We start from the raw sequence: 118,061 nt of genomic DNA on the forward strand, positions 1-118,061 counted from the left end.
CTCTCTAACCCATGCAAATGGAAAAAATATAATATGTGCATTAATCACACTTATTTTTATGAGAGATCGTTGGTTTCTAGTTTTTCTCTTTCCAGGAAGACAATCAGCATCTTTCATGTGACAATGCCACCTTGACTCTGCAGCCTATTTTTCTAATTTTAGTTACTGCCTTACTGAATATTGAATTTGTGATGGTTTTACCTGGGCTAAAAATAGAGCAAAAGAATTGTTATAAACCACACAGACAGACCTACATACCACAGCCCACACTCCATAATAAAGAAGATATGCCTGGAAAATTTCTTGTACAGCCTCGCAGATGAAAACTGCGGGAAGTCCTAACTCCATTAGGATTGGAGGGGACCTCTGGAGATCATCCAGGCAGGGTCACCCAGAGCAGGTGACACAGGAGTGCGTCAATGTGGGTCTGGAATGTCTCCAGAGAGGGAGAGTCCATGACCTCCCTGGGCAGCCTGTTACCCTCATTGTAAAGAACTTCTTCCTCATGTTGTGGTGAAATTTCTTGTGCTTTAGTTTATGGCAGTTAACTCCTCATCCCGTCACTGGGCACCACCGAAGAGTCTGGCACCATTCTCCTGACACCCACCTTTGAGACATTTATGAGATCCCCTCTCAGTCCTCTGTTCTCTGGGCTAAATAGGCTAAACACCCCCTTTACTGTGAGGGTGGCGAGGCGCTGGCACACGTCGCCCAGGGAAGCCGTGGATGACCCGTCGCTGGGAGCGTTCCAGGCCGGTTCGCATGTGGCTTTGAGTCCCCGGAGCCTCCTCCCTCTCCCCCTCCCTCCGTCCTGCTCTCCCCGCCCGCCCCAGCCGGCGGCAGCTCCGGGCGGCGGCTCCTCCCCCGTGGCCGCCCGGCAGCATGGCGGCGGCGGTGGAGACCCGCAGAGTCTGCGAGACCGCCGGCTGCAGCAGCGAGGCCAAGCTGCAGTGCCCCACCTGCCTCAAGCTGGGCATCCAGGGCTCCTACTTCTGCTCCCAGGTGAGGTTCCCCGCGGCCCAGCCCCTCGCTCGGCGCTCCGGGCGTGCGGCGGGCGCAGGATCCAGCTCCCCGCGCCGGCTCCCGGCCGCCCGGGCCCGGCCCGGCGTGCCCGGCTCTGCCCCTCTGCCCGCCCGCTCCCGGCCAGCCTGGGGCAGCAGCGCCCGGCCAGGGACCCCGCACGAAGTTCCCCTCGGTTGCTGGAGCCGGGGGAGCCGGGCTGGCGGCCCCCGGCGGGGCGGGAGCCCCGTTTCTCCTCGTGGCCGCGGGCGGTGCGGGACCTCAGCGGCACTAAAGCGCAGCCGGAGCGCTCGTGAGAGGGTGCACGGATGTTCCTCTGCCTGAAGGTGTGGGTGGTCCCTGTGCTCCCCTTAAAAATAAAGGCTTAGTGAGACAAAGTGAGGACGTGCTCATCAAATTCCAGCGGGTGCGTTTCCCTGCCGGCGTCAGCTCTGGAGCTTTGATAGACACCGGGAGACTTGTTGCTCTGAAAACAGATTTTCTTTAAGTTATGAGTTTCTGTGAAAATTATTTGATACTCTTCCTTTTTTTTAAATTATTCCCTATGCATTCCTAACTTTTTTTTTTCCTCACGATGTCCTTTGATGTTCTGCTCTGAGGGTGCCAAACAGGAAGGTTCAGGTTAGGCCACATGTCATAGGGCAGTCAGCTCCCACATATAAATGTGAGAATTGAACGTGTTCTGTGGGCCACAGTGGTAACAGAGTGTGGTCCTTCAATAGAAGGAGCAGTCTGATGAGTGTTGAATGCGTTTTTTGTTTTGGTCTTGTTTGGTTTTTTTATTAACTTGCAAAATGTGCACTGAAATACATAACCTAATCCTTTGAACTTTTTGTTTGTGTAATTCTGTCAAAATCAGTGAGGACGTGTGTGTTTAGTTCAGAGATTAACACTGGCTTTCCTTGTCAAAATTGTAATTCAGAGTAAAGTCATTGAGCTTTTGTGGATAAACATAAGAAAATAATTCAGTCACATCAGCTTGATTAATTTATTAATTGGGAAGAAATTTTTTCTGAGTCAGGTTGTAGGCTGATAGTTATGGTTTGCATAGGACTAGGGGAGAATTTCCCACGTGCTTGTGAAACACCCACTGCACAGTTTCTGGTACTTTCCCCTGAAGTCTCTGTGCCCTGTGCTGGGAGTCTATGCCAAATTAGAGCAACTGCAAATCAGAATTGGTTTGACAATTCTGTATCTCTAGTTCCTACGTGGTGCTTGTGGTTAACTTCTAGGATTTGCTCTGAGTTTTACTGTGTGTTTTGACATGCCTGATACGAAATCATAAATGCATCATTGGTATATACAGATATTGGTTGGTGATGACAAAACCATTTGTTAAGAGAACAAACAGGCCGATGTGAAGAGTTCCAGTTACATCTTCACTCCTCTCCTTCCCATCTCTAACTCAGCTAATTCCATATGGGATGCAGAGAGTCTTGTTTTCTATATATTGAGTTTAATTATTTGGAAATATCTGCTGCTATTGTTAGGAAGAAAGGGAATTGCTGTAAATACTTCCTGGCTTGTTAAAGTAGGATGCTGGATAACTGACTACATGCTTGTAAAACTGTCCTGCCTAGAAAATGAATAGTGAACTGGGAATCCCAGTCATCTAATTTCTGAGTGACTTGGGGCATGTTGTGCCTTGCTGTGCCAATCAGGAATGTGGGTAAGCGCACTGAAGGTGCTTTGGAGGTTTTGGGGCGAGCTGTTACAGAGAAGGACATTAGTGACAGCCTGTTACAAAGACGTGCAAGAAATGTCATGCACAGAGAGAAGAGTTCCCGTGTTCATCCTGTAGCAAGGACCCTTAGCCCCACCCCCAGTATCCTGGGTGGGGCCCAGCATGGATGGAACTGTCCCGAGGCTCCAGCTCTCCTCATCACCTGGTGTGTGCCATGGAGGAGACTCACTGCAGTCCTGCCCCGGTGTCTGGCAAGCACAGTCAGGAGGGTAGGTGAGGTGCTGCTGACAACCTGGCTGCCTCTTCAAATAAGCACATGGCAGGTGAAGGGCTGTTATTTTCTCTGAACTTCCAGCAAGTTTCAGCTGACAGCAGTGGACTGGTTAGCATTGGTGAAACTTTTCTGGAGTTCTCTCTTTGATGGTTTTCTTTCCATTCTGGTCTTACATGCATAAATGCCTCCTAGATAAGCTAGTGAGTGGACCTAGGATGTTACTCCATCTCACAGCACAGGCTGAGTTGTAGCTGGCTTGGTGCTATTTCCTCCCTCTAGGGATGCACGCTTCTACCCTTTCCCTTAGGCTGTCCCTGATTCCTTGGTGAGCCACTTCTGAGGTCTTCAGAGTTTTCTTTTAAATGGAAGAAAAGCAGTTGCATTAATTGTTCTGGGGTTTTTTGCTGGTTTAGCACTGCAGGGTCATGAAACACCTCAGGAGTGTGCTGCCACTGTGGCCCAGTTTAGCCCAGTCATAAAGTCAGCCTGTCCTTATGGAATGCACTGGTGTTAGCCAGGTGTGTGGGTGCTTCCTTTGGGCTGAGGGTGGATTGGGAGCCACAAGCTGTCTGACATCTCCCTGACAGGTAAAAGCATCTGTATGGGCATGGACACCAGGTAATTAATCTGCTTGGAAGTCTACAATGGCTTTTTCAGACAGCCAAAACTCCAATCAGAGCTAAAACCAAATTTGTAGGAATTTCTTTTCTCTAGTGCTAAGATTAAACAACAAAAAATTGTGAACTGCTGTAGGATAGTAACCATGTGAAGCCATATGTTTGGATTATAAGTTACTAACATATCATTTGCTAAGAAAAAATTGATATAGGACTGAAAGGTATAGGAGGTATAGGAAGTATAGGGCTAAGAATCCCAGTGTAGTGTGGAGATTGGTTAAAAATTATTTTTCATGACTGCACGTAGAGAATTGAAGTGAACTTTCCAAGTAGATTGCATCAAGACAATTATTTCCCTGGTGGATTTATCATTTGTGTTTCTCCTTTCCTGGAGAAATGGTGTTATTCTGGTCACTTATTTTTTTCTCCCTCTCTGCATCAAAATGTATGCCTCAACAACATGCCCTGGAAATGCTTAGGCTGGAGTAATTTGACATTCTCTGAGATTTCTTTGAGCCAACACTGTTTCCTCTTTGGCTACTGGGCACCTTGGAAACTGGGTACAGCTGCTAAATAATAGTTGTGCTTGTGAGTCATGGGTGGAAAGGGGGCCATGTGGCCGGGTTCTGGCCTAGCAGGGAGGTTTTGAACTAGTCAGGGAAACAAGGTAAAAATGTGGTTTAGCAGCAGAGAAGCTCTTGAGGTGGTGTGTTGAACCCTGGCTTGTTTTTTCCCTTTCACTTCAAGGTGTAACAAGAGGATCTGTTCTGTTGAGGGATTCTGTCTGCTGTTAACCCTTAGTAATATTTTAGGCTAGTAAATCAAGTACTCTCACTACCAGCTGTCTTTTTTCACTGTCTTGTGTTCTTTTTTTTAGAGACTTACTGCAGTGTTGTGTGTGTTTATCATCTTATGGTAAGATACAGTAATTCAGTCTATCTTCTGAATGTGGAAATCACACACATGTCCAGCATCACATCTGAGGTGTAGAGTTTCTCTTGCTAAGATGAATTTGTTGTTGTGAAATCTGCTTTACAGATACAATCACTTGTGTGTACATTGTGCATAATATACATGAAGAGTTTGTGTTTAAGAAGACAATTTGCATTTCTTTTATGTCTTCTACAAGTGGCTGAAGCATAAAGAAGTGGAGAATAGTGACTGTTCTTGAGATCTCCAGTTACCATTTTTATATGAGCTTCTAATTGTGAATGGATCACTTATTAGTGATTTTGTGTTGCTTTCCTGAAAAACTCCCTCTTTCAGACTACTTATATAAATGTCTTGGACAAAACAGAATAGGTTTACTGTGGTGTAGACTAGACACTGGTACAGGGCCATTTCTCCAGCCAAATTCAGAAATACCTAATTGTAGACACTTTCTGGAAACATTCTCTTACTCTGAAGTCAGTGGCCTTTGCCATTTTTGTTTCTCTGTGAGTGGTGGCCAGGGGTTGTATCCTAATAGTAGTCATAACTTACACAAGAAGAAGTGTTGCCCCTTCCTGTTTTGTGTGCCCTTGTGCTGTCAGCCCCAGGTGTATGAAGTGGTCTGGTTATGGAGTCAGAAGTGAGGACAGGGTTATCTGGTGACTCTGCCAAGTGTGTTTTATTTGTTTGAAGGGGCAGCAGTTTCTCTGAACTGTACAGTCAGGGGCAGTGTCTCTCTTGCACTGGTGGGTGCCTCCCAATGTCTTGTGATACCTCTTAATATCTGAGGTGGGGTATGACTTGTTCAATTCCGGTGACAGGAAAGAAATGCTGTTTTGTTCTTTCAGCGAGTTTATACACAATTTACTGCTTTGAGTTTATATAAATTTACTGCTTTCTGGAAGGCACATTTGCACTGACACTTGGCCCTGGGCCCTTGACAGCTTTGGATTTTCAAGGTGACAGTAATTGGTGAAAAATTGCGGACCTGAAGAGAAGATTGTTGTCCCGTCTCCTGCTTGCTGTGTCCTTTCACTGTCAATGTGCTCAGGATGGGGAGCAGGGAGCACTAGACCTAGAGGAAACTATTTTTTGTCCTCTCTCACATCAGACCATAGGACATCAGTGCAGTGTTTTGTCCTTGGTTCACTGTTCTTTGTGCCTGAAATAGGCTGAAACCAGCTGCTTGGATTCAACTGCAGCACATAAAAGGCACTCAGCTGGTATCATCTTCTATAAAATCAGATTTCCTTCATCAGGAAGCTGACATTCTCAATTGCCTATAAATCACCAGGAATACCTGTGTCTGATTGTTGGTGAAATATGAAAGCTGAACCCTCATGACTTTCTGAAAGTAGAACTTCAAACTCCTGTAGGCAGACTTGCTGAGCTGGTGTTCCATGTACTGACAGGATATTCCATAGTCCAGTTGGAATTCCTCTGGTCCATCATGCCTTCACTACTCTCAAAAATCAGTTGTATATTTCTGTAAATCTGAAGAGCTGTCCCTTCCTTGAAGGGCTTGGTCATGAGGAACCCAGCAGTCTCAGGGTAAGATGAAGTCTTAGATGAAGGAGAAAGTCAATCAACCCTGCTGACACCAAGGTTCTGCATGTAAGTACTTCCCTTGGAGTTGAAGACACATCTTCTGAAAACACATACTCGAGACTTCTGAAAAACTGACTATTCATGTATGCTGCTTAGGCTATTTTGGGGATTTTGTACAGAGTTTTTCAGACTGGAGGCTGTCTCTGTGGGCTCGTACTGCCCTAGAAGGATTTCAGCATGCTGAAAAGAGTCAACGGTTTCATTTAACATCAAATGTATTAACACCTCAACAATCCTGTACTTATGGATAAAATGTGAGTTAATCTGTACTGTATTTAATATATATATATGTATCACTGATAGCCTGGTATTAAGCTAAGTGCTGTACTTCAGAGGTTTTTTTTGGTCTTCTGCTTTGCATACCTTTAAGGTATTTGGTTAAAAATGAATTCTCATTTTGCAAAATTACATGGTCTCAGGTTAAGCCCCAGACAGTTTTACATTCTAAAGGACATTTGGAAATTCTGTTATAAAGATTGCTTAAAAGATATTTTTAACTACAGTGTGCTGCTTGGCACTTGCAGTTTGTCCATTGCAGTTCAGGATTTAATGACATGCAAAGAGACAGTCTGTCCTCACAGTCTTGATTCTGACTATCTTTTTTTTTTTTTTTTTTTTTTTCTGTGAAGTAGATATTTTTTGAAATTCATCACAGTGGCTCTAAGTGATGACCACAGAGGATGGAGGGGGTAATTCTGTGGAAGCTGGGCACAAGTTGGAGTGCTGACAGAGGGGTTGCCAGAGCTAACTTGAAATGAGCCTTTCTCATGCAAAGGCAGTTCAGAAACACAGACTATCAGCATATCTTGAATTCTGTGCTGTGGTGCCTGCATAGTTTCCTGGGCTTGGCTATCATAGAGTGGCCTGGCTTGGAAGGGACCTTAAAGACCATCTAGTTCCAACCCCCTGCCACGGGCAGGGACACCTTCCACTAGACCAGGTTGTTCAGAGCCCATCCATCCTGGCTGTGAACACATCCGGGGATGGGGCATCCATGTGTCTGCGTAGCTTATTTAAATCTAATTTGTTTATATCTGTGCTATACAGAGGTTTGTAGTGTAGTAATATCCTAATCTTGATTGAGCATCCTTTTTTCCTGTGGAATTTGCAATTGTACTTTTCCACCTCTTAATCAGATTGTATGCATATGTGAACTGAACAAATAAGAAGCTTTCTGTTATTATTGTAAAAATGACGATAAACATAGCAGAGTTTTTTCCCCTAATTACTTCAATAACTATTTTAAAGGGTTTTGTTCTTTCAATGGTTGATTATAAAAAAATCCTTGAGGTATTTGGTAGTGATCAGTGTGTTCACAGTGAAAATGCACCATATTATAAAACAAATGCTGCTATGCCGCATGATTCTCTTGATATTGGGCGAGTCCTTAAGGTAAAAATAATTTTCAGAAATAAGACAGCTTCCACAAGGAGATCCAAAGGGAATCTTTTCAAATGGTAATGCTGGTTGTGCCTTTGGTTACCTTTTGATATATTCTGATGAACACTGGGTTGAACTTGTCTCTAAACACAAAACCTGTGGGATTGGCTTAAGAATGTCCTGAAGCCAAAAATGTTGTTAAAGGTTTCAATATGGTGGCAGCCTCTGTCTAGAATACACATTTATATTTTTCTTAGAATAGTTGTACCCAGGATTGCCCTAAACAAGTCAAGCATTACCCCTCTGCTTTTTTTTTTGTCATACATTTGACCTCTCTCCTTGTACAGTCCTCTTCAGTGTTTCCATGTCTATCTTGATTGATGTGTAAAAGTCACATGCAATAAAAAAGTAAAATGCTTTAGGTGAGAAGGGTGGGGATATTAATATCAGACATGCTAATTGGATAATGTAGTGCTTGAAGTGAAACCCAGGAAGTCTTCCAAGGAACTTGAAGCCAAATTCATACTGTTCCTGTGTACTTTCCCCCTGAAGGTATTTAATGTTTTAAAATATACCCATGCAGTGTTACATGTTTCTTTTTTCACTGTATCTGGAAAAAGAAAATATTTATTTTCTTCATTATAATATTAAAAGTCACCTTGGATATTTTTCCCTGGATTTTGTTTATTTAGTCATGGAAAATTTTCTATCCTGACCTGGGTAGGGCATAGGAACACAGAAGAATTGTTAAGAGACAGGAATGGTAATAGCCAGATTGAAGTGGATGTGTCAGGAGAAGGCTCAGTGAAAAGCATAATTTCTCCAGAAAAGACTCCAAAAAGTGGTCCAGATGGAAAGAAAGAGGAGGTTTCTTCCATAGATTGTCAGAAAGTCTGCAGTATAGAAAGTGAGGGTGTTTGCAGTGTGCAGTGGTGCTTTGGGAGTGCTTTGTTGCCAGAGCTATGATTCTTCACTCTGTGAGGTGACAGCTGCCATATTTTTATGTGGAACTGCCAAGGCAGAGCTCTGCAGTCATGTGCAGTGTGGTGCTTGTGCAGCAGGTTGTTGAATATAAATAATTTGTATGTACCCGATAAGTCCAGTGCTCACAGAAAGTGTATGACTGATCCTACACAAAATAGATGGGCTGTAGGTGGATGTGCAGCATGTCCTCTAAGTGTCTTCCAGAAGTGTCAGACCATGGCAGAGAGACTGATGGATTGAACAGTGCACTTGCAACAGCCCCTGCTCACAAAAACACTTTGGACGTACTGCGTGTGCCTGTTGCAGTTGATGGATGTGCGCATGGTGCAGGTGTCTGGGTTGTGTCAGGCTACAGCAGCTTTGGAGCTGTGCCCCAGGAGTTCTGGCAGAGCTACTGCTCCTCTGGAGATAGAGGGCAAGTAAAATCTGGGAAACATGTTTGGGAAAACTTAGGCATATGGCAGCCTTATTCAGAATCATCTTAGGTTGTCCACAGCTGCAGGAAATAAAAAATAAAATGGAGCCTCTCAAGTTATGCTACTGTCCCTGGTGCTGTGTTTGCCGAGGTTTTTCTGGTTATGGGCCAGCAGAGAGGAAAGGCTGTTGGTGTAGGACAAAGCAAGGGCATTGGAGAACATCCCCCAAAGATTCATGGGAAAGCAGAGAATGAACTACAATCAGTAATTGCCACAGCTGATGTATGTATTCCTTCCCCAAATACTCATTTATATTCAAAAAAGTGGATTCTAGGTTTGCAGACTTGGTAGCTGCTCTAAGTCCTTAGCTGCTTAGTCCTTCTTCTATGCTTCAGAACAAAGACCTCGTGTTTGAAAGGGGATTAAAAACTTACTGGTTCTTCCAGTGTCCTTGAAATAGCATTTTTAGATTTTTTTTATTACTTTCTTTTCCCTAAAGCAGGCCTCAGTTAAAACCTCTTCCTTTTCTCCCAGCTCCCCAGCAGAGAACAGTGCAGTGCAAAGGTCTGTGTGTGTGTGTGTGCAGTGGGTTATATAAATGTGACAGTAAAACCTTGGGCTGCTGTTGGAAGTGACGTTCTCTCTGGTCATTGGAAGTGTTGATTTCCTGACAGTGCAGTCACTCCTGGTGTGTGAGGTGGCACAACACAACGAGCTGCTGGTTCTGGTCATGAGGGGAACAGCACACACACAGCAGGGTCTCTTTGATCGTAGGTGTGCTTGTGCACTCACTGTACTGTGTGTTTGTGGGTGCACTTTGGTACTTACTGGTTGCAAGACTAATGAGGGAGGAGGAAGAAGGTGGCTCAACAGGAGCAGACTGCTCAGAGCGCTCAAGAGCAACCCTGAAGCAAGGGTAGAATGTTACAAGCTGGGCTCAGTTTGCAGATGTGTTGTCTTGGACTGGTTGAGTGTTGTATACTTTAGGTTGAATCAGTTGTTGGCTCTGGATGGTAGTTTTACAGTGATGATTCAGCATTGGTATTGTTTCTCCTTAAAAAGAAAACCAGTTTGCTTCCTGCCTCTTTCTTCAGAAATTCAGCTGTAATTGTCAATGATTGGAATTAGCAATTTCTTAATGGATGTTTTGAGTGCACATAGGCATTGATTTAGAATTTCTGCTACAAACCCAAGTAATTTGCTAATTAGCACCTTAAAGGATCACCTTTAATGCTGCCTTCTGCGGTTTTTCTACTTAAATCTCTTTTTTTTCATGTCTTTTCTTCTTCTTAGTCCCTCTTTATTCTCCAGCTGCTAGTCATTTCCATCTGCCCCTTTGCTGATTCTTTGTTCCTTGCATGAACTTGGGAAGAAGAGAAAAGACCAAACTCCTCCACAATTACTCTTTTTTTGATTTCCATTTCAACTTTCTCAATATTTTTTTTCAATTTCCTATTTTCACTCAGTAGCCCTCATTTCCACCCTTTAGTCTACTTCATTAGCTCCCCTGTGGTTGTGCTAATTGGCCTCTGTTGCTTTCCTGTCCTGGAGCGGGAGGCAGAAGGGATGCAATTAGCGGGAGGAGATGGCTTGTTGGAGTCAAGGGAGGACCTTGCTGCTCACTGCAGCGCTGTAAGATCAGGTACAGAGATAGACTCTGCTTCAGCCAACCTGCAGCCACCATGCTGTTTAGTTACTCACTGAAATGATAAGGAGTCAATAATACATAGGATTATGTCAGTGTGTTTCACTGCCATGGGTGTTGTCTCTTTGGCTGTGCTTTTTCTGCCTATTCTGATTCATAAACTTTTGAATGTGATATTTTCTATTGCTAAGACTAGCAGTCACCACCAGCATTTACTGCATATTGCTGCAAGGGTTAATAAAAACAGTCTTCCAGTTTTCTTTTAAAATACATTTGCTTCTCTATTTTGTCAGCTTGGCATGTCTGTCCATGCAAATACTGCTTAAAACATGTATTTATACATTTTTGTTTGCAATTCTAGGAATGCTTTAAGGGAAGCTGGGCCACTCACAAGTTACTACACAAGAAAGCAAGTAAGTACATTACTTTTTAAAATGCATTTTCATATTTCTTTGAATTGGTTTTGTCCTGTGCAGTAAGCTCTAGGTAGCCTTGCTTGAGCTGGAGATTGGACCAGATGGTCTCCAGATGTCCCTTCCAACCTCAACTGCTCTGTGCTTCTCTGCCCAGGAATGGTATTGCGTTTTTTTCCAAGATACCTGGCACTGGGTGATGCATATCTGAAATTTTGTCCAGTTCTCAACAATCTAAAGCTCTGTGTAAAATGTCAGATGCAGAGGTTCACAGCAGTGTTTGTTTCTGTTCACTTTTCTCTTTACATGAATTATTGCTTGAGCTACATTGCCAGGTATATGAACACAGAAAGAGGGATGCTGAAATAAAGAGCAAGGAGAGTAATAAATCACTGTTGTAAGGCAGTGTTCCTTCATAGCATTTTGATGTCTAATGCAGTCAAAGGCAGTACAGTGGGAAAGGTTCTTGCAAAGTCTTTGTGATTAGATACTTGCTGGAACACAAATGAGTCAGAGTGCAGCTGTTCTGTACATTTTTGGGAAAAAAGGGAGAATGCTTGTGCACATGGTGCAGCCACTAGTAGAGGATGTATCATAGCTAGGATTTTGCTGAGTTCAGTTCAAGGTAGTAAGAGTGACAGCTGGTAGCTCTAGCACAGAAATACTAGGAGACTGGTAGATTCTACCTTATATGAGTAGTGAAAATAACCCATAGTTTAAAACCAAAGAGAGGGCAGACCTCAGTTCTGCCCCCCTTGACTCTTCCGTGCCACCACCCTGCCTATCTTCATTACGCCTTGCTGAAAGGGGAGATGGGATTAAAAAGTGATATGGCAGAAACTCACATCCACAAATAATTTACCTCCTTTCCTAAAACCCAATAAAGCTTCTTTTTCCATGATAAATGTTGAATGGCAAATAGGTTGCAGTAGTACAGATAATTACAAATGTTTCCTTCCTTCTGCCTTCCCAGTGTAGGGATCTAATAGTTCACACTTGGCTTCTGCATCCTATTAATTTGGGTGAATATGAACAGCTTTGGACTTTTAAATTGTTATTTCTCAGTTTCATCTGAACTGAATGTCATTTGAGCAGATGTCTCAGATGCCAGCCACAGAGGCTCTGAGGAACTGCCATTAAGGCTTGCAATGGCAGACCTTTTGCTACCTCTTCATCCTTCTGAGATAAAAAAAGAGAAAACAAACAAATTATCCAGCTGTGAGTTAAAGATTAATGTTACCGTGCTCTTTCTTAACCCTTGCCTTCTCTTTCTGAGTAAGTACTTTTCCTTTTGCTATTGCTCGGGATCTGCTTGTTTCAATCCTTTATGTAAACACCTTCAATTTGCCCTCATAGGAATGTATTACTTGTGAATCATTGGACCACGTCAGATGTGAATTTCACAAGGTTCAGAGAGCTGAGAAGCTCCAGCAGTTTGGGACCATCTCCTAAGGTGTGAGCACTGCTTGTCCTGAACTGCAGAAGTGGCAGGACCTGCACTCTCTCCATCAGCTCTGGAGGGGTAGCAGCCTCCATGTGTTGAGCCTGACAGTAGGATGGCCTCCTTTCCACCTTTGGATGGTCTCCTTCCCACCTCAGGTCATTTCAGTCACTGGGTGCTAAGGGAGATCACAAGAAAGGAATGTTCCCCTGCAGTGCAAGGGTGTTAATTGAAGGGATACTGAGTGCCTCTGTAGAAACAGGCTTTTTCCCCAGGAATGAAAACAAGCACTGCGTTATAAAACTACAAATGAAGAACAACTTAATTACTACACTTCCTTTGTGCATTCAGTCCTGACATTGCCCAGTTTGGTGTTGAATAGGGTAGGAAGAATGTGAATTTGGAATGGACAATACAAAACGATAACTGCTACTTACACTTGCATATATCAGTATCCGAAATGCCAGAAGGAGTCAGGTCTAGACTTATGTACTTGTAAGTCACTTTCTAGACCCCCTCAGTTCTCATTCTTAGTAGGACAGATTTTGCTGCTGCAACTTTTTTTCCCCCTTTTTCTTATTTTTTCAGAAGATGAAAAAGCTAAGCGTGAAGTTTCCTCCTGGAGCCTGGAAGGCGATGTTAACACAAATCCCTGGTCTGGTTATCGATACACTGGGAAACTCAGGCCACACTATCCACTGGTAAGCAAGAGGTGCCACTACTCCTGCACTGCTACATTCTGTAGCAACTAATGGACCACTCCTGACCTGATGACCTCACACATTTTTGCTGAGAGAGGAGAGCTTCTTGATCTGAACCCGATGGCAAGGACATGCATGGCTGTCCTTATTGTGGTTCATTTTAGTTTGACTTGTTCTATCTCCTGTTATATTGATAATTAAGGGAGTGCCTGTGAGCATCAGTAACAGGCTTAAGCTCATACCTTTTGGATGTACACGGTGACATTTATTCTGCAAAAAAGCTACCGCTAATTCAGATGGTATCTCCCAGCTGTTTATTGTCCTCACCTGTTATGGAGCAGTCTGTTTCTAAAAAGTTCAGATGAATTAATTTAGAATTTAAATAAATGGTTTTATATTATATTATGTAAGTGGTTTAAAATAACCTGGTGAATGAACTGGTGAACAGCTGAAAGAACAGAGGTTACAGTAGTCTCCTGCACTGGAATGGTGAAGAACAGCAGAGGTCAGTAAGATCTTTGGTTGTGAAAGGTGGGTTTAGAAGATGATGACATATAATTGTGTATATATATATATATATATATATTACACACACACACACGGACATACAGACGTAACTGTATTTTTAAATTGGTACAAGTTTGTACATGGAGTAAGCTGAAGTTTTTTTTTTTACAGCAATAATGGTATTTTCTCGACATTTGTCTTTTCTAATTGGCCTGTGCTAGAAAAGCTGCCTGAGTGGCATCCTCTCTCTAGTCTTCTCCATGTTACAGGCTCACTAGAGAACAGATTAGCTGAGCCTGAGCCCATGTGTGTTTGTTAGTGTTGTTGGAGAAAAAGGTGTTTGGGACATTTCACTGGCTAAGTAATTCAGTTGTGTTACCTCTGAACTTTGGCTTTTTTTGTCTTGTGACTGCTGTGAGACTGATGCTAATGAAATTAGGGATTTTAACTAAGGTGATGATTAGAAGTAGCAATCTTGCTAAAGAGAAGAGGGATGTATTTAGAACCAGTGCATTTGCAGTCTGGAAAGCAGCAGAAAAAAATGCTACAGTAAGGCATAATACATTGTAAAACCAGTTTGATTCACTTGACAATAAAAATTTGATTTTTACAAAGCTGTGCAGTTGGCTATTAGAAGTTGTATAATATGGTAGCAATAGAGGGTAACAGCAGAATGTCTTGGACTGAAACTTGGAACTTTTGGAGTGTTCACATTCTTTGCAACTTTTTCTAAATGGACTTAGCCATATTTCACATGAAATATTTCATACTGTATTTAATTTTGCTGTGTGACTGTTTTTGTGACTATAATAAGTGTTGTTGCAACCTAACCAGCTTTGCCTGTGATTTATTTAGACGCCAACAAGACCTGTGCCAAGCTATATTCAGAGACCGGATTATGCTGATCACCCACTAGGTAACATGAAACAAATCACAATTTTGAGTGTTATGTTTGCTCTGTATTTTCCTTTTCATTGGAAAAGCCTTTAAAACATGAAGGACATGCTGGAGAAAGGAACCTCTTTTATCTATTCTCACTTTACTACTTCTCCTCAGTAGAAAAAAATCAGTAACTTACTGATTTTTTAAAAATCATGGTTGCAAGTATTTCTTGGAAGTTCAGAGTTTGTAATGGGTTGTCTTTCAAAGGTCTACAGGAAACTAAGAGTTAATTTGGTTTTGGGGTTTTTTAACATCAAACATACAAGTCCTAGTTCTGTTGCTAAATTGATAACAAACAGCAATCAGTTGACTGTCACAGATGAATTCTACTAAACCATTCTTTGTGGCATCAGTGTATCTGTTGAACATGTATTATTTTATAACAAAACCAAGAAAACCTTGCAGTATGCAACCCCAAAAAGAAAACTGGTGTATGAATTCCAGCTGTTTTTGAACAGAGAGAGAATGCATTCAAAATTACTTGCTTATTGGATTGTTTTGGTATTTTCTCCTTTTTATACCAGTATTGGGGCTTTGCATTTCCCCAAAAGGCTGCTATAAAGTCTGTTAGCAATTTTTTTTTTTTACTTTTAAGATATTCCACAGTTATTTTTTAAAGAGTGTAAATATTAAAACAACACAAAAGACTGGATTTTAGGGAGTTGCTCATCTGTAAAGCTGAGATTACAGAGATTTGAAGAGCTATGAAGAATTTCCATGATTTTGTCAGGTGATTTTTGCAGTAGTATAACCAGACATATTCCCAAGCTCATGTAACCCTTTATGACTGTTTTAGATCATACTTTTTGCTAATTATTTTCTAAGAGCAGCTGAAAAGTGCTTTTCTGTGAATAAAACAACTGCCTTGTCAACCTGGTATTTAAGTTTGTCTTTTGACTAACTGGACACGGTGGTTTTACGCAGTAAGTGAATGGGCTTCCTGAACACGTGCGGCACTATGGAATTTTGGAAGGCTTATGTATTCATATTAATCTGAATAATGATGATAACACTATGGCTTGGTGGGTTTCTTTCTTTAGGCTGTGATGAGAAAGTCTGTACTTCTACTGCCCTTGGTAAGCTAAGGCAGTTTCTGGATTCGATATGTGTAGTGATCATCACCCTATACAACATGGGTTTTTTTCTTTCTTTTTTAAATCCTCTCCCTTTTTTCTTTTCAGGAATGTCTGAATCAGAACAAGCTTTAAAAGGAACCTCTCAAATAAAAATACTGTCATCTGAGGATATAGAAGGGATGCGAGTAGTGTGTAGGGTAAGGGGGTTTTGATTTTTCTTACAAGGTGCCTTTATATTCTTTAAAGATCTCTAATGATTTTACCACTTTGTCACAGCACATTTGAGAGTACAAACTTTCAAACCACTTTAGAGCACTGAAAAATAGTTTGGAAAGCTTGATATTTTCTGGCTTTTTTCCTTCTTGTGACCCCAATTCCCAGTAAAGTATTTTGCAAGCAGAAGGATGACTTTTTTCTGTTTCCTGCATTTTTTATTAGTAGTAAGACAATCTGTGCCTGACACGTTGTTTCTGTTAAGAATATGTTTTATAGTGCATAAATGAGAACTTTTTCCTCTCCTGGAGTTGGTACTAAGTAAAAACTAAAAAGCAGAACAAAGCCCCATCCTTAACAATTTTTGAAAAAGAGCTGTGTAATTGTAATCACTTCTTGTGCATAGAGTCAAACTTTAAAATGCATTTAAGTAGTCTGATTTAAGATTATGGCATTCAAGGAAAATGTGGTCCAAACCTTAACTGGGGTATTTTCAGCTCTCACAGAGGTGGCTGAGGAAATGACCTGCAGGCATCTCAAAGTCTTTCTAGAGCCCAACTCCACACAGCTTTCCAGTGATCTCAGTGTAGCTGTCAAAAGTGGGTTACAAATCTTGCAGACAGTAGTCCTGGCCTATTTTAAATCAACTAAATTAAGCCAATAGATCAATTTAAAATCTGTTTTAAATTTTAAATTGTTTCATTTGCAGCTTGCTAGAGAAGTATTGGATGTTGCTGCCATGATGGTGAAACCAGGAGTAACCACTGAAGAAATTGATCATGCTGTCCATTTAGTAAGATTAGTTTATTATTCTGCTGGTGTTTACAAATGTTTTTTTTTTCTGTCTCTTTATTTTTAAATGATTATTGTGTGGTTTTCTTTGTTGCATAAATTCCATTTCTTTATTTCAAACTGTTTCCCTGTTTGAAGCTGGTGGGTGGTGCAGATGGCAGAAATGTGCTACAGTGCAACGGTAGGTTCAAAGTGATTTAGGAACTCCTGGGCCTCCTCTGTGTCAGTTGCTTCCATATTTCTGGCTTCAGATTTCTTCTAAGTTTCTTCACCTGCTTTCTCAGTTAACATTGTGTTTTCTTTCTTCTAAACCCTTTTTGCTCCACAGATACCATTATATAAAGAACAACATATGTAGGCCATGGACTTCTTGTACTCTGGTTGGCTAAGACATGTAGAGGAGAAAGTTAAATTATTTATGATTGGGAATCAGAACTGAGGTGCCTCAGAGAGATCTGAAACAAGATGTTTGATACAGTCTGACAAAATAAAGCTGCAGTCCAGTGAAGTGTTTAAAAAACATGCTCAAGAATGCTTCCTGCCTTAACTATCCATAGATACTTAAACTGTTTCATTTTTTGCTTTGCTGTCTTCTCTATGAATCGTGTAATCTGGTAGTTGAGACTACTTCTGTGCATTGTGGGAAAGGAAACAGTTTTGGTATAGTTAAGTTTGTTAGAGAGCTTTCTTTTCATCTGCATCTGCAGCTGTTGAGCCAAGATTGTCTGCTTTCATTAGGCTGGAGACTTCCGTTGAACTGCATTAAACAGTTCAAAATTCTTAAACATCAAACTACTACATTAAACATCAAATTACTTGCTTAGGCAGAATATCTAATATGAACAACTAGTAGTTAACATGGAGTTACCCCTCCTCAACAGTTTATGGAAACTTTGGCAGGTTGTTGATACTGACTGATATCCCTAATTTGTATTTTGCAGTTTTAAAAGCAGTATTATTTTATTGGTTTTTTTAATTAAAAAAAAAGTAACACAATATTTTTTTTCAGTACTTTGCTCAGTATGTCACAAAGTGTGTGTATGTATGTGTAAATATATATTAAATGTGTCAGTTTTGCAAAAATACAGAAAGGTTATTACAGTGCAAGGGAAGCAGCTTAAGGTTTTAAAGCTGGGGGGGAAATAGTGCTAAATATTATTTCGCTTAGCCTGTGTGTCTTGCAAAAATCTTGGACTGGGCGCTTAAAAGTGGTAATTGAAAATGACTTTTTAAAACAGAGTAAATATTACCATGCATTGTTTCAAACCTGAATATCTCAGCATTTGCAGTCAAACATGAAAATTAGAAACGAAATTAAAGTAGCTCTAATTTCTTCCTGGTAAAAAATGGAAGTTATAATGAAGACATTGCCAAGAAATGCTCGAATAATCTCATTTTCTGGGATCATTGCTTTTCAGCCCATCATTCTTACTGTAAAGCTGTTGCACATGTGTTTTTTACAGTGTTTTTTCTTTGTACAAAACTTACTAGTGTAAATTGTATTTTCTTTGTTTAGGCTTGTATTGCAAGGAATTGTTATCCTTCCCCTTTGAATTATTATAATTTTCCCAAGTCATGTTGTACGTCAGTGAATGAAGTGATCTGTCATGGAATTCCTGATAGGAGGCCATTGCAGGAGGGAGATATTGTTAATGGTAAGTGCTGTGAAAATTAACCTTCAGCATTTTTACCTTGTGTGCACTTAAACCATGCAGTAAGGTGAGGCTTCAGAAGCAGGCAACATCATTGGAATAGCTTCTTCAGACAGGCCTTTGTTCTCATTTACCTCTGCTCTTTACATACCTTAATGAATGTATTTATTTAATAAAATAATTTCAAAAGTTCAGTCCACTTTAAGAGCTTTATAATTCTTCTGCCCTCATCTGTGCATTAGTATAGTGCTTGAGTATTCCACTTGTGAACTAGATTCCAGTTGTTCCAGACTGTGTATATATAGTGAATAAAATGTATATTGAATTATTCAACTGGATTAGTTCCACATGAATTCTTGATTAGATGGCTCTAAATTCTTAAAATTTTGCTATGCTCATGATGATTATGATGATTGTCAATGGTCCTAACGTGGAGGCATTGTATAGGTGCATGTTACCTTTTTTTGAGCATCTCACAGCCTAACAATACCAGCTGCTTTTTGTTCTTGGTACTCAAGGTGCTTAGGCTTTCTTGGGTGGTGAGAGATACTTTTATAAATTATTTGACCATATCTTGTTTTAACTTTCATTTCTTCTTAGTTCGGCAATAAAAATTAATGACACTTTTTTTGTACAAACATTTACACCTTTGTTTATTGCATTGGTTTGCTTTTCTCTTACCTGTAAATAAATACACAGAGTATGCTAAGGTTTGACCTACCTCTAGAAGCAGGTTGTAATCTTTTTAGATTATCAGATATTTAATACATATTGGCTTGTAATAATAGCTACTAAGTCTACACCTCAGTGCTGTGGGCACCAGCCTTTTCAGAACAAGTCTCATGATTGCTGCCCCTGTCTAGGTAAGGTGTGGTCGGTTGAAAGCACTGAACTTGTAGGGTACATGTAACAATCTATGCCAAAGTTCCTTTATCTTACTTTAATTTCAAAGATTATGCCTTTGCACAGCTCTTTATTATTACCAGCTATTCTGGCATTGCTGGAGTCCAACCTAAGAAGCCCAGCTCAGAGAGTCATGGTTTGGGTTGAAAGGGACCTTAAAGATCATTTGCCTTCAACCCTTGTGCTGTCGGCAGGGTCACTTTCAGCATAAACCAGGTTGCTTAAAGCCCCATCCAGCTTGGCCTTGAACATTTCCAGGGATGGGGCATCCACAATTTCTCTGGGCAACCTGTTCCAGTGCCTCACTACTCTCACTGTAAAGAATTTTAGTTTAGTACCTAATCTAAACCTACTCTATTTCAGTTTGAATCCATTTCTCCTTACCCTGATCCTACATGCTCTTGTAAAAGTTCCCCTCCATCTTTCTTCTTGGTTTTAAGTCACGCCAAAGCATTTTCTTTTCCAGGCTGAACAATCTGAATTATCTCAACTTTTTCTAATTGAAGAGATACTCCAGCCTTCTAATCAGCATGGTTGGCTTCATCTACATGGTGCTCTCTGCTATTTGCGTGCCAAGGCTGTACCTCAGCCCTAGAGATCACCTGTAAGAGGCTTTAGTTACACCTTTGTCCACATTCCTGCACTTGATCAAGTTTGGAGGCTTCTGCTTTCATGTGATGAGAAAGAACTGGGCTTCTTTTCTGTAAAGTATTGGCTCAAAAGCCTCTTGAACAGGAAGACGAAAACAGTTTACAAGGAGGGATAGAAAAGGTACCTTGGAGGGAATGTACCCAATGAACAACTAAAAGGAAGCATCCATCTTTTATTTTATTTAAAATGTTTTAGCCTGGAAGGCATGCCAAAGTCCAAAACAGGTGTTTTGAATCACAGGAACATGTCATCCAGAAGGTACTAGCAAGTGATGTCTAGTTGTTGACACCAAAGTGTGTTTTCCGACATCTTCCTATCAAGATCGTATTGGTCTCTCTCAGCAGCTTATGTATGAGATTCCTAAAGTATTATCATTCACTACAGTTCCCTTCATGACTGTTTACCTGTGAGAGGATTTGGGTGTGGGTTTCTTCATGAATAGCAGAGCAATAACTCTTCTAGTGGGCTTGGTGGTCTAGTACCAGCTGACCGACAAAGACTTAGAAACAAAAGTTCCCGTTCTGCCATAGCAAGACAACTTGATATGCAAAACTATGATTACATACCTTTTAAAATTTAATTTCCCTCATAAGTGCTAGAATTAATTCTGAGAAAGTGCTATAACCAGGTAAATCACCATGGAGCAAAGAGCTTCTCTTTCTCATTTTTGTATTTACCTAAAAAACCAATGCTAGCTTGCTGTGTCTGTGTTATGTTGTTGGGGGATTTTTTTCCTCCCCCTCCTCCTTTTATTTCATAAAATCAAACTGTTCACCAGTGCAACACTAACTTATTATATAGAATCTACAGGATAAGCATGAAAGAACTGATTCTGCTGGAAGAGTTTTCTTAGGGAATTCTTGTGAAGTAATCACTTCACAATTGGAATCCCCCATTTTTACGTGTCTGCTCTTTCACCAATAAGAGGCAGGAAGTGAGGAGCGGAGCGCTAATTCCCCGTGTCTGCTGTTGTTTGCAGTGGACATCACCGTCTATCGCAATGGCTACCACGGAGATCTGAACGAGACCTTTTATGTGGGAGAGGTGGACGAGGGTGCCAGGAGGCTTGTCCAGACAACCTATGAGTGCCTAATGCAAGCCATCGATGCAGGTAAGACATGCCTGCAGCATGAAGGCTTTGGTTCTCAAACGTGCTTGCTCATGTTGCCACTGCTCAGAGTGACTTCTGGTGCAGCACACAGAAGCACTGGTGTGTTGTCACCAGCTGATGATGGGTGTTGTGTAATGCAGTGATGCTTCAAATGGCACAGTTCTGTGAGTGGTGGCTGCAACTGCTTTTTAAATGTGGGCTGATGAGGGAAATGTATGTGATGCTGGGCTCATCTGCTGATGATACTGACAGGGAAACAGCCTTTTTTTGGTCATTGATGACTAAGACATCCTTGATCTGAGTAACTCAGAGACTGTAACAAGCAAATTATGTTTTGGAAAACCCTACTTTTATAATTTGTATGGTGTTGCACAGTGAACTGGTAAGGTAAAAACACTGTGTGACCACCTAAACATATCTCTTTAGCCCTGCCAAACCTGATGGTTATTTCATAAAGCCAGTTATGAGCTCTTGATTTTCTGTGGGAGTGTGCCAGAGAAGACAGATCCATATCTTCCAGTACCTACAGAACTTTTAATTATCTTGCTTAGTTAACAGTCAGGGCAGCTGCATCAAGATATAGAATGAGATAGAAAGGTAGCTGCATGTTTAACTTGAGAAAACAAAAGAAGAATTTCTTAAGTCCCTGGAAATAATTGTACCATCTGTATCTTTTATACCCTGCAGCTTCTTAAAATCCCCATTATAATTTAATCACTTCTTGGCCTCTAAAGATTGAAGTTTAGGGTGCTATATATAGTAAGGCTTTAAACTTGCATTTAATGAAAAGTAAATGTAAATAAAAGAAATTAAAATGAACACTGTTCAGGTTAATAATTTGGAGATAGCTAGTCCAGTTGAAAAGACAAAAATCCATAGGATTTATGTCTTGTGTATCTATTGTGTGATCAAGAAAATACTGCCAGGTTGAGCTGTGAAGAATAGAGATTTCCTGTTTATGTGGGATTGCTGTTCTGAAATGACCACTTTGTTTTTCAGAGCTAAACCAGAACAGTGTGTATACTTGGTCCTGTACTTTTTTTTATAGCAAGTGTTACATGCGTTGTCTCTTATCCTTTGTATCCTGGCTTTGATGTAGAAACTGTGACAGAAATTTCCCTGTGTTCGTTACAATGAGATTAAAATTCTCACTGTAAGTCTTTTTTACCAATATTTTAGATGCTGTGATGTGTTTTAAAGGGTTTTAGACATTGCATGTGAGTAGGAATTCTGGCAGCTAGTGTCTCAGCTGTTAAAAGGGGGTCACCTCTCCCCTCTTTAAATCCTTTTAATGTTGTGTTGTTGGACCAGCAGAGCTGTAGCTGGGAGAGGAGAAGAGAAGCAGAGGGCTCCTTGCTCCATTCAAATGAGTTGCACCTGCTGTCAGGCCCATACTTCACAGCTATTTAGCACAAACACAAGAGATTAATTTCTTACCCACCATGTCCTTTTTTAATTTTTGGAGAAGCATGTACATTCAGTAATACAAGTTTCTTGTTATTTTCTGTAAATTCAGCTTTGAGGTTTCTGTTGTAGTAGCTTACATTAGCAGAGAATTGAACTAAGCTTTATGTGAACTCTGCTTAAGATGGCTCCACACAACCACACATCCGGTTCCTGAAGGAACTGCATATATTCAGGGAGTTGGGAATAGTCATGGAAAAGCTTGGTATTTTGTTTTAAGGGGCTCAGGGTTGTTTTTGGGATGAATCTTCATTAGCTGAATGATGAAACATTGTTGCTTTTATGGTGTTATTACTCCCTTGTCCAAGTGCTCAAAGTGAATTTCGCACACCATTTTCACATGTTTAAAACTCTCTTAACTTGTAAGGCTTCCTAAAGGGATTGTCAAAAAAGTTAAACCTGAATATGAACATTCTTATTTACTATAGCATTGTCACTGAGAATCTTGTCTAAGAGTAGAGAAACCCATTTTCCTTGTATTTATTTTTCTAACTATCAGTCCTTTGTGTGCATTTTTCACATAATAGAGGGATAAGTGTATATTAAAATACAGTTCCTACATTCATTGCAAAAAACACTGCATCTCAGGGTGTGAAAGCTCACCAAGTACTTTGAAAGTCCTTTATTTTTAATTTCAAACTTTGACATCCTTTTAATGTGAGCAGTTGCATCCATGAAAGGAAGAAAGTAGTATTCTTGTGAAAAAGGCATTTTCTTATGTCTCTCTTGTTTTTTTTTTTTAACATGAGAGAGTTTCTTCCCTCTCTCAAGTTACTGCACTCACATACATAGTCAGTGGATTAAGTGATCACAGGAAGTTGCATATTGGAACAGGTGGACACACAAGCCATGAGTGCTGCAGAGATGGTGTTTGATGGTTAGTTGTGTTGAAGGAAAGCTCTCTAAATTCCCTTCTGTATCTCTTTAATTTTGCAGTAAAACCCGGTGTTCGGTACAGAGAACTGGGGAACATAATTCAGAAACATGCTCAAGCAAATGGATTTTCAGTGGTTCGGAGCTACTGTGGGCATGGAATCCATAAACTTTTCCATACGGCTCCTAACGTGCCCCATTATGCCAGTGAGTATTCATTCCCTTTGGGCTATCCTGTAGACAAGTGATTTGCAGTGAATGCACCCAATTTACTTGAGCCATCAAGCTGGCATTTTGGCACTTGAGAAATAACTTTTGTTTTTTAACTCTGAACCATAGCATACTTTATGAACCTGTGCTTGCATTATCTGCCTGCACTAATGATTAGTCTTAGCTCTCATCCGTACTGGGTAAGTGCTCAAAAAGTTTTTGCCAGAATTCCCAGCTGAATTCCCTTAGACATTCTTATCTGATGTGAACTGCCAAATGTTTCTCTCCTTAGAAGTTCTACACAAAAGCTTACTGCCATTAAAGATGCAAATAAAAAGCTCTTTGAATAGTATAGATGGGTGTTGTGCCTGAATATGGATCCTGTTTCTTTCACTTTCCTTCATTTGAATGTTGTGATTTGGTACTTCTGAAAACTTCATCCTAGTGTGTGGCAGAGGAGGAATGAACATTGCCTCAGTAGTGGTAGTCTTCGGAAATGTCCTTGGCACCGTAACAATTTTTCCAGCAAGACTAAGAAACAATATCCACAGAGGCAAAGGATGGAAGGTGAAGTGCAAGTAGACAACTAAGGGCAGAGTAAGCATCATGAAGCAGTGATCAACAGTTCACACTCACTTCAGCTGTAAAGCTGCCCTGATAATAGGACACTTATTTCCTCAGACCTCACAGGTGTCTCCATCTTCCCATCTCCTAATGAGCTTTAACACATGTTATGGTTATAGAATATAGTCTAGCGATTCCTGACTTTCCATGTCATCATTTCCCCAAGTTATTTTTTCTGACAACAGAGAAAACCTGTTAATTGCAGGATAAAAGGGTATCAATTCCTGGTATGTACTTTTTGTTGTGTAAAATGAAGAAAATACGGATTATTTGGAGTTGGAGAGCTTTTTATACCAATTAAAATCCAATCCAAGACAAAGGAAATTTCTGTCTTTCCTGGTTATTTGGAACTTTGAACTTTTTTTTTTCTCATTGGGCAAGTATGTCTGTTCCCAGAAAGAAAGATGCTGGGGGGGGGGGCGGTTCTGGTATTTTTAAATACAGAGTCACAGCAAAAGCAAATTGGAAAGATCTGAGGGACTTAAAACCTCTTGGAGAAAAAAGAATGCTGCTGCTTATTTCTAGCCTACTATGAAAGCAGTTTGAAGGGCAAAAAGATAATTTTCTAAGAAAAATGTTCTGTTGCTGTTGTGGCAGCTTGATGTCTGAGATTTTTAAAGCCTCTAGGTGATTTAGACAGTGTAATAAATTAACACAATTAAAGGTTAGATGGGGGATGTAAAATGAATGCAAATTGTCTACAGCAGCAAAGTAGCTTGGAGCTAATGGTTCCTGTGCAGTTCCGGAGTTTGTTCCAGCTCTCAGGCTCAGTTATATCTGAGCTGCGCTGTCCTTCCAGGTGAAACAGGACAGAGGAAATGGGCTGAAGCCTTTCTCCGGTCAAACTGCACTCCTGGAGTTTTGCTGTCCATCAGTTCATGTGCCTCCAGATAAGCATTTTTGGTGCATTTAACAACAAAATGTTCCTGTGTTGTTGTCCTGGATGCCTCAAAATGCTCTGCTATTTTATGTTAGCTAATGAACACAGCATTATCACTCTGACACTGCTATGACCCCATTATCCAGGGTAATGAGGGGGCAGTGTGTCTTTCATAAATGGAATCATGGGATTACTTAACCACTGTCACATTTTGACCATTTATTGGAGCTAATGGCTCAGTGCAAACAAGGAGATTCCAAGCCTTCTCTGAATATCTTAAGTGCTTCTTACTTCTGTTGTTTTTTAATTATGGTTTTCCATTATAGAAGTGTGCAGAAATTACTGTATTATGTTTTTTCAGTGTTTTTATAGAACTAGAGTTGAAATTCCAGTTGTTGGAGAGAAAGACAGCAATTGATTTTAAGCTGTTTGAGTAAGTATTAGAGTGTTGGTGAATGGGGAGAAGGAAAGAGCTAAGGGAAATCTTTATGTATACATAAAAATGGAGAAGTGAACAGATCATCTCAGAAGGACTTTTCTGACTTTACTGTGTTTCTGTTGCATTCTGTTAAGACAAGGATTGGTTCATTTACTAAGATGGTATTCTTTTTTCTAACTTGAGTGTTTATTTTATTGCAGAAAACAAGGCCGTTGGAGTCATGAAGCCAGGTCATGTATTTACAATTGAACCAATGATCTGTGAAGGTGAGCAGTTTAGCAGTAGAGTAAAATGATTACTCTCCTTTGCTCCTAAGTAGTGATGGAACAGGATGCTGGTTCTATCCTGTAGAGCTGATAGAGTTTTCATTTCTCTTTGGGGGACTAATACCTGTTATTTAAAAACTGGCAAGAAGTGATGCGTTCTGTTTTCAGGTGGCTGGCAGGATGAGACCTGGCCCGATGGTTGGACTGCGGTGACGAGGGACGGGAAGCGCTCGGCACAGTTTGAACACACACTGCTGGTCACAGACACAGGCTGCGAGATCCTGACCCGCCGCCTGGACAGCATTCGCCCCCACTTCATGACCCAGTGATAGTCCACACTGAGCAGGTGCATCAGAACGAGAAATATATATATATTTTTTGCCCCTGTACTATGCATTTTTTTAAGAGTACAGAATAGAAAGATTTCACCATTTACTTTGTTCTTGGTGATTGTAGATAAGAGGAATATCTTGAAGAACCTGACCCAATGTCTGCAAAAGCAGAGAAGAATTTAAAGTATTTCCTACTTTCCTCCTACCTACAACACTTGTGCTGTACTTTCCTTTTTTCTTCAATTATCTCTTTAGCACCTTTCTTCCAATTAGACCCACAATTGCTTCTGTTGCTGCCATGATATTAGCTAGAAAAGTGTGGGTAAGCTTTCCCACTGGGACTTGATATTTTCGGATCCAGGTTTTTTTGACCATTTCAGCGTGTCCTGTCACTCTTGGTTTGTGAGTGGCACCTGAGATTTTAAGCATTTCTTATTCCAAAGACTTGCTCTTACTTCTGCAGATACTATTTTGGGCCTTGTTTGTTTATCAGTTGAGAAGGGGGCAGAAGGGAGGAAGACATGCACGTACAAGAACGGGCTACCTTTAATTCTGCCCCCATCTCGCTGCTGGTGGTGACTGCCACTGTGGGTGGCACACTATGTTAATGGCAGGACTTGTTTCTCTTGCTGGAGATTTGATAGGATGGGAAGTTAACAAAGTCTGTCTTATATGCAGCTCCCTGGAATAAGCTGCTTTTTGGCAAAGCAGTACTTGCAGGCAGCCTCCTGCACCAAAAACCTGGTGAAGCTGATGTATCAGACTTGCCTAGGTAAAGGAATGAAACAAGAACCAAAAAGATCCCATGATTCATGGGATCCCTATGTCTGTTAACTGTGGGGCATTTTTAAAAAGTACATCCACAGTAGCTGTGGGGGATTGGATTTGCAAGACTTACAGTGAAGTATCTCAAAACAAGTCTGAGTGTGTGAAAATGAAACATGTTCAACACTTTATTCATTTTCTTTTGGTAATTTTTAAACGGGTCGTTTTCTTCCCTCTCGGTTGAGTGAGTTTCAGGCTTTGGAAAGTCTTAGGGGGGCAGCCATGAAAACTGATCTTTTCTTCCTCAGACGGGTATAGAGTGGGCAGTGTTGGTATATATACCCCTTTATAGTTTGTTAATGGGTCATGGTGAGCTGGAAACAGTTATGTTAAGGAGTGTGGATTGATTAAGCCTCTCTTTTCTCTACCCTTTCTTTTTCCATGCCCATTTGCCTTCCATCTTTGGTGTCTCTGCTGAGGGAATTTATTTTTTCTTCTGAATTGTAATGAAAAAATTTTCAGACCCCATTGTAGACTTCATCTTACACCACTGTAACACAAGAAATACTTAATCCAACATAGACATTAAATCATACAATCATGGGCATAAAATACACCTCTTACAAAATGTCTGGTGAATTTGTTGCCACAGATCCAAGAACATGAAGTGCTGCATACCCTTGGCTCGCTTTGGCACTGCAGAATTTAGGTGGGGGAAAGGGGTTAGTGCTTCACAGAACTGGACTCGTCTACTTCCAAATTTGCCAGAAAACATCTTCTCTGCCCTGAGTGCCTCAGACCTCTGTTGCTGTATCACTGCAATGTTTTCATTTATTCTTGTTTTAATTATGCAGTAAAGTGACCTGAAACGATGCACAGAGAGCATGTGTGTGTGCGTATGCGTGTGTGTGTAGAGATTTTTAACAAAACAGACTGTAGTACTTGAGTGGGATTACCTGTGCTGAATGAGCTGTGTTGAGGAGATGCCTGTCTTGGAGGTTTGCCCACCATATCCTTCACTTGAATGGTTACAATGGTCTTGCCTTTTCTATGTCTGTGTGTGTATGATGCGGGGGGTGGGGGGCTTCATTTTTGGTCTACGAAATAAAAGTTGCAGCTGCTTTTAACAGAAATAAACTTTTTTTTTTTTTTTTTTTTTTTTTTTTTTTTTTTTGTCTTGTAATCCAAACCCAGACACAGAATTTTCAATTACATCCAGATTTGCTTGCAGTAGTGCAAGCCCCATTGGTAGATGCATGCACCCAATTAGAATTCACCCTTAAAACCACACATGTGCCACTTGGATACCTCTTTGTTGTTGCACTGATACAACCAAATTTAGCACATTTTTAATGCAGGTAATCTATGATGCTAGGCATTTCTGTCTATAAACTGAAATCACAGCATGGTAACTGCTTATACTCAGTTCATACTACTGCAGTATTTTTAAATCAGTGGAAAGCTTAGTTAGCATCTACACCAGATCTTTTGACATAAGAGGGCACATCAGCCTTGAGAACAAAATTTATTAAATAAAAATATTGAGAAAAGCTATTTTTTCACCTATCTAGCTGTGTCTTTGCTTGAACATGACGTACTAGACTTGTGCTGACTGGATTGTGGAAATTAACTGGTTTTGATTCTTACATAAGTTGCTATCCACTTAAATAAATCCCAACTTAAATCTACTTTTTAATGACATTTTTAGCAGTTGTATACACTTTTACCAAAACCACAATCCTGCAATTAGTTCTGAATCAATCTCTTAATGTATTTTCCCTTTACTGTTGTAAAGGGAAAACACATTAAAATTACTTACTTTACTGTAAGTCAGTGTGGAAATTCTTCATGCTGTTTCTGCAACTTTATTTGAATATTTAAGGAGAGAAGGTTTGGTGTAGATGGTGTTGAGTAAGAATAACAGCAGGAAGAGTGTGGCCAGCCTACATGTTTTACATGACAGCCAGCAGGGTACGTGCACATTGCATTCACAGTGGATGGTGCAGTTCAATACAGTACCGTGATCGCCAAAAAAGGGGTAGAAACTCTTGGTTTTGAGTCCTTTAGTTTGCCAAACAACTTAAAAAAACCTGTTTCAAACATGCTCCATTCAATCAAAAGCTCTGCAGGACGAAGTAGTGGCTGGGACATCAACTGCTCAGGCTGGGAAGAAGCTGCAAGTCTTTGACCCAAGTGCTCTGGTATCACTACATGTCTTTGTTGTTGGTATTACAGCCCGGCTTCCCACAAGCACTCTGAGAGGCAGATTCTCTGAAGTAATAATGTAATGCAGACAAGATCGTGTGATCTTGATCTAGTCTGTGCAGCACAGAGGAACAGCTGTTCCAGTGTAAGTATGTTAAATCTGTTAGATCCAGCTGGGGGGTGGTTTGCCAGATTAGCTAGTATTGTATTAATACCATCTTCTAATTATGAAGTACTCTTTCTGGAACAGCTTAACAGCACGTTTTCTACTGGATTTTCTGATGTTCAGCCAGCCTTCCTGGAGCTACAAGGTACTGAGAGTCACCTCATTGCTGGGCCAAAGGGCTCAGTTTCTTGTTACCAATTCAGTTTTTATTTCCTCCTGATGCTCAAAATTGAATTTTTATGACATTCACGTTCGTGCTTTACTGTCTGAAGTGAAGTAGAAATGCAGTACCTCAACTATTTTCAGAATGCTGTAGGGGATATTTAATGAAAGATGGAAAAGATGTAATTGTCCCAGTTCTATAGCAATGACTTGGAGTAATTGTTGGTGGCGAGAGGGAATTTCTTCTAATAAGATTACTGTCTGCATTCTGTGTTCTCTGCTAGAAGTTGTTTTGACCAGAGTTCCTTAAAACATGAAACTTCTCACTTAATCAGTGTCCTTGGTTCACTAAAAAACACTGAGTTTCTATGTATCTAACTTTTTTTTTAACTGGATGGGCTTTCTGCCTCTGCTCTGCAGTCTGTTTTCTGCTATTTCTCTGTGTTTTTCTGGATGTGAGGCACTGATTCCAGGTTTCAATACTAAAATAGCCTTATCCAGTCAGCTCGCTTCACCTAGAGTTAAGAAAACCTGCAGCTCCAAAACTGAGACTTAAGCCCTCCTCCTCCAATAAAAAAATCCCAGAAAATCCTGAAGTTATCATGCAGTGCTCTTTCCTGTTTCCCTGCAGCCCTCAAGAGCAGACTTGCTCTAATAGTAGTATTTCCTGCTTCAATGGCATGATCAGGTTTCTGACTAGGGGTAACAATTCCAAGCTGTTTGTTTTTGCAATGTTGGCTGCAAACTTTGCTTCATTTGCCAGTAAGTTAAGGAAATGGGACAGCTGTCCTACTGAAGCCTTGGAGGACACTACTAGAGCAAGTGACTAGAGGAGTTTGTGCCATGATCTTTACAACAGGCCTGCCAAAGAGACCAATGAGAAATAAGGCAGAACATGGACCACCCCAGTGAACACGGATACCCCACGACACCAAAGACTCTGCTCTATATTTGGCTTCAAGGTTGAGCTGGATGCTACAATCCACTGTAGTCCTAGAATAGCCTCAGGAACTTGACAAGTTCTGGCTCCTCTCTCAGCACAGTTGCAGCAAATGCATGCTGCTTCTCACCCCTGTGCTTAGCTGTGCCTTGTGCAGTGAATCCCACATCATTTGCTGTAGACTCTGCAGAACACTCCCTCAGTCACATACACACGGTGAAATCACTAGAGGAAAACAAGTAAGACACAGCAATCACAGACACTCTTAATGCTAAATAATTCCAACACTGGGTTTAGAAATAAGCTTTTATTAAGTAGATTAAGTTAGCCACTATTGAATTTGAGGAATGAGTATAGAAACAGAAGTTTCATAATCAGGACTAATTCTGTAATGCTATTCAGTAGTTAACATTTTTTTTATTTAGTACCCAGAATGCTCACCCTAAAATACATTGTCTTCCTAGTCCCAGTGAGTTTTCAGTTGCTTGATTCTATCTTCTATCAAAAATTCCATTATAAAAAGGCAGTTAGCATGGTGCTGGCCAATTAGAAGGTCCTCATTTGGCTCTAAAATTTTAGGACAGTTCGAATGCTTAAAATAAAAAAGAAAAAAAAATTACCAATAAGTCAATTTTCTCCCCATCTCTCCCCTTCATTGCTGAGACGTATTTTAACTTCAGTCTTTTGTAACAAATGAAGTCATGCTTATGCTTATTAAAAATCCAGGATAATGCTTGTTCTCTTCAGATTTTTTTTTCTCTCCTCCAGTAAAAAAAACTCCAAATGAACTATTTTTCAGACTAGGTTTCAGCTTTTAGTAGCTAGCCAAGATTGATCAGGAGCAGTAATATTTACAGGCATTCTCCCTTCTTGCTATTTGGAAAATGCTAGGTAGCTTTCATTATTAGTTTCCTAGGATATGCTCATGTATGAATAAAGCACTGAAAGGATACTGAAGTTTATAACTGGGATGGGGATCAACTGTTGGATGAAATTTGCATAAATGCAGTGTTTCCAGTTGTAACAAATACAGTCAACTGATTTATCCAAAATAGAATCCATATGAGCTAAAACAGATAGGGCTAGTACTTTCTCCAAAGTTATATACAATAGATATAGATTGAGATCAAGTACAAAGACTATGCTGGTTTCTGGAGATAATGGTCATAACTATTTGTCTATCTGCAGAGGAACCTAAACATTACTGAATATGTAATCTTCAGTGTCTTTACATTCCTTATTATAAGGGAGAATGTTTTAAGAATGGTGAAAGCCTGAGACTGACCTGTCCCCTTTATCAGCTTTATATCTCTATTTCTCTTTTACACTGTTGCTTGCTTTTTACTGTGTGCCTGTGTTTTGGCATATGCCTGGAAGGTCAGAGAAGTATGTTTGTATCAGAATCAATGCATGTGGTATATGTCACCCTTTAGCTTCTCTGTTTAAAACATGCCAATGGGCAGGGAACCTGTACTTTGACAGTGTCTGATCAAGAAGTGTCTTGTATACCTTTCAATATTGTGAACATTACCTTTTTCCTGAATGCATCAGCTCAAAAGCCTCATTAATTTTGTCAAAAGGCAGCATGTGAGTCACAAATTCATCAACTTTGATCTTTTTGGACATGTATTCAGTCACCAGTTTCGGTACATTGTCTACACTCTTCCAGCCTGAAAGAAGGAAAAGATGCCTTGTTTCCCTTTTCCACCCATCTCAGAAAATTAAAAACACAGCCCTAACACAAAACTTGTATGATCAATATGAAAAGGAACAGAGATGAGTGACATGTTTGTCTCTCCTATGAAGGTCTGGCAAAAGCACACATTATCCAAACACACACAAGCGCTGACGAAAAATCTTTCACTAGCTGTTCCAGCATTCAACATTAACAGCAGCCCTCACCTAGGAAAGTATACATAAGGCATCTCTGTCAGGCCCGCTACATATCTTTATAACCCAACCCAGTTAAGTTCTGTATTGCTTGGACAAAGAGCAGTGTAAAAATTCAAAGTCTGAAATTGAACTTCCATCAACTTCAGCGATTACTGAATTCCCAAAAAAAAAAAGAACTCAATGTAGTTTTGAGTTGGCAGCAGAAAATGTGTATCAAATGCTTGTTCCCTTGTCGTTTTAAAGGTCTTTAGAGCACATTGTCATGTTGGCCCCACAATTTACTTAGTGGTTAAGCAACACAAACATACTGATGTGAGTTCCCACCTCCACAAAGACTAGTTCCTTTCACTGGACCAAAAGGAACCAAACCTTCACTTGGTGGTAAAGCAGTTTCCCTATCCCACTCCTTTAGTACTGAGTAGGATATAGATATATTCTCTTCAAAATATGTTAGATCTTATGCCAATGTGTTAATATGTACCCTGTCTGTAGGAATAACAGATTTTAAGAGTCTTTACCTTAAAAGCCAACACAGCATTTATGAATAGCTTGTCAATAGTACATTTCTTGCACAAGCAAAGCCAAGGGAGTGTGTTCTTCCCAGCTTTAGCCCAGAATAAATTATTTTTATCCCCACAGCAAGAGAGAGTTACCTCCAAATGCGGTCCCTTTCCATGTCCGCCCAGTTACTAGCTGGAATGGCCGTGTGGAGATCTCCTGGCCAGCAGCAGCCACTCCGACTATCACACTGATTCCCCAGCCTTTGTGGCAGGCTTCCAAGGCAGCCCTCTTCATGGACAGACAGGACAAAACAGAGTGTTTATTGCTAAGGTTTACACAGCCTGGACTGGTAGCACTTCCTTTACCCCAGGTAATGAATCACCACATCAGTATTTAAGGAACAATAAATACACTGAAAATTACATTATATTTTCCATTGGTTCAGATTCCCTTACACTGTTCACTCTGCACTTTTTATATCCTATATAGCTTTCAGAGAAGTCACTCTGAACTCCCACTGAGAGTCAGGATAAACTGTAATCACAGACCATATTGTCAACGGTTAGGAATGCTACTGTAATTCCTAAAAAACTAGCATTCAATAACACTTCTGCATTTCCAAAGGTGAAATTAATTACTTGAGAAATTAAGGAAATACTGAGTGATCCCTGAGATTTTACTGTTCATTGCACAATATATTTTATGTGAGTTTTGTTAATTTTAATTGTCAGCACAGAGAAACTCAGGATCTCAAGGAAGTCTGATTAAGGAAAAAGCATTTGCAAGTCCCATTTTCAACCCAAGAAGTAGCAGCGGCTTTCATTACATAATTAGGATTGAGTGTAAATTGTTCTTTTTAGTCATAGCAGTTATCATTACTATTAAGAAAAAAAAAAAGGTTAGTGAATGTGGCATGTTTTGTGTTAAGAAAGCAGTTGATCTTGCTCTTCAGCCGAGCTGGTCCCTTCCTGTACATGCTCCTGTTGGTCAAGCACTCACCATGACTCCAACATTTCCGATGCACTCAAATGAGTAGTCCACACCCCCATCGGTCATCTCAACCAGAACCTCCTGGATGGGCTTCTTGGAGTCTTGGGGGCTGATGCACTCAGTAGCTCCAAACTCTTTGGCTTTGGCATACTTATCCTTGTTAATGTCGATGCCAATGATCCGGGATGCTCCTGCTATTTTGCAGCCCATAATAACCGCCAGCCCAACTCCTCCCAAACCAAACACGGCACATGTAGAGCCAGGCTCCACCTAGGAGAAAGAAAGGAGTCATGAACAGTAGAAGAAAAATTCGTCCTTCCATGGGAAGAGAAAATGCAGGTTAAGGAGGCTGTAGTAAAGGAAAAAATGGAAGCAAATATACATGGCTGTGAGATTTTATAGACAAGGGAAACTATATAGAAATTTAAATTCTAAAAGCTCTTTAGGTACTCAGCTTTTCCTTTTGCCCTAAGATTCATGCCCAGACACCTACCACCTCTGTCTTACCCTGAGCTTCAGACTATCAGAATGACTTGTAGCAAGATGAACATGAACGGGAAAGTAGTTAATATACAGCTGCTATCAAAAAGGGTGCAGAATACTCCACCTGAATTTCCTCCAAAGGGCAACAGGTTTTTCTAACCTGATGTGGCCTCTAATGGGGAAGTTAGAAATTCTTAGCTGAACTTCATCAGTTGAAGAAGAAGAAACACAGATTTGGTACATCACATTTACAGTCCTAGTGTAGCCACTAAACTGTGTGTGCCACAAGCCCAGCCTTTACCTTAGCAGTGTTGACAGCAGCCCCATAGCCTGTGGAGATGCCACAGCCCAGCAGGCACACTTTATCCAGAGGTGCTGCAGCATCTATCTTGGCTACAGAGATATCAGCCACCACGGTGTACTCAGAGAAGGTGCTGGTCCCCATGAAGTGGTAAATCTGCTTTCCCTTGCAGGTGAATCTGCTGGTACCATCAGGCATGACTCCTTTCCCTTGAGTAATTCTTAAGGCAAAGACAGGAAAGTTTTAAGCAGCAAATACTCTCACCAGACAGAATCCACTAAGCAGCTCAGAGAGGCAGCTGGATATTTGCACCTTTATATTTTGACCACTTCAATAAACCTAGGAGTTCACAAAAGTGAGATGCTAAACTCCTAACACTTTATGCAGTTAATTCCTTCAGGGAAAAACGGAAAGAAATGGAGTTTACTCACATGTTGACCTTGTTAGTTACCAGTGCTAACTGTTTGTGCCACAGCACCACAACACTGTCTTGGCCTCCTTCAGTATCCTCCCCTTGAATAGCACCTGTCAGTTGTGTCACTGGGGCTTTTTTTGAGTTTGGGAGATTTTTTTTCAGAACAGGAGCTGCAAATTTATCTGGGAAGCAGGTGTTAAGGAAAAAAAAGAGCTGTCCATATGATTTTGTATTGAAGGCTTTGGTGTTCACTCCCAAGAGCTAAATTTCCTGAAGTGCTTCCCTTAAGTATGGATTAAATATGGAGTCAGAGAATTTATCTTTTCCAACCTGTGGACACAAGGTAGTAGTTTGCACCTTCACATACATGAAAAGAGAGAGATAGTTTTATTTAAGGGAAGAATTGAAATTTTAAGGAAGACTGGAAAAAAATTGCGTGACTCCTGAAACACCTACTTTCCAAGTCATTAAATGATGCATCAACAAATTTTTTCTTCAAAGAAAACTCTTATCAATTACTTTTGCTAACTACAGCAGGAATACATTGAACAAATACTATAGCATGTGTCAAAGTCATACGGACCTTATCTTCTGGCACAGGTTTGTTTTAGGATTCTTACAGAACTTGCACTCTCCACACTGAGGGATGTATAGAGGGATAACAGTGTCCCCTAAGAAAAAAATACTCTGTGTCTAGTTATTGAGTCAAGCAAGGCATTTGAAAAAAAAAATGAAGTTACTTGATTCTGCATGTTTTTCTGTGAGCTTGAGTTCACTTAAAACCTTTGTGTACTAAAAGCTGCTTATGGTATACAGAGGTATTACAGAGTAAACCACTTTAATAAATAAATCTAGATAAACCACTTTTATCCTAGCTGAGCAGACAGCCTATCCGAAATTCATCATTCCAGAACAAGTAGCAATGATACTGTAAAAAACAATCCCAAATCAACAGTGAACAAACAACATGACTAAACACTTTAAGCCTTTTACTTAAGCCAACAGATAAAAACTATAATTAAAAAAATAATAGACCCCCGACCTCTTCTAACTATATACTGATCTGATTTCAAGTAAAACAATGCTATTCTGGGCTCTTTCAAGCTTTAAATCAAGAGCTCGTTGAATAGTGTTGTGTCTCACAGACCACAGAAATCTACACAGGTATACGCCCCAGAATAAAATATTGCATTAACTACTGCAATATGGCATTTCAGTGGCCCAAACTGACAGTTAGTCTTCAAATAAAGTAACACTTTCAAGGAAGGCAGAAAACGTAAAAGGTATTTCCTTACCCTTCTTTACTTTTGTTACTCCTTCCCCAACACTCTCTACAATTCCTGCTCCTTCATGTCCCAGGATCACAGGGAAACATCCTTCAGGATCAGCACCACTCAGAGTATAGGCATCAGTGTGACAGACAGCAGTGGCAACTATCTGTGAAGAAATAAATAATCTGAGACACCCCGAGGAACAGAATAGTAGCACAGATCTAAACAATTCCCTTTGGTAAGAAATTAAGAACAATTGCCAGGTCAAAGTTCTAGCAGCATCTGGGATATTGGCAACATACTTTAAACCTGGCAAGGCAGTTTTTCTTATTTCGAAAAAGCAAAGTCATGACAGTACATTTTTTATAATTTCCATTAACCAAAATGTGACACTGAAAGCGGTAAAAGATGACCTGTCTTTTCCTATAGCTAGAAAGCAGTGCTCCAAGTCATCTCAAATTAGTTTAGTATCTCAGATTGGAAATAGTTAGACTCAGTTAATAGTAAGACTCAGAAGAAAGATTTCCAGAGAGACCATGCAGAACTCTCAGTACTGCTTAAGTCCTGCTTAAGTCTTCAGCACCACACGGAAATCCTTTCCACAGGAATAAATTTCACATTAATGTATACTTTTTGGTAGATACAGGCTCCTGGAAAGTCCTGATGAAATCAGAAACTTGGATATAGGGAATGCAAGAGACCAATCCCAGCTCAGCAACCAGTAACTTATGGCCACAAATGACAAATTGTCCTTCAAACAAGATAAAAGTGTTCCCAATTCAGACATTTTGAGGGAACTTGGTCTGTAACAACTGGAATTGATCCTCAAGATTAGCTATTATCCTCAGACCAGTCTGTGAAGTGAGACTAGTAGAAATTAAAAGTGTTTTTCATAAACAGAAGATCTAAATACTGTCATTTTCTTCTCTGTAAAGTCAGCTGAGATGCTAATGAAATCTATTCAACATTTCTTCTGTTGGCACAAACTATTCATCTTCAATACTCAGTCTCCTAAAATAGAAAACATACAGATAAGAATTGATGCAATTACCTTGATACGAACTTCATGAGCTTTTGGTGGAGCAACCTCCACCTCCTCAATAGAGAGAGGTTTACCTGCCTCCCAGGCAACAGCAGCCTTGCATTTAATAACCTAAAAGACAAGAACAAGAAAAAAAAAAAAAAGAGGACATCTGTTGTATGCTTCATTTAAAATAATTCTTGTTCAGCCAAGAAAGAAAATAAAAGCAGCACTACTGGCTTTGGAAAGAATCCCAGATCTGAAATTCTTAATTTCAACATGAAGGTTTAATTGCCCCACATTTGCTTTCAGGAAGCTAAACAATAATGAGTAAGCCAAGATCTGAAATTTGAATGTCATTCTCTTACTGTGTAAAAAATATAAGCCTGGGAGTGCTTGGGAGACACAATGCAGTGAAGGGAGCAACATAAATGAAAAGGTTGCATAATAGAAATGGTGGTTTAAAATCAAAGACTGCCATTCATTTCAGGTATTTTCATTAAATACAGTGTTTGAAGTTGGAAAGTTCAGAAAGGAAGCTGTGATCAAGACTGAATTTCCTGTTCCTGATCAGGATGGTTTCCAAGTAGGATTCCAGCAAGGACATGCAGCTGACATGCAGAGCCCCCAGTGATGCAGAGGGACCAAAGGGACTTTGCTATAAGGCTCCAACACCTCTGCAGTGGCCACAGGGATCACTGTTAGCAAGTCTTCATTCACTGCTCTCAGCGCCACAACAAACCCTGCTCTGCAACCACACCTAAACATCCCGGGAAGCTTTTCAATCCCAACGGTGAGAGCCTGGATAAGAGAGCAGGATTTCTGGATCTGTAAACCCTACTGACAGGTACATAAAACTGACTGAGAAAATCAGGCATTACAGCCATACACTCTACAGCAGCTTCAGGATAAGCATCTGGATTGCCCTTAGAGGTTGGTTTCATGAAGATGATGAGGTCTAAGCCATTACGAACATAAACCAAGAAAAGAACATAACATTTTGTGTTATGTTCAAAATAGCTGTGGTGTTCCCATGGAATGCTTGAAAGAAAGAGTATTAATATAAATTCCTAAGATCAGCAATACAGTCACTCAGCCTTTTTGAAATTTCACTTGCTGTTAGAAGTAACAGTGCAAGACCACCTTTTCAGCTTGCCAGGTCTGATTCATCACTTGTGATGAGGAGAAAATAATGGCTAGTCTATGCCTTTCTGTAGTATTTCTGTTGTACAATAAACACTACTAGGCTTTGCCAGAGCCAGTTAAAATCCTCACTTTACCTGTAATAGCAGAACTTAGATACTTACCTTGGCTTAAATTTGCTAAAAAAAAATACTGCAGACCCAAAAAGCTTTGTAACAGAAAACATGTACCTATTCCAACAGCCAGCAGGGGTCTACATTAGACAGAAACTCCCCTAACTAGAACCATGAAATCTTCTTGTCCTGCTTTTTAATACCAGGGTAAATATTACCAAAAATTATGGAATGTGCCATAGTAACTAACTGTGGAATCACAGTGTGAGCCATCAGTCATAATCTCTAAATCTACCAAAGATTTTGCCAGAAAATCTAAATTCAAAGCACAAAGTGCAAGAGGAGCCATCATTCAGTAAATCATTTACTGGTTTTCAATTCATCCCCTCATCCTCCCCTCATTAAGTCATCACTTGTTCTTGCATGGGAGACTGGGCATTCCTAAAATTTTATTTCCACAAGCTTAGTTAAACACAAAATTAAAGACAGAGAGGAGAAAAAAAGTCTCCTTACATGATAAATTCTGATAATCTAAAACTAACAGCATGCATGTGGAAGTACATTTTGAAATAGTAATTTCTAATTCAGTTCATACAGCCACAAAGGCCCCTGGACTATTCAGAGTGGGTATCAGGAAAGCCCCATCTTTTTCTGCCCTCTTATTATTCATAGCTTTCCGCTGTTGCTTTGCTGAAAATCTTGAAGCCAACAACTGGAAATAAAACTGGAAATAAAAAACAAAGCACCAACTTCCAGCAGTTCTTCATTTCCTCTGTTACCATGCTAGCACTGGAGCACAGCTGTTGGGTTGCTTGTGGCTATGTACACGATCAGCTATCTCAGTCGGGATGAAACCGAGCTCTGGCAGTGACAGAAGCTGCTCCAAACGCAGCGCCAGCCTGGAGCAGCTTCAGCGTCCGCACAAGCGCGGCCACCGAGCCCGCTCGGGCCCCGGGCACTGACCGCCTGCGCAGAGTTCAGAGAAATACTGGCCGAAGGTCTGGGCTATCGCGCTGTTCCTACAGCTATGCAGCAAACGTGCCAGGCAATGGCTTGTGAGCAGGCAGGGTCTTGTTTTACCCCTTCTTTCCAGCCGATTCGGTCGCACCTGCCCGAAGCCCACAGGAAACCACCCAAAGCTCAAGGTCTTCTGCTCGTTCCTTCACCGCCGCGACCCAGGAGCGGCCGGAGCGCAGGACGCGCACAGGGGTGGAGTACAACACACGGCGGGGAACAAACGCGTGTTTTGCTTCCCACTCCTGCAAAAGCTCACAGCGGGAGCCTCCCACGCCTAAGTAGCGGCACCGACTCCGCCGCACGCCTCACACGCGTGGGGCAGGAGTGCGGAGGCGCCCGGACAATCCCGGCAACTGGGGCGGGAGCGGCCACGGCGACCCTGGCCCACGGCCCCGGCGCCGGGCAGCCTCCGGACCCCTGCCCCAGCGACGGCAGGGAAGGGCAGGGCAGGGCAGGGAGGGCTCGCCTGCCTCATCTGCACAGTGCGGGACCCTCCGCCCGCCCCCGGGCGACCTTCCCGCCGCGAAACGTAGATGCTCACCCCGCTCGCCATCGCGCACGGCTACGGCTACCAGCGGAAGGAGAAGGAGAGCCCGCCTCCTTCTCCGCTGCCTTTCTCCCCGCCTCCCTCTCGGAGGCGGGCAACCGAACTGGCTCCTTCCTCCCTTTTTCGCCTCCCTTGCAGGGAAGGGGCGCGCTGGGTCCGTCACAAGCCCCCTGTGGCTCTTTTCTTCCCGCAGACCGCGGTGCGGGCCAAGGTCTCGGTGTTTCCTGAGGTGCCCGCAGTGTTGCCTTGCCGTGTGGCCGGGTTTATGGCTGCTGACGGCTGCATCGGTCCGGCCGGCAGATGGACACCACTGTGCCCGTGAGGGAACAGGCCCGCTGTCCTGGCCGATGGGCCTGTTCCTGCCGACACCAGGTTGCCCAGATTCCTTCCCAACTAACGGGACGCCACGGCCGCCTCTGCGCCGCTCCCTGAGGGCAGCAGTAATGGTGGATGTGCCTGCCTTCCCCATGCGGGGGAATCCCGCCCTGGCTCCTGTTCTGGAGGTGCTTGGTACCGCCTGTGTCCCACCTGGGCACAGGGGGAAGCTGACCATGACTGCAGAGCATGTCCTGTGTGCCTGAATCTGTTCTTGCCTGGATAAACTGCAGTGGCGCAGGCTGTACTGGGTGGCAGTGTGAACACCACAGACTAGGTGAAGGCAGCCCGCTGCCAGGGCAGGTGAAGGGATCTGCCGTGGGATGGAAATTTTGACTGGGCTTCTTGACATTCCATCCAGCAGCCTTTGAAGCAAAGGAGCTATTGCTGCAAGATGGGATCATTCACTGGCTCATGCTGTTGTTTCATTTTCCAAAAAACTGTTTTTCTCCAGGCAGGGTAGGAAGGGCTTCTTGTGAGGTCTGCAGACATGATTGTGTAAGATGAGGGGAACAGTTCTGCTGTGAGCTGTTGGGATTTTCCACAAAAGGTGATGATGCTTGAGGAATGACAGGGTGTAACTAAGTCCCCCTCAGTAAGAAAGGGAATTTTTAATTTCCAGTGACATGCTAACAAAAGCTTAGAAAATACCACAGATAGATAACAGCACCAGCATGTGGAAAATTAATAACAGGACATAAGCAACTATGGCATTTAGTAAATAGCATGAAAGTAACATAACATTTAATAACAAAACTAAAATGAGAAACACAATCTCATTAGGCTCATTAAAGCTGACATGGAACTGGAAGGTAATTTGGCCAGTGAGGGTGCTATACAGGTTACACACCTTGTTGAAATGAACGCAAGCCTTGTCCATTTCCTTGGTTAAATTCAATTCTGCCAGCCTCTCCTGTGAATTTCATGCTCTTGGCCACCCTTGGTTTGTCAGTGCTTCCAAAAAGCCTCCAAATATTTTGTGTTTAGCTAAACTCCATAGATGCTCTGCTTTTTTTAGTATCTTTGACATTCTGAACATTGTAGGCACTGATTCTGGTAGACAAAGGTACAGATACATCAATCAGACCTCTTTAATGCTCATTGTCCAGTTTCATAGATGAAAGAGGTTGTTTATTTTCTCATCTTTTCTTTGCTTGCAGTTTTGTGATGCTGCCCCCAGTGTTGCTGTGTACTTTTGGAAGCCCCTAGACACCTTAAGTGGTTTTGCAATGAACTTTGTTCTCAGCACCATGCAAGCAAACGAAGTTACCACTTCATGACCTTGACTAAACTATCCACACTTTGTCACATGGTTCAGGTTTATGTAAGTTCTGTAGGAGAGGACTTCCACTGCTGCTTTGGATTTTACATTTGTTTGGTTTTGGTGTTGTTCTATCAGGTGTTACGTTAATCAGGAACATCGGCTTGGATCAGGAAAAGAGGAGGAGAGCTTGGAAGCACTCTGAGCATGTGGGAGGGAGACCTGGCAATCACGTTCTTGTTTGGTGGATATGGTCTGTTTCATGTGCCAAGTAGGGAGAAAAGTCCAAAACAACTAGAGATCTGTATTACTTTTTTTTTTCCTTTTTAATTTTTTTAACTGTATTATTATGCCTACCCTAGAGGCATTATTTTTTTAGTGAGGCTTTTTCTGTACCTTAGTTTAACTTTGAAGCACAAGAAGACGTGGGGGAAAAAATCACTTGCAAGCTTGGCAGGCAGTGTATGGCTGAATGAAGATGCAAGTGATCTGCCAGGGTACCCATCCTGGGACAGTGTGAGTGCCAGTGGCAGAAGCTGGCTGTGTGCCTCCCTCAGAAGGAGGAGCTGGTGCTTTGGCACTGGAACTGCTGGCTGCAGCCTCACATACTGGTGAACAGATTGGCAAGGCACAGGGAGGCTGGAGCAGACTTACAAGTCTACCCAGAAGCAAAACTGAAATGCATTAATACAAACGTTGCCTGGTTTGTTTTCCCCAAGCAGATATGGTCCTAGATTGACCCACAGGTAATTTTCCTTCCATTGATACTGTAAATTTTTCAAATAAACCCAGTAATTTTGTTAGAACTATTTCATTAGAGCTGGGATAACCTGTGCACTAGTTCCAGCAGTGGATACTTGAGTGCAACTCACTTTTTGTGGGGCATTACTCTCAAAATCATCCATTTGAATTCTGATTTAAGTTTCTTACATTTTCTGTGGAGTACTGGAGGATAATACTTGTGCTCAAAAATGCTCAAAGCTGGTTGGTATTTCTTTGGATAATTCTTAGGTAATTGCAATATTTTGTAAACATAAATATAAATCTAAATATTATCTGTTAATTCAATAAATGGTTGGTTCCAAGGAAAAACTTTAGGAATAATTTCACTAATTGATCCAAGTATAATTCTAAAGTATACTAGAGTAAAATAACTTTTCAAAACAAATCTGATGTACTCAAAATAAATGTGAAAGTGACCATGACATTTTTGCAGTAAAGACACATGAAGCTGGGATGCTGAAAGATGTTTAATATTTTAGATATGGGAATAAGTAATTTTGGGAGTTTTGCAATTGAACATTCGATTGAATATTCTCAGGTATCTGCATTCATTGAAAACCAAATAAAACACAAAAAGCTGATCTAATATGTGCTGATTTTAATATGTTAAGATTAAAATAACTATACAAGTTGTGCTGTCACCTCCTTCTTTGCACTTGGCAGCATTTTCTTCTGGTTTGTTTAAATGTCTTTGCTTTCAAATGTAATTATTTGGCCAGCTGTGAAACAAGTGATGTTGTAGGAATCAAGCAGAATTTGAGGAGCTCTCTAATTATCTGCTAAAATTTGAAGTCCTGCCCAGTTAGTGATTGTTGCCAAAGGGGCAGAAGGATCTCCGAGATGAAAGGCAGCATGCCCGGAGAGCAGGGACAGGTGACCACCAGGTGGCCCTGTTGTAGCAGAGAGCTCCTCAGTACTCAGAAGGGCTTACACAACTTTTCATGTAATGACATTTCAAAAGAATTGGTAAAGCACAAGTTACAATTTACTTTAGGCAGAAGTTTTTTTATAGTGATCGAACTTCTTTTTCATCTAGGTCTAGATTTTTTCCAAAAAGGAAAAAAATATTATCTTTTGTCCCAATCCTGCACAGATTTATGTGTTTATATTTGTTAGACAGATACTTGGTAAATTGATTACATTTTTGAGACTTGTCACTTGTATAAAATTAAGACTGTGCACATGCATGTGCAGTATTAGGAAAACATTGTTTATTGGAAGTTCTTGGAGTTTTCTCAGTAAGAAAGTTCTAGAACTCAGTTAATTAACATTTAATGAATTATACTGGTGTTAACTCATTACCGGCATTCTTATTGTCTTACGTTTAAAAAGTAGTTAGGAGAATTATAGCTAACTTTTATGTCATGGCAGAGTGATATGTGCAGAAGTTACTAAAAATTGGTGGACTGGTTGGGATTTGTTTACCTTTGATAACTCATTTGTGTGTGTGTTCATGATATTCTGTGTAATTGCTGATTGTGCTAAGGGGTTTCCAGAAGTTCAAAGGGCTGTGGAATGTGATAAGTGTTGCACAAAAGAGGTCAAGAGGCACGGTAGTGTTATGAGTCCAATGTTCAGCACTGAAAGAAGGATCTGTTTCACAGAATGACCATCTTGGAGTGAAAATCCTTTTCTTTGGGGAAAATTTTTCAGAGTTGTACTGTGGTATACTGTGGGACTTGGTGTGGAAAATATATTAAAACTACAATAGCATTTGCCAAAATAAAGCCACATCCATGGATGCTGTATGAGTGTTACGTCATTATAAGAAAGTTATCTACTGCCTTATATAATATGCTTCAGAGCAGCAGCAGCAGGGCTGGGCTTTGCTGGAAGATGCAGCATTCACACAGCAGAGATGGGGGCAGAGAGGAGAGGGCCAAATTCACTGAGGCAGACAAAGGTGGGAGGCAGCAGCAGAGGACGGGCAAGGCCATTGCTCACTGCTGAGACCAAGGGTGTGGTGTAAGGGCCTTCAATGTGAGGGGGAGCTCCCCCTGTCCTCTGGAAACACTTTTCATTGAATGCACTGCATGGGATGAGTTTGAATGAAACCCTTTATTAGTAAAAGCATTTCCTTGGGAGAGACATCCATCTGGATTTTGTCCAGGCACAGCAGGACCAGCAGTGACTCCAGCACAGGTGAGATCCTCATTCTCTTCTCCTGGTGCCCCACAAGGAGAGGTGCTGGTTGAGAAGGGCCCGGGCCAGGAGAGCATCTGCTGCACTGGTCTCTCTGCTCGGCTTCCTGGGCTGTGTCCTTCAGAAGAGCAGGACAGTGCGGATACTGAAAAGTGGAAGGGAAGGGAGGGTTTGCTGCAGCTCAGGAGCAGGCAGTGTGGCAGGCAGGTGTGCCTGGGGACCAGCCACCTTCTCTGTCATCCAGCCTGTTCCTGACTGAGCTGCTTGAGGCGGGCAGCAGCGGGGCAGCTTTCAAATCCCTGCTGAGGGGAGCCCCTCACAGGATTGGGCCACAGGATGTGTGCTGAGCTGAACCATGAGCAGGAGGGTTCCCTGTGCTGAACATGGGCTCTTCCCTCTGGGCTATGGCAGATCTTGCCAGCATTCAGCTGTGAGGCCCTGCTTCCTCAAAAGGCTCACGTGCTCTTTGGGAAGCCAGCATTGCATGCTCTGCCAGTTGGAATTTTAGGAGGAGGTGCTGAGGTTTGCTGAAGCTCCTGCTGGTCAGGGTCTCACCTTTTTCCTGCACGTAACAACTCAAATCCCTCGTTCACTTTAGCGAATGGCAGCGTGTGCGTGATCAGCAAGTCTGAATTGAATTTCCTCTCCAAGTAGCTGGAAACTAATTTGGGGATACATTCCCTCGTCTTCCAGCCTAGAAACAGGAGAAAGCAGGTGCATGAATAATGGTAGAAAGGCTGTTATGGTAAGGTAGTGTTACTGTGAAGGTCAGGACTGAGTGACCAGTGCTGGTGCCACACACTTGTGAAATGTTTTCTGCTCTTTAAGATGAGTGGGTTACTGTGTGAAACAGGTAGAGGTTTATTTGCATGTCTAATGCTAATGTTCAATGCAGGCAATGCAGTGCTCCTCTTCAGTTGTCTTTTACTTGAAAACCCTCTTTTACTATGACATGTCAACCACCATGAAAGGAAAAGCTGAATTGTTTAGACTGTATTTTTAAGTCTTATACCTCCAAGCATAGTCCCCTTCCATGTACGCCCAGTCAGCAGAAGCACAGGATCAATGGAAATCTCTGAATCAAGTACCCCAACCATCACACAGACACCAGTGTTCATATTGCAGGAAGCCAAGGCAGCAATCTGATGGAACAGGCAGGAGAATTAGAGAAAGCCCTGATGGGTTGGTCAGGGGAGGGCTCTTTTAGTGCAAACTCCTGCTCCTCCCTGGTCATCTGAAAATACACATCCCAGCTTGTGGAGCAGACGTGGAGAGCTTGTGGCCTCTTTTAAGATTCGTGCTATTTTCTCTCACAGATATACCCAGCAGTGCAGGTAGCAGGTGAGGAGCTCCCCATGGGGGTGAATTTTGCCCTGAGAGGAGCCTGTGATGATCTGGGAGGGAGGACAGGTGCTGGAGTGTCACCTACCATGGTGTCCGCATGCCCGATGGCCTCAAAGGAGTAGTCCACACCCTGCCCGGTCATCTCAGTGAGCACCTCCTGGATGGGCTTCTTGAAGTCTCGAGGGTTGACGCAGTCGGTGGCTCCCAGCTCCTTGGCCTTGGCAAACTTGTCCTTGTTGATGTCCACAGCAATGATGCGGGAAGCTCCAGCTGCCTTGCAGCCCATGACAACAGAGAGGCCAACTCCTCCAAGGCCAAAGACAGCACAGGTGGAGCCTGGTTTTACCTGCACAGACGGGACTCTTGTGAGTCTCCAGTGGGAAGAGGAGGAGGAAGAGGGGGAGGAGAAGGTTTCTTTTGCACAGGATTGATGAGGTTGTGAGGGTGGCCGTGGGGTGCTAAACATGCCTGAATACCAACCTTGGCTGTGTTGATGGCAGCCCCATAGCCTGTGGAAAACCCACAGCCAAACAAGCAGACTTTGTCCAGAGGTGCCGCAGCATCTATCTTGGCAACGGCGTATTCTGGGACCACGGTGTATTCTGCAAAGGTGCTGACCCACAGGAAGTGGTGGATCTGCTTCCCTTTGCAAGAGAAGCGGCTGGTCTTGTCCGGCAGCAGGTTTTGTGGTTCAGAGAAACTGCGGGGGAGATGGAGGTATTTGTATTTGATTGACTGAAGCACTGATGGGGGGGTCAGATTTGTCATAAAGTCAACCCCATATAGATGTAGGGGAACGCAAATAAACTTACTGGGACTTCTGGCAGCAGTTGGATTCAGGATTCTGGCAGAAGCTGCATTCCCCACACTGAGGGAGGCAAAGTGGGATCACTTTGTCTCCTGCAACAAAGTGCATCTCTGTTAGATGCCTTTTGCACCACAGGCCCTGAGGCATTGCCTGTTGAATCACCTCTCCTGAGCTTTCTGATAGTAGGACCCTACCATGAACGCTCTGCTTTCCCTGTAAGGATGAATGCTCCAGGCCCCACTCATCTATATGGGGAACAGATTGGACAACTGGGCATGAGTGTCCAATGCAATGAGTGTGCACTTTGTTTTTTAACCACTGACTCTGGAGCAGGGGGAAATTTCTGAGCTCTTGGCAGAGCTTTGAGGCCTGAATCCTGAGCATGCATTTGAGTGTGTGTTGGTTACCTGGTTTCACAGAGGTCACTCCTTGTCCAATGCTTTCCACAATCCCAGCTCCTTCATGGCCAGGGATAACTGGGAATTCCACATTAGGCAAGGAACCTTTCAAAATATGATCATCAGTGTGACAGATGCCTGTGGCCACAATCTGTTTTGAGAGGAAAGAGTAAATGGTGATTATTTCACTTTAATGGTGAAATAGTCCAGCCACTGTTTATCTCACTTTGTGGAAGGATTTTTCACAGAACTTCTCTGGACAGTTAAGGCACATGGGTGGACAAAGGTCACTTGGTTTTATCCAAGCTACAGCCACAAGATGAGTAACACCCACAAGGGAGAAAAAGTTATTAAAATGTATTTTTACCTTGATCCGGACTTCCCCTGCCTTTGGGGGTGCAACTTCCACCTCCTCAACAGAGAGTGGTTTGCCCGGGGTCCAGGCAACAGCAGCCCTGCACCTGATAACCTGGAAGCAGCCAAGAGGAATACATTGCAGGGAGAGGTTCACCTTTGACAAAAGCCCACGACAGTTGTCCTACAATCTCCAAAGCCGGAGCTGAACAACACGTTTCTCTGTACGCTGTAACACACACTTCTAGAGCTACACAACTGTCCTGTGCTGTTTTCTGAGGGTTGCTGGTTGGGTGGGATTTGGTGGGAGAGCAGAAACATTGGAGTACTCTGCTGTATGCAAAGCCAAAAAATGTTCAGTAAACACTGACTTTGTGTGAAGTGTGAAATACGAAATGAAGTGATTGGTTCATCTGGTGTATGGGGCAGATGTGGCAGCTTAAGCCAAGCAAGACAGAACTTTAAGTTTCAGTGGGCAGAAAGTACCTAAAAAGAGGTTACAAAACAGTCCCAGCCTGGCTGACAACTAGATAATTTCTCTCCTTGCCAAAAGGATGATTTGTGTGTGACATGGCACAAACCCTTCCCCCCGATCAACTCAAAGCAGTTTGGCATCAGCAAAATGGAGCTTGCAGCTCGAAAAAGGTATTGCCATGGACAAGGTAGAGTGCAGGAGGTGAGTGGCTGAAGAGGGCAGCGCTGAAGAGCTGCGTTTGCTGCCAGAGCAGGAGCGCAGAGTGGGATTGAGCAGGAGGGTTTTTTTTTCAGAGCAGCACAATTCCATATTTTGTCTCCTGAGCAGCTGGGCAGGACAGAGGGGGAATGCACAATTTAATGCAGGTGTGGACACGTGCAGTTGCCTGAGAGCAGAATCTGGTGAACTTCACAGGGGTTTGGAAGAGGTGGGGGAACAAGGTCGGAGGAAAGCGGGCATTCAGAGCGGTGTGCAGGCTGAGCCTTTTGCAGCGCATTTCGCCAAGAGCAGGGCACCTCGGAAAGGAGGATGGGAAATGCGTTGTCCTTACTTTTCCCGCAGTGGCCATGTGGTGTTAGCAGAGCTGTGTCTGTCGCTGTCGCAGGCTGGAGGGAAGCTGCTGCCTCCGCGTGTTGCAGAATCCCCCAGGCGTGGAGCGGGAGCAGTCCCGGTGCGGCACCGCCCCTGGAGAGCGCTGGTTAATCTGTGTCAGGTCCTGGATGCTGGGCGGCACCGTGAGTGCTGAGGGGAGGAGCTGGATAGCGGCAGGGAGATGGATAGGAGCAGAAGTGCTCCAGGGAGGCTTTTATCAGCGACTCTGCCCTTGCTTCATTCCCTGCCCTCCCCGCCTAAAAGGCTGAGAGAGCTCAGAAAATTGGTTTATTCCTTCCAGCTGCTTTTGGCAGATTTGGAGAGAGGAGATCTGCATCACTGCTGGGGCTTCCTTGGCGTCCCCTTTTTGCCAGGTTGGAGTATTTGACCTGGTGGCCATTCACACCACAGTATTTGCAAAGAGGTTAAAAATTAAAAAAAAAAAAAAAAAAAAAAAAAAAAAAAACAAAAAAAAAACAAACAAAACAAAACAAACAAACAAACAAAAAAAACCCACCAAAAAAAACACAACCCCCCCCCCCCCCCCAAACCACCAGAAAAACCAAAAACCAAATAAAGGCCCTGAAAATGTGGTGTGGTGGACAAAGATGCATCGCCTTCTGGGATGAAGCTTTACTGTTTGTGGTATTGCAGCTATTTTCACCAGAGCAGTTAGGGGAGGGTCTGTCAAGTAAGGATTTTTTTTTCCAAGGACACATTTCCTTCATTCCTATGTAACCAGGTTTGTGGGTTCAGACCCTCTGGGCTCTTCAGGTTCCCCCAGAGCTGTTTTCTGCTGAAGCACTGGACAAGGTGATGTGTAGGAGAGACAGAATGAGCAAGAGCTTGTTGGAGGACCAGGATAAGATCATCACCATGTGTGTTTGGGAACTGTTTCTGTGTTTGGGAAGACATCAGCCCCACATTTATGTGTTCAGCAGACTGCCCACAGAGGTTTGTGTTGGTGCTTGCTACTGAATGTCCCAGCCCTGTTTCATGGGCTGAGGGGGGAGGTTGGTAGCAGCTCCAGGACTCAGAGTTGGCTGGCCAAGCCCCCAGCTCTCAAGTTCCCTGAACCTGTCTCCAGCTTCAGGGATGCAGCCCAGCTGCTCTGTCCTGCCCCAGCAGCTGTTTGGGCTCTTGCACAGAGCATGGCAGCCCTGTGGTGTGACAGTGGTCCCAGCTACATGGACATGCTGCTTGGCATTCAGTTTCCCAGCCCTGGTGGTCAACCCAACCTCTAGTTGATGACATGCTCCTGTCTTGGAGGTGAGCAGCTGGCTCTAGAGCAGACATGCACTTGTGGATAATTTTTATCTGTATTTCAGGTAAACAGGGATGTTAAGCAGTTTTTCCCAAGAAATTTCTACTTTTTCATACATTTGTTTGCACACCTCTGGTAGCCTCAATCAGACCATGAATGATGATGATGTATAATTTCCCAGGAATAAGGAGTTTTAGAATGAAGTTTTAAAGATTTTCAGTATTCAGCCTGGTCAACCTGTTGCATTAAAAAAGAAATAAATCTGGCATGACTTCTAGTATGATTTGTGTACCTTGTTAGAGAAAAAATAAATTCATAGTCTTGTTGTCTCCCAGCTATCTGTGTAGCACAGTTGTTTTTATTACTGGGATCCGTGGTCTTCATCTGATAACCAGGAATCATTGGAGGAAATTATGTTGTGTGGGAATGATAATTTGGCCTTGATGCACTGTCAAGGAGCATGATCTTAAAAGCATGTGAAAATAGAGCTGCACACTGGAGCATTCCTGGGGGAGTGTCTGGCTGGGTGGGGTGTGGTGGGAGAGCAGAAACATGGGAGTGCTCAACTGTACACAAAGCCAAGTGATGTTCAGTTAAACACTGCCAATAGTTCAAGGTCTGTTTGTGCTTTGTCTGGTAGTTTGCTTCTTGGGAAGTTACTGGATTTCTCATATATTTTGTGGATTTTTCGTGGTGTCATCATGTGCTAGTGGACAGTTGGTGCTCTGATGGGGCATGTGGTCTCTATTTGCTCCCAGGAAAGCTCCTAAATGGAGGCTTACACAGAGCTGTGCAAGAGCTGTCCAGAGCTATCCAATGCTCCTGGCCCCCCCTGGAGTACCTCAGGGCCAGAGAGTCATTAGGAAGGGCCATCAGAACCCTTCTGTCCAAGCTATACAATCACACAAACAAATTCATCTTCAGCTGAGTGTTGATGAGGGTCTGCAGGGCAGAACACTCCAGGAAAGTATGAACTTTTTGTTGTTCCCTAGTCAGAATACACTTCATTCCTCCATGTGAAGACAGATCTAGATGGCTGCCTTATAAAATATCCCTAATAAAAATGATTTAATGAGTTTATTGTTTTGGACTCCAGCAACTATTGTACTAAAGATACTAACAGCTGGCGTTTACTATGCTTGGCAGATGACAACCACAAAAATGGGCTTTGCATCATCCTGAAGAGGATAGAAGTGAGATTTGTTGTACTTTAGCTCTTTGACACTGATGACCAAAGTTCAGCTCTCAATTGTTGTGTCAATTTAGTTTATAGATGTGTTTAAGGTTAAACTGTAGTCTCTTGATTCTCAAATCATTAAACTGTGATCTCTTGTCCTCAAATCATGAAACTAGCTGGGCCACTCAAAGACTCTTTCTGCTGACACAAACAGGTAAGCAATCTGTAGCACAGTCCCCTTGCTTCACAGGCTCTTCTACCCAGCTGCAAAGCGTGTGAGTGCCTGCAAGCTCTGATTAGTCCATGATAAAGATATGTCAATATGGACCATATTTGCCAAGATAGAAATAGCCTCTGTTTCTTTTTCCACATTGCAAATTCAGAAAACAGTAAGATGCTTTATGTTTGGGTTGTTGCAAACTGTTACCCGTCACCTGTTTCTTCCCATTTATTCTGTATTCATACTTAAGAAATTAAGGAGCCTCCCCTTTGTATAAGGGGAACAAAAAACAATACTTGATGCACATTTGTATTTCTTCACACTACTTCCCAAACATCAGAGGCATTTGTATAAATTGGCCAAAGGTCTTAAACCACACTGTTCAACAACTAAAACAACCCCAAGAAAGAGGCATAAAAATAAAAATAAAAAAAAAACCCAAAGCACCAAATACCAACCACAATACAGAACAACATTACACCAGTTTTACATAAAATATTTGTGAGTGTTAATCTGGTAAAATACTGAGTGGTGAGACATTCTCCTGTACCTAAGTCTATGATTTACTTAAATTATTAATTCAAACACATGGTCACCATAAATTTTAACTTCTGCTATATCATTCCTTGCTTATTAGGCACTGGAATGATACAGTCATTCAGGGTGGATACACAGTTCTAGCCTAGAGTTTTACTATGCTGAACTGCATGTAGAAATTTTTTAAGCTTGCAGTGTTATGGAAGCCTAAAGTAACAGTTCCCTTCCTTTTTATTTTATTAAAATATTATTATAAGTAATTTTTTAAAATCCTAACTTTTTAGAACACCTGTGACAGCAGCAAGTCCTGTAATTCATAACTGGCTATTTAAAAAATTGCAGGATAATATAAAGAATTTAAAACAAGAATGATGAAAAAGAGGTAGAAGGAAAAAGATGAGTTCGTTTATAAATTCTGTGCTTGAAAAGAGAGGCTGGAGCTTAATTCTTTTATTCAAAGGTAGTGGTAGATCTTTCAGGATAATCTTGTTTTATGTTTCATGTAAGTTGTATTTGAGGACAGTGAAGTTCATACTGGTGCTGAGCCATCTGCTGGTTAATATCTGGGAATCCTAAAATGTCAGGACACTGCGGATGCTGCAATATAAAATGACGAGTTAGTGATGCCCTGGGCTGGCATCAGCAGAACACTGCTGTTTTCTCTGATAATCTGTGCTATTGCTGTCAAACAGGTACTCCCTCCCTGCCTGCCCCTGCCCTGGCTTGCAGTAAAATGACAGAACAGATATGCAAACTTTGCTGCAGATGTAGAGAACAAAATTCACAGAAGACTGCAAAGCCTTCACTGATGACACCCAGGGCTCTTGGTAATTAAGTACCAGCTACAGCCAGAGAAGTTCCTCAGAGAGGGGCTTAGACACATCTTTCCAATTACAGCTTATTGGTATAGGTTATTCTGCTCTGAAACACTGAAGTATTATACTCCATAAAAATGATCAGCTGCAATGTGCCTCCATCTTCAGGCTGACTATCAGTATCTTAGCAAAGCTGCTGGCATTTCTGTCCTCACCACTTTCCCATTTGTTATACTAAAAACTAAAACTAGCATTTACAGCCTATGTAAAAAAAGGACAATCAAAAGATGAAGTGTGTGCTTCATCGTTAGAACCTGAGAACAAACTTAGGGACCGAAATTCTTCTGTTACTTGCTCTTTATATTCAGAGCAAGGAACATCTAAAACAACTGCTAGCAAATGACAATGAAAACATGACTGTAATTCTCCAGACTCTGTAAGTTATAAACATCTAGAACTTTCAAAAAGGGTAGTCCCCACACATATTAAGATATACAAATGTATTTCCTACTTCTGCTAAGGACAGTTTTCAATTCCCATGGTTAGTCTTGTCAAATGTCTCTGACAAAAAAAATATTTCCAATTTCATTACCCTGTGAAAACAGTCTGAGCTGAATTTCCACAATATTTGAGGAAAGCACAAGAGTTAAATTCTGAGTTTGCAATGTATATATATACCAAGTACTTTCCTTTTTTAAAAGCTCTGATGCTCAAGGTAAAGTACCCAGTGACTTTAGGACCAATTGGACTGGGACTCTGTTCTCTAATTCACAAGAGGAATAGATTATTTCTGTGTTCCTGCTCCTCATCCTGAAATGTTTCTTGGAATATGATGTAGCTAACACTTGACACTCTGCAGCTTGGCATTCCCATGCTCCCTTGGTTGTGTGCTTTTTTCCAATGGGTGCTGGGACTTCCTCAATTGTGTAGTCTTTTCTTCCTCTGCCACCCAGTGTCTCTGCTCAAACTAAAATCTGAAAGTTCCTTTGCAAGGGCCTGCTGCATTTCAAAAACGGAAGGTTTGCTGGCTTTATTACTCCAGCTGCAACCCATGGGAACACACTGGGAGGAATTAAGGGGCATGATGGGCTGCCTTCCCCAGCATGAAGGGGAAGGCTGTGAAGTCAGATTTTGTCTTACCATACATCTCCTTTAGGTTATTTATACAGAACCTTTACATTTACAAATTATGTTTACCTCTTTCCTGTCCTTAGAAGATCAAATCCTTCATTGATCTTTGTCAAAGGTAGTGTGTGGGTTATTAATGGATCCAGAACAAACTTTTTCTTCATATAGTCAGCAACCAGTTTGGGAACTGCATCTTTACTCTTCCAGCCTGAATAAAACCCCACAGAAAATGCATAATGAAATTAAATGCTTCTGAAAATACATAAAACCCAGGGCAGATTAAATTTTTAGATAAACTTTCTATAGCAAAGTAATAGGATGAAATGTGGCAGCATGGCTTTACCTTTGTAACACAGGGTGCCAGCAGAAAACATGGGACAAAGTGCAGCTATTCCACATATACCAACCCAGTAAAAGACTAGTACAAATGTCAGTCTTTACAGAATCCAAACTTTCCCCCACATCAAACACTGTTTCAACTTAATTACACTTCATACAAAAGCCAGAGTGCCAACAGCCATGTTGGTAAGTTGAAACTTGATTGTCTGCTCAAAACTGGGGAGTGGGTGGTGGATGTGTCTCTCTTTTCTTACAAGCACCACTAGATAAAGCTGTCATAAACAGTAGAATGCTCTTCCAGAGGAACCTGGTTTGTCTCTGGTATTTTATTCAGGTATCTTTTGATTACATGAGTGGAACAGGTTACAAGTGAGAAAACCTGGTATTGAAAACAAGTTTTCTATGGCCTTTGAGTTGAGCAAGCTGGGACTTGCTGAGTGTGGGACTTCTGAGAGAGCTCCAAAAAGAGAAAGAATGGGAAGGGACTGTTGGCAGCTGGCCAGGGACTAAGTTGGGGTCTGACCTCTGTGGAAATCAGCTGAGTGTAAGCCCTGATGTCCTTTACAGTCCTGACTCTCCATCTCTCCTGCTATCTTTCCCTCTCTATTCCTCTCATTCTCCTTTTTGCACTTGCTCTTTTTCTCGCCTCCCTCTGTCCTCTCTCCCTCTTTATGATTTTCTCTTCTTTTTTTTTTTTTTTTACTTCATCTTCTATCCTTTATCTCCTCTTATCTCTCTCCTTACCTTTTTTCTCCTCTTTATTTTTATCCAACCTCCTCCCTCCCCTCCCCCTCATTTATTTTTCATTTCTCTCCCCTTTTACTCATTTTCCTTTCTTCTTTTTCCTCCCTCTTGTTCTCTGTTTTCTGTCTTTTTATGTCTCTCTTTCTTTTTGTCTCTTCTTCTCTTCCCTTTCTTCCCCCTCCCTCCCTCTCTGTTTTTTTCCTTCCTTCACTTGCTATTATAGTTCCCATAATTAATTCCCTTTCAACTTCTTTATCAGCAAAACAGCCATCAATACTGCTTCCAATAACACAGCCTAAGCAATTAATTTGATGTATCCTGTTTCATTCAAGATGATTTACAAGTTTCTCAAGCCAGTTGAATCACATCTTTCCAAGTCCTTACCTCCAAAGACCGAGCCTTTCCAGCTGCGACCAGTGAAGAGGAGCATGGGATCAAAGGAGATCTTTTGTGCTGCAGGGGGCACTCCCACAATCACACTGACTCCGTAGTTATACTGACAACAGGCCAAGGCTGAAGTCTGCATCAGAAACAGAGGGACACCCAGAGTCAGGCAAGATTTGTCCTTGGGGCACAGAAATTTGAACTCCATCTCCTCCTCTCAGGGCTCTGCTTGCAATTAATTTTTTGTAACTGAAACCACATAAAAAATTGTCCATTGTATCTGCTCTCACTGGTTAAGTATATCCTAGCTTTGCTCCTGTCACCCATTTTGTCTAAACTATTAGTGATAAGCCACTTTTGAAGAGCATGTGAAATACGAGACATGTACCCACCCTGGTTTGGCCAGGGCACTATAGTGAAGTTCCCTTTCCTAAATTTCTGTGCATGCTTCTGTCCCTGCATCTTAGTGGCTGACAGCTGCACTTAACAGGTTTGAAGTTAGCTTGGTACTCTGCCAGTGGCTCCCAGCTCCTCGGTGCTTGGTGGCTTGGTGAAGGGAGAGCTAACAGGTCTCACCTCATCTTTTGGTTGCATACCATGGTATCCATACGGCCGATGACCTCGAAGGAGTAGTCCACACCCCCGCCGGTCATTTCCATCAACACTTGGTGGATGGGCTTGTTGAAATCTTTAGGGTTGACGCAGTCGGTGGCTCCCAGCTCCTTGGCCTTGGCAAACTTGTCGCTATTGATGTCCACAGCAATGATGCGGGAAGCTCCAGCCACCTTGCAGCCCATGACAACAGAGAGGCCAACTCCTCCAAGGCCAAAGACAGCACAGGTGGAGCCTGGTTCCACCTATAATAACAACCATGTAAACATGGCATATTGTTACAGGCTAGGGAAAGTACCATGCATTTCCTCATTATCAACATGATTTCACTTAAGCCACTTGCAATTTAGAGTTTACCTGCTGAGAAGGAATTTGCACATGGATACCTGCTAGTGCAGTAGCCAGCTGTACTGTTATAATGCTACATGTGACTAAGAGAAATTCTCCTTGACATACATTTCTGAGACCAAGTTTTCATTATATGCCCCAGCTTCCAGTTTAGACACACTTTTTAAATGATATTCCAGTGGTGTTAAGATCTGTAGCATCAATCAACTGGAGACAGTGCCAGCTCTAAAACTCACATTGATATATTGCTCATATATTGCTACAATTGTGAGTGTTGCCTATATGTGTTGCTCCTATGTATTCCTAGACTTCAGTTACAGTAAAAAAAAAGAAAAAAAAAAAAGTCTGTTGCCCCATTTTTCTAGAGGTGATAAAGCTCTGAGGCAAAACATTATAGATGGTAATAAGCAATTTTACTGGATTTTGAACTAAAGACTTCTGAGTACCCTAGAGACAGAATCTGAAGTAGGCAAAGAACTAGTATCTTCTTTCCACACTGAACTAAACAGAGTCTGTACCTCGTGGCTGCCATGCTGACAACCCACTTGCAGGCTACACAATCTTGAACAGACACCATAAAATATCAGAAACACCCACCACAATATTTACCTTGGCAGTCTGCAGAGCAGCCCCATAACCAGTTGAAAATCCACAGCCAATTAGACAAACTTTTTCCAGAGGAGCAGCAGAATCGATTTTGGCTACAGCAGATTCATGCACTACTGTGTATTCAGTGAAGGTACTTGTACCAAGAAAATGGTAAATTGCTTTTCCTTTACAGGTGAATCTGGTGGTGCCATCAGGCATTAATCCAGCACTTTTACCAAGACTGCTCGAAAGATGACCAGAAATAATGGCAAATTAAATTTGTTGCTTATAATCAGTTTTGGATAAAGTCAAATCAAATTAGGGTTGTAAGTAATCCAAGAAAACTCACTCAGTTTTACTGCACAGGTTACCCTTGGTGTTTAAGCAGCTCTTGCACTCCCCACACTGTGGAACAAAGAGTGGAATAACCTTGTCTCCTAGAAATAGAACAGTAATGACAGAGGATTGAAAAAAAGCAAACAAGATGCATGCAGGTAAAAACATGAAGCAAGTGTATTTAATCCCCAGGCAAGTATGCACTAGGAATGCAGCGATGGTTTTATTTCCTTCTGCTGCATTTGTAAGATAAACCATCTCTCTGTGTTTTATATAAAAGACATAATTAGGGCAAAGTTATGACAACTAATATTGATATGCAAAATTTCTGGTGTCTTTCCACAGAACTGAGTCAGACCTATGTCATAAAACTATGTTATCTACTGACACTTCTGAAGTACTTATTCAGCAGGTTATTGCATCTCCTGTGTGAAAAGAAGGTAGTAATACACCTTCTTTCAGTAAAGAAACTGAGATAAAAATTGACATCCACTAGGACAGCAGATTGGAGTGCCAAGATAACAGGGCTTTAAACTGTGCATACAAAGAATGGAGAATTAAACATTAATTTGCCAGTCCTTTTAAGCATCTTTACTATATAGCAGTCCTATTACTGTTGTGTTGAGTAAAGGTAGGTAAAATACTTGTTTGAGAAGCAGTGGCACACACAATTTAAGCCAGCATCTCTAATTCTCTAGCACAATTATGTGATTAACAAAGTAGAACATAGCTTCCCAGTGCAATTTTTTTACTCCTATGCAATTTCCACAGCAATGATATATGGTAAATGCCTAATAATCTCTAAAGAGGTACTTCCTAATATATATCAGTTTATTATTTGTCAGTTTTAAAATGTGGCTAATCCTTGACACATTGAAAGTCAAGGGAAATTTTTGATTTCCGCCAAAAAATAAAAAATACCTACAGAACATTAAATGCCCCCACTACCTCAATCCTGAGTTAACTTAGAACTGTGTTATAATCTTAGTAATAATTTTGCTAAAGGAATGTTGCACAAGTGGAAGCCTTTTTTTCAGAACCTGGAGGTGTAAATTAAGCAACATCTGAGAAATGTGATTTTGTGCATGTATGTGTTCAGGCCTGCTATTCCAGCTCACCTGGAAACACGGGGCAGCAAGAATTACATAACAGAGAGATTTATGAACCTAGACATAACAGAAAATACAGCTAGAGCTGTCACTGAAATTTGCAATATACATATTTGTTTGGAGTAAAAGCAGGAATCTCTAATTTTTTTTTTTTTTTTTTTTTTTTTTTTGTTATACATACCAACCTGCTTTGGACAGACTTCATGCTTGTCAATATGGATAAAGACACTGGAAGTACAGAGGTGTTAAAAGTGGGCTACTCAGGTATCATAACAAACTGCCTAGAAATTGAGTGATTCTGTGTAGATTTTTTTCACTGCATATTTTCTCTTAATAATTTAGCCCTTGTTAGAATTTTTTCGGTCCTATAAAAGTGTAGAGGAATCCCATCTCATCTTGCAGCACTTGGCTGAAAATTGCCATCTTTCACTATCTATGCACTGTGGTTCAAAGAGAACATAGGGAGACGAGCAGCTGTCCTCAGAGCAATCCAGTCCTCAGGGAGCAGTGCTACCTCACCTGCACTGGTGCTGCCCACCTGCAAAGCCTGCACCAGGGTGGGCACTCCAGTTGTGCCCTGATGCTTTTAAAGTGAAGTAAGACCTAAGTTCTGATCAACTGAAGTCAATGGATTATTTAGCTGTTAAGAGAATTAAAAGGTGCTTTGACATGTTTGTCATCTAGTGCTTTGCTTTGCCTTATTCTTGAGAAAGGTGAGCTGTATAAACTGTGTTCAGAGAACCTGCAGCTAATGCCTGATTTCATATGAACAACAGCAATGACTCTACGTTCTTAGTCCCACAACAGGAAAAGCACTATGTAGATGGAAAGCAAGCTGCAGATGTTTTTTGCCAAAACCAAAAGAAATCGAGTAGAAAATCTGAAAGTATATTGGGGACACAGAAAGGCATAAACAGCAGGTTTATATCCTTAGAGGTATCCTTGAAAAAGTTGAAATTGGAATATTTTCCCGTGCAGTAAAAAGAAAAGAAAATCTTTGACTTAAGGAGGAGTCTGGAAACTCAACACAGGATTTGTTTTCAGTGTTGTTTCATACCTGGCTTGACTGAAGTCACTCCCTGCCCAACACTCTCCACAATACCAGCTGCTTCATGCCCAAGAATTATTGGAAAAGGCATAACCAATGCACCAGTTATCACATGGTCATCAGAGCGGCAGATCCCAGTGGCCATGACCTGATTCACAGGAAAGACAAGAATATTTCTGCATTTAATTGTGTCCTGTTATATGCGTAAGTGAAATTATATTCTACATTTGGAGAAGCTGCTTGCTTCTCTCCAAAATCCAATCTGCACGCAATAAATCTACAGGTAAAACAAATTTAGTTTTCTGATTTAAGATTTTCTTGGTGTTTATTAGTCTTTAATCTACAGGGCAAAACTCCTTTGTGAATGTTTGCTATGTAGTGCTGAGCTCTAGAGGGAGTCTGAAGATTTTCTGTATTTTCTGTAGAACTAATGTTCTAGTGATACAATTATATAGGGAGAACAGAGTAAATTAAATTATTCCTATTATTTATATGTAACTACTTAAAAAGAAAAGTGTGAAATATTATATAAATATTATAAAATTATGTAAATACAAATTAAACATCACATATTATTTATAAACATAGAAATATTGTCTATATTTTGTATTTATTACATTTAGATTATATGACAATATATAATAGATATTTTATATAAATTATGTATTATAAAATTATTTTATATTATATATAATTACACAATAATTCTATTATTGTGCAGTGTATATACTTAAAATATTTGTATATATTACATTAAAAAAATTAAGCTACATAGTGTTTTATATGACATTTTGCCTTTTCTTCCAGCTAGAAAAGCACTATTTCTTTTGAAATATTCAGGTATGTGTTTACAACTTTTATTCTGACATATGGATTTGTCAGCCCCATGAGAGGGTTTTCCTCATGTATGTAACACTTGAAACTTTTCAAAAATTAAGGCAGCTGCTAAATTCCACTGAGGCCAATATCCAGGTAAAAAAGGAAGCTCCCAGGCCTAATGAGCTATTTCCTAGCCCAGATTCAAACAAAGTAAAAGAAATTTTCTTGCTCCACACTACAGGAAATTCTGATTTTTGCCTTGTACTGTAATTTTTTCAGCCTATTAGAAAAACAGATATCAGTAAACACAAAATGCAACCCTGACAATATATATATATATTTTTTTAAAGAACCTCATTATCAAATTAAGGACTTTAAACATGTTCATAGGAGCTCACTGATTAGTAACTACTTTCTAGTAAAATGTTTTCTGACTGGGTCTTAAAAATTTACAGAACTAATTCTGGTTAAAAGCAAGATAGAATGCAAGTCACAGGAGTTGTTGTAAATTTTATTTTCAGTACCTTTATACGAACTTCATGTTCTTTTGGTGGGGCAACTTCCACTTCCTCAATACTGAATGGTTTATTGGCTTCCCACAGCACTGCTGCCTTGCATTTAATAACCTACAAACAGAACAAAGAAAATGGGAATGGCACTTGCATTTTCAAGTCATCACACCAATTCTTCCCTTTCTGCATGTGAAACTCCTGCTCATAATTGTGGACACAAGAGAGAAACTACAGGAAAGAAAACCAAACAAAACAACAAAAATCAACACCAAAGGTCAGTGTAAGCCTGTTTTCCCCCCCACCAAGATCATGTCTGATTTTGCTCATCATTCTGTCACATCAAGTTTTCAGCTGCATGTGTAATAGTCTCCTAGGTAATGGGATACCTCACCCATTCTCATTGCTCCTTTGCTAACTTCTTTGGGAAATTTCTTTTGCTGTGTTGGATTACTTGTCTGTATTTGTATCTTCTTAAAGCTGGCACACTAGATGATGTCACTTATCAGGCTGTGATGAAGTCTGTATTGTCTAAAACTGTCTGTGTTGGGAACTGACAAAACTGCTAAAAATGGAATTCAGAGCCTAGTACAGATTTATAAACATTCTAGTATAGCCCAAGTTCAGCCATGAAGTGACGGCTGAAAGGACACCTGTGCAAACTGATATAGCACTACACAGAGGTAATCTTGAACAGTCCCTTTAAGTGCAGTATTATCAGTGCTAAGGTGCCCCCTTTTCAGAAGGGATATTTAACTCAGGTGGATTTACTATCCAGCTATCCAAGACAGTATTTTTTTCATTTCTTAGACTGAAGTTCATCCATTAACTCTTCAGGCTTTATCCTGGTAATTAATGACAGACCTTAGGGCTCCTCTGACCATCTGCCACTGAGAGAAAAATCCCCTCAGAAAATAGAAGAGCATTGTCCACACCTCATCCCAGGCTCTCAAACAGGTTTCCTCCCTGCAAGCTCAGTCCTAGTACATTCAAAAGCAGTGGGACCTCTCTGTCCCCATAATTGCTATTCCTCCTTGGAGGCATTTAAAGATCTCATCCTCGGTCTTTAAACAACCCCCGCCCCTGAAATATGATTTTCCTGGGTGACACACTATAAAGTCCTCGGTCATTCTGTTAAGTTTACTGACTGAAAGTGTTCAGGTGGCATTATCTTGAGAAGGAAATGGAGGGGAATCAAATCCAGGATGCAAGAAGTTTAGCACATGCATATTTATCCTGTGTGACCAGGACAACTTAACACCAGTGTGCTGCAAAAGTCGCAGGGGAAAACAACAAACAAACAAATTTTTAGTATCAAAGCTTTTGAAGTAGAAATAATGTCTGATTATGCACAAACTGAAAACTGGTTACAAAGAAAATAATTACTAGGAAATTCTAAACATATGAAATAAAATAGCAAACTTCTAGCAGCTAGACACAAAAGTGGGATGGGCACAATGCTTTGAAAAAAAGTGCATCAAGAGATATTTGCACTAAATTTAAATTTAATGTTTAGATGCAAGTGTGATTAGTGAAAAATTCACAAGTGTGGTCAAAAATCACATTTCAAAGAGCACCAACTTACTTAAAAAAAAAAAAAGGCAGTATATATATTTATATTCTATCCTACATAACACAGTGATGATTCCATGACTTGCACATGCAAAGCACATGTAGTCTTTCTAAGAACAAAGATGGTCTAGAAGCGTGGATTGCCAAGAACAAACAAATCTCTCCTATAATGAGACATTAGTTAACTCTGTATTTTTCTGACTGCTTAGTCCCTGCGAGCTTTTGCGGATTGCAACAGGATCCCACAGATGCAGCAACAGCACATTATCACCCGCTTCATCTGCTAAAACAAGCACTGCCATAACAGTTGTTTCTCTGCTCCTGAGTTCTACCAGTCGTGTGAGTTACTGCAGTGGAGGAGGGCAGGTGTAGAAACACACCTTTTTACATAACCCTTTAAAGGATTATGCTGCTTGGTTACATAAATTGCACTGTAACTCCTGTGTTATTCTAAGATAAACATGGTGAAATCAAAGCAGTTAAGCTATATCACAACCCTTCATTTACTGTGCTCCATCCAATGCTGAGTAGAGGACTGGACTTGGTGAATTTACCTACAGTAAGCTACAATTAATTTTGCACTTGCAGTAACTCAGAGTTAAAGAGCATTTTTTCCCTTTCTCTTTTGGTTTTAGAATAGTGAAGACAGCTGGCAGTAACAGCAAATGATCTTGGTACTATCTTAAGGCACATTCTAGAAAGGTACATAGTTTCAGTTGTTTTCCATTTCTAGTTGCTTGTCCCTTAATCCCTCTTGCAGGTCCCTGGGTGCCTGTAGCATCTTGCCAGCAGTGCAAGAAGGAACATGTATTAGTATCAACCTCCATCTCTCTTGTCATCCAATTTCTAGCAAAGATGTAATGACTCACTTCAATCCCAGCTCAGTATTGCATTGCATGTGAAATTTACTTCTGGTCTTCATTAACTAAAGTTTGAGACTTGTTATATGCATATCCAAATTTAATGGCTGTCCTAATGCCAGCACAATTCACCCTGAAATTTAACACAATATTAGCTATATCTTCTTTTTAGAAAACAAGCTGATAGAATTATAAATATACTAAAAATATTTTAAACTACTGTAGGATCTCAGAATGGAAACTGGTAGATAAATACATTGATCTAAACACTTAGTACATTCTATCATATTTTAAACTATCCAATCAGAGATTAAAAACAGCTTGATAACCCAGACAGGATGTTATATTTATTCTAGTGCTGTTATGTTGCCTCAAATAAACTATTGCCTTGAAGAGTTAACAACCATTTCCTAGGAAACTACGGCAGCCTGCAAATAAAGGCAGCTTTTCTGTACCAGCTTCATCCTAAACTCTAATCTGTGCTATACCACCAGGATTTACAGTGTTCCTGCAAAGAATTCACATTTAAAAATGCATTACTCAGCTGCAGCAAAGAAACTTTCCTAATACAAACTGTTGCTTACTTTGCCTGCCGTGCTCATGTTGACTGGTGTGTCTGTTTTGAATCTTGCCACCGCTGATTTCTTGCACCAAGAACTCAGTCACCCCCAGAGCAGCTAGGTTGCTGGTACCACAAGTCCTCTCCAGTACACTGGAGCCTGGTTGTGTGAAGCACTCCCACAGGTGGACTGCTCTTATCTTTTAGCCAAGCCTCCCAGCTCACAGTCCCACCCCTTAATCAGAAAAAGTGCTAGAATGAGAGTGAACCACTCGTCTGATGAAACCTCACTCTTTCAGTGCTTCCATTTTCCTGACTCCTCTGTCATGCTCTTCCCTACCCTTTTTTGCAGCCCACCTGTGGTTGCCCGCAACATTATGGGACAAAAGCAACAGCCCTGGCTGGAAGCTATTTCCCTTTTTCCACCTCCCTGGAAGCTGATCTCCAAACCCACTACTCTCAGGGGCACTGTAGGTGCAAAGAGAAACAGAGAGAGTGGCTCTTGAATTCACAGCAGCAGGGACACAGTGAGAACATGAAGGCTTTGCTGATGCACTTTGGTGACACTTTTAAGAACCCAGCTCATCCATTAAAACATGGGATTGTGCAAGCTGCTTAACAAACATACACTGACTGTGTGGCTGTGGCTGTGGCTGTATCTGCTCCTGAATTCTTAGTTGTACAGTCTGGCCACTCATTAATCTGTTGGAATGGCTTTCACTTCACTGTGTCCAAGGACAATGTGCCAATCATGCTGATGGCAGAACAAAAATCAGTAAGTCAGAAGTGCTGCGACAGAATGTTTCTTACCACATGCAACACCCTGTTTGTTTTGTGAGTGCCTGACCTGTTGTTGCTGCCAATACCCACAAGCACAGCCCCCATCACTGCTCACATGCCCACACACTTGCCCTCTTCTGGCACTACACGTTGGTGCAAGTGATTGGGTGGAAGTCAGCACTGCATGCCTTTCCTGGAGATTTCAAGCCTCATCTATTTTTAAATTATGCCCAGCATCCCAAAATCAAGATTTCTCCTTCATAAACAAGTAAAAAAGAGATAAAATGCTGCATATAATCTGACTAGTAATTACTAAGTATAACACTCTATCATGTTTACCTGTATGACTGTAATTAATTCAAGAAGAGATTCTTCTCTTCCCTAGTCGTGCTGGCTGCTCTATTTCTGATCCAGGCTAGGATGCCACTGGCCTTCTTGGCCACCTGAGCACATGCTGACTCACGTTCAGCTGCTGTCAACCAGCACCCCCAGGTCCTTTTCCTCCAGGCAGCTTTTCCTGTAGTGCTGCCTGGGATTGCTGTTACTGATGGCAGGACTTGGCACTTGGCCTAGTTGAACCTCTGTGCTGGTTTTGGCTGGTGCAGAGTTAGCTTTCTTCACTGTGGCTGGTTTGGGACTGGGTTTTGGATTTGTGCTGAACATAGGGCTGATAACATAGGGATATTTTTGTTATTGCTAAGCATGGTTTATAGAGCCAAGACCTTTTTTGTGTTTCATATGGCCACACTGGTGAGGAAATTGGGGGTGCATGGGCGGCTGGGAGGAGATACAGCCAGGACAGGTGACCCAAACTGACCAAAGGGCTGTACCAGACCACATGACATCATGCTCAGTATATAAAGTGGGGGAAGAAGGAGGAAGGTGTGGACATTTAGAGTGATGGCATTTGTCTTCCCAAGTTACCATTACACATGATGGAGCCCTGCTCCTGTTAATGTATTTATAGAAACAATTTTAATTGTCTTTAATGGCCGTTACCAGATTAAGTTCTAGTTGGGCTTTAGCCCTTCTAATTTTCTCCCTGCAAAAACTCATAACATCCTTGTAGTCCTCCTGAGCTCACAGCCTTTTCTTCCAATGGCCATAAACTCTCCTTTTTTGTTCCGAGTTCTGGCCAAAGCTCTCCAGTCCTCTTAGGAGGTACGACCTAGTGATTTGCACTTCCTAAAATAACTTGTATCAGAATGAAGTATTTCTAGTCCACTCTGTTCCTTGATGTTTATCTTTCTCCTTTCCTCCCTTCTTTTGTACTTGATGATTTTAGAGGTCTTTTCCAACCATTCCCATCCCTTTTCCTTATTGGTTTATTTCTCATACCCCTTTATGTTTCCTTTCCCCTCAAAACTTTCCTCCTATCTTTAGCTATATGCATATCAAGGCCATGACTTTTTTTTCCTCCAACTGAGAATACTGGATCCTGTCTGCAGCCTGTGCAGAGATAGGTGTCATGGTCTTAGGCAAAAAGTGACAAGAAAAGAGACTGCACAGGTTTCCAGTGAAGCAGGAGCAGGCTTGCATAACCATGTTACAGAAGTTGATTTATTTGCCTTGCTCTGCCCGATTCTTAAAGATAAATGAGGGTGAGGCTCTAGCTCAGGGCATACAGTGGCCCTGGCATGCAGGGAAACCACAGTGCTACCCCTTTACAACTTGCTTGCACAGGCCCTCGGCTGAACCCTTTGCCAGAAAATACTTAGCTGATCCCCAGACCTCTCCACTTTTAGGGTTATTCACTATTAAGAGAATTTTTCTCTGTTTATTTGCATGTTGTACAATTAAAATCTCATCTTTCAGGTGACCAGTGACATGACCCAAGGGGATGGCATGAAGTTGTGTCAGGGGAGGTTTAAGTTGAATATTAGGAAAAGGTTTTTCATGTAAAGGGTGGTTGGGCACTTGAACAGGCTCCCCAAGGCAGTAGTCACAGCACCAGACTGACAGAATTCAAGAAGGGTTTGAACAATGCTATCAGGCACAGAGTGTGACTCTTAGGGCTGCCCTGTGCAGGGCCAGGAGCTGGTCTTTGATGCAGGTCTCTTTCAACTCAGGATAGCCTGTAAGTCTATGGAAATATGATGCATAATTCCTTTATTTTTTTATCTCACTTTATCCAACTGAACATGATTATATCCCCTCTCCAGTGATTTATTAACTTCAGCAGATTCCAGTGAAATGTGTGTAAGAGGCTGAAGACAAAACATACTGGAAGTGTTCATGGCTAGTGAGCCTGCACACATGAGTTAGAAGCAGTGGGCAAAGGCCTGTTCTTGCAACTCCAGGTTATCTTCACTTGGGGACGGTAACTTGGGCCAATGTTATGAAACATTGACCATGCTCAGCAGATTGCAGCCATAGCTACAGTTTCTGACTACAAGGCACCTGTAGGGGAAAGTGGTTCTTTACTGCCACTTCACAGCCTGCTTCCCACTCCTTACTCCTGCCAGGGCTGAGCAACCTTGCATTGCTTGCTTGACTGAAGCAGTGCGTGATGTTGACTCCAGGTAAAGAGAGCTAGTGCTTTCTGAAACAGCTTTCTTTTAATGTAAAATTAGTTATGCACAGAACCTGGCTCTATTTAACAGTAAACTACTTTAACTACAGCTCAAGTGACCTAACTCTTTAGAGGAAAAAAAAAAAGCTTTTAATGGCAGTTATGCATCACAGATTTTACTGACAACTATACATTCTGTCCTACAAATAATAAAATGCATACTAGCTTTAGCTAAAACTTTAGCATTTTTAAAAATAGGTTGCTTCTTCCTCATCTACCATGTTGATATTTAAGCTTACCAAGGTACCTTTCTTTCTTTCAGACAGTGAACTTAGCTGTTAAGAAAAATAAACCTTCTGGAGGGTGTTTAAATTGAAAATCCAGCATTTCTTCCTACTGTATGATAGCAATTTCCAAGTTACCCTCTTATGAGTCACTTCTGAAGAACATGGTAACACAAAAGCTCTGGGACACACATGTTAGGAAAAAAAAGAGCAACATTTCTGAAGTCTCACCCTACACAGTATAGAAGCTGTGACTGCTCCAACCCCTTCTTATTTTTCCACCTGCACATTTAAGGATGTCCAAAAGATTAGGTATACAAAATACAAAACCCTGCAAGTGCTCATTGTTATTGAAGCACAGAGATTGAGCAGAACTAGCTGGCAGGGCAGGTTATAGGTTATACCCTTCAAAAAGTTTAGGGATCGTATCTGAAGATTATACAAATGTGCATGACACAGCAATGGAGCTGAATTAAGCACATATAGGATGACATCAAGTTTTGTGAGAACATGAACAAAGACATCCAGAAATAACACACAGGAAATAAATCAAACACACACAGGAAATAAATCAACTGCTCACAGGACAATGCCTTATTCATTTTAGTAAACTGAAGAAATGCTAAAGGTGAAAGATGCAAATTAGCTTGTGGGTTTAGAGCAAGTATTAGAAGAATTTGAAGGGGAAAATAATATCCAAGGAGAGTACTCAATCAAGCATGAACACCTCTTTTTTAAATAATGCCTTGTCTTCCTTTTAGGTCTCATCACAGCCAAACAAGGCAAACGAGAAATTAAAAAGCACATCTTACATTACTTGAAGTAAAAATGCAGCAAAAGGGAATGAATATGAATCAAACATTTGATTATTTGGCTTTAGGATTGTCAGTAGTAGATGCTGTTGTTCCAACTAACAAAGCCACCTTCTTGGAAGAGAGACAATTAAGGTACACATTTCAAAGATGGGTCAAAGTTTATTCAGCTTTAGATTTGGAAGTCACACTGAAGTCTATCTCTGCTTTTCAAAATAACTTATGGTAAGAAGAATGTGTACATACTGATAGCTTATTTTAAAACCCTCCTGCAGAATAAACGGATACCTTACAATAATATGAACCTGTGATCTTCAGTGTGATCTACAGCACAGCCTGAGCAATAGAAAGTTCTGTTTAAATCAAAGAAACACTGGACTCTTCAAACTTCCCTGACCTTATCCTCAAACTCTAAGGATTTAGGAATGCCACATCCTGCTCTCCTGTGGCAGTCACATTGCCCCAAGACTGCCCTGAGTGCATGTGCCTTGTCATGCACACAGGATTTTGGAATAACCATCAGTGTGGATCCCCTTGGACAGCTACACCCCTGTGCAGCATGCCAGTGTGTTGTCAACTTTGTGACCAAAACCCTCTGAGATGGGGCAGTTCAGAGAGGATCTTGTATATTCAGATGCTCTTCTGCAGAGTCATGTCTAGAATCAAACACTACTGCTCCATAAGCAAACATAGGGTCATATATTATGACATGGGACCTGTGGAAGCTAAAGCAAAGGCAAATTGACCTGAATCCAGGAAATGGACAAGAAGGGGGCAAGTACAGTAACCTGTAGCAGTACAGTGTTTGGGAAATTGTCACAACATGGATGCACATAAACACTGCTGAGGTTCCTGACTTCAGAAATCTGAACCAAGGGGATTGTGGGTCAGTGGGAACAAAACAACAGGATTACTTATGGCACCTTGCTGTGACCTCCCCACTGCATGCAACTAAAAGAAAGTTTGCACATTTCAGTCAGAAAGTTTGACTTTATGCCATATCCCCTTCCTATTTTCTTTTCTTTCTTTTCAGGTTCCTTGAGCCATACCTTCTTTATTGCCTTTTCAATACTTTACGCTACACAGGTTTAAAGATCTCTGGATGTATTCTGCTGCCCAGCATTGCTGAGCAATAGTTCTGGCAGTACCTGAAACTTTACAAAGCTTAGTGATGAAAGTCAGAGCTTTCCTAAGCTCAGCAATGACGCCTGGTGGTGAAACACAGGGATCCTGTTCTTCTAGAGCTTCTGTGCAGATTGTCTTTTTAATGTTCTCTCCTTCAACATTGTGGCCCGGGAACAAATCACATTAGAGGTCTCTAAGTCTTGGTTAGACGAGCATGTCAGAGCTGATCTTCCCTGAGGACAGCAGGGTGAAGCAGAAAACTTCCCAGTGTTTTCCTACAGCTTCATTAACTTCATACAGCTAAAGCTGGTTCAAAGAAAGGTCTTTCTGTAAGAAGTGCCCTAAAGCACTGCATGTAAATATTTATTTCTGTTACCAGAAACAAATTCCTTGTCTTATTATAAAACAGTACAGTGATTTATTTCTGCTTCCAGTGTAATGCATTAGTGGGCCATGCCTGAAACATGCAAGTAACCATCTTGAAAATACTGAGAACAGCCAGGTTTGTAGCTTGAAAATGAAGAATAAATGTGCTTTCTTAAGTAGCATGCCACAAACTAGAACACCAGAGTGCCAAACAGGGCTATAACTTGTATACAATTTGTAAATCCAAAATGAAAAACAATTAAAATCCTCATCCTCACAGTGAAGAATTTCTTCCTAATATCTAACCTAAACCCACCCTCTGTCAGTTAAAAACCACTCCCCCTTGTCCTATCACTACCTGTCCCTGTAAGAACTCCCTCTACAACTTTCCTGTAGGCCCCCTTCAGGTACTGGAAGGTGCTGTAAGGTCTCCCCAGAGCCTTCTCTTCTCCATGCTGAACAGCCCCAGCTCCCCCAGCCTGTCTGCAGGAGAGGTGCTCCAGCACTGTGAGCATCTTCATGGCCTCCTCTGGACTTGCTCAAACACAGGTCCATGGGCTTCATATGTTGTGAGCCCCAGCTCTGGCCACAGCAGTCCAGGTGGGGTCTCTCATCAGAACAGAGCAGGAGGATCACCTCCCTTGAGCTGCTGGCCACACTTCTTATGATGGGGGACAGGAAGACCCCATTGTATGGGTGAGATAAACAATGTGGATGAACAGGCAGCAGCCACTGAGCTGTTGTGACACAGGGCAGCTGACATGAGCAGCCTCTGAATAGCAACATACCCCAGACCATGTTTTCCTTCTATTTCACCATAGACAGGTATGATTTAAATAGCTGGATTTAAAAACACCGGTATGTGTGTGGGTGTGTGTATCTAACTTCCCTGGTAAAGTTGTAAGGCTGTGTTTTGAGTTGTACAACAGTTCTGTAAGATGCTTTGGAACCCTTTCAGCATGTCTCTAAAAGTCCCCAGTTTGTCTGAGCCATCTGCTCCTATACTCTCAATCCTGAGTCAATGAGGCACATGTATGAAATAGTCTTAAGGAAACCTTGGACAGACTGAGGAGTCTTAGATCAGGTTTAGTAGCATGAGATTCTCTCAGCTGTAAAGGTGTAATTCCTTGCAATTTTACACATTTCAGTTAGAGAATTAGTGTAATACATGCTGGATACACTTATGCTGCCTTTTTTTGTTACAGAAATAAAACCAGCAATGTTTTTGTGAAAAGGCTGATCTAGTTTTGGCAACAAAGCAATCTAAGTTTTGTAAAGCCTAAGAAAAGCCCTGTGGAAGTTTAGCAACAAACCACAATCCATCCTTTTAACAGAAGAAATTTTTCTATTGGCCTTTTAGAAAGTGTAGAGAGAAGTGCACTAAGTGTTTAAGTCATTACCAGTTGGGTGCCAAGCCTTTACATACCATAGGGATCCACAGGGATCCCACTTGCAGTCTCCATTTGAAAGCAGTAACAATGAAGGGAAGGAGAAAAATGGGCACAAGGCAAATCATACTTGAATCAGCCCTCTGACTGCAGCTCAGCAGAGAGGAACACTTAGGATGCCATGACCTCATGCTCTTCAGGCATGAGAAACCTGTGTGAGAGCTGCACTTATTCAGGCACTGCAGCTACCTGGCTACTTCCTGGAGAAGAAAGGGATAGGCAGGCTCACAGGGCTGCAGCAAAGCCTCACTTCCAAGATGTCCACTACTCTGTCACAGCACTGAAGTCAGCTGATGAATCAGAACATCCAGCCAAGACTAAGATTGTGACTTTTTTTTTAAAGGAAAAATATTTGATAGACAATACAATACATACAGGATCCTGTGGTTACACAGTAATAATGAATCTGAGTGACCTGTAAGGAAGAGTTCCTCTCTCCTGGTGTTGTTCTGAGGCTGTGTGATAAATTTTGCTGAGAACATGAAGAAATAATCAAAAGTGATTGAGTCACATCAGTGTGCACCATGTGCCCACCAAGGCACATGATTTGCACCTGTGCTAACACCCATCCCTCTCAAGCTCAAGTATAAAGCACTGGCTTAACCCCACATTCATACTTCACCTACTGACCCCAGCTAACTAAACACAACATATAAATCAGGTGGTTCAGTTGCTTGTGATTGTCTGTTGAGATGCTTAGGAAAATCAGAATTTTTGTTTTGAGTGCTCATGCACACTTTGCAGCAGGCACTAGTGGTACAGGTTTTGGAACCAAAGGAACACTTGTCATTCATTGCTTTTAAAAAAAACTTTTGAACAGAAATGAAGACAAGAATGTATACATTAAAATATTAACTACTAATGCTCTTGGCATTTACAACCAACATGGTATGTATAAAAAAATAATATTTAAAAACTTAACAGCTTCCCTGGGAAAAAAAGCAATGCTGCATTTTCCTTTTCTTTTTTCTCTTTTTAAAAAGCTATTATATTGATGTTTCAGGGTAAAAACCTGAATTTAACTTAACCCTTCATGCACAGAAACAGCTCTGGGACTACCGAGCACCAAGACAATTCAGCATTACAAGGACTGCGGATGGTCTTTGAAGTAAAACTACTTCATGGCCCAGTTTTATTCCACGAGCTGCATGTCTCATGTTTCCCACCATCCAATTCTGAAGCCTAGTTGCTGTCCGAGTCATTGTCTTCATCTTCTTTTCCAGACAGAGCATGTTTGGATGAATCATTGGCTTCTCCCAAAGGAACAGCCCCTTTCCTCTGTGGCAGGACACTGAAAAAGGCCTCCTTCCAGTCTCTCTTCTCCAGGTATGCAAGGATGATCTCAAATACTGCAACATCAGAAAAGCCCATCAGCTCTTTTACAGGGAGGTAAGTGAATTCCTGATAGCAACACACCCCCAAATCCATCCATTTACAGAGGTTTATGTGCATTCTTTTGTAGCATCTTCAGAGCAGAACTGATGAAATGCAGGCATGAGCAGACACTGCAGCTCTGCTACTATTGCAGCCTGAAGCCAAGCACACCCTGAGTCTCCAGCTGCATGACAGTATTTCTCTCAGGGACTGAGACAAATACTTCAGTCTCACCAGTGCCTTCTGTACAGGCACCAGTGCTTTCTCATGTTTGACAGGAATCCTGCTGTGGATGCACTTTAACAAAGATTTTGACCCCTCCTATAATTAGCTCTAATTAGCTCTTCCTTTCTATATAAAACAACAGTGAAACATCCAATTTTAGAAACATGTAACATCTTACAAATACATAGGGTTTGGTAATTTTTAAGTCCCGTGCCATACTATATTCTCCTCCACGCTTAAATAATCTTTATTATTATGCAAATGCCAGCCTCATTAATATGGCACTTTCAGAAAATAAAGTTACCATTGAGCAATGTGTTACATAAAAAAAATAAACTTGAAATAAAACAAGGTAAGATAAGCTAAAGAATGTGCAGTGGGGCACAATAAAGACTTTGACACCATGTCAAAAATTTCCCTGAAGGTCTGAGTAGGCTCCATTTTGCATGTATTTTTGTTTAATGACACTGAAAGACAATCTAATAATAAAGCCGAAAGTTTAAAAGGAGCAGGATTCAAGGCTTGGTTAAGCAATTGAATACTTCAGTCAGAACCAGGGAAATGCAGTTATGAAAGTTCAGTAGTTGGAGTACTGCTGACACCAACTGAGGAAAGTCTACAGGTACTGAGGCAGTTACTGCTGAACAAAGCTGTTGAAATGTTGAAAGAGGTGAAAACATCACAAACATTCATTCTCCCTTGGCATAAAATGTGTACCTTACAATAAAATACAATGTCAGATAGTTTCCAACATTTTACTCACTTATACATTAAACCTGGAAACAAGATCAGCATAGTAAGAAAGCCATAAGTAATCCTCAGACAAGCCAACAGGATACAATGTTCACTTCTAAATGGCTAAGACACCATCATTTACATTTAACCATATCTATAATATTTAAAGGTCAGGGCAATTAGTGTAGTCTGAAGACAACTAAATTCAAGAAATATCAACATAATAAAACAAGGTTTAGGCATCTGCACTACAGTGCAGAGGGTTCAAACTGTAACTATTACAGGTATATTCTAAAATAATGTAATTATTTTATGATTTAGAACTTACCATGATTGACAGCTAACACTTTCCGACTGTTCATTTTGACAAAGTTTCCAAGTGGCAGCTGTGCATGACCAATTCCCTGCTCTACAGCTTTTCTGTAAGTAATTCCCTGGGGAAAAGATACCAAAACAAGTGGATTGAGAATTACTGTTTCAGATCAGCCCATACAGATTTACTACAAGTATCATTTTCTGGCAAGAGTTTTGCCTGTGCTGCCATGATGTTGCTTTAGAAGTTGGTTACAAAAAGAAACTTAACCTGATTGGACAGCACCTTCCTCAAGGGCTATTACTCTGGAAAACTCACTACTTTCTATACATGTCACACTGTGACCTGTGGTCAAAAGGATTGTAAATGAAACCTGTTCATGCAGCTGCAGCTCTAGAACCATCAGCTGTTTCCTGTTTTAAAGGTAAGCTTATGGTAAAGTACAAAGTTATTCAGGTTGTAGTCACTTGGTGTTTTTTCAGAGGAAGAGTAAAGGATAAGAAAACTCTGGAACACAAGCCACTGCTGCCACCACAAGTGTTGTTCACATTTCTTCAACATTTTTTGAGTTCTTCTTTGAAGAAGAGTTCTCATTATTAATTATGTTAGTTTACACATGAACAATAATGGCAAATAAGGTGCCAAAAAAAAGCTGCAAAGAAACAGACCCACAGTTTACCTTGTGGTGATTGTGATCCACCAGTCCTCCAATCACATAGGCTTTCTTCTCATCAAGCTCTCTGAGAACGTCTGGGGAATCTGAGGTAAGATATACTAGGTCTTCTTTCTTTATTAGCTCACTATAGTGCTCTGATCTAATTTGGATATCCTCAAAAAAAGGTAGTTAAAAGAAGTTACATTCAACTGATGAATTGCTGACCAAGCTTTACAGACCCAAGATGGGACTAGCAAAATAAATCCAAAATAAATGTGGTCATTCCACATTCCTCCTTCACGTTCAAATATGTAGCACAGTGCAGATTAATTTTTCTGTGTAAACAATCCAGTCCCTAGAGCACTGATTTGTAAAATAAAATCCTTAAGTTCTTGTGATTCCCTTCAAACGTTGCCATATTTCTCCTATGAAGCAATTAAAAAAAAGTGAACCCAGAAGCAAACGCTTAGTTAACATTAATTGTTCAGTAAGATAAGTTTATGCTAAGCTCTCGTGAAGCAGCTATTGCACAAGAACTGCTGGAAACAGGACTGCTTTTATTTGTTCTAAGCGCTCTTCCTTTGGAGTTGTTGGAATAGCGGCTTAACAGGGAGTCACAAGGAAAACCAACATGAGCTTGACCGTAAGAGAAGCTACTTCTCTCCAGAACACTTCAGTGCTGAGAGGCAACGTGATGAAAGTGAAAGTGCACACCAAAGAATCACATCCCAACTGGCAAGTCTTATTTTAGACATGGATAAAAGAGCACTGTCAAGACAAACAACTGGTGGAACTGCATAAATCAAGGAGTCCTGCTTAGTCTATCAAGAATGTTCAATGAAAATAAGTGAAAATGGATCTGTGTGTAGTTTTTCAAGCAAAATTCAAATCTAGATTCAAGAAAATCAGTCTTTGGCTTATTTAAGTTAAATCAATTAAAAGGACAAAAGCTACACTTTTTCAAAGATGCTATTGCTCACATGTATTAGAAAAATCCATGTGGAAAAAATAATGTTCTTTACAACTAAAAATATAGTTAACAACTACAATCAAGACTTTAACTTTTTACAGAAATACTCAATTATTCACCTTCCAATTCACCCATCCTTTGTCATTTTCGTTCATGTTGGTCTTCAACTGTCCCCCATGGCTGGTCAAGTAAAACTTCAAACAGAACAAACAAGAGGTACAAAATAGAAACATCAATTTGCCACAATCTGTTTCCTCTCTTTCCACCCTTAACAGTTAGCTAAAACTCTTAATATTTTTTGGATGGAAGTGGTATTAGGACCATATTCATATAGTTAGGGATATGTTTAAATTCAGACTTATACTGACTTTTTAAAAATCTGCCACAGCTAAAAACAAGAGTATCAACAGCCTCTTACTGGCACAGCTGGATCTGGCACTTTTCATCTGCATGCACATACTGTTCCACATACAGGGGTATCCTTATTAACATGTGGGTGTTACAATAGAAATAATTTTCTTATTAAAGAGGCAGCTTAAATATTTTCTTTTCCTACTACAGTTCTCATGTTTGGTACTTGGCAACAGTCGGTGTTCAGTTTGTTCAAACATACCTGCACAGGATGAAATGCCTTGCGGTTTTCTGCGTAACATCTCTGAATCTGCTTGTGAAGCTTCTTCACATCCTGTACACAACACAGTTTGTTTTTATTTAGTCCTTCATACAGACCATCACAAAATGCTTTATCATGAGCCAGTCAGAAGCTGAAGAGAGAAAAAGGAAGCTTTTAACTGGCAAAAGTGACTACTCAGAGAGTCTGGGCATCAGATCCTGAGCGAAAAAACACCCACAGTGAGGGGATTATGCTGACAAGGAGACACACACATCTTCAACACAGGTGTACTTAGACATCTCTATGCATGTGCTTGGTTTACATTATTCTAGGAAAAAAAAATCACAAGGATTTAATTAACATACAAAATTAATCTGAGGAATCAAACAGGTTTATCACTGTCACAACACTTGGTCTGTAACCCATGGGAAAATCCTCAGAACATACAGTCTATATTGAAGAAAATTAAATATACCTAGTTAATCTGAAGTTCCTTTTACCTTTAACACCATCAGGTCATCAAAGCTGCAGTCCACAATGAGGCGAAGCGTGCTAGGAACAACTTCCCTGCGCATGCACTTTCTGTCATTCCCCTCACTACTGGAATCCAATTTTGACTGACGTTCTAGTTTTCTCTTCTGGCGTTTTTCTTTTCGTTTCTGCCTAAGTAAACAAACAAACCAATCCTCAAAAAGTGCTGCCAGCTCTGCTGAGGTACTGTGTTATGCAAACAAATGCAGACTTCTAGGACCAAAGTGGTTTTCCTGTGACTGTGATAGTTTAAACGCAGCCTGTTGCCTGCATTTGTGCCACACTGAGACCAGCACAAAACACTCCCCCACCTTTGTGAAGTTCTGCAAATACCTACAAAGACAGACATCTGACACAAATGTAATTAACTCAATACTGGGAGTCTCACGGATTTAAGGGTGCTTTGAGTCAAGTCTCATAACAGAACTAACCAAAAAGTGATAAGTTTACACATGAACAGCAATCACAGTATCAGAATGAGGAAGGCAATTTACATCCTGTTTCACTGAACAGTTTCTCAAAAGGCTTCTGAAGAAATTGTTCCATCCTCCAGTCCTCCTGACAGGAGCAGGCAGTTGGAAGATCAAATTTCAGAGACAGCAACAACCGCTGTCTTGGGAAGGAGCACCCGGCAGTCAGTGCGATAAGAATAAATCACCATCAGTGCATTTGCAGATACATTTTCTCTCAACACAACAAAACAGAAGCTCTGTGTAAGTCAGTGTAACTTGTAGCACAGCACTTCACCTCTCAAATATAGCTGCTTTTATTCAGTGTCTTTGTAAGATTCTCAAGTCTGCCAGCATCAGGAAAAGAGGAACAAGGCCACATGTTCTGTCTCCCTTCTGACAAATGAACAACATCCACGTTTGAATCCCTCCTGACATCCTCTTGAAGCTGAGGAACAATTCTAGTATGAGGAGGGGATGCTTACCTCCACAGCCTGTTCAAGTGCAGACGAAGTAGCCTGGGGCTACTGCTTTAAACCTGGTGTGGGAGAAAACTGGTTCAACTGCCTTGATTTGATGAAGCAATTTACAAGTACATACTGCTGACACGTCGTTATTATTAGCACTAAATATTACATGGGAACCATGGGAAGCTGCTTTGCAAATCATACCTCCGTAGATCTTTCTGTTCTTCCCACTGCCTCTGCTTCAACAGCTTCTTCCTTTGCCTCTTGGACATGGACTCAAGGCATTCTTCCTTGCCAGAGCCTGCCTCCAGTCTCTCTAGTGGATTGTCATTTGACTTTGCCTTTCCTTCCACATCAGGAACTTCAGGGAACGGGGTATTTTCCATTGGCACCTCTGGACTGTCCGTGGGTGTTTCAGACGACATTAGCTTTTGGCTGGGTTTTCTGATTTGTTTCTCAGCACATACCGGATATTTCATTAAAAACAAGTCTTCTGCTCACCAATTCTCTAGGAAACAAAGTGATATAAGTGTCATTAACAAGATGCTCAACTAGAACAAACACCACTCGATACCTACTATATGCCTGAGTAAAGAATAAGAGAAGGCCTTTTTTGTTTGTTTAAAGACTCTGCAAATAGTAACAGAGAACATTCTAGAAAGATTATAACCTATATTCTGAGAGTCTAAAATTCTGCCTGCTAGATCTGCAGGTAGGGAATAGTTTCTAATTAAAAAGTTTGTGAAAGAACAACAGCATAAAATTAGGGAATCATACTGAATCAAATGTAATAGGAAAAAAAAGCATTACCAGTACATGTACACAAACACAAAAAATTGAAGACATATACTGCAATATAACTACAGCAGCATGTTAGAGAAATGCCATTTTAAAGGGACTAAAGCCATTTGGGAAAAAAAAAAAAAGAAGTGTGAACGAGCTGTACTCCTTCAAAATTAATTTTTATTTCTACTGAAAACAGAAGACACTGGATAGTAACAGACACCAACCACTGTCAGTAGACAAACACAACAAGTAAAAGGATGAACAACTGTTATTCAGCAAAGCACTCTCGCTTCAAATCAATTACAATTGTAACAACTGCTTTCCAATGGCAAGCACGATTTTTCCGCACTAGCAGCTCCTCTGTGCCCGACACCCACACAATTCCCCAAGGACAACTTCACCTGAGAACACTGCATCTCCAACAGGCAGGAAACAACAACGCCCTGGCTTCCTGCAGTGGCAGCAGAGACAGGAAACACACAGGACACCAGACAACCAGCGGAGATTTTGCTGGCACATCCCGATTTCCCTGTCTGAGGGCATTCACACACCGAGCCCTGCGCGCACACCTGCGTGCGCTTATTTAGGCGCACAGACACATAGATATACACACGCAAGCACACGTGTATCTATACGCGGACACGCCATAAGCCCGTCATGGCTGCAGAGGGCCGTGTCCCTCCCCGCCGGCCGGGCCGGGCGCGGCGCGGGGCCGCGCTGAGGGCCCCGGGGGCCGCCATGTTCCCCCCCGCCCCCGAGGGGCCGCAACGTACCCGCGAGCCGGCCCGCGCGCCCGCCGCGGGAAGGGGCGGAGCCGCGCGCGCGCAGGCGGGCGGGGGAGCAGGGCGGCGGTCACGTGGGGCCGCCAGGCAGGGCGCCCCCCAGCGGCGGGCGGTGTCAGGGCGCGCGCCGCCCGTCACCCCCAGCCGTGGCTCTGGGGGCTCCGTGGGGATAAAGGGCAGCGAAAAGGAAGAGAAAAGCTTATTTTTATCTGATGGTTTGATGGCACCGCTGAGTTCACGCAGGGGCCAGCGAAGTATTTTTAGCTGTGGCATTCCTCAGGGCAGATTTGTAGCTGCAGAAGTCCCCGGCAGTGCCGTGCTCCCTCCGCCCCCGCAAGACAGGTACGGCCCTTCGTGCTTCCTATTTTTAAAGGCCACCGACAATTAGCTTTTTAAACTCCAGCGAAGGGCTGCGTTCTTTCGCCGCCAAATAACTTCATGAAGGAATGCTGCCCTATTAGAGGAGTCGGTTCTGGAGACTGGGATTATATTCTATGGGAACAATGTATTTGGGGCAGCCTGAGTATGTAGATGTCTGTTTGCCCCTGGTTAACGAGGCACACAAAGTTAGCAAACACACGAGCGTGTGCTACCATGGTCCCCTTTTCGTGTGCATCAGTGTTTATCTCAGGTTTCATTGGTGCCAGATATACACACTCGTACAGTTTTAGTGCTGGTTTCAGGTTCGCTACAGCTGTGTTGCACTCACAAAACTGTGTGGTGTCACTATAGTGAGACACTGACCTTTCAACTGCTGTTGGAATTTAATATTTGCTGTAGCATTTGATCTAATTTGTGATTCCTATTCAGTGCATTACTTTAAAAATAGCTAGATCTGCATTTGCTGGGGTCTATTTAAAACCTCACTCATGTTACTATTAATATCTAGCTTGACACGCCAGCATCCTAGAAGCCCAAATGCTCCAGTCTCCCTGTGGAGAATCCTTTGGTGTTTTCTGGCCACTGAAAGGCAGCAGATGAGTTACTGATAGAAGCCCTTTTTTAAAAAAAAGCAAAAGACATCTGATAAAGACTTGTGTGTTTTTTCCTAGAATGAAGAAACTGCTTACGCAGTTTGTTTTTCTCACAGTGCCCTCTGCAAAGCGTCAGTATTGCTCATCCAGCCCCCTGTGTCCTCAGACACCAACAGAGCGTAATGCAATGTATTCTGAAGTCTGCCAAGTGGTGACAAAGTGAAATGAAGAACTGAGCAGTTGCAAATATTGAGAAAGAGCTGTCTGTCTAAATTTCATTATTTTTATGGGGCCTTAACGTGACTTTTTCAAGATGCTGATCCCAATGGTGAGTCACCCTCCCCGCCCAGCATCAGAATGAACTAAATATTCCACAGCTTAAAGCTGCAGCTCAAGAGGCAGACTATGGAGAAGAAAAAAGATACTCAGGGGAGGCTCAGGTGTGGACAATGACATTACTCCCTGTGGGCTGGGTCTGACTGCAACACTCTTGAGGAAGGCTTAGGGTGCAAACTGGCTTTGGCCAGTGGCTTGGATGGGCATCTCTGACCCCCTGCCCCCTGTGGTAGAAACAGGGGGTTTTATTCACCCAAAACCTGGGAGCTGGGGGCACACGGGCAACAGCTGAAGGGCAAGGATGCACTTAGGTACTTTGGTGCTCACACCTGAAGGTTTGAGTTGAAAAGCAAGATCTTTGTGCTGTTGCTTGAGAAGAGAAGGCAGAAAGAAACATTTTGTTGACCTCAGAACATGGGAGGAAATCTCATTAGTTTTATTAGGCTGTATAAAGATATGAGCCCTACAGTTTGGACTCTGGAAAATGTACAGCAGCAGGAATACTTTGACCCCAGTCCGTATGCCAGCATGGCGTGAAGCATCCATGAGGGGCTGATCCCACAACCTGTACGTGGTGTGGACTTTGGTGGGCACAGCACTGTTTTCACTGGTGTAATCTGACTGAAAGGAAGTCACTGCTGATTAACTCTGGCCATAACTGAGGTGAGGCTCGGGCATCCTGTTTCTAGGATGTCTGAAGAGCACCCCAGCTCTCTGTTATAGGTATGCCTATGGGTGTATAAATGTGTGTGCACGTGGACATGTATGTACAAAATTTCTCTACGTGGCTGTTACATCCTTAGCTCTGTAACTGGCACAGCTACAGTGGTGTCCAAAGAGAGATGTGGATTTACATCAGCAGGGAATCTGGCCAGGGATATTCTAACAGAGGCCTTTAAAAAAAAATATTTTATTTGGAAGAAGTAAATTTCTTGTGTCTCAAGAGCACAGAAAGAGGACAATTGCTCTTCTTCAGATTTCACACCAACATCACCTCCCCCTTCTGAGTAAAATGTCAATGCTGCTTTTCTAAAGCAGGATCCATATCTCTGGTCTTTCTCTAGATGGAGTTGGTTTTGCACCAAGATAGTGTCCTTATTTTTTCCAAAACAGCACAGAAAGCCTGGCAAGCTCCTTGTTTATTAAATGCAGCAAAAGGAGTCCTCTGCCTCAGCCCATTGAATTCGGAAGCATGTCACAACCTATGCTGAGAAAGCAGCATTACCAACCACAAATGGGGAAGAAACAATAGCAGACCCCTGGGATTTCCTAATCTTCCTCCCATGTGTGCATACATACAAACAAAATACAGGAAGAGGTCCAGGGGGAACTTCCACAAGGTGCAGATGAGCGTGGGGGAGAAGCAGTGGCATGGACCTGTTGTTGCCCACTGCTGGGCAATGATTGACATTCACAGTGTTCACTCGACTTCTCTTTTACCGCAAAAAAAAAAAAAAACCAGAAGAGGCATTTATACCACTCAAGGTGAAGGCTGTTCTCACTTTACCATCCCTTACAGAGGATGTGGCCCTCTGGGAGCATCTAATTGCAGCCTGGCACTTGCTGGGTTGGGGTGTTTGTAGATCGCAGTCACATGAAAGCAACCCGTGGAATTGAAGTGGAAGACTGTGTTGATGGCTCACTTGTCTGTTTCCTTTACTGGCAGGAGTAGATCCTGCCTCCTCACAGAGCTGGGAAGGCTTTGTGTGCTGGGGGAGAGGCATGCAGCCTTGCAGGCTGTGTGCCAGGGCATGCCAAGAAACTTGGAGGGTTGGCCTGCTGCCCCACCGACACCTGAGGGACAGCTGAAGGACATCCTTTAACCAGCCCTGTGGCTGTGAGGTTGGTGTGAGAGGGCCTGGGATTTACTGTCAGAGGAAAAGGGAAGCATGTGGGTTAGTCAGCCAGGGCCTTTTCAAGGGAGGTGGTGAAGTAAGCACAAGAAAAGGGGAAAGGACTTGGTTTTCCCTGCTCCCAGACCTTGCCAAGCAGGTACCCTTCACGGAGATGGGACAAAATATCTTGTTTTATCTCATCTTTCAGGCTCTAACCTCTGCCACTGCAATGATGTAAGATGGGGGCTGGGAATGCTGAAAGAAAGAACATTGACTTAGCATGGTACAATGTATCAGGCACTGACATCACATCTGAATCTGTAATGAAGTAGGATCAGTTTTTGGGATGGCACTGATAAATCCCATGTACTTCTGCTTCCAGGAAGACCCTTAAAAAACCTCTGCTTCTGCAGTTGCTCAGAGATGATGACAGATGATGCAAGACAGTGGAAACAGTGGTCAGGACCTGGCCCCTGGCAGCAACAGACCCAATCACCCTTTCGTTTAGAGAGAAGAGTGGTGGCAGGATCTCCTGGTTCTTCTAGCACTGGAGATGGGCTCTGCTGCTCAGAAATGGGTCTGTGTGGGCTCAGTATTCAAAAATGAAAGCCAAGGTGATTGATAAAATGGGGTAGAAACTGCCAGTTACCTTAGTTCTTAATAATTAACTGGAAGTCCTTTAATGAACTTAGTACCTGAGTGTGGAATTTGGAATCTGACCCTTACTATATCTAGATAAACAGTGTGGCCAAGCTTGTGGCTCTCTCTGCAAGCTCCACTCTCAGCTCACTTCTTGGAAGTTCTCACACTTCATGCTGCAGTCAGGAGCTCGGCAGAGTCCAGCATGATTCTTCTTACCGTGCTGTTCCTTTGCATCATTTCCACCTACTCAGCCTCTGTCAAAGGTAGGTCTGTACCGGGCTTGGTTCAGCTTCTGCCTCAGCAGAGGCAAAACTAGTGTGTGTATGCAGATCTCTGTTTTGCCTCAAAAATTATCAGCTTTACTCAGACATGTTTGAGTAATACAAGATGCATTTAGTAGCTAGGTTTAAGTGCTTGCGGTATTCCTCTCAGCAGAGGTGATGGAGGAGATGATGTTTTCAAGTGCACAGGGCCAGTGGTGCGACCAGGAGATCAGAGATCTTGAACTTGCTTAATCAGGACATAATGTGGGGGCACTGACTTCAAAGGGACTTTTCACACACTCAGAAGCTAAACACATGGAGTGCTCTGTGGAGCAGAGCCAGAAAGTGCTCTGGGCTGTCCAGGTTTCAGCTTCTGAGCAGTTGACTCAGCTACCACTGAAGTCAGTAAGAAGCATTTGTTAATGTGAAATTAACATTCTCATGTTAATTTCATGAGAACATTGCTCTGTAGTAAGTCTTGAAAATCTGGATGTCTGCAGAAACCCTGTGAGCAGAGCTTTACTCAGGTGTCCTGACAAAGTCAAGGGTATGAAATCTTGGGAGACTGTCTGCTTCAGTAGTGCCAATGTATGAAGCAAGGAAAGGTGTCTATAGTAGTGACTCTTCATGTACAACTTCACATTAAATTTAGAGGAACAGCAACCTTATAACATAAGCTGAGTTTTTAGTTTAATGAGGATGTCTTCATCGTGAGGGGAAGCAGGGGGGCACGCCATCCTGGGTTAAGATGTTAAAAAGTTTGTAGAGATGCTTTCATGGGTGTGACCTCCTGCATTCTGCAGGGAATCCAGAACACTGTGTAAAGCACAGAGCAGCAGCCTTCCTTCTTCCCTGCCTCTATACACCCTCAGGACAGGAGTTATAAAGGAGAGAAGTTTGCAAGTAGTGCCTTTACCTGTGAGTTTATTTAATGAGACTGCCACATTCAGTTTATGGCTAGGTACCAATATGCCACATTTCTGGTGTCTGATCTTCCCAGCTTCCCCTTAATATCAATTAAGCAAAGCTTCTTGATGTGAGGTAATATTTGCTTGTCACATTCCCCAGGATACTGAGCAAGCATTTTCTCTTTAATTAGTCATCCCTTCAGCTCTGCCAGATTTCCTCTCTCTCTTGTGCAGAGAGATTGAGAGCTAAATTACTGGCCCAAAGGCCACTTAGGGCCTCAGTGTGAGAGCTGGGATTAGGATTAGTGTTTTACCTTTTCATCAGGCTGTGCTGCCTTTTGGAAAGATTGAAACATTATTCTGTTCAATTCAGGTAGGTCAGCACACGTAAAACTTTCCGACTGCAGTTCCACTTGAAAAATGTTTTCAAATAAGCGGATGGGGTTTGCTTTTTAAAGCTATCTGGTGTCAGAGATAGTGGCAAATATGATTTATGAAGGTAGAGCTAGCAAGTAGTTAGAGACATGCATGCTGTGCATGCCATATGTATTAATAAAAGGCACAGGACTTGACAGCTGTCTCTACTCATGCAGTGTAACCTTCTGTATAATACAGTATCATGATTTAATTATAGACTTGGCATGTTACCCTTAATGACAGACACTTAACATTACTAGTCAAACTATGTGTTATGCACTCCACCTTGGAAGCAGCACTTCTGACCCCCAGAGAGCTTGGCTGGGCTGATGGCAGTCTGTGTGTCCGTCTCTCCTCCCTTCTCAGGCGGTGGGGCACTTGCCATCAGCTGAAATGTCAATGGCTGCACAGGCAGCAAGGATTCCAGTGCTGTGCTGAATACAAAGGAAGGAGCTTCTAAAAGGGTGACTTTTTATTGAGAAAAGTTTCTATCAGAAAGGTGTTGCAATATTCCTTTCAAAAAGTACTGGTGTTTTCTTCATGGAAGTTGGCATGAAAATTTAGTTGTGTTGTTTTGAGAACTGGTTCTGGTCAGTGACCCTGTGCCTCTGTCTGTCATCTGTCAAGATCTCCCTTGCCTCTCAGCCTGACCACAATATTCAGTTGTCTCTCTTGGGTTCCCCATTTCCACAGGGATAAGTGCTAACTCTTTGGGACTGCTTTCAATGCTGCCTCATCCCTGCTGCTTCTCTTATCATGATCCACTCTCGGCCTAACCTTTCCCAGTCTGGCAACTAAAGGTGTCTTCTGCCCTGGCTCCTGCAGTGTTTTCTATGTGTGAATTGGTGACAGCTTTCAAAACCTCATGTTCTTCTAGCTCCCAGGTATACTTTGCAATTATTTGTTTCTTCCATGACACTTGCAAGAAGCTGCTTCATCATTTGCTCATCTGTTTCCTTTAGGATGGAGCAGCTCTATTGTATGTGGGGACAAGCAAATGCTAACAGGGATGAGGAGGGAAGGAACTCTTACAAAAGAAGAATAAAACCATGTATGTGTTCAGCTGTGGGGAAAGGAAGAGGGTAGGTGAAAGGTGCTTCTAACTGAGAATAGTTAACCACAACATGCGCCTTAACTACATAACCACAACATGCACCTTAACTAATAAGCGACTTGTCTCTGGGCACCCCGATAATTTCTCTTGGATGTGCTGTTCCCCTACTTTTTTCCTTTAGATGGGACTGTGTTTAGAATGCACCTAGTGGGTGGTATTCCTAAAATCTCAGCCAATAATAAGTCCTTTGCACTGCAGTTTCTGCTGCAAATTAAGGACATTTTGAACTAGGAAGCAACTGGTTCCAAGGGACTGCAGGGAACCTTGGGTGTCCCTGAAAGGCATAGCCACCTCTGAGCAGGCACTGAGCACCCTCTGCTCTCAAGGGTAAGGTAGCTTCAAAGGAGGGAATTAGGGAAGGAAATTGGCTCGGAAATTCACAGTAAACCTCCAGGAAGGGTTGCATGCCTCTTGGTGACTTTGTTTTGAAACAGACACACAAGATATACAAAAGCAGCCAAGCCCCATTGTGCCAACATGAAACCTTCAACCTCCCTGGGAAACAATCAATAGTTACAGCTTTGGCCTCTCATGTGAACAGGCTGAGCCCACTGGGATCACCAGACTTGCTGCACCACATCCCCAGCTGGCATAAAGTCTATTTAGTTCTGTAACTTTGCCAGCTTACACAACTTGCAGATTAAACTTGCTGGAGTGTCCATCTTGCTCAGGGAAAGGTTCTTTGAAGCTGACCTTAATCCACTGCCATGGTATCTGAGTGAACAGGGGGATGATGTGAGCAAAGTCTTAATGAAGCAGGGGTCTTGGACTCTTTAAGAACTGCAGAATGTATCCATCCAGCCAGGATGGAACTACCCCGTGCACCCACCTAAATGGGCTTTAAAATATTAAAGTGAAATAAGACTGATTTTCCTTTCTATCAATGCAGTGATTTGAAATTTATTTAAGTGAGTCAGATGAAACAGAAGGATATAACATAAATCAGGATAGCCTGATGAATCTCTGCAGGGGACTTTGAAGACACTAATTCCATTACAGCATGCTTAAGAATTTTTCTGAGATGTTGTGAGAAATTTTTCTTCTTTCCCCTGCCCTTCCCTGCACTTGTCATAAGACTGAAATGCATCTCCCTGAGGATAGCACTTTGTGTTTCTTAGATTAACTCTGTTGTGAACTTGTTTCTGCTCTGTACCTCCTGAACTCCATGAAGAAATTGCCAGTGCATTCAATGGTGCAGCATTTGGGTGTGTGAGGCTGGTGCTGTGCTGCTTACAGATAGCACCTAAGGTCACTCTGTGTGTGTTTGCTTTGAGGATGTTAAGAGCACTTAATGTACAGCCAGCTTATTTTCCCTTCTCTTCCCTTTTACATTCCTTAGAATACATAAATTAACAGCAGAGACAGAGCTAGGGGGACAGTAATTTAGTTGAAAGAACAAGAGCTTAATTATTTTATCTAAAAAATATATTCGTAATGTTTTCATCAACTTCATGTCACCCTTGGGCAAGACTCTCAATGGAAAGATTCCCAATAAACATTCAAGAGATGCAGAGAATGATTTAGCTCCAACGGATCACATCAGTGCATTTCACATTGCTAACCACACAAATTGCGTGATTATTAACTGTATTTTGAGTTGCAAATAATTTTGGATTAATTTGTAATACTAACATAGCTGACAGTCTTAAAGAGCTAGAACAAAGGATTCTGTCACCTTTCTTATTTAAATATGTATGATCGGTGTCAACTTAATCACAAAAAACCCCAGCTGCTTCAGTGAGACAGCCTCTGTGATCAAGAGTAGCAGGATCAGTCCCATAAATCTTTTGTTTGTAATTAAATTTTAAATTTTTCTAAAGGTTTCTTAGAGAAAATGGTAGATTATGTGAGTTAGTAAATTCTAAAATGCTGTTTGTTTTTGCTTTCCAAACAGGGCACACTACTGGGCCAAGCCTAAATAATGACAAGCTATATAAGTTTGCTTACTCAGCTGAAGTCTATGTTGATCGGGTGAAAGCATCACTGCAGAGAAGTGCAGGATATCGGATTTCTTCTGGTGTGGATGTCAACCTCTTATGGAGAAATCCTGACAATGATGATAACCAGCTGGTCAAAATTACGGTAATTATTGCCATCAGACAACTTAAAACATACACAATCTTTTCTGCACTTACCTAGCTGCTAACCTAATCTCAGAGAACTCACTTTCAGAACACAAGCTAAACCTTTTATTCTCCAGTCTCATCAACTAAACCCAGCTGCTTTGATGATCTAATTCCTATAGAATAAGATTTCACAAGTATCAGTCTAACATCATAAGCCTGAACTTCAGAATATCTCCTGTATTTAGAAATTGCTTCATATAGCACCTATAGCTTCAAACAACTGTTGTGCAAGTGCTTACCCCAGGGGCCATATGTTGTCCTCAGTTGTAGCTGCAAATATTTCTAAATAGAATCTGGGTTTGGTACTTAGCTTTCTGGTGGGATTTTCTGGCACTTATTTCCCCAGTGGAGAGTACTGGCTTCTTTTGTAAACTTTGACATAGTAATCATGGAAGATTAATAATCAGAACCAGAAATGCAGAAATAAAGAACATTTATTATGTGATTTAGTCTATCTAGTCTACTCCAGGCCAATTCTACACTGCTCTCTACATTAATTTTCTCTGCTTTTACTTTGCTAGATGAAAGATGTTCAGGTTGAAAATGTGAATGAACGTCCAGCTGCTAAAAACATCTTCAAAGGAAAAAGCACAGAGAAGATCATCGGGAAAGAGTATCTGGAGGCTTTACAGAGGCCTATATTGATTGAGCTAGTCCGTGGAAAAGTAAGATCCTGTCTTTTAAAATTCAGTCCCTAAGGAAACAGGACACATAACTTTCGTAACAGACTTGAAGAATTTATCAGTTCACTATTCACTCAGTGTTTTTAATAAGCCATTGTGTCCTATCATTCTGCATGAAATAGAGTAGTTTAGAACAGACTGTAATTTATCTTCTAGCCCAAGCCTATTGTGTGTTGAGAGCACCACACAATGGGGAAGTAAAAGCAGATTGTCCACAGAGATAGGTACACGTGTGGATATATGCACAATTGCTGTGTGGGATTTGTGCTGTTGACTTCAGCAAGGGCAGGATTTTGTCCAAGATCTGAAGGCAAAAAAGAAGATACAATTTTTCATGAGGGATGTTCTACTGAGTCTGTGAGGAACAGTATTAATCACTTTAAACCCTTATCAAGTATTTTGCCAGGATTGCTTTTCCCAGCTGTTTGGCTTTCTTATTTACTTCTGTGTCACCTGCAGTTTCAATGGTGCCAAGTTAATGAGCTTAACGCTGAAAGAGCTGCAGCCTTACATGTTTTTCCCCCACTGGGAGACTGTCTCCAAAAATCAGAAGAGAGGGGTCAGAGAGCAGATGTGTCTCAACATGTGCCTGGGTTTATATCCTGCCCTGAGAGAACACCAAAGCACTGTCCCAGCACAGGATCACCCATGTCCATTTGTAGCTCTCAGTGTCCCCATTTCTCTGACACACTGTCTCTGAGAAGGAGATTCAAGTACATCCATATCACTCTCTTTTTCCCTGCAGAGCTGCTTATGAAAGCTGCCCTTGTACTCAGCCTACTCTTTAGGCCAGGGAGTGGTGAGGCTTGAGGCTTGAGCCATGGCTGCTCCTGCCTCCTGCCCCTGGTCCTTCACCCTCCTGTTGCTTGTGGCATTAGGCCAAGAGCCCCATTTTCCCCTCTGCAGCCCAAGCAATGCTCAGCAGGTGGGGCATGGGCAGAGGGGCTGTGAGACAGGAGGAAGGTTGAAGGTCACACTCCCTTTTCCCATCTGCAGAGCAGAGTGAGGGCTGTGACACTCTATCCCAGCAGGATCTTTACCTCCTGCTGTAAATAGGCACTGAGCACATACCCTGGCCGCCAGCTCAGCCTGCTGAATTGCAGCTGCTATCAGACCTGCTCAGTAACTTTCAGACTCAGCCTTGTCATCACTTTTACACAACATAAAAAGAAACAGGACAGCGCTGGCTGTGAACCGTACACATCCCTACATGAGAACAGAGGTACCAGAAGAACACGTTCAGAATGCATCTGCTCCTCATACATTGCACACTTTCACATGCTGAGGCTCAGATGTAGTATTAAGAACTTGGGCTTTTTCTCAGGTGGTAGGGTCTATACACTCCTTTTATGATTTCTTTGTGGTATGACAATTTCATCCCTGGCACAGTAATTTCACTTTTCAGGGTTACCCCAAGATAATACACTGATTGTACTTACAGTTCCAGATAAAGGGGCACTTTTAAAGCACCTTGAATGCAAAGTGGAGGTGCAAAGTCTTGTTACCAGAGGAGAGGCTCAAGCACAATAGTTGACCCATGAAGTGCAAAGGTGATATGTTTGACACGTCATTGAAGTAATTCTATCTGTGATTTATCTATGATTCATCCTGAGTTTTTGTAACCTGTGATTAAAGTGCAACAGATATTATGCCCCTGTGGGGAGTGATTACCTGAGGATTATGCAGAAAAATGAGTTGCCTGTAAAATTATGAAAAGTTTCCCATTTCCCATCTAAATTCTCTCTAATTCCAGGAGGAGAGATGCTCACTGCACTGAAACTGTACTTAGGTTCAGCTGAAGGCCAAAATGTGTTTGTACTGTTATTTTCAGGCCCTGAGGCTCCGCAGTTTGCTCAAAATAAGCAAATAACAGATCCAAATTCAACTTCCTAATGAGAAAAAAAAATAAAGGTAGTTTTTCTAGAGTGGATCCTCACTATTCCTTTCTAATTTAACAAGATTTGTTGTACACTTTTGAATGCTTTTTATATACTTTCCCCCCCCCTATTCCTACAGGTCAAAACCTTCTACTCATATCAAAATGAACCTGGTTTTACTCAGAACATTAAGAGAGGTCTGGCTAGCCTTTTCCAGCTACAGCTGCACTCTGGCTCTTCTCGTGAGGTATGATGCTCTATCAGGCAAGATTATCATTACCTGAGGAAGAGGCAGAGCCTGATCTGCTCTGAAAGGCAGACCTGTGGCTCCTGCTGACTTCAGAAAGAGTGAACTGTGATAGAAATCAGTCCTTTGATCACATATGAGGTCAGGGACATAAAGACAGTCTTCTGAATATTTGGTGACACAAATCAAATTCTTGCAATTAGCATAAAGTAGTGCAATTCATTTGATTTAAAATGCCTTTATAAATTTAGCACAATTTGGTAATAAACCACCTTAAACCAGGTCACTATAAAAGTGATTATGCTGCTATACTTTAAAGCTGATTGATTCATAAATTCAATTCAGTGGAGTCCCATTCTAAATCCAAGTGCCCACACAAAGTCAGCACTGATTTAGCTGCATCCACTTAAGTTGCCTTCCATTGTTAAATTTCTAAACCTGTCCCCCTGAACAAAGCTTGAATTTAACTCAAATTTGTGAGTATAATGTGAGCTGCTTGGTATTTCCTAATTATTTTGTTTAAACAACCATTGTTACTTTTCTTCCTAGCCATCTAATGAACAGTACCCCTGCCAATCCAAAGCAGATAGTTAGAACCACTGACATCCTCAAAACTGTTAAATAAACCCAAGCAGTGCAGCATCTCAGGTACAGGATTCCAACAGTAGAGAAAATGCTTCATCTTTGGAAGGTGTTGGGGGGTCGCAAAGATAAGTTAAAGAAATTGTCCTAACCTAACTCTCTTTTCCAAGGTGGACATTTCTGGGAAATGCAGTACTACTTACCACGTGCGGCAAGATCAAGTGACTAAAATAAAAGACCTGGACTCCTGTGAAATAGAAAAGAAAAGATTTACCAGCCACAGCCGGGTATGATTTCTTTAACAAAATAAAATATATTCTTTCTATTTAAAATATATTCTTAGCAGCTACTACTTATCTTCTCAGAAGTCCTTCTTGCATTAGAGAAAGCAAATTCTATACGTGAATTTTACTAGCCCAAATGTCATATGTAGTTCTCATGGAGAGAACAGGGAATGGATTCTTCCTGTGGTGTAAACCACTTAGGCTCAGCTGATACAGATGCAGTCATAGTGATAATAGCAACCTTTTCACCATCTGCTGTAAATGCCAGGCAAGATTCTGACTCCTGAATCGAGCCTGCTTAGGCTCCATTGTTTCCTGGAAGGTCAAAGACTTCCCTAATGCACAGATGTAATACAGGAGATGTGCCATAGAGGTAACTGAAGCCCTACTACAGCCCTAGTGGTCCTCCACTGTTAGTAAATGTCTTTCTGAGTAGTCACTACTGAGGGCAGGCTGGACACCTGCTGAAGGCACTAGGATTCTCTGCATCAGAAACTGACCTTTCTCAGCTCACGGAAGTACAAAGACAGCACACACTCTCTTAATAAAACTGCTTTAACACTATGACTGGGTTCCCAATTTTCACACTTACCACAAAGACATCATCTTGTTTACAAAACAAGAAGCAAAGCCAGCCATTTTGTTTGATCTGAGTGTCAGCATGACAATCTCATTTACAAGACATTTCTCTCGAAAAGATTCTTGTCTTACTTAAAGCATATCTTAAACTAAATGTAGTACTGGGTGTTTTCTCAGTTGCAGCCTGCTCCATAGCTTCCTGCCCTGCTCCTGCTGTCTTTTACCGTCTTACATACTGAATTTGAAACACATATTGTGGAAGTGAGTGACTTCTTACTGCAGAGGGAATACTTGAAAACCTGGTTCATAGGCTTAATTTGAGATGCCAGTCTATATGCACCTTCCTCATGTAGCTCTACTTCATTACAAGTCTTGCCCTCATTTGGAATGACGGGCTCTTTTCCTGTTTGTTGAATAGCCCTCTTTCTGTTTTATTTTAAAATTATTTTCAGATCTTGGATGTCAGTACAAAAGCCACATCTGCTACAGTTTATGTGCTGGAAGACAGTTTCATTAAATCCATTAAGGCAGAAGAAAATTTCGTTTTCGTTGTGAATTACCGACGAAGAACAGGTGCCAAAATAGTTTCAAAGTAAGTTGGGCAATTGGACTGTCATTGATGGTAGCAGGACTAGGGGTTCAAGTCAGGCTAAATATGTAGGTCTTATAGAATTGAGATCTAAGGCTGTGAACTCTCCAGGTAAGGATTTAGGTCTCTTTTTTATCCATATACTGGTCCAACTGTGCCAGGTACCAGGTCGAACTTCAGTTAAGGGTTCTACCACACTGCGAATAATAAAGAATGGCATTCATAAGAAGTTAATGGGAAACAGCAGGAATTGGCCAAACCCTTTCAATCTACCCATTACTGCTGTAGGTGTTATGTCTTCTCATTTCTCAAGAAATACTTCTGATGGATTTCCATTTCCAGCATGTGAGAGTTTGGAAGTAGGGAAAATAAAATCTACTGCAAAGAAAGGAAACAACAGTGAAACCTAGATCTGTGTTAGACTCCAGACTCCAAAGCACTGAAAGTGTGGAGATACTCATACAAGATAAATGATTCAGGCATCTCAGAAACAGTAGATATTTAAAAGAAAAGGTACATTCAAAAATCTCACTTTCCAGATCTTTTAAGAGCAAACATATGAAACATTTCAGAATGTATGTGGGTACTGAAGGCTGTTTATCAAGTGTTGTAAATCTGTGCTTACAAAATCTCTCATACAGGTATTTTATTGCACATAACTCTAGCAGTAATTGTGCTGGTATCAGCTATTTGTGTTACCTTAAAAACCCCACAGACTAGCCATGTTCTGAACATTTTAAAATAAGACTTCAATCAGTCTGTATTCTATAGTTTTTTGTCTGTGGAGGGTTTTTTTGTTTCCTCTTGGTGTGATTTCTGCATCTCTGTGCTGATGGTTGGGCTCTAATGGTATCCTCACTGTGTGGATGTACAGACAGAGGCTGGAACTGAAGTCAGTCCAAGCTGGGATGGGACTGATCGCTGCAAAGCAAGTCACTGGTGTGATCAAGACCTTGGACCCCAGTTATGTTGCCATGCCCCTGGAAGCAGAGCCAGTGAAATCCGAATGCAAAAAGTGCCCTTCAGTAAGTAAACACAGGTTCATTGGACATCGGGTTGCTTAGCTGAGCAGGACAAGTGTGAAAGCAAATTTTCTGTCCAAGCAGAACTAGGACAGGTCCAGCACAGCAGTATAAAATACACCCTGGAGTAGGGAGTATGGAAGTGTTGCAATGGTGCTCACCCCACAAGAGTGTTGTAAGATCTACCACTAAAAGTACCAGCCTTTTTGCTCTCTTTTAAAGACTGCAATATTTCTCCAGATCACTAGAAAATGCAACACCCTGTTGTTTTATCCCAGCCTTGAGCTGGCAGAAGCTTATTTCCTCTGGATGGAAAATTAATTTTAAGATGGCCAACTGGTGTTTGTAAACAGTTCTGTCGTGGAGGAGCTGAACTGTTCCTAGGAATTCAAGTTCATTAGCCATTCCTCAGGCAGGATAAGCATTTGTTGGTAGTATATTTAACCTCTTCTTACTGCCTGACCCCAAGGAAGTCTTTTGTTTAAAGGATTTTATAGGTATTTTACAAGTATAGAATGGGGCTTTAGTATTCTTGGGAAGTCTGGTAATGTTATCATTTTTCCCTGGGAAAAACATTGCCTTGCTTTTTTATATTTAAGACATCTGAAGGCTAAGAGCATGGCACTGTAAATGCATCATGTTTTGTTTTACCAATGATGTTCATCATAAACTAAATAGATTACTACAGTGACTGTTAGCAAACAGTATTAATGCTATTACCATTGAGGAATGAATGGGAGCATTAATTTAAGGATCATTATTCTCTGGTGTTGATAAGCAAGATATAGCTTCTATTTAGCACACATAATTTTAGTCCTCCAGAGATACTCCTTATGAGCACAAATATGTTCCTGTATTGGAACTTTTGCTATCGGAAGTAGCATTACACTGTAATAATTTTTCATGTCTAATGCTTGTGGAGCCACAGAGAAGACCAAAACCACATATTTGGGGAATATAGAAATTATGCTGCATGTGTGCTGGAGCAGTTCTGAGCAGGGAATATGAAGGCATTCTAAACAGAGTAGGGGCAGGTGTTTTTTCCCTGACTCTCTGCCTGCTGATGTTTGTGCTGACCAATTTGTCACTTGGGACTGAGTTTGTCATAACAGTTATACTTTTCAGACCAAGATAGCAAACACAGTGTATAATTCCAGAGCACTGCCTGGGGACTGAGCTATATCATTATAAACCTAATGGCACGAGGAGAATGAAGTCTGCTTTCTCACTGTATTTTTCAGTAACTGCTATGAAAAGATGGGCTCTATAAACAGAACACTGTATCCAAAGCAGCAACATAGCATATGGTACTTGTATTTCATAGTATACATTAATGCCCTGCTGACATGCTATGCCTTAGAGTTTTACATTCTCAAAGCCCTTTTTAAATTGTAACAGGTCTTATCTCTATCTTTATGAATTTGATAAAATAACCATTACTACCCTCATTTCCCAGACAGCAGCACTAGCTTCTCTGAGGTTATGGCAAATGTTTGCACTTAAAATTAGACCTAGATTTCTGTGTTTAGACAACATAAAGCATGCTTTTTTCAGAAGAGCTCATGTATCTTACACTCTTTTATGCTCATGGTTCATATGGGGAAAGATTCTTGCCCCTTCTGAAGGTGAGGTGGGTTTGTTCTGTCTTGTGCAGCCACCTTTTGTACATTGGTAAACAGCTGTCATGCACTGACATTCAAAATCAACTCCTGATTGGTTTAGAACCTCTTGGTTTGGCTGGAGTTTTCCTAGAGTGCTTACAAGACCTCTGTTCTGATCTCTGTCAGAGAAACAGAGGTCTGTGTCCATGCTGAGTTGGCATGTGGAAGAGTGTGGATCTTGTGCCTGAATGTTTGGGTTATTAAATCCAAACTGCCTGACATTCACATCAAGAGAATGAGGGCCCTCAGAAAAGTCAACTGTGAACAGTGTTTTTAATGCCATGGTCACTGCAGGAGATGGCAGCTGCTCCTGAGCACCCCCAAAAGGAAGGCTTGGTCTCCACTCTCTTTTTCTTGAGATGGCTCCAGCTTGCCTCTCTCACCTTGCTTGTCTCTAGGGGATGGGCCAAACTGACTAAGAGCAGCCCACACAGCTGGGCTCTGCACAGGAGAAGATATAGGAGTAATGAGGTTAGAGGGTTTTTTTTCTGGACTGTGGTGCAACTTCAACAGGGGAAATAAAAGTGACCTATATATTTGTCCAATTTCAGTTAATAATAGCAACACTGACCTTGGTGCTAGGCACTAATTACCAGTTGAGGTTAAAAGACCCATCTGTGCCTCAGAACATGAGCTCCTCCCAGCTGGTCATTAATCCACAGGAAATATCCTATGTCTCAATCATTGTTGCCTAATTATTATTTGTTACAGTCAACAGAAGTTGCACTCTGTACTGATGAATGATACTTCTAATTGCCAGCAGGTTCAAGTGCTATTGCCCAACACAAAATCCAGAGAGGGGAACTATTTTAGTGAAGGTCAGATGGGTGCTACTGTTATTTCCCACTCAGGAAAATGGCAGTAAAGACTGCTGCAAAGAACAGCTGAGTTTTCATCAAGGAATGTTCTCGATAACTTGAGATAACAGAGGCAAAGGCGAGGGAGAGAAGAAAGGTCAAAATACTGGCGCCAGTTTCTTATGGGAGTGTATCTGGAAGGACAGATATGAGTGCTTTGCTGCCATGTTGGCTCATTCAGGTAAAAATGTGGTGTGGGAATAAATACAGCAACCACCATCTTACCTTTCATTTTGTACAATAGCTACAAATCCCTTTGTGTGAAAGTTTATGAATAAAAAATGAGAATAACTTCTTGGACATTTAATCCTGTTCTATACTAACCCAAAATTACCATCTTCTCAGAAAACATGATTAATTGGTGAATTGGGGATTGTGCATCTCCCTTTTTTTAAAAAAATCTACTTAGGAAAAATGGGAACATAAGGCAAACACCATATTCACCAGAAAGCATAGTAAATTTGCAAGAGAAAAGAATTCCCTTTATTCCAATTACAGTATAAATAAATTTTATTGTTGCAAAAGAGATTGCAGTTAAGGTCATGTACAACATCAGGAAAATACTAACGAGTTGGAAGAGAGACAGCTGTAGAAAGATTTCTAAGATATTTGTGCTGGGATATCATAAATTACCTAATACTGAGCTAAAGGATTATCAATCTGTTGGATTTCAGATACTTTGAGCAACAGCTGGCCTACATATCTGGATTTATTTACTATGATTTTGAGAACTGAAACCACAATCTGAAAGATTTGACATAATATGAATTGTTTTGCAGCTTTCTGAGCACTGGCAGAGCATCAGAGAGCAAATGCATCCTGACAAACTTTCCAAACCTGAAGCAGCAAAAAGCTTTTTGTCCTTTATTCAGAACATCAGAAAAGCTACGAAAGAGGAGATACTGAAAATTATTAAAAGTGAAAATAAAGAATTTCTGTAAGTTACCATGAACAAACTTTTAAAAGTTTTAAGTTACTGAAAAATGCAGAAGGGCAAATTGCATACAAAGAGATTGAGTTCTACTGGTGATGTCCTTGCAATGCAAACCCAGTGTTCAGTACTGTCTACAGGAAAAGGATTTTTTTTGAAGTTATGTTTCTTCTTGTATAATAATAAATTTTCAGTACACCCTTCAGCCACCAGGGTTGGATCTACAGTGCAAGGTCAACATGCTTTGTAGTTTAGCCAAAGGTTCTCAAACCAAATGGTTGTTCTGAAACACTCTGTAACTTGCTATTGACTTCCCATTTGTTTCCTTCAATAGGAAATACAACAAAGAAGGGGAACATTGATGCCTAGGAATTGTCCCAGTATTAGAGTTTGGTTGTGAACAGCATGCACACTGAAACTTGAGAGTTGAAAAGCATTTCTGAGTCATATGGTCGGAATCTTTCAAATAAATTGTAGCAGTTGTTAGCAATGGAGATAAACCTGAGAGTCACTCAGGTAGCATAGAAGCCTTTTCTCTATGTGTTATTGTACATGCAGTACTAAAACACGTCTTTATATGTACAACCTTTTCCTGTAAACTTTAATACACTTGTGATAGTTGGGTTTTTTAATACTTTTTTTGGTCTCCTATTTGCATAAATTCAAATACTATCCATGGATATGAGTTTGTGTACCATTTTGAGGTGAAAGTTCAGGGACACTTTTTCCGACAAGAGTAAAAGATTCTCTTACTTGCAATGAAGAGCTGTTTCAGTACATTAGCTTCTTTCTCTCAATATGCAGCCAAGTCTTTTCAGTATTGACTGGTTCATTGCAATGATATGTTCATTTAATTTGCACTTCTTTGTAGTCCACAGGTAGTGGATGCTGTAACCTCAGCTCAGACCCCAGAATCACTGGAGGCCGTACTGGAGTTTCTTGACTTTAAGGATGCAAGCACTTTTATCCTGCAGGAGAGGTTCCTGTATGCCTGTGGATTTGCTTCTCGCCCCAGTGAAACACTCCTGAAATCATTAACTGTAAGCCCAAGGACAAAACAAATACAACAGAGCTAATACTCTTATGCCTCATCCCAGTCAAAGGGGAAGAGAAGAAACAGCTGTTGCTGTTTCAAATTTTCCTTTCTTTATGCCTTCCAGGGTTTCCAATAAGTGTGCTATTAACATAGAGCCTGCAAACAACAAACATTCCTAGGTCCAGACTGAAAGTCTGTTTACTTTGTAAAATATTTCCAAAATCCATTACTTGAAAATGAATGTTAGGAAAATAATTTGAGGATTGTTTGATTGTTGCCTTATACAAGTCCTGTAATCAGAATTGTAAATCCCGTTTTTTTCCCCAAATGAATCTACTTGAGACACTGAATATAACTAAAGGTGAAAATGGCACTGAGTTATTATATGTAATATATATGTAATGATAGAGCTGTGCTGTGCTTAGCCTGGGCCCTGGCCATTGTGATAATCACTGCCCTTGCATTGCATTAATGTTCAAAGAAAGTGACGGAGCCTATTGAACCCACAGCAGTGTGGCTTTCATGTTTACACTGAGACACTAAACAGCTTTGCTTTTGCATGACAGGAGAAGTTCAAGGGGGATGTCGCCAGTCAAGAAATCAGAGAAACTCTTGTCATTGTCATGGGAGCGCTCATTAGAAAGCTGTGTGACAGGGAAGGCTGCAAGCTGCCAGTGAGTATCTGATGGTCACTGCTGCCCAAATTCTGGCCTGCAACACAATGGGACTGATCCCTGGTGATGTTACTGGGAGAGCATGACAGACATGGGAAGCAGATTCCCCACTTAATTTAAGTCCATGAACTCCTATGTTTGATAGAGGATTGTATTTTTTTTTATAATGACTTCTACTTTGTCAGATTTGGGCTTTAATCTTGTCTCTTCCCATTTCTATGGCTAAACCTGTCAGCAGAAGCAGTGCTTGTGCTGCCTTGTCCAAAAGCTTTGCATATCCTCAGAGAAACACTGGCAAACTCAGGATCTGTTTATTATTTGCAATCACCTTAGGTTATTTCACCTCTGTGAAGAAAATTCATTGATTCAAGTACTCAACTGTGCCCCAAACACACAGAGAAGGAGGAAGGCTTTTGCTCTGAGCATGAACTAAGTAGATGCTGGTGTTAGAGGATGAGAATGATCAGACAAGGCTGCTGGATCTGTGTTGTTCAGCACTGCAGCACACCGCTGAAAAGATACAGAGCCCTTTTAATTACCTGAACAGGGCCTTTTAATTTTCCTTGTTAATTGCCAAGTAGTTTTATAACATTATATTATGAGGCACTGAAGAACACTTCCCTTGCCTTTTTTTGTGGGGACTTCTTGGCCCCACAAGGAAAACCTGTGAAGTACCTGAAACAGGTCAGGAACAGCTGGCAAGTGATAAAACTTTGGATCAGGTGTCACTGGCTGCAGTCACTTTGGTTATGCTTGAAGGAAGGCATCAACGTACAAATGAAACCTTTGCTAACCCTGTGCCACAAAAACATGCCAGAACACAGCCCTGCTCCTTCTACTCCTGCAAGGGGAAAAAGGGAGGTTTATGATCACCATTTAATGTGCTGTTGATTTTCTTAGGCGGTTGTGGAAGCCAAAAGGTTGATTCTAAATAGACTGGAGAAGGCCAAGAAAGATGACAATGTGCAGATGTACCTGCTGGCACTGAAGAACGCGCTCCTTCCCGAAGCAATTCCAGTGCTTCTGAAGTATGCTGAGTCAGGGGAAGGGCCCATCAGCAGCCTTGCTGCCACTGTCTTACAGAGATACGATCCCTCTTTTCTCACCAAGGAGGTAAGAAAATATACTGCCCAAGAGAAGAAGTGCAAGAGACTGTATTAAAAATAAAGGGTGAATCAACAGAGTTCATTTCTTGTCATCAGCAACATGGATAGTGAGGTTGAGTACAATCTCAGTAAGTTTGCTGATGGCACCAAGCTGTGTAGTGCAGTCAATATGCTGAAGACAAGGAATGGACTGGTGGACACGTGCTAGTCAGCCCTCAGCTCCAGGGCACACACAGCCACCAAAGGTGACATCCAGTCTGCGGGGAAACCGGGCTCTGCTCGCCAGAGGGAGCACTTGGGCACCTGTGCACCCCCTGTTCTTTCTTGTGCTTTCACACAGGGAGAGCACACAAAGTAAGAGAAGGGTAAAATAGCTGCATTTTAGCCTGCAGCCTCCAAGAATTGGAAAAGACATAGAAAATAGTGGGACAAGAGATCCTGCCTCTGCTGCATTACCTTGCATTCCATTTCATACCTGCTGCTGGCCATTAGGATTGAGGGCTGTCAGGGTGCTGCTCTGCAATGAGCATGTTGGAGGCCATTCAGTGGGACTACGTGGCTTTCCACAGACTCCCATGTAACGAAGATGTGTCACAGTCTTCTCAGGGACACGCCATCACAGGCACTATCTAGAAAATTAAAATAACAAGATTCTTGGTTTTTAAAGTACTTGTTTCCTTAACAGTCAAGAAAATCTCTGTCTTACCTCTGCCACATTTGTTCTTAGTGCTGCTACTTATTTACAGCCCTGCTTTGAAAATGAGTGTGTAAGGCTGTATTTGGTCTGTGGCTGAGAGAACATAACAGATGTCCCACTTGTCCTTGTGGTCACTGAGCTATACATGTCTCAACATTCCAAAAGGACCATGAAAAATATGATGCTGAAAATATATCCTTATGTATTAGCCTTAGCTATGGAGTTAACTAAGCAAACTTAAGCTGACATTATAAATGAGATTCTGACCTGTATTTTGCCCAGTCATCTGCATGAGCACTGAGTGAATAATGTGTTTCCTGACCAGGTGAAGGAAACAATGAACAGGATATACCACCAGACTCGCAAAGTCCACGAAAAGACAGTGAGAACCACAGCAGCTGCCATCATCTTAAACAGTAACCCATCCTACATGGAAGTGAAAAACATCCTGCTCTCCATTGGGGAACTGCCTATGGAAATGAACAAGTACATGCTCTCCATGATCCAAGATATACTGCGCTTTGAAATGCCTTCAAGGTACATTAAGTTCAGTGTAAATAAATACAGCCTTCTTACAAAGAACACACAGGTTCTCATTAATTACTAAAACTTAAGGACAATATAAAAGGATATCTTATTTTTATGTCCCTTGTATTGTTATTTCAGAATAAATCTCTTAATTTCAATATAATTATTTTAATAGGTATTCACATTTCACAAGTACAAAAAATAATTGGGCATCTGACTTGCATTACTGTGAAAAATGTCTTCTGTTGATCTTACTTCTCTCAATGGGTCCCTTGCTTTTATATTTTCAGAACCAGTGATGTGGAAAAATTTTAAACATCACAGTCTGAGAACAAAAATAATCAATATATATCTTCTTCTTAAAACAATTAATTTTCAAGCAAGACCTTTGCTTGCCTTTCTTCCTATGACTGCAGGGAGTACCTGAAATTGAAAGAGAGACTCCAGGTTAGGGCAGATTTTTAGTGGGAAAAGGTAAGGGTTTTGAAGACTCTCTTTCCTACTGGGAGATTCACCCTCTCTCAAATTTGATCTTTCTACCAAAAAGTAATACATTTGGTACTGTAACATTTTTGTATCTCAAAAATGGTTTTGTTTGTTTGTTTTGAAATCCCACAGCAAAACAGTTCGGCAAGTTCTGAAGGACATGCGTGCCCATAACTATGATCGCTTCTCCAAGATGGGCTCTTCCTCTGCCTACACTGGATATATCACTCGTATGTTACCATGAGACTGCCTTTGAACCCTCTTTGTATTCCCAAACATTTCATTAATCCACTAGTGTAGTCACAGGTACCTTCTTTCTTTTTTAATTAAGGTGGTCCTGATGTGTCATCCACATACAGCCTCGACATCCTCTACTCTGGCTCTGGCATTTTACGGAGAAGTAATATGAACATCCGTGTTTTCGACAGAAGCACTGAACTTCATGCCATCCAGGTAACTGCCACACTGTACATAATAACTTAGCCAGTATGTGCTCCTTTTCTTACAGCTTCTAAATCAATTCAACTAATGCTTAAGACCATAAGGTTTGCTGCACTGGGCAGAGAAGAAGCCAATAACAAGGGAAAACAAATAACAGGGGAAAACCCCACAATGTGGCATATGTTTGCCATAAACAAAGCAACAAGTGTTTTGTTCTTCATGATACATCGTGGTCTGTGTCTACGTAAAGCCTATGCTGCTTTATCTGATGTAATCAATAAAAGCTTTGTGAGTTTGTAAAATCGGGTCCCACTTCGGGTATGTCTCAGAATGGAAATTCAAGGAGTAGATCAAAAGTACAAATCACAGAGATTTCAATATCTGTGTTTTAGACTTTTCTTAATATTGGCAAGAACCTTCAGTATTATAATTCTCCTAAATTTATGCAGGACAGAAATTGTGCAGTGGAACATCACTGGCTTTTCCTCCCAGCTGTCCATGAAAAATAGTTTTATGAATAAAGGAAAATGTGTTTGGAAGAAAACTAGTCTCAGGATAGTGATCTGCATGTGGGTAAATTCTGCTCAGCACCTAAAGGGCAAAAACATGGCATGAGGTTATTTTATTTTCTATTTTTCTAAGTGCTCTTCCTAGTTCCATTAAGTCTTAACCTCATACCTTTTCCACTACAACTACATAAATTAGAATTAGGCATTTAGACATTAAGAAAATATGTGGTGTTGTTAATAGTCTGAATCAGGCAGGATTTTTTCATTGATTCTGTATCACTACTGTTCCTTCGTAGGTGGTTCTCGAAGCTCAGGGTCTGGAGTCCATAATAGCTGCAACTCCTGATGAAGGCGAGGAAAACCTGGACTCCTTTGCTGGCATGTCAGCCATTCTGTTCGATTTCCAGCTCAGGCCAGTGACATTTTTCCAAGGGTATGGTGATCTAATGTCTAAAATGCTCTCGGCAACTGGAGATCCCATGAATGTGGTGAAAGGACTTGTCCTCCTCACAGATTTCTTACAGGTACTAACAGCACACTATTTGCTTCTTTTTCTGTCTCATAAGCGCAGATTGTTCCTCCCCCACACTGCTATTGTAGGACACCTTATTTTCTTTATTCTCAATGCTGATAAACCTGACCAGTGTTACACAGGCTATCTTTACTAGGAGAGCAATAGAAAAGTCATGAGTATTAAAACCATTATGAAATTACGTGAAAAACAACCTAGAACGAAGGTGAGAACAGATATTCTAGAAAGTAAAACAGAAACTTAACAAAAGCAAATCCAACAGAGTTTCCTGTTGAGAGCTCATATTGCTCTCAGCTATGACCTCCCCTCCCACAGTTTCTTGTAATACAGTATTATCCCATGTGGCCGCCTAAGTTTTCCTCTTCACAAGTTGTCCAGGGACTTTATGTCCGGTTAGGCAATAATTGTCAGGTGAATGAATCAGAGAACTATCCTTCAAAGAGCAATGCTAAGAGGTCCAAATTTCAACTGTTTGTTTCTAGGCAAAACAAGGAATTAAAATGAGGATTACACGGTTTTTATGCAACTGTCATCCCAAATGATTTGCTAATTTTGTGCTTAAATAGATTCACATATAAATATAACTGGCTACATAATGTGTTATTGGAGGACTAAGAATGTAGACATCTCTCTTGAAGTGCAGGGTCAGCACTTGGTTTGATATCTTTGCTCTTCCCAAGCTGGGATCTCCTTAGAACCTGTGGATTTGACAGCTGTACTCAGCTCACTAAACATCTTAAACTTTACTCAGTCTCAAACTTTACTTTTGGCTTTTCCCGTTTAATTCTTGGCTAAAGAAAATACCAAAAGTAGATGATGAGACAATCCACTCTGCTCAAAATTACACAGAAACACCCTCTGCACATTATATGTTTCTCCATCCAGAAACCAGCTCAGCTCCTTCTAATGGTATTTTAAATCCAGAGAGCTTCACAAGTAGTGCCCAAATTGGCTAACTAAAGCTCATTCCAACAGTGCTTTACAGTTCACACGCAGATTATGGGCAAAAACTTTACTGTGACCTATTTAACAAACAGACCACAGAGGTGAGAAAGATAATCATGTCTAGTCTGGAGCAGAGGGAGCATTTAGAGAACTAAATATTTCCAACTGCTGTGCATGCACGAAGCTCCAGACATACTCTGGCTGAATCAGCTGGCTGGGCACACCTAGAGCTCTGTCCGCCAGCAAATTCTCCACTCCTTGCCTTTGAAGAACCTCTCAAAAGTCTGGGGCAGCCAGGGCTGGGACTGTGTGCCATTTTTAACAATTTCAGGGTGCAGTATTTTCAGTCAGTCTCTGCCTTTTTGGAAGCCTTGGCAGCAGTCTTACCTCCACACCACACAAGGGCAGGAATGGTTTAAAGCATTATTGAACACAGCTTTAGGCTGAGCTGCCTTTTAAGCACAGCCCATCTTTCTAAGAAGGTCTTATAGCTACACTCCAACTCAACAGCACATTGACATGGTTTTGCCACTTCCATGTGGCCACAGTGTTGTTTGAGGGCTAAGAATAACCAGAAGTTCTATCCCTGCTATAAAAGACACAGCTCTCAAAACTGTTTTTGAGACTCCTAAGTCACCTGCATTAAAGTTCAGCAGTGTTAATAGTTCTCCTAGGCAACACACCTGCTAGAAGCCCAGGGAGATTAAATACTGTATTAATAGGTCAGCGAAGCCACTTGAAAGCCAGACCCCAGTGGAAGGTAGCCAGTTCCCAGAGAAGTGCTTGTTGCAGCCATCTCTGTGTTGCGCTACAGTAAGATTGCAGTACATAAAGACACTTTCTTATTGAAACATGGCACATTTCAACATTTCAGCATTTTAAACAGTAACAAATGACTGATTCTGATCTTTTGGGTCATATTTTCCACTGCAAATGAGACACAAAACTTAAAATAGGAAAGCAAAGGAAAATACTTCTCCTTAGGAGGCTGGGTCCCTGTGATTTACACCTCCCATCAGCCTGGATTGGATTTGCACATGAGACGAGGGACAGGGCGAGCTATAAATAAGGAAATAGATGAGCTAGTAAAACACAAGACAAGTGCTCCTTAGCTTTTCTGCTGGTTTCAGTGACAAATACAGCTTAATTCTAGGTAGCATTTAAGTCTTGAACTGTGCAACCTTTGTAAACCCAGCCTACTTTAATATTCTTGGGTGCAATTTGACAATACATCTAAAAATATCTGCTCCTCTGGTTGTGTTTACATATCTCTGCCAGCATGTATACTGTTACCTCCGCACTCATTAGCAGCTATCCACCAATCCAGTCCCAATTAAAAGTAAAGTAAAACAAAGTAAAACAAGCTTTATGTCCACACCTAAACAGACCAACAAGGGAAGTATTTTATCCCCAATTGCAGTCAGTATAAAACTCCCTTTGATTTCAGAAAGATTTCAGTTTCAATCCATGATCTTAACTTGGGTGAAAATAAGAAATCAGAGCATCATATGACCACACTTGCTGGGGTCACGCTGGATTTATAAACCACAGCCAGCCCACTGCATTCTTTAAATCTCAAGCCCACTTTAGCAGCAACTGACTGCCAAGATGGCTCTGCCAAGCTGGTTCTGTCAAGGAAATAATTTCAAGGATAATTAACTTACCCTAAAAGGTGAAGTAACCATGTACAGCTACCATAATTATTTGAGTCTTCGATTACAGCCAGATAACTTTAATGTTCTGAATAAAAATCTTCCGTGATGTTGCTCCTTGCTGTAGGGATTAGGAAGCTAGACTGACTCTCTTCTTGCTGTTTCTTAAATCTTGGGACAGCATTAGTTGGAACCACTGGAGTACCGAATAGCTAAGAAGAGAATATAAGCTTCTAGGGTGCATGGATATCAAAAAGGGGCAGGAAATTCACATTCCCACATGTCCTATAAAGGCCTGCAACATTACAGGTGCTGAGAATACCACAGGCACAGAAACCTGAGAGGAGGGAGAAAACCATCTGTGAGACTGGAGAAGGTGTCCTGTATGTGAGGCACATGATCAAAATAAGCTTTTCCCAAATTAATATTTCTTTTAAAATGGTGACTTAATCCACTAGTTCTTAGGGAAGCAGGACAACTATATAAAGAGAGATAGATTGCCAAGCTGGGTGAAGCTTGAAATCTTGGCTGTGTGTCAAACCTTAAAAGGAATGAACTGCCATGACCCTGAGCTATATTACTACTTCCGAAATTGACTTTATGGATGTCTAGCCAGTCCAGCCTTGCAAGTTTCATGAAGCCATAAGCACATTTGATATTTGATAGAAAATGCATTAAATGCAAATTAAGGTGCATTAGCTGATGGGTTTGGCCACCTAGCCACTGAAGTCATAACTCCTGTCATATGGTGGATTTGGAGCCACTACACAAGCAGCAGCCTCCTACTGCCAGTACAGGACTGCTCAGGGGTGCTGCACTGCACCTGTGCTGGGCTTCCAGCAAGGAGTTCAATCTGATTTAGCTGGACTGCTGTCACAGCCTCCGTGGGGCTTGTGTGGTAGCTCTTGGAAACATGATATTCCCTTCAGTGACACTCTGTGCAGAAATTATGCCAGCTGGCACACAGGGGAGAGGGGGAAGGATGCAAGGTGCCTTGCTGTAGTAGCTTCATCCCATTTTTGAGTGAGGGAGGTGCATCGGGATGTTTTGTCCATCCTTTCAGAAAATCCCTCTATTCCTTTTTGTTCCTACAAAATGACAAGTGGTGTGAGTGCAGGACCAAAGGGAATAAGGAGACCTCTGAGGTCTGCAGTCAGTAACCTGTGCTTTCCCATGGCTCCAGGAAGTCCAGCTGCAGTCTGGGCCCACAGCCAGTGCGGAGTTCATGGGTGGACTGGCCATCGACATCTCCGGAGGGATGGAGTTCAGCCTGTGGTACCGCGAATCCAAAACCAACGTCAAGAACCGGTGAGATACTCCCAGCACACGCTGTAGCTGTATTCAGCTCAGACTTCTGAGCCATGGTAGCACCAATGAGATGAATTTAAATATAAAAGACCTAGTAGATGAGTTAGAAATAAGCAATTAAATAAATAGAATTAAATAGTTATGTGCATGGGAGAATGTCTGTATTTCTCTTTTCCTTTCCACCTGGATAATAAAAACCAGTTCCCACTGGTCTCATGTGAATTTATATACCTTTACATCAAGAACAGGCTCTTTTGAGGGCATGTATGCATTTTACGTATGTATGGTAGGACTGTTTGTAATTCAGTTTCCTCTTTTTTAATGTGCTTTGAAACAACTGTAATGTCTAATTTTTTTTGTAGGGTAGCCATGTTTGTAGCTGGTAACACCGAGGTGGATTCCTTCTTTGTAAAAACTGGTATGGAAACCACTTTGGAAACAGAAACAGCTTTAGACTTCATCTCCACGGTGCAGTTTTCACAGTACCCATTTTTGGTCTGTATGCAGATGGATAGAGTGGACTCTCCATTCAGGTAAGAACTAAGAGCACACACTTTCTGAGGTGTCCTCCAGCCAGCTGCTGGAACTTTGGTTTTCATAGACACGAAATTAACCACTGAGGCCAAATTCCAGTCTAACATGATCAGGTGCAGTGCAGGCTGTTACATGCACTGACCTCTCTGCTAACCCATTCTTCCCTGTCCCTTACCCCTGAGATTCAGAAATAACCTTTCTGAAGAACACAACTGATCAGCTCTGAATGTGCACTTCAGTCCAACTCTTTAATTTGATTTTGCAAGTGAACTAACTTAAGTGGCGGGACAGTAGTGCCCTCATGTGCAATCAGTTCTGATGGTGACCTCAGGCTTTGCCAGAAGTAGTTCTCTGTTATGCTGTTGAGAAAGGAAGTGCAAAGCCTTCATGAGCTGAAGTGGAAAGTTTTCTTTATCATTTGCTATTTACTTGTGTCAACAAAAGTACCTGGTCTGGTACTCCTGCAGCCATTGTGTTCTATCATACTTTATTAAAGCACCAGTTTTCCTGAAAACTAAACAACTGTGCAAGAAGGTTAAAAAGGTGCTTTTTAGTAGCCGAAGAATAGTAATTAAATCGGTTTTATTTGGTGTACTGCTCTCTCCTAATCCCTATTTGCTAAGACCTAAGGAAGATAACATTTGCAGAGCCTGTGCCAGATTTCCATTCAGGTTTTTCTCATCCAAAAGATGGTTAAAAACCTGAGAGGATTTAAAGACCTTGAGAATCTCCAGGAAATCCTAAGAAAACAGTGTCTGCCATTCTGCAGCTACTAGAACATCTGCTGATTATGTCTGCTCACTGTGGAAGGGCCACCTCTCCTGTGTGCAAGGTGTTTGTAACAGGGTGCATGCTCTGCATAAACCTGCTGATGCCAGAGCCCGGTGCTGTGTCTTTGCAGGACTCACATGACCAAGTATGAGAGCCTGCCCTCTGGCAGGCGCTACACTGCCAGGAGGGGGAAGGCAGCCACGCTGGCAGGGAATGAATACCCTCTCCACCAGGAAAACTCCAACATGTGCAAGAAGGTGTTCGGCGCAAAGTCTGACTCTGCTGGCAGCTGGTTTTGAAAGCAGTACTTGGGCTCCTGCTTTCCTGAATCCCTCAATGACTTAGGCCTGCACACACCTTACCAACACGGAGCTTGACCTTGCACTGCTGCAGTTAATGGGAAATTTGCCATTGATTTCAACGGGCCAGGATCAAACTCTCAGTGCATGCACAGTGTTTACATATGAACCTATATTTAAAACTTTTGTAAAAAAAAAACCCCAAGGCAAATAAAGACCAATTTGGTAGCATTCCATGCACTCCCGTAAGGGTGGTGCCCGTTCTTCATTTTTACTTTTTTGTGCCTAAAGCAAAAGTAATCCTTCATTTTTTTCTTCTTGGGGAACACAAAAGTCTGTTTTTGACGTGTGGGAAGTATAATTATGATGTATAAAGAATGATTATTTATGAATGTATTTTAAAGTATTTAGGTGTTTTAGGCCTATGACCGATACCCATTCAAATATTCAAGTACAATTAATGTCCAGATAGGACTGTGAATTCCTGCTTACTCAGTAGTGCCTGTTTACAAAAAAGCAGATTTTATTTTACATGATTTCAAAGGATTTTATGGGTTTTTTTAAGCAGGCAGACTTGATTATTATTATTTATCTTTTGGATTTTTTTTTATTAACTGCTGTAGATAAATACACTTGATTAACAGTGTGGGGTTATGTTTCCAGAAGGAACTTACAGTTGCCTTAATTCTGTTCTCATTGAAATCAATGGTGTAATTTCTGTAGCTTACCAGAAGCAGGAGCAGAGTTAAGCCAATACTGGCGGCTCATCAAGGTTGCCTCCTAAAATTTGTCTCCCTGTGTGTAATCAAGGCAGGTGCATTTCAAAAAATGAGCATGCACTAAGGCAATTCTGAACTATGAAGAAGGAAAGGATCTTGAAAGAAATAGATTTTGGATGCACAGCCTAGCAAAGCCTGTGCCAAGCCAGAATGTTTTCTTCTAGGTAAGTTAGGCTTGTATTTCAATGCAAAAAATAATCACTACTCAGACAAGTCCTCTGATTAAAATTACTTAGACACTTCAAGCAGTGTCTTCATAGGATCTGTGAAAAAAAAAAAAAGTTTTACTTTTACATGAGCATTGCAGATTTAAAAATAATACACCCCATCCCAGCTCAGCTGATCTCTGATCCATCTGATTTAATTTCTACAGGACAAGGTGGGCAAGTGCTGTTCACAAAAAAAAAAAAGTAAAATAAAAAGCCAAGAACGATTGTTTATTTTTAAAAAACCCAAACCCAAAAGCAGGCAGGAAAAACTCATAAATTGTCATGAAAAAAAGGTATTACAAGATTAAGAAAAAAATCCAAACTCTTTTGTGTTGTAAAAAACCAAGAGTGCAGAAATCTGCAAAAATCAAACTGTCAGTAGAATGAAATGGTCTGCTTGTTGTCTTTCCTAAAAATGCTGGCACATTTCTAGTCAAAGCCTAAATAAAAGAGGTAAAAATACAGTGTAAAGAATTTGTTTCCAGTCTTACTGTCGGATACTTTTTGGGTAGGGAAAGCCTCTCACTGGGGAAGGAATGCTGTTTTTTGGGGTCAGAGGAACCATTTTACTCACCTTCACAATATGAAGCAATAACTTAAATGGGAACTCACATCCTGGGCTCCCACTCTAATCAGGAGACCTCCTGATTAGATGAGGATGCACCATGGGCTGGGGGTGCCTGCCCAAACCCTCTGCCCAGAGAAGAGGTAAGACCCAGGCACTCCTCCTCAGTGTCAATAATGCCCTCAGCATCCACTCACAGTCTGCGCCCTGTTGCAGATACTCTTGATACCTCCACTACTGTTTCAGGAACAAACTGAAGACAAGCTTTTGCATTTGTTATTCATACTTGCTCTTTGTGTCACACTAAAGAAAAATAAAAGCAGAGCTACCTACTCACTCACCTAGCAAGAGGCAGTTTCCTCCTGCAGTGACCTGACACCCTAAAGACAGAAGGTCTGTCTAGCTGTCATCACTCTTTTACTTGGAAAGAGTCAAGATATCAACAGATGACACCTCAGCCCCACTCTGACAGGCTTGCCTATCAATTTACAACCCAAAATCAGAATAAAAAGGTTCTAGATAATGCAATTTATATCTGTAAGGTCTTTGTCTGATAGCAGCAATCCTTACCTTACCAGCAAGGTATCAGCAAGGTATCAATTGTATCAGATTAAAGAACCAGCCTGTAAAGGGCAATTGTGGACCTCCCACAGCTTTGACACTTAAACAGAGCCCCTGAGACCCACATTGCTCCATCAGAAGGGACTTGTGTCTTCATGGATACCCCCTGACACCCCCTGGCAGCAGATGCTTCTGAAGCTATCTGACCCCAACAGCTGGACATAATGGAGATTCCAGGAGAGGTTTAGTCCAGCAGCTGGGTAATGGAGGGCCATGGCTTCCTTACTTGGGCTCCATAGCTACGGAAACAACAAAAGTAACAAACTTCTAAAAATAAGGTGAAATTAATACATTGCTCGAGCCTGCATTTGAAAGGAAAACACATTTAGGGCTACAAACAAAGCAAATGCTCTGTTTATCCAATCAGTGGGGGTTAATCAAGATGTAAAATACTTATTTAATAATGGTATTACATGCACTTTTAAGTAATCAGCAGTGGTAGCAATTAAACAATAATTCATACATGGAGTTTAGAGAAGCAAACAAATGCTCTGTCTTTTCTAATTGGAAGCCACAGAAGGAACAGTGCAATGATAATCCAGCTAAGTCCAAAAAGCAACACACTTGCAATGGAGACTTGGAAACCTTCCCCTTCAGGTTTCCAGGAGTGCTAATTTTTAAAGAGTGTTTTTCATCTACTCTTAAAAAATATTCATATATATAGGAATACAGTTTGGGTTTGGCAGGCAAATTACATGTTCTTAATTGTAACAAGCCGAGGGGTCAGCAATTCTAATACAGGTGCCTTTTTTTTGTTGGCTGGGGTTTTTTTAGGTTTTTTTAGTGTTGTGTTCTATGTTTGGATAACTTGTTTAGATCTGACATCAGGGAATTACCTGCTTCTCATTTTACTTTGTTCCTACTCCTTTTCACAATAGAGTTGCACTTTTACCATCATTCCCACCAGTGATATTGTAATGACTATGTAGAAACTTACGAGATTTTTTCCAACAATCCTTGAAAATCCCAGACATATTCCACCTTTCAGGTTATTTAAGGTATCGTAAGAAATCCTCATACTTTAATTTCAGTGGATTGTGGTGTGAAGCACTTTGTGGCTAGACAAACACTGGTTGCATTTCTGGGCTTCTTAAGGAAAGGTTAAAGTTCATGTCTCTCAGTTTATTTACTTTTGACCTCTCTTTTGTGGAGGTTTCAGCTTCAATTTTCCATCTATTGTGAGAAACCAGCAGTGCTGTGAAAATCTTGTAATAGAGCTCCACTGAAATCAGGCTCTAGGAGCTCTCCTTCAAGAAAAGCAGAGTTCCCAAATTTTCCAGTTCACAATCCCAGGTCCCTTTGTAATTTCAGACTTCTCTGATTTTAACAAAGTGATCCAAGGCCTTTCTGCTCTACACACTCACTATTATTTTGTGTCTGTTTTGGTCAACCTTTATCTCTTGGTAACCCAACTGGCTTCAGTTTTCCTTTAAGCAAAAGTGTTCTTTTAAGCTGCAAAAGTAATACTTTAGTTTTCAAGTCTGTTTTGGGATTTTTTGGTGTTTGACTCATGCTTTTTTAAACACTTGGACTTAACAACAGAAACCTTTTCAGTCTCCATGAAGACAGAAGGAACACACTAAAGCAGCAAAAGATTTTTCCTAGTAATAGTTCAAGCAATAATGCTATCCACTAATAAACTCATCTTATCTTTGCTTGTATTGCAATATTAGGCAATGAAGGTAACATAGAGAATGAGCAGAAAAAAGTTATTCACCCCACCAATTGCTCTCTCTGAACACATTACATTGGACAAAGATGCAGTTCTTTGGATACCCAAACCCATTCACCAGTCAAAGCTAGTTCACTGAAGCTGGGGAGTTCTTTCTTAAATTATATTTGGGTAAAAAAAAAAAGCAATGCCAATTTCCCTTTGTCATAAGAGGAACGAATAAAGAGAGATCAGGTCAGAAAGAGACTTTCAATACTGGGACAAACTCAGGGAGACTCTGAGTGCAGGGCTTTTGATCTGCTCTCTGGTGCAATCCTTTCTTCTGTTGCTGTTTACATGTTGAACCAAGTAGTGCCTCTGTTTTCACTTCTTCTGCACAACAGTAACTTTGGAAATACACAACCAAGCAGGACTGCAGGCATACTTGCAGTGTGTCTTTTACTGAAAAATACATTTTATTTATCATAACATTCAAGAGAAAAAACAAAAACAGAACAAACCCCAACATAATACAAATGCCAACTCATTCAGTTACAAACTTTGGTACTTGGCAGTTTCAGACACTCTGTTCTCATGTGGCTGTGATGCTCCGAAGTGTTCCCACTGTGCAATTCCCAGAGCGACTCCGTCGTTCCTTCAATCCCAGGCCCACGGCACCCTGCAGTGGGATCACTTTGGGTTTCAGCTACACACTTGCCACAGTGTTGTCTCCAATGGGAGGAGCTCAAAGAGTCCATTCCTCTCCAGTTATACATCTTCTGTTTCTTAATTCTTCCTCCACAGGCAACAGTCATCAACACGATGCGTTCACGGCGTTTTCCCCTTTGCCTTACAGCCCACCCCTCTCTCATCAGACATATCACCCACATCCTCTTAACAATCATTATCCTTACTTCATATTTGCACTTTTAAATATCTTTATGCCAATAACTAACCCACCCTTTTAAAAATGAGAGGAAAAAGAAAGGGTTGGGGGGGGGGGGGAAGAAGAAATAAAAAAAAAAAAAAAAAAAAAAAAAAAGAAATAGGTGAAAAAAGCACAAGCATTTTTGAAGTATGTGTTCTCAGGTAGCCACAAGTTAATGGCAATATGTAAGCATAAGGAATGACACTTTGGCCATCAACACTAAAGAATAAAGGTATCATTGAATACAGACAAGGGGGAAAACCACCCCACACAACCCATAAATACATTTCAAATCATTCACCAGTTGATTCACCAAGGGCTAAATTTGATACTGAGTGAAACCAACCCTGTTGCAAAAGACCAGAACAACATTCTAGTGCATCACTTCAGTCCCACTCAAACATTTAATTGGATCCTGACCTAAAATGCATGGACAGTTGGCTGGTGCAGCCCTCAAACCCTGACAGCAAGGCTGGGGGGGAACTTGAGTGATGCACAGGATTTTGCCCTGCTTTGCACATGGGGTGAATTTCAGCTGTAACATACTATGACTGCACTGTGAAACATATAATACTAGCAGCTTGTGAGCCCTGACATGGAGGGCTTGACTCTAATCCAAGATATGTGGTTACACATCACACCATCCACTGGAGAAATTCACCACTGGGTATACATGGAGGAGCACCATATTACCAGAGTTTTTTTCTGGTGACTTTTTGTGGCATTATCTGCTGGGTCCAGCTTGACTCAAGCCCAGAGATCGGGTTCTGTAAAGCGAAGAACCTGGTGCTCAGGTCTGCAAGGCATTCAGCACTCTGGGATGAGTTCAGCAAAGCTTTGCATAGATGGGTGAAGGAAAAAAATCCTTCCACTGGAGTCCCCAGGAATCTGCTTAAATATCTGAAGTTGGAGATGCATGTGAAGACTTTGCTGGGTTAGCGAAGCAAAGCACCTTGCAAATCTGACCCCTTGATGCAAACAAGAAGTCTTTTTAGTAATAGACAAAATCAAGTAAACACTGTTTGATATTAGGATTGACACATTCCACTGAAGTAAACTCCCCTGAGGAAATAAATAGCTGATGATATTCCCTCATTTAATTCCTTTCATCTCCACAGGCAGTGAAAAAAAAAAAAAAAACTCTGCAAAATTTACCTCCAAGAAATACATGTTGAAATCCTGGGCAGTTGTTTTCTGTGCATTTTTTTTTTAACCTTTCAAGTACACCGGGTGAAACTGTAAACCTGAGGTTGTGTGTGCAAACCTATATCTTGTAAACTGCAACGTGAAACTCCGCTCCGAGCACCGATATAGGAAAAGGTAGGACAGGAACATTGTGGAACAGGGATGCTAGTATTATACTGAACGTCCTGCACATGTGTATGTCACAGGGAACCTTCTACTCTGGTACCTGCACTGTCCTGCAGTCCCAAGTACTGTTCTGTTTAACACTGATACTCTAATCACAACACCTATGGACCTATCAGTCATGAGAAAGGTGGAGAAGCATTCATCTCTTTAAGAGGCAGTCAGCCCAAATCCCAGAGGGAAGTTAATGCTTGTAATGCAGACTGTACAGCTGAAGAGCACAGGGATTAGCCTTACACAATCTGTGCTCTAGCTGGGCACACCAAGCTCTTTAAAAAGGGTGAGAATATTCACTGGATTTCCACAATGATGAAAACGAGTGAGAAGATACATGAGAAATCACTCGCTATCTGCACACTTGTAGTGCATTTCATCCTGAGGGCAATTGCAATTTGTGCCTGTAAACAAATAAATTGTATTGAAATACAATCTCACACATACGGTTAAAGACAGTTCTACCTGACTTTTCTGTACCTTGTGAGTTGACTTACTCAGGAAAATGAAAACCCAGGGCTTATTTTAAAAATGGGAAACATTGAAACTTTCCTAGCTGCAGGAAGCCTTGAGAACAGATGGAGAAAAATCCTGCCTGTGGGCAAATGCTTAAATAAAGACTTTTGGGGTTTGCATTTAGACTTTAAAATTCTAATATGTTACCTCAAGAAAGCTGTATATAATTTAGGTTTGGTCTTACATTTATTTGCCTCCCAAAGTGCTTCACTTAACCAAAATTTTGGGCAGGGAACAGACTATTGAATTTTAGCTTTACTGTCATAATAACAATTCTCTTTTGCTGAGACAAACTAGTTGCTGGTAACGGAACAAGCAGTTTGCGTAGAGTTGGACATATAAATCACTGCACTATCAGTAATCTTATTGCATATTTTTTCATTCAAAAGGTAAATATTTTCTTAGCAAATTGTAATTGTAGCCCTTAGATAAACCTGTCAAACAACTAAAGAAACAACTGCATAGTACTGAGGCTGTAACATTTAAAAATTAATCTCACAGGGCAGTGAACTAGGATTATATTTTCAACAATGTTGCAATTTAAGGAAGAATAGACTGCAGTCTTAAAGGAAAACAAATGCTGGTCTCTCCTTTAGAACCAGGATTTTAAAATATTACATTCAATTTCTGGTTTCCCAGTATTTAAATGCTGTCCTAATTAAGGCAACTTGTGATATTCAACACAGTACAGAGGAGAAAACGAAAAATGAAAGCAATCCAATGTGTTTTCTGACATTTACACAGTTTGTTTTGAACCATGGCAAAAAATAAACACCAAAGATAAATTTAACACTACAGCTCTCTTCATTTGCAATTCCAAGTGAGAAGTAGAGAGTACAAAAATCCATTTGATTGCAAATTGTGACTAAAACCTATATGGAAGACCCTCATTTACTGCAATAGGAGAGAGCTGAGGGCTTTATTTCATTTCTGAAGAGCTGCAGGGCTGCACTGGATCATCACAACATATTCCAGGGACCTGACTGAAGCTGTGTGGTGATCCACACTGAAACACTGCTGCATTTACACCCTACATTTTACAAACAGCTGTAGTGGCATCGCTACCATTAGCTACCAGCACAGAGGCAATGCCTAAAGCCTGCAGATTGGCTTCAGTACAAAAAGAACTTTGCACAAACTAATGCAGTAATTTAGTGTTGCTCACATAATTAAATGTAGGCATACTCCAAAACATGGGGCATTTAGGAGAAAACAAGAAACTTACATGCTTGTTTTGTATGATGAAGCAAAAAAATTGAGAAAACTGTAGAAGCAGTTTTTAGGATTAATGTTGAAGAGTTACCAAGTGTATTTCAAATTAAGGAAGCGTAATTCTTCTTCTTTATCCCTGTGGAAAAACAAACAAAACCAGAAAAGCATCATTAATATAGATTGTTAGAGAGCTGCCACAACAATCTGAACAATCTTTACTCCTCTAGAGAAGTGCATAAATACCTCCTTTGTCATCACACTACTCTTGCTCCTCATTTCCTAAGCTACCACCAATAATGAGCCAAGGGCACCCAGGTTTTCAAACCGAGTCAGTTGTTGGGCAGCCCTGGGTTCTGAGCAGAACCCGTCCTTGCTGCTCAAGGTGTGGAACGTGCTGTGCCTTACAACCCCACAGCTCCCAGCAGACTGGTCCTGGGGAAGCCCATGGACATAGATGGAAAGAGGGCAATGTGACCTATGTGGGATTTAAGCGATCCATCTGCTCAGTTAAAGACCTGGGCACTTTCCTTACCAACACAGCATCCAGTATGGAATACATCAGGAAAAGGGAAACAACCCATACCCACCTGCTCTAAGATTTGTGCACTTAACACTTAAATATTGGCTTGGGAAATCATCCTGGGCACGAGGAGTCATTAAGGGCACCACAAACTTTTATTGGTACCAAGGCTCAGCACTATTGAAATGTTTCCTAAGTAGCCACAGTTTTGTACACAAGGTCATGCTTATTTCCATTTGTAGACTGATTTACTAGATCAAATGTTAGAGCCTGTTTTGTTCTTGGAATATTCCAGTATTTCCCACTAAAACTGGATAAAGTCTTCACTAAATTCTCATCAAAGACATCAGCATAAATAAGTCCTATGTACTGCATATTACACTGTAAGTTGACTTCCTGACTTAGTAATGTAGAACATACATCCTGCTGAACAGGGAACAACTAAAAGTGTAAAAATACCAATTTATGAGGATTTAAAATCATTTTTATATACTATCCACACAAAATTAATTTTAAAGGAAAGCATAGATTATGTGATAGCAATTAGGAAGAAAACACAACTGATAAGTATATTTGCATAGGTATTCCTGTACCTGTAAGGTGTCTATGCTCATGGTTTAAACAGAAGAATGAAAAATACCCTTCTAATTTTGAGAGTACAATTTATTACAGTTGCTTTCTACTTTGCTACCTGTTCTTTTCTCATTTATTTACCTAACATGAGGCAACAACTCCAGAGAGTAAAACATGGGAATAGATACAAAAGTTAAAAACACATTTTCATTCACTCATACTAGGAATGAGCTCCTGTCAGCCAGTTCACTCTCTTACAGGTCAGTTCTGTTTAGGCTTGGATGCAAGTTTATTTGAACTGAAAATTAGCATCAAGGAAGAAGTGCAGCAGGCAAGGATGATGTTGCTAAAGCTCCCCATTTACGGTGAGTGAAGAAGACGAGGGAGAGGAGCAACCTTAAGATATCACTCAGAATTGTGCACATATTTTCCACTATTTTCTGCATATCAAAAACTTCAGAATAGTTCAGAAATAGTAGCTTGGATTTTGTAAGAACACAAATTGATGGGATCCATTTTATCCCAATGATTATGCAGGAAAGAGCACCAGATACAAAGGGAAGTGCTGGAAGAGCAGCAGATGTTGGAACTCTGACGGCTGATGTGCAGAGGATTTGGTGTCAATCCACCACAGGCATCACATCATTACCAAAACTTCAAGACACGCTGACCTCCCACAGGTGACAGAGACCAAGATGGAGCAGTCCTTGACACAGTGATACAGTTTGTGAATGAAGATGTGAAAGAAATAGAGCAAAGAAAGGAAGAAGAGAATATGTGCAGTGCAGAAAGGAATTCAGGAGTGGAGGAAAAGAGCATTCATCCAGCTCATTTTGCCTAGTTAAAAAAAAGGGACCTGAAAGGACAGTACTTTATTCAACTCTTGCTCTCAAAGGATGAAATTTGGCTGGTTTTGAATCCATTTTAGGATCTGCACAGCACTGCTGCAATCAAAACACCCTGGTCTGGTGTG

General features: G+C 41.4%; 6 protein-coding genes across 12 annotated transcripts; 2 read left to right on the forward strand and 4 right to left on the reverse strand.

Moving 5' to 3' along the window:
• Window positions 1-235: 235 nt before the first annotated feature.
• On the forward strand, window positions 236-27,685 carry METAP1 (methionyl aminopeptidase 1). 3 transcript variants are annotated; one of them, XM_053976439.1, is made up of 12 exons: window positions 240-1,002; window positions 10,920-10,971; window positions 13,001-13,113; window positions 14,476-14,536; window positions 15,744-15,835; window positions 16,561-16,644; window positions 18,160-18,298; window positions 20,829-20,960; window positions 23,361-23,504; window positions 25,651-25,716; window positions 25,885-26,062; window positions 27,466-27,685. In XM_053976439.1, the coding sequence occupies exons 1-11, from the start codon at window positions 883-885 to the stop codon at window positions 26,043-26,045; spliced, it is 1,164 nt and encodes a 387-aa protein (XP_053832414.1). In that variant the 5' UTR covers window positions 240-882; the 3' UTR covers window positions 26,046-26,062; window positions 27,466-27,685. The 3 variants fall into 3 exon arrangements, with proteins under 3 accessions (XP_053832415.1, XP_053832414.1, XP_053832413.1); XM_053976438.1 differs by having other exon boundaries at window positions 241-1,002; window positions 25,885-27,685; XM_053976440.1 differs by lacking the exons at window positions 25,651-25,716; window positions 25,885-26,062; window positions 27,466-27,685 and adding an exon at window positions 23,953-24,467 and having other exon boundaries at window positions 236-1,002.
• A 2,893-nt stretch (window positions 27,686-30,578) lies between these two features.
• Window positions 30,579-40,042, reverse strand: LOC128806683 (alcohol dehydrogenase class-3). The gene is made up of 9 exons (XM_053976442.1): window positions 39,976-40,042; window positions 37,192-37,293; window positions 36,165-36,306; window positions 35,453-35,540; window positions 34,455-34,674; window positions 33,680-33,940; window positions 32,833-32,968; window positions 31,818-31,956; window positions 30,579-30,878 (listed from the first exon to the last, which is right to left on the reverse strand). The coding sequence occupies exons 1-9, from the start codon at window positions 39,985-39,987 to the stop codon at window positions 30,854-30,856; spliced, it is 1,125 nt and encodes a 374-aa protein (XP_053832417.1). The 5' UTR covers window positions 39,988-40,042; the 3' UTR covers window positions 30,579-30,853.
• A 4,397-nt stretch (window positions 40,043-44,439) lies between these two features.
• On the reverse strand, window positions 44,440-48,837 carry LOC128806684 (alcohol dehydrogenase 1). Its single transcript, XM_053976443.1, has 9 exons — window positions 48,472-48,837; window positions 47,460-47,561; window positions 47,102-47,243; window positions 46,699-46,786; window positions 46,367-46,586; window positions 45,972-46,232; window positions 45,555-45,684; window positions 45,098-45,236; window positions 44,440-44,687 (listed from the first exon to the last, which is right to left on the reverse strand). The coding sequence occupies exons 1-9, from the start codon at window positions 48,487-48,489 to the stop codon at window positions 44,663-44,665; spliced, it is 1,125 nt and encodes a 374-aa protein (XP_053832418.1). The 5' UTR covers window positions 48,490-48,837; the 3' UTR covers window positions 44,440-44,662.
• A 3,256-nt stretch (window positions 48,838-52,093) lies between these two features.
• Window positions 52,094-63,655, reverse strand: LOC128806682 (alcohol dehydrogenase 1). Its single transcript, XM_053976441.1, has 9 exons — window positions 63,506-63,655; window positions 60,505-60,606; window positions 59,171-59,309; window positions 57,018-57,105; window positions 56,690-56,909; window positions 55,717-55,977; window positions 55,121-55,256; window positions 53,723-53,861; window positions 52,094-52,307 (listed from the first exon to the last, which is right to left on the reverse strand). The coding sequence occupies exons 1-9, from the start codon at window positions 63,521-63,523 to the stop codon at window positions 52,283-52,285; spliced, it is 1,128 nt and encodes a 375-aa protein (XP_053832416.1). The 5' UTR covers window positions 63,524-63,655; the 3' UTR covers window positions 52,094-52,282.
• A 6,797-nt stretch (window positions 63,656-70,452) lies between these two features.
• Window positions 70,453-78,727, reverse strand: TRMT10A (tRNA methyltransferase 10A). Of its 3 annotated transcripts, none has more exons than XM_053976447.1 (8): window positions 78,699-78,727; window positions 77,344-77,647; window positions 76,193-76,355; window positions 75,693-75,764; window positions 75,199-75,273; window positions 74,134-74,283; window positions 73,470-73,575; window positions 70,453-72,156 (listed from the first exon to the last, which is right to left on the reverse strand). In XM_053976447.1, the coding sequence occupies exons 2-8, from the start codon at window positions 77,616-77,618 to the stop codon at window positions 71,990-71,992; spliced, it is 1,008 nt and encodes a 335-aa protein (XP_053832422.1). In that variant the 5' UTR covers window positions 77,619-77,647; window positions 78,699-78,727; the 3' UTR covers window positions 70,453-71,989. The 3 variants fall into 3 exon arrangements, with proteins under 3 accessions (XP_053832422.1, XP_053832421.1, XP_053832420.1); XM_053976446.1 differs by lacking the exon at window positions 78,699-78,727 and adding an exon at window positions 78,327-78,666; XM_053976445.1 differs by lacking the exon at window positions 78,699-78,727 and adding an exon at window positions 78,303-78,666.
• A 96-nt stretch (window positions 78,728-78,823) lies between these two features.
• Window positions 78,824-109,614, forward strand: MTTP (microsomal triglyceride transfer protein). Of its 3 annotated transcripts, none has more exons than XM_053976427.1 (20): window positions 78,824-79,049; window positions 79,760-80,009; window positions 81,684-82,757; window positions 87,091-87,278; window positions 87,844-87,987; window positions 90,022-90,129; window positions 90,882-90,998; window positions 92,027-92,166; window positions 93,038-93,188; window positions 96,483-96,640; window positions 97,506-97,674; window positions 98,237-98,344; window positions 99,245-99,457; window positions 100,473-100,684; window positions 101,294-101,391; window positions 101,493-101,614; window positions 102,408-102,635; window positions 106,424-106,548; window positions 106,911-107,081; window positions 107,984-109,614. In XM_053976427.1, the coding sequence occupies exons 3-20, from the start codon at window positions 82,697-82,699 to the stop codon at window positions 108,150-108,152; spliced, it is 2,682 nt and encodes an 893-aa protein (XP_053832402.1). In that variant the 5' UTR covers window positions 78,824-79,049; window positions 79,760-80,009; window positions 81,684-82,696; the 3' UTR covers window positions 108,153-109,614. The 3 variants fall into 3 exon arrangements, with proteins under 3 accessions (XP_053832402.1, XP_053832403.1, XP_053832404.1); XM_053976428.1 differs by having other exon boundaries at window positions 82,235-82,757; XM_053976429.1 differs by lacking the exons at window positions 78,824-79,049; window positions 79,760-80,009; window positions 81,684-82,757 and adding an exon at window positions 85,144-85,164.
• The last annotated feature ends 8,447 nt before the right edge of the window (window positions 109,615-118,061 follow it).

This window comes from Vidua macroura, chromosome 4 (genome assembly GCF_024509145.1).
Source record: "Vidua macroura isolate BioBank_ID:100142 chromosome 4, ASM2450914v1, whole genome shotgun sequence".
Lineage (NCBI taxonomy): Eukaryota > Metazoa > Chordata > Aves > Passeriformes > Viduidae > Vidua > Vidua macroura.

Bases quoted from the DNA above. Each gene is read 5' to 3' on its own strand.
- LOC128806683 (XM_053976442.1), bottom strand. The intron at 34,675-35,452 runs GTCCGTATGACT...CTTTGCCTTAAG, and splicing joins AACCTGTGCCAGAAGATAAG to AATTACTCAAGGGAAAGGAG. The intron at 30,879-31,817 runs GTAATGTTCACA...TTTTATTTTAAG, and splicing joins CTGATGCATTCAGGAAAAAG to CATTCGAACTGTCCTAAAAT.
- LOC128806684 (XM_053976443.1), bottom strand. The intron at 46,587-46,698 runs GTAAGTTTATTT...TCTCCCCCGCAG, and splicing joins AACTGCTGCCAGAAGTCCCA to TTTCTCTGAACCACAAAACC. The intron at 45,237-45,554 runs GTATAAGACTTA...TCCTGTTTCTAG, and splicing joins GAAGGGGACTATGCTTGGAG to GCTGGAAGACGAGGGAATGT.
- METAP1 (XM_053976439.1), top strand. From the start codon at position 883: ATGGCGGCGGCGGTGGAGACCCGCAGAGTCTGCGAGACCGCCGGCTGC. The intron at 14,537-15,743 runs GTAACATGAAAC...TTTTCTTTTCAG, and splicing joins TTATGCTGATCACCCACTAG to GAATGTCTGAATCAGAACAA. The intron at 15,836-16,560 runs GTAAGGGGGTTT...TTTCATTTGCAG, and splicing joins GGATGCGAGTAGTGTGTAGG to CTTGCTAGAGAAGTATTGGA.
- LOC128806682 (XM_053976441.1), bottom strand. The intron at 57,106-59,170 runs GTATGAAACAAC...TTCTATTTCTAG, and splicing joins AGTGACTTCAGTCAAGCCAG to GAGACAAGGTTATTCCACTC. The intron at 52,308-53,722 runs GTAAACATAATT...TTTATATTGCAG, and splicing joins CTTCTAAGGACAGGAAAGAG to CATCCGCAGTGTCCTGACAT.
- TRMT10A (XM_053976447.1), bottom strand. From the start codon at position 77,618: ATGAAATATCCGGTATGTGCTGAGAAACAAATCAGAAAACCCAGCCAA. The intron at 75,765-76,192 runs GTAAAAGGAACT...TGTTGTGTACAG, and splicing joins ATGACCTGATGGTGTTAAAG to GATGTGAAGAAGCTTCACAA. The intron at 73,576-74,133 runs GTAAACTGTGGG...TCTTTTCCCCAG, and splicing joins TGGATCACAATCACCACAAG to GGAATTACTTACAGAAAAGC.
- MTTP (XM_053976427.1), top strand. From the start codon at position 82,697: ATGATTCTTCTTACCGTGCTGTTCCTTTGCATCATTTCCACCTACTCA. The intron at 93,189-96,482 runs GTAAGTAAACAC...ATTGTTTTGCAG, and splicing joins AATGCAAAAAGTGCCCTTCA to CTTTCTGAGCACTGGCAGAG. The intron at 99,458-100,472 runs GTAAGAAAATAT...TTTCCTGACCAG, and splicing joins CCTCTTTTCTCACCAAGGAG to GTGAAGGAAACAATGAACAG.